This window comes from Bufo gargarizans, chromosome 2 (genome assembly GCF_014858855.1).
Source record: "Bufo gargarizans isolate SCDJY-AF-19 chromosome 2, ASM1485885v1, whole genome shotgun sequence".
Taxonomy (NCBI): Eukaryota; Metazoa; Chordata; class Amphibia; order Anura; family Bufonidae; genus Bufo; species Bufo gargarizans.
The window spans coordinates 357,310,200-357,454,378 of record NC_058081.1 but is presented as its reverse complement, the minus strand read 5'-3'; the positions used below and the strand labels follow the sequence as shown (position 1 = coordinate 357,454,378).

At 42.8% G+C, this 144,179-nt stretch overlaps 1 protein-coding gene across 1 annotated transcript; it reads right to left on the bottom strand.

Annotated features, from left to right (window-relative positions):
- Positions 1-39,046: 39,046 nt before the first annotated feature.
- On the bottom strand, positions 39,047-142,907 carry LOC122926093. The gene is made up of 5 exons (XM_044277479.1): positions 142,805-142,907; positions 116,436-116,773; positions 46,652-46,877; positions 40,119-40,344; positions 39,047-39,182 (listed from the first exon to the last, which is right to left on the bottom strand). The coding sequence occupies exons 1-5, from the start codon at positions 142,821-142,823 to the stop codon at positions 39,128-39,130; spliced, it is 864 nt and encodes a 287-aa protein (XP_044133414.1). The 5' UTR covers positions 142,824-142,907; the 3' UTR covers positions 39,047-39,127.
- Between the last annotated feature and the right edge of the window lie 1,272 nt (positions 142,908-144,179).

Here is a 144,179-nt window from a genome sequence, read left to right as displayed (position 1 = left end):
TACTGAATGCCATAAAAAGGCGTTTTGGTGGTCACTAAGGGGTTAATGATCAGGTAGAGCACTCATACAGTGCTTTGCTGGATCAGTAAGAGAGGTGTGTTTCTCCACACTCCTCTCTCTCTCTCTACCTGACACTGATCTGTGTGATTAGTGCAGGCAAGAGAGGAGGGGACTGGGTCCTCTCCATCCTGAAGGTCTCCAAGGTGCAGTGATTGAAATGAAAGTGCCAACTGGAGCTTGAGGACCTTTGGTGATGTCACAAGTGGGAGGAGTCAGACAGGAAGAAGAATACTGTGGCTGTAAGTGTACACAAATATGTTTTTTTAATTAAAGATAATAGCGTGTTTGTGTGTGTGAGCAAGAGATGCAACAGACCTGTATGTGTGTGTATGTTCCAGCTGTGCATCCAGCAAAGTTCTGTGTGTGTGTGTGTATATATATAATGCGTTTGTGTGTATGTACTGTATAATGTGGGTGCTATGTGTTTAATGTGCATACTGCACTGCTGTATATGTGTGTGTATATGTGTGTATATAATGTGTATCAGGGGCATTGCTAGGGTATCAAAAGATCCAGGGCCGAAGCCCCAATGCATATGGCCCCAGTTGACGCCCCCCCACCGCCCGCACTAGCACTAAAGACATTTCACTTTCTTTACTTGCTGCAAAGACACTATCAAACATGTAGCACTATACAGCAGCACATACCTCTCACATCCAGAGCCTCCAGGTGACGTCTCCTCTGATGTAGATCTTTTCTTTCATCTTCTACATTCGGTCCAGACAACTTCTCTCTGCCGCATCTCGTCTCTGCAGAGAGCAACACACAGACATCTTAGCTTCTTCACTTTTCTTCCCCATCCTCGAGTCCCCACAGTTATCCATACCTCTTTCACAAGCGGGGACACTCGCTCCTCACTGGATGGCAGCAGGACCTGAGGTGATCGTGTGATGTCATCACGCTGGGAGCGGAAGTCCTGCTGCATCCAATGAGGAGTCAATGTCCCCGCACGTTGGACAAGGGGAGTATTTTAAAAATGCAACCTGTGGCAACCTTGTAGATTTGGTGCTACCGCCACGGATTGCATGCAGGCATGCTTCTTCTCCTCCTACTCCATCCTACTTCTCCTCCTCAGCTGACCCCTCTTTTTCCACTACTACCGCCTCTTCTGCTACACCCCCCCAGCTTTCCAGAACCTATTCGATGTGCCAGGTGAGACGTTGCCATGCTGTGCTGCAACTGTTGTGCCTGGAAGCCAAGAGCCACACCAGTCCTGCACTGCTTTCTGCTCTGCTTTCAGCTCTGTGGTCACAGGCCAATCAGTGGCTAACCCCGCTCAATTTGACAGTTGGAAAAGTGGAGTGCGACAACTGTGCCAATCTGCTGAGCGCACTTAAACAGGGCAAAATTAAACACGTACAGTGCATGGCACACGTCCTGAACTTAGTCATGCAGCGATTCGTTGCCAAACACCTCGGGGTCCAGGATGTCTTGCAGCAGACCAGGAAGATCTCTGGTCATTTTAGAAGTTCTTACAATGCCATGGCTCGCCTTGCTGATGTTCAGCGGCAACACTATTTGCCCATCAAACGTCTGATTTTTGACTGCCTGACACACTGGAACTCCACCTTGTATATGCTTGATAGTCTGCTCCAGCAAAAATGTGCCATTAATGACTACCTGTACGAACTCTGCAACAGGACAGGTTCTGGGGAGCTTGGTTTTCTTTCTTCGCGCCAGTGGCTGCTCATGTGTGATGCATACAGATTTCTGCGGCAATTTGATGAAATCTCCAAACTGGTCAGTCGCCGCCAGGGCGCCATCAGTGACATCGTACCTTACTCCTTCTTTCTGGAGCGTGTATTGTGTTGTGTCATTGATCAAGCTGTTGAAGAGCAGGAGCAGGAAGATGAGGAAGTCGCAATGCTGAATGAATTCCCGGGGGGGGGCTACTCCATCTGAGATAAGTCAGCAGGAGTCTGAAGAGGAGTCAGAGGAGGATGGTGCCTGGGGGGAGGAGGAGGAGCAAGAAGAGCAGGCTTCAAATTTTTCTAGGATCCCTGGTGTTGTCCGTGGATGGGGGGAGGAGACCAAGGACGACATTCTCCTGGGCGATGAGCAGGAGCCAGGCCGCTCCACCGCTTCCAATTTAGTGCAAATGTTTAAAGAGGGACCCCCGTACAAAAAGCATAAAGGCAAAGAACCAGTACTGGGTGGCAAAGTACTTAGACCCCTGTTACAAACACAAAATGGCAGACATGTTACCAGCATCACAGAAAGCTGTCAGAATGCAGCATTTCCAGGCGCTGGCAGAGGAATTTCAACCCATAGAGAATCAGTTGCGAGTACCAATCCTACAGCGCATACAAGAAGAGGGCGGTTTAAAGATGTGTTGGTCAGTACGGATATGAGATCATTCTTGCAGCTAACCCATCGACAGCTGCCCTCCGTATCCATCCTCGGGGAACGCCTAGACCGACAGGTGTCCGACTACATCGGGTTAACGGCCGATGTGGACGCTCTGAGAAGCGAGGAACCCCTTGACTACTAAGTGTGCAGGCTTGACCTGTGGCCAGAGCTGGCACAATTTGCCATGGAACTCTTGGCTTGCCCCTCGTCGAGTGTCCTGTCCAAAAGGATGTTCCGTGCAGCAGGGGGGGGAAGATCGTGACCGATAAGCGCACTCACCTAGCTCACGACACTGTGGACTACCTCACATTTCTAAAGATGAATGAGGCATGGATCTCGGAGGAATTCAACACCTGTGACGACCATGTTTAATTTAATTTCCTCATGCCAGCCCACACATATACGCCACCACTCAGAACAAATACTGGTCCCTGTTTTATGTAAATACAGCGGCATAAAAGGCCTTTTCTGTCCGGTGAATGCCTAATGTTTGGGACCTGTCTCGACCACGTATTATCGAATTTCAACTATTATCATTTGTTTGTTTTTCAAGAGGGGGAATTTTGTGAGCCATATTTTTAATACAGTTTTATATTTTTTGTTCTTTTAAACATATGTATGTGACATGTATTTGTACTGGCCTACAGTAAAATTGCTATCTAATGACCATCTAATATACCTCCAGCCACATAATCACTTGATGTTTTCTGTCCGGTGAATTAATAATTTTTGGGGCCTGTAGTCTACTGGCCTGCAGTAAAATTGATATCCATTGACCGTCTAATATACCTCCAGCCACATAATCACTTGATCTTATATGTATGGTGAATGCATCATTTTTGTGGCCTCAGAGGAATTCAACACCTGTGATGACCACATGTTATCGAATTTCACCTATTATCATTTGGGGTTTATTCAAGAGGGGGGATTTTGTTTGCCATGTTTTTAATCAAATTTTATATTTTCAGTTCTTTTAAACATATGTATTTGACATGTATTTGTACTGGCCTACAGTAAAATTGATATCTAATGACCGTCTAATATACCTCCAACCACATAATCACTTGCTCTTTTCTGAACATTGAATGAATAATTTTTGGGGCCTGTACTCCACTGGCCTCAAATAAAATGGTTATCCAATGACCGTCTAATATACCTCCAGCCACATAACCACTTGATGTTTTCTGTCCAGTGAATACCTAATGTTTGGTGCCTCTACTCCCATGGGGCCTAAAATAAAAAATTTCTAGGCTCCAGACGGCCCTATTTTTGACAGTTTCCCTTTAAGATGCATAAAAATGGCTCCTGATTAAAATGCATATTTTTTGTGGAAATTTTTGCCATTGATCCCTTTCTGGTATGTCACTGTCCATGTTGTGAGACAATTTGTGCACTTCTTGTAAGTATTTGGTGGCTGCAATAATGACCTGAAGGTTTTTCAAGTTCGCCTGCCATTAAAGTGAATGGGGTCCGCCACAAAATTGCAGTTCGCAAACATTTGATCGTGTTTGCGTGATCGCGAATTGTAGCCATCGATGTTTGTCCATCACTAACAGGGGGCAGCCCAATTACCATCAAACAGGGGCCCCAACATCAGGGTATGCACCAAGGGAGAAAAAGGTGCTCCCTCTTATCATTGCTATGGAGCATTGGTGTGAGGATTGCCATTGTGAATAGTTATTGCAGCCAGAGAAACTACCACTCCCATCCTCTGCTCCGCTACTCCAAGGCTTGCAACATATCTTGAGTTCTTGGACAAAAATCAGCAAGTAATTGTAATATATGGTGCTTCCTGCACCTCAACAATCTTTAATGTTCCCCCAGTTTCTCCTCCCCTGCTGCTTAATCCTTGAATGTTATACTCCAGGGGTCAGCAACCTCCGTCACTTTAGCTGTTATGAAATGACAACTTACAGCATGCACACTTGCTGTTACAAGGATAGCCTGAGGCCACTGCAACACTCATCGGTCCCAGGTTTCTTTATCCCCTTACCAGAGGTTCCATCCACTGTAATTGCTCTGTGTCCACCATGTTTGCATGTACCCTAATCTGCTCCAGACTATAACTGGCTACCTTGGGGTACTTAAGGCACCTTGCTCTGTGGGAGGGTGCCTGAGCAGTAGGTTCCATAGCTTGCTAAGTTCTCGAGAGGGTGTGCCATCTCTGTTGTCTGCCCATTTACTGGATTTTAACCCTCTATTGCTCGACCTAACCTGTGCCTGAACTCTATATTGACCTTTCCCTGCCTGCCCTGACCTCAAACCATTTACCATGTACGAATAGAGTAGAGTTAGCACTCCTGTTTTCTGAGATTTCTGAGTTGTGTTATCTAATTTAAGCAAACACCTTTAATTGCTTTTCAATGGCTTTTGTCTCAAGATAACGCGATGAGGTAAGAAATTTGAGTTAAGAGCTGGAGTGCTAACCCTGCTCCATCTGTAGCACATGCTCAGCCTGACCTTACCTTGACCTTTCCTTGACTACTATTTTGTCTGATCCCTGGGTGCTCTGCACCAGTCTCTTGACCACAGTGGGTCAGCGGTCAATCACACAGAGACTACTCTAGAAGGTAAAGGCCTGGTGTGCTCCTGCAGTCCAGATGCTTGTATTGGGTTTAAAGGGTGAAAACCAGAGAACTGCTAGGATAATGCCCTTAGGGTAGTTCAAAGTCAAATTTGTTGGTTGACACAGTTGTTCCATACCCAGATGCCCAACTGTTCTCAGAACTCCCTAGAAGTGAATGGAGCATGCTGGGACTGCCATAGTTGCTGACCTCTTTTAAACTACTTTCTGGCAAAACTACAATTGAATAGTTCTGGCTTCAAACCTACTGTAGTTGCCATAGAAGCTGCCATGAACAGGATGGACAGATGTCTTTTTTCACCCTTATAAACTATGTTACTATTATGGATGAGGGAATCGACTTCAGATGAAACATCCAAAGTCGATTCGCATAAAACTTTGTTCTAATACTTTATGGTACCACTTGGAGCCGAACCGAAGTTCAGGACATGTGGTTTTTTTTACAGTTCAAATAAATTTATGAAGTTATTGTGCGAAGTCTTGCAAGACTTTACCAAGCAAAACCTTTGGCTCATCTGAGCCAATACATTCTAATACTGTACAGAGCTCCTGCTTTGAAAAAACGGCGAATCAGTCTTTTTTATTCTTTTCTGTTACGCCATTCGCCATATGGGCTATTTTATACTTCAATATTTTAGGTCCCCAAGTGGACCACAGCTTGCAATCATCAGATTGCAACTTATACAGAATAATGGAAATTGCTTAATTAATCTGTATAGAAATAACTGTATCACAGTTCAGTGCTGCCACCTAGTGGCCTGATGGAATATACTAATAATGAGCCTGGAAGCCTAGTACAGACTGCCCATTATTAGAACAGGGTGCTTTCCCCGTTCTCTGCGGTAGAAGCGCACCTCTATAAGAAAGCCTGCGCTTTTTTAACACTCCCAGATGCCGTGGCAATATTTGACCATGGCATCTGAGTGCCTAAATGTCCAAGTCAGCAATACTGCAGATCGTTGACATTAACCTCAGGTACCTGCTGTATGAAACAGCAGGCATCCGGGTGCTATGGCACTGCTCTGCTCCAGAGTGGGCACCATCCTAAAAGACCCAACATGTGCCATACATTTAAGGTGGATGTCGGGAAGGGGTTAATGGTCACATGACCAAATGTTTATAGGACAGAACTTTCTTTCTGCACAGACACTGGAGTTTGTGCAGGTACTTTTGGAGAGACGGATTGTGTATGCCTGCAAGGGCCATGTGAGGGAGGGTCCTGGGGTACATGCTGTATGACGACCTACTCCATTGCTGCAGCTTTTTATGAGGAAGGGGAACTCATTCCTGTGAGGGAGGAGGCATGTGGCATATTCTTGGGCCATGAGGGTAAAGAACTGTGAGAGGGGCTTTATTGGGTGTAAATCTGTGAGGGAGGGCCGGAATCAACAGAATGTAACTGTGTTGTTAGTATATTATTACAAGATTTGGGGCCCCACTTTTGATTTTGTCCAGGGCCACATTTTGTCTAAAACCAGCCCTGTCAAGCAGTCAAGGCTCCACTACCTCAGGAGAAAGGAGCTGTGTTTCCTTCCCATCATCTACTGGTACTGATGCTCCTGCTTCTTCTCCTCCTACTCCTTGTCACTAGTTTTGTCAGCAATCACTGAGGTGATTGAAAAAAGACAACAGTATGCATGTACTCACCCAGTCAGAAGCTGAATGTGTGCTGCTGGACAAATTGCTTTCCATGTGGTTGACTCTGCACCTTTCAGAGAACTAATGGCTTGTGCCGAGCCAAGGTGGAGAGTCCCAAGCTGTCATTACTTCTCCAAAGAGGCTGTACCAGCCCTGCACACGTGTTGAACAGAAGGTGGGCCCAGTGTCGGACTAGGGTGCCTAGGGCTCACCACTAACATTTATTTTGGGGGCCCACTGTACGGATACATTCAAATATTACCTGCTCAAACAGCAGCAAGATGCTACCAGATGATAGAATATGAGGGGGGGGGGGGGGGGTGGTCCTTGCAGCAACTTTGAGAATGTAGGTCCTGGGGAAAAGAGGATACTTTATAGCTTTCCTCTATACCTAGAAGTAATCTCAGTTATCTGATTGTGTCTATAATGATAAACTGGGTACTTTCTTTAATAAAGTTTTTTGTATGAATAGGCAGGTTGAGGTGCTATAAATTGAATATATGTATGTAGTGCAGTAAGTCTACTGTGTTATGTGCCACTTTGCTCAGGAAACCACCGGGGAATTCACCAGTACCCCTTTGGCCAGTCCGAGCCGGGTAGTGGTACCTTGTACAGGGACAGAGGATGTTAGTCTGAACCGTGGTCAGTACAAGGACATTCCTCTTGTCCTTGTACCTAACCAATAACATGTCCTCATGGAGGAAAGCCCTGTTTTCGCCCTTTCTGAGTGGATGCCCTAGCAGAGATCTAGGAAGGCCTCTCTGACTTTTGTGTGCATTTTTTGTGTGCTGCAAGCTACAATACCTCTGAAAGTTACTGACTTATACAGTGGAATACTCATATAATAGTTATCGACATAGAGGTAGTAACCTTGATCGAGCAGTGGATGCAGTAAGTGCAGTACCCCAGACCTGCAATTGTTGTTTTATTGTATATAATGTATTGTAATGTATGTTGTATGTTATTTGGTCTTAACTTCCAGTGGGAAATATGGATGGCAAAAGCTTGGCAGGAACAAGGTTACCAACCCTGTTACTCCCCTCTTGTTAGGAGTAGGCTGGTCCCGCTTTCTGCCAGAGAGGGGGAGTTCTTGTGCAGATACAGAAAGGAGAGGAAGCACATTTCAGAGCTCCTGCTTTTGTGAAAATATTCTCCATTTCTGGCCTCATTCTTTAACCACTTCCCGACCGCCCATTGACTATAAACGTCCTGGGCGGTCGGATTTATCTCTAAATGGACTTTCTGGAACATCCTTTCAGAGATGGAGGCTGCACGCTAATGGTGCAGCTGCCGAGCCGGGGTGACAGTGACAGCAGGGCACCCCAGAGAGAAGGCAGGGACAGTTCCTGGGTGTCCCTGCCTTTTAGATCGCTGCATACACAGCGCTGAAGGAGCACTTTGTATGCAGCTGAGGAAGCCATCTGCCACTTCCTGTCCCAGCCTGGTGGTCATATGACTGCCGGGCCCGATGAGTGCAGGAGCTGTCAGGTCCTCCATAGACCACGATCTACCCTGCACTGAGGCTGTACAGCATAGTATAGTTCTGTGCAGCCTATCTGGGGGGTGTATTTCCCCTGTAACTGGGGCTACTATTTCAGCCCCAGTTACAGGAGAAGTCAATAGTTTAAAAAATAAATAAAATGAACTTAAAATTCACCCAGAGGTCTTGTATGTATTATGTGGGGCACAAAGTGTAAAATAAAAAAAAATGTAATAAAAAGTTTCATATGAAAAAAAAAATCCCCCAAATGCTTTATTTAAAAAATGTTAAAAACAGAAGAAAAAAAAGACATATTTAGTATAACCGCGTCCACACTGACCAGTTCTGACATAATATCATATGATCTACCCCATCAGGTGAAAAAAAAAAAAAAACATTGCGCCAAAACCGTTTTTTGTAGTGAGCTCAACTCATAAAAAACAGTGTTAATTAATCAAAAAACTTCCTAAGTACCCCAAAATGGTAGCAATAAAAACGTCACCTCATGTAGCAAAAAATGAGATCCTACACAAGTAAAAATAGTATGGTTCTATAATATGGCTCTTTGAAAATTGCAACACAAAAACATGATTTTTTTTTTTTTATGCTCTTATTGTGAAAATTGTAGAAAAAAAATAAAATAGACATATTCGATATCGCAGGATCCGTAACAATTGGCTCTACAAAAATATCACATGATCTACCCCATCAAGTGAACGGTGTAAAATAGAAAAATTACACCAAACAGCTTTTTTTAGTCCCCTCACAAAAAGTGAGTCGTATGTACCCCAAAATGGTAACAATAAAATGTCACCTCCTCCCGCAAAAAAAGAGCCCTCACACAAGACTATAGCCATAAAAATGTAAAAAAAAGGCTCTTAGAAAATGGCAATGCAAAAACATTTTTTTCTAAGTGTAAAAAAATTTGATAAAAAGCAACCAGATAGCCAAATGTACCCCAAAACGGTGCCAATAAAAATTACAGCTTGTCCCTCACATAATAAGCCCTAACACAGCTCATTCAACAATTTTTTTTTTTAAAATATCACTCTTAAAAACCATGAAAGAAAATTCCATGTTAGAAAATCTAGATGCCGCTCCTTCTCTTCTGAGCTCTGGTGTATCCCCAAATAACAGTTTACGACCACAATTGGGGTCTTACTGTATTCAGGAGAAAATGAGTAGCAAATTGTGGGTGGATATTCTCCTGTTATCTTTTGTGAAAAAAAAAGTTTGGGCCTAAAGCACCATTTTCTAATTTTTCATTTTTACACCTAAGTAGTTTAATACTTAGGTGTAAAAATGAAAAATTTGAAAATGGTGCTTTAGGCCCCAATTTTTTTTTTCACAAAAGATAACAGGAGAATATCCACCCACAATTTGCTACTCATTTTCTCCTGAATACAGTAAGACCCCAATTGTTAAAACCTTAAAAATCTTTGGGTGGTGTAGTTTACAAAATGTGGTCACTTTTTTGGGGTTTTCACTGTGGGGGTACCTCCGGGTCTCTTCAAATGCAAAATCTGCCCTCCAAAAACCATATGGCGCTCCTTGCCTTCTGTGCCCTTTGTACACACAAAAAGCCTGAACAGAAAAGTGAGCAGACACGATCAGTAAAATATATGGTTTTATCAGTGCTTAGCAGTTGCAGTATGCACTCAAGTACAACTTTTGTGCGTCCATTCAAAAACTGCAGTGTACAACTCTACTGCAGTAGAACACTAGCTCTACATACACTCACCTAAAGAATTATTAGGAACACCATACTAATACGATGTTGGACCCCCTTTTGCCTTCAGAACTGCCTTAATTCTATGAGGCATTGATTCAACAAGGTGCTGATAGCATTCTTTAGAAATGTTGGCCCATATTGATAGGATAGCATCTTGCAGTTGATGGAGATTTGAGGGATGCACATCCAGGGCCCGAAGCTCCCGTTCCACCACATCCCAAAGATGCTCTATTGGGTTGAGATCTGGTGACTGTGGGGGCCATTTTAGTACAGTGAACTCATTGTCATGTTCAAGAAACCAATTTGAAATGATTTGAGCTTTGCGACATGGTGCATTATCCTGCTGGAAGTAGCCATCAGAGGATGGGTACATGGTGGTCATGAAGGGATGGACATGGTCAGAAACAATGCTCAGGTAGCCCGTGGCATTTAAACCATAGCCAATTGGCACTAAGGGGCCTAAAGTGTGCCCAGAAAACATCCCCCACACCATTACACTACCACCACCAGCCTGCACAGTGGTAACAAGGCATGATGGATACATGTTCTCATTCTGTTTACGCAAAATTTAGAATCTACCATTTGAATGTCTCAACAGAAATCGAGTCTCATCAGACCAGGCAACATTTTTCCAGTCTTCAACAGTCCAATTTTGGTGAGCTCGTGCAAATTGTAGCCTATTTGTAGTGGAGATGAGTGGTACCTGGTGGGGTCTTCTACTGTTGTAGCCCATCCGCCTCAAGGTTGTGCGTGTTGTGGCTTCACAAATGCTTTGGTGCATACCTCAGTTGTAACGAGTGGTTATTTCAGTCAACATTGCTCTTCTATCAGCTTGAATCAGTCGGTCCATTCTCCTCTGACCTCTAGCATCAACAAGGCATTTTCGCCCACAGGACTGCCACATACTGGATGTTTTTCCCTTTTCACACCATTCTTTGTAAACCCTAGAAATAGTTGAGCGTGAAAATCCCAGTAACTGAGCAGATTGTGAAATACTCAGACCGGCCCGTCTGGCACGAACAACCATGCCACGCTCAAAATTGCTTAAATCACCTTTCTTTCCCATTCTGACATTCAGTTTGGAGTTCAGGAGATTGTCTTGACCAGGACCACAACCCTACATGCATTGAAGCAACTGCCATGTGATTGGTTGACTAGATAATCGCATTAATGAAAAATAGAACAGGTTTTCCTAATAATTCTTTAGGTGAGTGTATATATAGGGTTTATTCTCTGGATAGCCTTTGCTGGGGTCAAAGGAAACTTGTCTGTTCAGACCAAAAGCCGAGAAATACATTTTAAGCTGACTTGTAGCAAGGTTTATTCATAATGATGCAAACAAACATAACAAAACAGCAAAAGAAAACCTAGCCTGTCCAGCACTTACTATATGTATGACATCCCTGTCTACCTGCTCACTCACAGACGTTCTGTTTCCACAGGCAGAAATAGACTGACTGACACTTCTAGTACTGTTTTATCCCCACCCTCTGTGCTGCTTCATTCAATACCTCACAGGTGAGAGTCTTCCACCTGCTACTTCACATAGGAGAGGGATCTTGGAGAAATAAACCTCCCTTCCATCATGAATCCTGCATTGGTATCACAATATATATCTGAGATATTCCCAAAAAATTACCTGCATTAGCCAATACAAGCCTGTAAGTCTTTCTCTTCATATCCCAACTGCCATACACACGGTCACAAGTCCCTTATCAGCCAATAGAAGCTTGCAGGCTCTTAGGCTGGGTTCACACCTGAGCGTTTTACAGCGCATTCCTACGCGCTGTAAAACGCTCAACAAGGAGAAACCAATGATTCCCTATGGGAATGGTTCTCACCTGGGCGCTTTACAGCTCGTACGATCGCGCTGTAAAACGCCCGACGCCCCAAGAAGTACATGAGCTTCTTTGGGGCATCTCGTCGCATGTTCCCTTACATAGACTTTCGGGAACGTGCGACAATGGGCGTTCGCTTGTCTCTGTATGCGCGATTGCAAACGCCGGTACAATCGCACATACAGAGCGCTCCTTTCAGAACGCTCAGGTCTGAACCCAGCGTGAGTCTCCACATACACACAGTTTTACTCCAGGTTTCCATAACAACCTAGCCATTTTTCTTCACTCCTGTAGGTCAGCTCTAGGCTAGGGCCACACGATGACATGTGTCGCGCGACAATAAATCTCACGACACATAGGGCGCAACTACACTGCCACATGTGTCGTGCGACATTGATGTCACACCAATGTCACGCAACAATTTTTATAATGATAGACTATGGTGTTGCACTGCGACATGCAACCTGCTGCGACTGCAATGCGACAGTCGCAGAAAAATTCATTTTGGATGGATTTTTTGCGACTGTAGTGTCACAGTCGCAGCATGCCGCATGTTGCAGTGTGACACCGTAGCCCATCATTATAAAAATTGTTAAGACAAAATGTTGCGTGACACATGTCGTCATGTAGCCCTAGCATTAGAGGGGCAGGGAGCTGTGGAGGTCACTGTTAAGGAGGTAGGGGGTCACTATTAAAGGGGCAGCTGCTGTGGAGGTCGCTGTAAAAGGGGCAGGAACTGTGGAGGTCACTGTCTAAGGGGTGTTCACTGTGGATGTTACTGTTAAGGGGCAGGCCGCTGTGAGGGTCACTGTTAAAGGGGCGGACACTGTGGAGGTCACTGTTAAGGGGGCAGGGGCCACTATTAAAGGGGCAACTGCTGCAGAGGTTACTGTTAAAGCAGCAGGGCACTGTAAGGTCACTGTTAAGGGAGCGGGGTACTGTGGAGGTCCTGTTAAAGGGACGGGTGCTGTGGAGGTCTCTGTTAAGAGGGCAGGGAACATTGAAGGTCACAGATAAGGGACCGGTCCTCTATGGAGGTAAGTGTTAAGGGGCGGGATGCTGTAGAGGTCATTGTTAAGGTGACGGGTCTCTGAGGAGATCACTGTCAAGGGAGTGGGGTGCTGTGAAACTCACTGTTAAAGAGGCGGGTTGCTTTGAAGGTCAAAGTTAAGAGGATGGGCTGCTGTGAAGATCCCATTTTAAGGAGGCGGAGTACTGTGGAGGGATCAGTGTTAAGGGGTGGGGGTCACTGTTATGGGGGATACTGTCGATATCTTTTAACGACACAGAAACATTAAATGAAATAGATGAAATATACCCATGGGAAGCCGGGACTTCTTTTGCTAGTATGTATATATATATATATATATATATATATACACATATATATATATATATATATATATACAGTATATCCCTAACTACTATTTCTTAGTTTTTTTCGAGGATTGGGGATTAGAGGTACAATATAGGGATCTGGATGGAACTGCTGTAGAAGTTCTAATAAATTCTTCTTTTCTTTTCTTTATTTTCCAGGAACAGAAGCACTGAAGAACGCAGTGGTGGTGCACTGCAAATCCTAGCGAGCCAATCAACAGCATAGTGCCATAGAACCTCTCTGCATGCAGTCACAAGCTAGAATAGTGGCTTGCAGAGGGTTTCTTCCTGTTCCCTCTGCTGCTGTTGTGCTGCCATTTGCTGGTGTGTTGTAGCACTCAAAGTCAGGGGGCTGCCGGAGGTTAGGCTGTGGAAATCTGTGTTTGGCGTTCCATGCCTAACCTCCTGCAGCCCCCTGGCTGGTTTTTCGAGTGTCAGAGTTCTGTTTGTCCAGTCTCCATTGATTGTCTAATTCCTAAGATAGGGGCTGCAGGGGGGGGGGGGGGGGGGAGGGATAAAATCTCCCTGAGCCTTTAGTTAAGATAGCTGCTTTCTTGGCAGAGCAACTATATTACCCTGGTCACCGTGCGATTAGGCATGGTGACCAGGTTTTGAAGACACTTCTCGCTGCGCCATACATGTATGGAACGGGTGGGGAAGGGGTTAAACACCACTGGTCAGCAATATTGTAACATATTTGTATGGTTTCTAATATTTGATTTGTGTAGAATCAATTCGGACACAAATCATTTTATTTTTATAACATTTGTCAAATCGGACAGAAAACAAATTTCAAGAACTTTACTCATTTTCACCCCTTTTTTTTGTTGAGAAAGGTGGCAATCCTATCTGCCTTGTTGAGTCCAGAGCACATAAGAAATGGCAGGTTGAGACATACCTAAACAAGAGATTGTCCTTAGGGAAAAATGTTTTACATAATTACTAACGCTGACATAGGTGTCACCTCTTATTGGAACTTGTACATGGTAATATCAAGGCCAAAAAATAATAAAATGTAACTTTTCTGCAGCATTAACATAGGTTCGCACGTTCTACATATTTATAATTATTTATTTTAACAATGATGTCAAGTATGACCAATGTGAATGCAAACCCACATTCTGGGTATTCCTGGACAAAATGAATTTACAAAGGAACCAACATTAAATGGGTTTTGTCACAAAAAAAAGTATTACCTAACCACAGAATAGGAAATTACTAGAGATGAGAGAATTTATACACAAACTGGATTAGTTACAGATTTACCAAAAATTCTACTTACTTCCAAGCGAAGCTGACATTTTGGAGATTCAATTCAGACGAATCATGCAAAAAGGTGCCTTTCCATTATACTTTATTTAGTACACTAGTTTTGGAAACATGGCAGCAAAGATGGAGAATTACATGACCCTGGGACGAGCCCTGGCCAGCAGGCTTGCCCATAATACCTTGCACTCGGCCTCATAGCTTGTCAGGATGAAGGATATTTACTGGTCTATTAGACATGATGTAAGCCTCCGTTTCATCATTTACCTCTTTTCCCACTCAGACTCCTCCTGTCATAAGTCATCAATAGAGATGAGTGAATAAAACATCCGAAGTTGATTTGCATAATACTTTGTTTGAATACTGTATGGCGCAAGCGCTCCGTACAGTATTAGAATGTATTGGCTCCTATAGGCCAAAGTTATTACTTTGCGAAATGTTTTTTTTTTACAGTAGAAATTGATTTATGAAGTTATTATGCAAAGTTTTGCAAGACTTTGTGAAGTAATAACTTTGGCTCATAGGAGTTAATACATTCTAATACTGTATGGAGCACTCGCTCCGTACAGTATTCAAATGAAATATTATGCAAATCGACTTTGAATGTTTCATCCGAAGTCGATTTGCTCACCCCTAGTCATCAATAATGAAATGTGTGGCCACAAAACAACTCTACACGCCCAGCAAAACATTTGTGAGCAAGCTGAACTCCTATCTGCCCAGGTTGCTGTGATTGCAGTTTTGCTCCTTCGCCAAAATGTATATTCAAATTTGATTCTTGTCTATGGCATTCGAACTTCCAGCCAGCTGTATATAAAATGAGTCATTGTTCTCAATATATGGCACAGTTCTACATCTTCACTCGTTGACATTCATAATGCTCGTCAGTTGTCCGTAAAATTCTCCAAATGTTGCATCATAATGCACCTTCACCAAAATTTAATTCATCAGGCAGTAGTACTTCTTGCCAACTGTCCGTGAAAAATCTCTTGCTCGGCAAGTGTGGTGCAGTTCCGCTTTTTCACCAACATTTTAGCCACCACTCTCCCACTGTCTGTACTTCAACAGGTAGCAGAAGCTGCAGCAGCTAGTTCAATTTATGATGAGACAGTTTTTTTCCACTGTGACAACAACCTGATGCACATCAGCTAACAGACATGCCCCTCCTGAACAACTAGAATTAGTTGTACCTGGACTGTGTCCCTTCTTGGGTACATACCCTGTTCTATGATCTCATAGACTTCTTGGAGGCAGTGGCTGAAACTGGCCTTCTGTGTCATCACAAAGACGGTTTTAGTGTGCCAGGTGCTGTCTTTCCACCCTAGCGTTCAAAATTGTCCTACACAAGTGCCCAAAACATTACTACTCTCAAAATGATTCAGGCATATGGCTATGTGAGGATTTCTACACATTTCTGCCTAATGACAATTAATAGATCTGCCATCGCTGACAGTGGCTATTTATCTCCGGCCCAATGATTCAACTGTCACTATCTTCCTGTTCATCGTGTTCCATGCTGCACTTTTTTTTACTGGCACACATAAAGTGACATTTTTTGTACTAGAACACATTATAAGGGGCATTTTATACTGCCACACATTCTAAAGTTTTTTTTAATGTACTGGCACACTTTAGAAGGGGCCATTTTCGTACAGGCACACATTATAAGGGGGCATTTTCTGTACTGGCACACATAAAGGGTTGGCATCATGGGTGTTTAGAAGGTGGGAAACAGTTGCATGTATGTCAAACTCTGAAGAGACAAGACATGGCTGAAAGAAGTCATCTTTGGGGTCTAGTCTGGATGGAGAAGATGAGGAAAGAGAAAATTACATCAGAGGAGATATTACTGTATGTAAGAGGCATGTAGTGCTGTATTATCCTGTATGAAAAAGAAGAAAATCCAGCTCTCTCCGGTGAAAAAATGAAAAACTTTAATCCAGCAAGTTTAAAATCCATACAGGTGTACAAATAGCAGTCAACGCGTTTCAGACCTCAGAGAAATATGGGTCCTTCCTCATGACAAACGTCGAGAGAGCTGGATTTTCTTCTTTTTCTTACTGTATATACCGCATCCAGGAGCGGCATCCGTGCACCTCTGGTGATTTTACTACTGCAGGTGAGAGCTGCCTTACGTTTTCTTCTATTATTATCCTGTATGGTTGGTAGTGTGGAATGTAACTTAAATAGTAGTAGTTATTCAACATGGGTCCGAATGTGGTGTCTGTCATTATGAAAGACAAATTAATTCTGCATGCTGCACTAATCTCTTTGTCAAATCTGCAGGAACTGCTGGCAGAAGCTTAGAACAGAGCCTATGACTATGGAATGAGAATAGCTTTGGGGGGTTTAATAGGTGTAATAGGTTGTTGCTCAGCTTTCCCAGTTCTTGGGTGGAGTAGAGAGGTTTTTACTCATCTTTTCCAGCTGTAGCGATTATTGGTTGTCACTCAGCTTTCCCCGTTCTTTAGGGGCTTTATAGGTGTCAGCAAGCTTTCTCAATCTTTTTTGGGGGTCATTATAGGTTGTATCAGTTTTCCCAGTTCTTGGGGGAGGGGGAGATTAAAGATTTTCAAACTCATACTGTAGCTAGTGTGTGGTCCCCTCCAATAGTGTATTATATTATTTCAATATAGAGAGTAAAATTCCTACACCCACTTTCTATATGCCGGGGATGGAGTACTTTTTTGATGTTCGCCCTGTTGGTCATATTTAGTGTTGAGCGAATCGAAGCTAAACAAATTTATTTCGATCATAATTTCTGGAAAAATTTGATTTGCTGAGACAATTCATGGTATAATTCGAATTTTAAAAAGGCATAAGTTTACAATTTCCTCTTCTCCTTGGCACCTGGATCGCAGCTCTATAGTTCTATATCTTGATTTGAAAAGTTGTGTAGATCTACTTTATCTTCTCCCAGACATGCTATTTCTCTGATTTAGGCCTCATGCACACGGCCGTTGTTTGGGTCAGCATCCGAGCCGCCGTTTTGGCGGCTTGGATGCGGACCTATTCACTTCAATGGGGCCGCAAAAGATGCGGACAGCACTCCGTGTGCTGTCCGCATTCGTTGCTCCGTTTCGTGGCCCCGCTAAAAAAAATAACATGTCCTATTCTTGTCTGCGCTTTGCAGACAAGAATAGGCATTTATATTGAAGGCTGTCCGCGCCGTTCTAAAATTGCGTAAAGCGCACGTGTTTTGCGGATCCGCGATTTTCAGACCGCAAAACACACCACGGTCGTGTGCATGAGGCCTTATAATATATTTTTCACTGAGGAGATGGGGGATGGGGCAATCAATGCCTTACCCTCTGTTCTCCAATACTTATCTTAGTGGGATAGAGAATCGGGCTCCAGTTTAACCATAGAAGAATGGCACAAATAACTATTACTGACTCACAAGTTGTCAGTGTATCTACAAGAACTTAACTACAAGAAAGAGGTGCTATAGAAACCCGGCAAAACTTTGCCTATTTTATCGATCAGTACCTAACACCTGTTGGTGCTGCCCTTCTGCAGTGGGGACGATACTGCATATTTAGTGGGAATGCCAAGGTGTGGCCCTATTATTGCAAGAGATTTTTTTCTTTACAAAACTTCCTTTGCTGGTCTTCAATACCTGTCTTGCTTGAGATTGTACTATAGTGCATGTTCCCAGGACCCAATATCAAAAAAGTGATACTAAGGCCCCATGCACACGGCCGTTGTTCACGGCCGTGTGCGGGCCGTGGAACCGCGGCCTGGATCCCTTCCTGTGAGCTGGAGCGCACGGCGTCACTGGTTGCTATGACGCCGTGCGCCCCCTGCTGCCGGCACAGTACAGTAATACACTGGTATAGATCATACCAGTGTAGTACTGTATTGCGGCGGCAGCAGGGAGCGCACGGCGTCATAGCAACCAGTGACGCCGTGCGCTCCAGCTCACAGGAAGGGATCCAGGCCGCGGTTCCACGGCCCGCACACGGCCGTGAACAACGGCCGTGTGCATGGGGCCTTAGACTTTTTATTTTAGCAATGTGACAAATAATCCCACGTAGATGGAGATCAACTAAGACTTTACACAGGATAACTTGGGTGTCGGCAGTGGGTGTCTTTGTCCGTATGGAAGAGCTTAGAGCTGAAGACCACAACATTACCTCTACCTTTACAAAGGTTTGGTCACCTTGGCTTCAGTTTCGGAGATCTCCTACAGTTTATGACTGGCTAAACAAGGGTATCCTCCTTGTTCAGGTGCCATGAAATGGTCACTATTCCATTTCTCACTACTCCCCTTCCTCACCTCACCCCTCCACGTCCAGTCCTTGTCTGTCTGTTAGTTGGTTGGTTTTAACTTTTTTTATCTGACATTTATGTACCGTGCAATTTTGATTGCCCTACGCTTTCCTTACTCGTCTTGAGGATGATATATATGATTATTTTTTAGTATTGCTTTTCAACTGTAAAACACATGATGGAGTTTCTAATATTTTTAATAACAAGAGTTTGAACCATATTTTAATAAGCATAACAAAAGTGACTGGGCAGTGTGTTTTTAAACAGACTGTTTGTTACACCATCAACCATGTTTTTAACCATTGCTATATATGTCACTATCACTCTGATTCTATTCACTAATGTGGTAAAGAGCTTAACCCCTTCCCGACATATGACGTAATATACGTCATGGCGCCAAGTGACTTGCCTCATTTTGACATACTATTACGGCATGGTGATCGGACGGGCACCGGGAGGGGTGCGCCCCAGAACACTACAGGGGCTCGGCAGTCCCTGATAGCCGGGCCCCTGCTGTATCCGCCGGAATCGCTGTAAAAGCCGATGCCGGCGAATTAACCCCTTTTATGCCACAGTCAGCACTGACTGCGGCATAGAAAGGAATTGCGGCAGGTGAGGGAGCCCACTGGGTCCCCACACCGCTGTGGTGGGAACCCGATGTGTGAGAAGGCAGCCGGGTGACATGCACAGGCTGCCCAATGCCTTGCACGACATCGGGACCTGCCTTCTATGAGGGCTGAGGAGATCCAGCCCCAGGCTGGATCTGCTAGGCAACCTGCTAGTATATTACTCTGTGTAATACACTAACAGGCAATGTTTTATAATACCGATGTATTAAGTTAAATTCCCAGAGTGGGACACAAATAAAGTTTCAAGTAAAAAAAGAAAAAAAATGCCCCTTTCCCCTGATTTTATAATAAAAAATAGAAAAAAAGGAAAAAACACACATATTAGGTATCACCGCATCCGTAGCCCATCTGATAAACACCATTAAAAAAAAACTGTCAAAAAAGCCATTTTTGTCACCTTACATCACGAAAAGTGCAACACCAAGCAATATGCTTTTATTGTGTTATAGTGAAATAAATAAATAAAAAATTTGACATATTTCCACATATTGCCATGTCTGTAACAACCAGCTCTATAATTTTTTTAAAAAGTAAAAACAGTGCTAAAAAAGCAATTTTTTGTTGCCTAAAATTTCATAAAGTGCAACACCAAGCGATCCAAAAGTCATATGCCCCCCAAAATAGTACCAATCAAACCGTCACCACATCTCGCAAAAAATGAGATCCTACCTAAGACAATCGGTCAAAAAATAAAAAAATATATGGCTCTCAGACGATGGAGACACTAAAACATATATTTTTTTGTTTCAAAAATCCTATTATTGTGTTAAACTTAGATAAATAATAAAAAGTATACATATTAGGTATTTCCACATCCGTAACGATCTGCTCTATAAAAATGTCACATGACCTAACCCCTCAGGTGAACGCTGGAAAAATAAATAAATAAAAACTGTGCTAAAACAACCAATTTTTTGGTCACCTTGCCCCATAAAGTGTAATAATGAATGATCAAAAAGTCATACGTACCCAAAAATGGTACCAATAAAAACGTCAACTCTTCCTGCAAAAAAGAGCCCCTGCACAAGACGATCGTCAGAAAAAAATAAAAAATAATGGCGACACTAAAACATTTTAACATTTAATTTTTTTTAAATGCTTTATTATGTAAAACTGAAGCAAACAAACAAAGTAGACATATTTGATATCATTGCGTCTATAACAACCTGCTCTATAAAAATAGCACATGATTTATGATGAATTTTGTAAAAAATAAAAATGGTGCTAAAAAAGCCTTTTTTGGTTACCTTGCCTCACAAAAAACATAATATAGAGCAATTAAAAACTTTTTGTGAGTTTCTACTGTAAGGGTGCATCAGGGGGGTGCTTTAAATGAGACATGGATTCTAAAAACCAGTCCAGCAAAATCTGCCTTCCAAAAACCTTATGGCGCTCCTTTTCTTCTGCGCCCTGCCGTGTGCCCTTATATTAGTTTAAGACCACATGTGGGGTGTTTCTGTAAACCGCAGAATCAGGATAATCAATATTGAGTTTTGTTTGGCTGTTAACCCTTGATGTGTTAAAGAAAAAAATGGATTAAAATAAAAAATCTGCCAAAAAAGTGAAATTTGGAAATGTCATCTCCATTTTCCTTTAATTCTTGTGGAATACCTAAAGGGCTAACAAAGTTTGTAAAATCAGTTTTTAATAACCTGAGGGGTGTAGTTTCTACAATAGGATTATTTATGGGGGGGGGGGTTTGCACTATGTAAGCCCCACAAAGTGACTTCAGACCTGAACTGGTTCTTAAAAAGTGGGTTTTGGAAATTTTCTTAAAAGTTTTAAGAATTGCTTCTAAAATTCTAAGTCTTTTAATGTCCTAAAAAAATAAAATGATATTTATAAAATTATGAAAATTATTTTTTGGGGCAAATTTGGGATTTTTTCATAAATAAAGGTGAAATATATTGACTCAAATTTATCACTATCATGAAGTTACAACGTGTCACCAGAAAACAATCTCAGAATGGCTTCGATAAATAAAAGTGTTCCAAAGTTATTACCACATAAAGTGAAAAGGAAGAAGGGCGATAGGTGGGGAGGGGGAGAATGAAATAGGAGAATAAAACATGAGTCTGAGGAGAACACACCAATTTTAAGGCCAATTCACTAATTTCTGATGACCTCTTTGTTGCAACTTTTTAAATTCCATTGTTCCTAAATCTAGATTCAATGGGAGTTTCTGTGCTGCCTTTTGCCACTTTCAAAAAAAGGGCATGGTAAGGGCAGGAAGGAAGAAGGTCAGCACATTTATCTTCTTTTATAACAGTTTTTTGGTAAAAAATAAAATAAAAAATGAAATCTCTGGCAGCTTGGAGGCAGAGACACTCAAGTACAGCTTTGGCTATCTCTTACAGTCCCATTTAGAATGAATAGCACTGCAGAGCATATGCTTAGGATGCTCTCTTGATCATGGAGGCCCAACTATCACACTCCCAAAAATTAGATGTGTATCCCCATTCAAAAAGTTATTCCCAACTGGCCACTTTCTCAATAAGCCACTCCACCTTGATAAGTGCTGTTTTAAAAAAAAATTGGAAGCACCAGTTATGGCAATATGTACCAAGTTTTCACAGATTTTACAACCAAATCTAGGCACTATCATGTTATTAAAAAAGATCCATTGTGTCTAATGCTGTGCCTGTCATCAGAAAGTTAATTATTGTTAAACTTATGTTTTTATGTTACACATATTTTAAAGAACAATTTGTGCTGCTATTTTAAATTTCATTATCTATTTATTTATTTATTACTTCAATTTTAACACTGCCCATAAGGCCTTATAATACCCTGACACTTCCTGTTCTGTAAAGATCTCTTTACAGCGGGCGTTTCATTGTAATCACAGGCAGGATTACAATGATAACTGTCATCTTTGTATAGATAATTTAGGATTCACCTTTCACAATAGGTAATGTTACAGCTTATCTACTCCCTATTGACCTCTGTACAGATCACAAAGCATGCTCAAAACACTCTCCAATGGAAGTCAATGAGGTACTGCCTGTCTATTGTTTCTATGGCCCATGAGGCTGATGTGAAGCATAGCTCTAAATAATGTTAACAGTAGTTTGGACAAGATAACTAATAATCATGTACCGAATATAACAAACAAAATTAAAAGCAGTAAATAAGATAAAAGTAAGTTTCATATCTGGTTTTAAGTAGTAAAGTATATTATGGGTGATACATTCCCTTTAATTCCCAGATGTGTTTATGATTGCAATGGGGCTGTATTTCTGGTTTGGTAGCCTCCCTGTTGTAAATCTGAATAAAGTCTTAATCTCTGGAAAAGACCTGAGGTTATTTGTAGTGATTTTTTTAAGTGGAGGTGGAAAAGGTGGATTAATTCTATAGGTCTAAATTTAGAATTCATATAATCATAATGTCTGACCTGTCTCTTTAACGCCTTCTACCTCGGGCCAGTTTTCGCTCTTCTGCCCAGGCCATTTTTGCAAATCTGATGTGTCACTTTATGTGGTAATAACTTTGGAACACTTTTACTTACCCAAGCCATTCTAAGACTGTTTTCTCGTGACACATTGTACTTCATGATAGTCATAAATTTGAGTCAATATATTTCACCTTTATTTGTGAAAAAATTCCAAATTTACCCAAAACTTTGAAAAATAATATAGTGATATAGAAATATAAACCGGATTCCCAAAAAGTTGGGACACTAAACAAATTGTGAATAAAAACTGAATGCAATGATGTGGAGATGGCAAATGTCAATATTTTATTTGTAATGTAGATGACAGATCAAACGTTTAATCCGAGTAAATGTATCATTTTAAACGAAAAATATGTTGATTCAAATTTTCACGGTGTCAACAAATCCCCAAAAAGTTGGGACAAGTAGCAATAAGAGGCTGGAAAAAGTAAATTTGAGCATAACGAAGAGCTGGAAGACCAATTAACACAAATTAGGTCAATTGGCAACATGATTGGGTATAAAAAGAGCTTCTCAGAGTGGCAGTGTCTCTCAGAAGCCAAGATGGGTAGAGGATCACCAATTCCCACAATGTCGCGGCAGAAAGATAGTGGAGCAATATCAGAAAGGTGTTACCCAGCGAAAAATTGCAAAGACTTTGCATCTATCATCATCAACTGTGCATAACATCATCCGAAGATTCAGAGAATCTGGAACAATCTCTGTGCGTAAGGGTCAAGGCCGTAAAACCATACTGGATGCCCGTGATCTCCAGGCCCTTAAACAACACTGCACCACAAACAGGAATGCTACTGTAAAGGAAATCACAGAATGGGCTCAGGAATACTTCCAGAAACCATTGTCAGTGAACACAATCCACCGTGCCATCTGCCGTTGCCAGCTGAAACTCTACAGTGCAAAGAAGAAGCCATTTCTAAGCAAGATCCACAAGCTCAGGCGTTTTCACTGGGCCAGGGATCATTTAAAATGGAGTGTGGCAAAATGGAAGACTGTTCTGTGGTCAGACGAGTCACGATTCGAAGTTCTTTTTGGAAATCTGGGACGCCATGTCATCCGGACCAAAGAGGACAAGGACAACCCAAGTTGTTATCAACGCTCAGTTCAGAAGCCTGCATCTCTGATGGTATGGGGTTGCATGAGTGTGTGTGGCATGGGCAGCTTGCATGTCTGGAAAGGCACCATCAATGCAGAAAAATATATTCAGGTTCTAGAACAACATATGCTCCCATCCAGACGTCATCTCTTTCAGGGAAGACCCTGCATTTTTCAACAAGATAATGCCAGACCACATTCTGCATCAATCACAACATCATGGCTGCGCAGGAGAAGGATCCGGGTACTGAAATGGCCAGTCTGCAGTCCAGATCTTTCACCTATAGAGAACATTTGGCGCATCATAAAGAGGAAGGTGCAACAAAGAAGGCCACCATGAAATTCTGATTCAACATATTTTTCCCGTGATTTATGTTCTATTCTGAATAAAATATTAGAAGTTGGCACCTCCACATCATTGCATTCAGTTTTTATTCACGATTTGTATAGTGTCCCAACTTTTTGGGATTCCGGTTTGTAGATAGTGATACCTCATATAATAACTATTAATTTAAATTTTCCATATGTCTACTTCATGTTTGGATCATTTTGAAAATGACATTTTATTTTTTTTGGGGATGTCAGAAGGCTTAGAAGTTTATAAGCAAATCTTGAAATTTTTCAGAAAATTTCCAAAACCCACTTTTTAAGGACCAGTTCAGTTCTGAAGTCACTTTGTGGGACTTGCATAATAGAAACCACACAAAAATGACACATTTTAGAAACTACAACCCTCAAAGTATTCAAAACTGATTTTACTAACTTTGTTAACCCTTTAGGTGTTCCACAAGAATTAATGGATAATGGAGATGAAATTTTAAAATTTCAATTTTTTTTCAGATTTTACATTTTAATAATTTTTTTCCAGTAGCAAAGCTAGGGTTAACAGCCAAACAAAGAATAAATAAATCAATATTTATTACTCTGATTCTGTGGTTTACAGAAACACCCCACATGTGGTCATAAACGGCAGGGCGCAGAAGCAAAGGTTTTTGGAAGGCAGATTTAGCTGAACTGTTTTTTAGATGCCATGTCACATTTAAAGCCCCCCTGATGCACTCCTACAGTAGAAACTCAAAAAAGTGACCACATTTTGGAAACTATGGGATAAGGTGCCAGTTTTATTGGTAATATTTTGGTACATATAATTTTTAATTGCTCTATATTACGTTTTTTGTGAGGCAAGGTAACCAAAAAACGGATGTTTCAGTTTTACATAATAAAGCATTTTTGAAAACAAAAATTATGTTTTTGTATCTCTATTTTCTGAATGCCCTATTTTATTTTATTTTCTGCCGATCATCTTGTGCAGGGGCTTGTTTTTTGCAGGAAGAGTTGACATTTTTATTGGCACAATTTTTGGGTACATATAATGTTTTGATCATTCATTATTACACTTTATGGGGCAAGGTGACCAAAAAATTTGTTGTTTTGGCGCAGTTTTTATTTATTTATTTTTCCAGCAGTTACCTGAGGGATTAGGTCATGTGACTTTATTATAGAGCAGATCGTTTCGGACGTGGCAATACCTAATATGTCTACTTTTTCTTATTTCTTTAGGTTTAACACAATAATAGCATTTTTGAAACAGAATAAATGATGTTCTAGTGCAGGCATCCTCAAACTGCGGCCCTCCAGCTGTTGCAAAACTACAACTCCCAGCATGTCCGAACAGCCTACATTTTTTTTCTTACAGTGTTCATCTGAGGGGTTAGGTCACCAGGTGTTCACCAGGTCATGTGGTATTTTTATAGAGCAGGTTGTTACGGACGTGGCGACACCTAATATGTCTACTTTCTATTTATTTATTACAGTTTAACACAATAATAGAAGTTTTGAAGCAAAAAAAATCATATTTTATTGTCTCCATTGTCTGAGAGTGATAGCTTTTTTATTTTTTGACCGAATGTCCTACGTTGGATATCATTTTTTATGGGATGAGGTGACGGTTTTATTGGTACTATTTTTGGGGGCATACGCCTTTTTGATCGCTCACTGTTGCAATTTTTGCGATTTAAGGTAACAAAAATGTCTTTTTTTTTACACAGTTTTCATTTCTATTTTTTTACGGTGTTCATCTGAGGAGTTAGTTCATGTGATATTTTTTAGAGCTGGTTGTTACGAACATGGCGATGCCTAATATGTATTTTTTTTAATGTACTTCACTTTAGCACAATAATAGCAGTTTTTAAACAAAACTCCATGTTCTGAGAGCTATAGTTTTTTTATGTTTTGGGCGATTGTCATTTTTTGTGATGTAAGGTGACAAAAAAGGCTTTTTTTACACCGTTTTTTTTTTAATGGTGTTTATCGGACAGGGTGGATCATGTGATATATTTAAAGAGCCGGTCATTACAGACGCGGTCATACCTAATATGTGGGGTGTTTTTTCAGTTTTTTATTATAAAACATTTTTAACTTTTTTTACTTACAAACATTATTAATTTTATTAAAAACACTTTTTTTAAAACTTTTTTTCTTTAATTTATTTCTGACGTTCACTTTTGGGGGTCTGATCCCCCTGCAATGCATTATAATACATCTGTATTGCAAATGCATTGCCTGTTCGTGTTCTACAGTGAGTAGTACACTAACAGGTTCTCTGAGGCTGGATCTCCTGGACACCCATAGAAGGCAGGTCCTGATGCGGTGCAAAGCATTGGGCAGCCTCTGCACGGCATCGGGCTGCCTTCTGACACATCAAATCCCCACCACAGCAGCGTGGGGACTCGATGCGCTCCCTCACCCGACACAAACACCTTCTATGTCGAGGTCAGCGCGGACCGCGGCATAGAAAGGGTTAATCCGCCGGCATCGGCTTTTACAGCGATGCCGGCGAATACAGTAAGGGCCCAGCTACCAGGGACTACCGGGCCCCTGCAATGATTAGGCACGCACCACTCAGGTGCCCGCCCAATCACCATGACGTACTATTACTTCAAATTGCGGGAAGGCAGTGGCTTCCATGAGGTAATAGTACGTCATGTGTCGGGAAGGGGTTATTGAGGAGTCTGCATTCATATATATTATGGAATATCATAAAATTAAATGTATAAAATAAAATGCCTTTATATGTGCAGTAGAGATAAGTGACTCTTTTGAGGTTCGGTTCTTTTCAGGGTCGCCAAATTTTTCAAAAAGTTCGGTTTGGACCTAAATCGATTCTACCTGAGCCTGTAGAATCCAGTTGCCTTGAAAATGATAAGATAACTCACTCTAGTCTCCTAGGACTAAGAATTTTTAGGAAAAGATCTCTTTTTGTTAATTTTTTTAATGAATTTTTACATTTTCTCTCCCCCATTCCCCTATCCCTAAGCTCTTCAATGTCATGACAGCAATAGCATTATTATGTTACAGTGACACTCAAATATATACCGCAGCTAAGGGTAAAGTCTAGTGTTGAGCGAACCTGAACTGTAAAACACTTATTTAACCAAAAACACTATTTTCAGGCCTTGCAGCATCAGCACGTGTGAAATTACAGGCTTATATACTGCTGTCAAATTCAGTTGTTAAACACTCGTTTGGGCACAAAAATTTTTGTTGGCAGCCTTTGATGCAGATGTAATTGTGAGACACACCCTTAATACATTTGGGTTACATTCAGAGATTTTAAATACCACCATTTGGTGCACCAATATTGAATTCAGGCCTACACTGGTTCAGGCCCTGTGAGATACACCCTCTACATACAGGGGTTTGAATCAGGGATTTGAAATACAGCCATTTGAAATACAGCCATTTTGTGCAAAGATATATTTACTTCAGGCCTACACTGATTCAGGGTGTGTGAGATCCCCCCCATACATACAGGGGTTTGATTCAGCCATTTGAAGTACAGCCATTTGAAATACAGTCATTTGAAATACAGACATTTTGTGCAAAGAAATATTTACTTCAGGCCTACACTGGTTCAGACCGTGTGAGATACCCACCTACATACAGGGGTTTGAATCAGGCATTTGAAATACAGCCATTTTGTGCAAAGATATATTTACTTCAGGCCTACATTGGTTCAGACCGTGTAAGATATTCCCCTACATACGGGGGTTTGATTCAGCCATTTTAAATACAGCCATTTGAAATACAGCCATTTTGTGCAAAAGAAATGTTTTAATTGAGACCTACACTGATTCAGGGCATGTAAGATACCCCCTATACATACAGGGGTTTGATTCAGCCATTTGAAATACAGCCATTTTGTGCAAAGATATATTTACTTCAGGCCTACACTGATTCAGGGAGTGTGAGATCCCCCCTATACATACAGGGGTTTAATTCAGCCATTTGAAGTACAGCCATTTGAAATACAGCTATTTGAAATACAGCCATTTTGTGCAAAGATGTATTTACTTCAGGCCTACACTGGTTCAGACCGTCTGAGATAACCCCCTATATACAGGGGTTTGAATCAGACATTTGAAATACAGCCATTTGAAATACAGCCATTTTGTGCAAAGAAATCTTTAATTGAGGCCTAGTCTGGTTCAGGCCGTGTGAGATACACCCTTTACATACTGTCATTCTTTTCTACTAATAATTAAACACCAATTTAGGGCAAGAACCTAAATTAAAAAAATATGAGGAGAATGTCAAATAAGGAACGTGGCCCAGGTCGTGTTGCTGCTGGTGGAGCTCCTGTTGCAGGGAAAGGACGTGGTCGATCTGTGCCAGCTACATGCACAAGTGAGACCCCTTCCTCAGGTGTGAGTAGGCGACAAAACCTGCAGCAGTATTTGGTCGAGCCTAATGCTGCTCTACGAATGGTGAGGCCTGAACAAGTACAGGCGATAGTAGATTGGGTTGCTGACAGTGGATCCAGTTCCTTCACTTTGTCTCCCACCCAGTCTCCTGCTGAAAGACCACAGTTGGCACCTGCAGCCAATGTCCATCAGTCTTTCACCTCACCCCCTTGCAAATCAGCCAAGCAGTCTGAGCCCCAAGTCATGCAGCAGTCTCTTCTGCTTTTTGATGACTCTGCTAGCAGGGTTTCCCAGGGCCATCCACCTAGCCCTGCCCCAGAAGTGGAAGAGATTGAGTGCACCAATGCCCAATCACTTATTTTTCAAGAGGAGTACATGGGAGGACCATCGCAGCACGTCTCGGATGATGACGAAACACAGGTGCCAACTGCTGAGGCTTTCGAAAGTGTGCAGACCGACAAGGAAGTCAGGGTGAAGACTGGGTTGAAGATGATATAGAGGACGATCAGGTCCTCGACCCCACATGGAATCAAGGTCATGTGAGTGACCGATGTAGTTCGGAGGAAGATTCGGTGGTCGCACAGAGCCACCAGCACAGCAGAAGAGGGAGCAGGGTGCAAAATTGGAGCGGCCGTCCTCTAGACAGTATGCCTCCTACTGCCCACTGCAGCAAGGAACCGAGCACACCAAAGCCAGCTCCAAGGAATTCCCAGGTGTGGCAGTTCTTCAGACAATGTGCTGGCGACAAGACACGAGTGGTTTGCAAGCTGTGCAATCAGAGCCTGAAGTGAGGCATAAACGTTCTCAACCTGAGCACAACCTGCATGACCAGGCATTTAAGTGCAAAGCACGAGCTGCAGTGGAGTAGACACCTCAAAAACCAAGAAAGGTCTCTGGCTCCTCCTGCTTCTTCTTCTGCTGCAGTCGCGTCCTCTTCATCCACCTCTGGAGTGACAGTGCCTCCTGGCACCCCACAAACAGAGGATCTGCCAGCAACACCTGGGTCACCAAGCATCTCCACAATGTCCCACAGAAGCGTTCAGCTCTCCATATCCCAAACACTGGAGAGGAAGAGGAAGTACCCCCCTACCCACCCGCGATACCTAGTCCTGCATGCCAGCATTTCTAAATTACTTGCCTTTGAAATGCTGTCATTCCGTCTGGTGGAGACGGATAGTTTTAAAGGCCTTATGGCGGTGACTGTCCCACAATACGTCGTGCCAAGCCGCCACTACTTTTCAAGGTGAGCCATCCCTTCCCTTCACAACCAAGTAGGGGACAAAATCAGGTGTGCACTGCGCAACACCATCTGTGCAAGGTGCACCTGACTACGGACACGTGGACCAGTAAGCACAGTCGGGCCGTTATATCTCCATAACATCACTATGGGTAAATGCAGTGGCTGCTGGGCCTGAGGCGGATAGCAGTTTGGTGCATGTCCTTACATCACCAAGGATTGCAGGGTGCTTCAGTTTGCCTCCTGTTGCTTCTTCCTCCTACTCTGCTTCCTCATCCTCTACCAGCTCCTCATCCGGTCAGCGTAACACCTTCACCACCAACTTCAGCGCAGCCAGGGGTAAACGACAGCAGGCAGTTTTAAAACGTACCTGTTTGGGGACAAACCCCACACCGCACAGGAGCTGTGGACGGGCCTTGAACAACAGACCGATGAGTGGTTTGTGCCAATCAGCCTCAAGCCCGACCTGGTGGTGTGCGATAATGGGCGAAATCTCGTAGCAGCTTTGGGACTAGCTGGTTTGACGCACATCCCTTGCCTGGCGCATGTGCTGAATTTGGTGGTGCAGAGATTCCTTAAAAATTACCCCAACATGTCAGAGCTGCTGCATAAAGTGTGGGCCGTCCGTGCGTGCTTTCGGCGTTCTCACCCTGCTGCTGCTCGCCTGTCAGCGCTGCAGCGTAACTTCGGCCTTCCCGCTCACCGCCTCATATACGACGTGCCCACAAGGTGGAACTCCACCTTGCACATGCTGGCCAGACTGTGCGGGCAGTAGCAGGCGATAGTGGAGATTCAGCTGCAGCACGCACGGGTGAGTCGCTCGTCGGAACAGCACCACTTCACCACCAATGACTGGGCCTCCATGTGAGACCTGTGTTCCTTGTTGTGCTGTTTCGAGTACTCCACCAACATGGCCAGTGCCGATAACGCCATTCTCAGCGTTACTATCCCACTTCTATGCCTCCTTGAAAAAACGCTCCTGGCGATGATGGAAGAGGATGTGGCACAGGAGGAGGAAGAGGGATCATTTCATAGGGTTTCCGGCCAGTCATTCCCAAGTGGCTCCGAGGCTGGGATCCTGCACCCACAAACCCAAGGTACACAATTGTCCAGCCAGGGCACAGTTCTGGAGGATGAGGAGGTGGAGGATGAGGAGGAGGAGATGGAGGAACCATGTTAACAGCAGGGTGGCACCCAGACCAGCTCATGGCCACCACTGGTGCGTGGATCGGGGGATACAGAGGACACAGACGATACACCTCCCACAGAGGAAAGCTTTTTGTTGCCTCTGGGCAGCCTGGCACACATGAGCGATTACATACTGCAGTGTCTCCGCAACGACCGCGAGTTGCCCACATTCTAACTTGTGCTGATTACTTGGTAACGCTGCCGGATTCCCGTTACAAGTATAACGTACCGTCCTTAATTCCCTCACTGGAGTGTCATCGTAAGATGCGCGAGTACAAGCGCACACTGGTATATGCGCTGCTGGTGGCATTCCCACCTGACAGTGGGGGCACAGTGGAAGCACAAGGCGAAGGCAGAGGAGATGGGAAGAGGTCGCCAACGCAGCTGGGGCACCGCCAGCACCTCAGAAGGCAGGGTTAGCATGGCCGAAATGTTGAAAAGCTTTGTCAGCACAACAACCAGCACCACCAGCTGATATGGAACATCGTAGCAGGAGGCAGCATTTCACCAACATGGTGGAGCAGTATGTGTGCACACGCCTACACGTACTGAAAGACGGGTCTGCCCCCTTCTGTCTCCAAATTGGGCACATTAAAGTGATCCAGGCATGGATCCCTCAGGACTTGTCCGTACCTTGTGCAGAATAGACATGTATACTGGCACTAAGCAGCCATTGTTATACTGCGCGCAATTGCTCGTTTGTATTTTGGATATTTCACACTCTTTTGGAGTGTACCTTAATTTTACAAAATTTAATTAAAATCAAAAACCTGTGTTGGCTATCTCGTCCTCCCCCACCGCCGCTTCCACCTACTCTGCTGCGTCCACCGCCTCCTCAAACTCCTACTCCATATGGAACTCCACCTCATAAATCCATTTTTTTTTTGTACGTGTTTTATTTTATATCATTTCACTACTTTGTCATTTACATTTTAGGGTGAAATTCACCAATTTTTGGGTGTATAGTACCACTGCTGTACCTAGTAGACCGGTAAAAAAAATAAAAAAAATTGTCAGTTATATTTTTTGTGAAATTAACTATTTTTGGGGTGTATAGTACCACTTCTATACCTAGTAGAAAGGTTAAACAAAACAAAATCCCAGGACGCCTGCACATGGCTCCACAGAGTGGGCTTTTTTTAACGTTTCCGCTGCTGACAATATTGTTGTCATCTGCAGCCTTTGCTGTCAACGCATAAGTCGCGGTAAGCCAAACACTCACCTAGGGACAACTGCCTTAAGAAGGAACCTGGTCTCACATCACCAAGCCCAGTGGGAGCGACGCCCTCAAAACCCACAAAGCCACACTTCAGGCGCTCACCATCCAGCCTCTTCTCCTTCTCCTCTCTCCTCCCAATTGTCCTCCACTCCACCTTCCATCGTGCTGTCCTCACGTTTATCTGGCAAAGGCAGGCTTCCGTGGCCCAAATGTTCGAGCCTAAAAAGATGATGATGCCGGATAACCATGTTGCCCAAAGGTTGACCGCTGGCTTGTCGGAACTGCTAGCCCGCCAACTACTGCCATATAAACTGGTGGACTCGGAGGCCTTTAGAAAATTTGTGGCCATTGGAGCACTGCAATGGAAGGTCCCAGGAAGGAAATATTTCTCCAAGAATGGCATCCCAGAGCTATATGGCCACGTTTAGCAGCAAGTTAATGTATCTCGGTGCCAAGATACATCTGACCACAGACACATGGTCTAGAAAACACAGGCAGAGAAGGTACTTTTAATGCCCACTCGGTGAACCTTCTGACGGCCGTCAAGCATGCAACCTGTAGCACCCTTGTAGATTTGGTGATACCACCACGGATTGCATGCAGGCCTGCCTCTTCTTCTCCTCCTCCTTCTACTCCATCCTCTGTCTCTTCCTCGGCTGACTCCTCCTTTTCAGCTGCTACCGTCTCTTCCGCTGCCCCCCCCCCCAAGATCCCCAGAACCTATTTGACGTGCCAGGTGAGACGTTGCCATGCTGTGCTGCGTCTTTTGTGCCTGGAAGCCAAGAGCCACACCGGTCCTGCACTCCTTTCAGCTTTGCGTTCACAGGCAGATCAGTGGCTAACCCAGCTCAATTTGACAGTTGGTAAAGTGGTGCGCAACAACAGTGCCAATCTGCTGAGCGTGTTAAAACAGGGCAAAATTACATACGTGCCGTGCATGGCGCGCGTCATGAACTTAGTCGTCCAGGACGTCTTGCGGCAGGCCAGGAAAATCTCTGGCCTTTTTATAAGATCTTACAACGCCATGGCTCGCCTTGCTGACATTCAGCGGCGACAAAACCTGCCCATCAGACATCTGATTTGTGACTGCCCGACAAGATGGAACTCCACCTTGTATATGCTTGATAGGCTGCTCCAGCAGAAAAGTGCAGTAAATGACTACCTGTACGAACTCTGTGGCAGGAGAGGTTCTGGGGAGCTTTTCACCGCACCAGTGGCTGTTCATGTACGCCACAGAATGACAGACAAAATTATAAGATTAGGCACAGAGAGGCCAAACAAGTTATAAGAGCTTCTAAAGCACAGGCAGAAGAGAAATTAGCTCAGTCAGGAAAAAAAGGCGATGAGGCATTCTTCAGATACATACAGTGGGATGTGAAAGTTTGGGCAACCTTGTTAATCGTCATGACTTTCCTGTATAAATCGTTGGTTGTTACGATAAAAAATCTCAGTTAAATATATCATATAGGAGACACACACAGTGATATTTGAGAAGTGAAATGAAGTTTATTGGATTTACAGAAAGTTTGCTATAATTGTTTAAACAAAATTAGGCAGGTGCATAAATTTGGGCACTGTTGTCATTTTATTGATTCCAAAACCTTTAGAACTAATTTTTGGAACTCAAATTGGCTTGGTAAGCTCAGTAACCCCTGACCTACATACACAGGTGAATTCAGTTATGAGAAAGAGTATTTAAGGGGGTCAATTGTAAGTTTCCCTCCTCTTTTAATTTTCTCTGAAGAGTGGCAACATGGGGGTCTCAAAACAACTCTCAAATGACCTGAAGACAAAGATTGTTCACCATCATGGTTTAGGGGAAGGATACAGAAAGCTGTCTCAGACATTTCAGCTGTCTGGTTCCACAGTTAGGAACATATTCAGGAAATGGAAGACCACAGGCTCAGTTCAAGTTAAGGCTCGAAGTGGCAGACCAAGAAAAATCTCGGATAGACAGAAGCGACGAATGGTGAGAACAGTCAGAGTCAACCCACAGACCAGCACAAAAGACCTACAACATCATCTTGCTGCAGATGGAGTCACTGTGCATCGTTCAACCATTCGGCGCACTTTACACAAGGAGATGCTGTATGCGAGAGTGATGCAGAGGAAGCCTTTTCTCCGCCCACAGCACAAAAAATTCCGCTTGAGGTGGGCTAAAGCACATTTGGACAAGCCAGCTTCATTTTGGAATAAGGTGCTGTGGACTGATGAAACTAAAATTGAGTTATTTGGCCATAACAAGGGGCGTTATGCATGGAGGAAAAAGAACACAGCATTCCAAGAAAAACACCTGCTACCTACAGTAAAATATGGTGGTGGTTTCATCATGCTGTGGGGCTGTGTGGCCAGTGCAGGGACTGGGAATCTTGTCAAAGTTGAGGGACGCATGGATTCCACTCAGTATCAGCAGATTCTGGAGACTAATGTCCAGGAATTGGTGACAAAGCTGAAGCTGAGCCGGGGCTGGATCTTTCAACAAGACAACGACCCGAAACACTGCTCAAAATCCACTAAGGCATTTATGCAGAGGAACAAGTACAACGTTCTGGAATGGCCATCTCAGTCCCCAGACCTGAATATAATTGAAAATCTGTGGTGTGACTTAAAGAGATCTGTCCATGCTCGGAAGCCATCAAACCTGAATGAACTAAAGATGTTTTGTAAAGAGGAATGGTCCAAAATACCTTCAACCAGAATCCAGACTCTCATTGGAACCTACAGGAAGCGTTTAGAGGCTGTAATTTCTGCAAAAGGAGGATCTACTAAATATTGATTTCATTTCTTTTTTGTGCACCTGCCGAATTTTGTTTAAACAATTATAGCACACTTTCTGTAAATCCAATAAACTTCATTTCACTTCTCAAATATCACTGTGTGTCTCCTATATGATATATTTAACTTTTTATAACATTTTTTATCGTAACAACCAACGATTTATACAGCAAAATCATGACGATTAACAAGGTTGCACAAACTTTCGCATCCCACTGTAAATGAAAAAAGGAAACTAAAACAAGGAATTACCAAATTAAAAACAAAAGAAGGAAGGTATATGGAAGAAGATAAAGAACTAGCTGACTGCCTCAATGAATACATCTGTTCAGTTTTTACAAAGGAAAATGGAGGAGAAGGACCTCAGTTAGGAAAGAAAACTAATGAATCTTTCGATGCATGTGTCTTTACAGAGGAAGAGGTTCTAAGTCAACTGTCTAAAATTAATACAAATAAGTCACAGGGGCCTGATGGGATACACCCAAAGCTATTAAAAGAGCTCAGCGGTGAACTAGCAAAACCATTAACAGATTTATTTAACCAATCACTGGCAACAGGAGTCGTCCCAGAAGATTGGAAATTAGCAAATGCTGTGCCCATTCACAAGAAAGGTAGTAGGGAGGAATCGGGCAACTATAGGCCAGTAAGCCTGACATCAATAGTGGGGAAATTAATGGAAACCGTACTTAAGGAGAGGATTGTGAAACATCTAAAATCCCATGGATTGAAAGATGAAAAACAGCATGGGTTTACTTCAGGGAGATCATGTCAAACTAATCTTATTGATTTTTTTGATTGGGTGACTAAAATAATAGATGGAGGAGGTGCAGTAGACATCGCTTATCTAGACTTTAGTAAGGCTTTTGATACTGTCCCACATAGAAGGCTTATCAATAAAGTGCAGTCTTTGGCCTTGGACTCCCATATTGTTGAATGGATTATGCAGTGACTGAGGGACAGTCAACAGAGGGTTGTAGTCAATGGAGTATATTCAGACCAAGGTCTTGTTACCAGTGGGGTACCTCAGGGATCTGTTCTGGGACCCATATTGTTAAATATCTTTATCAGCAAAATTGCAGAAGGCCTCAATGGTAAGGTGTGTCTTTTTGCTGATGACACAAAGATTTGTAACAGGGTAGATGTTCCTGGAGGGATACACCAAATGGAAAAGGACTTAGGAAAACTAGAGGAATGTCAAAAATCTGGCAACTAAAATTTTATGTTGATAAGTGCAAGATAATGCACCTGGGATGTAAAAACCCAAGAGCAGAATATAAAATCTGTGATACAGTCCTAACCTCAGTATCTGAGGAAAGGGATTTAGGGATCATTATTTCAGAAGACTTAAAGGTAGGCAGACAATGTCATAGAGCAGCAGGGAATGCTAGCAGAATGCTTGGGTGTATAGGGAGAGGAATTACCAGTAGAAAGAGGGAGGTGCTCATGCCGCTCTACAGAGCACTAGTGAGACCTCATTTGGAGTATTGTGCTCAGTACTGGAGACCATATCTCCAGAAGGATATTGATACTTTGGAGAGAGTTCAGAGAAGAGCTACTAAACTGGTACATGGATTGCAGGATAAAACTTACCAGGAAAGATTAAAGGACCTTAACATGTATACATTAGCTTGGAAGAAAGACGAGACAGAGGGGATATGAAAGAAACTTTTAAATACATAAAGGGAATCAACAAGGTAAAAGAGGAGAGAATATTTAAAAGAAGAAAAACTGCTACAAGACGACATAGTTTTAAATTAGAGGGGCAAAGGTTTAAAAGGAATATCAGGAAGTATTACTTTACTGAGAGAGTAGTGGATGCATGGAATAGCCTTCCTGCAGAAGTGGTAGCTGCAAATACAGTGGAGGAGTTTAAGCATGCATGGGATAGGCATAAGGCCATCCTACATATAAGATAGGGCCAGGGGCTATCCATAGTATTTAGTATATTGGGCAGACTAGATGGGCAAAATGGTTCTTATCTGCCGACACATTCTATGTTTCTATGTTTCTATGCATGCAGACTTCTGCGGCCATTTGATGAGATCACCAAACTGGTCAGTCGCAGCCAGGGCACCATCAGTGACATTGTACCTTACGCATTCTTTCTGGAGCGTGCTTTGCGCCGTGTCATTGATCAAGCCGTCGAGGAGCAGGAGCAGGAAGATGAGGAAGTCGCAATGTTGGGTGAATTCTCAGGGGGCATAAAGGGCAAGGACCAGTACTGGGTGGCAACGTACTTAGACCCCTGGTACAAACGAAAAATGGCGAAAATTTTACCACCATCACAGAAGGCTGTCAGAATGCAGCACTTTCAGGCCTTGCTTCGAGAAATGCTGCATTCTGCTTTTGCGGGCGCTGGCAGAGGAATTTCCACTCACAAAGAAACAATTGCGGGTACCAATCCAACAGTGCCTGCAAGAAGAGGGCGATTTGAAGATGTGTTGGTCACTTCTGATATGATATCCTTTCAGCCAACCCATCGACAGCTGTCCTCCGGATCCAGCCTCAGAGAACGCCTAGACTGACAGGTGTCCGACTACATCATGTTAACGGCTGATGTGGACACTCTGAGAAACGATGAACCCCTGGACTACTGGGTGGGCAGGCTTGACCTGTGGCCAGAGCTGGCACAATTTGCCTTGGAACTGTTGGCTTGCCCCTCGTCCAGTGTCCTGTCCGAAAGGACATTCAGCACAGCAGGGGGTATCGTGACCGATAAGCGCACTCACCTAGCTCACGACAGTGTGGACTACCTCACATTTCAAAAAATGAATGAGGCATGGATCTCGGAGGAATTCAACACATGTGACCAGTAGACTATGTTTGATTGAAATTCCTCATGACAACCCACAAAATTCATGGTCCCAGCCAGAACAATTCATGGTCCCTGTCTTATATAAATACAGTGGCATAAAAGACCTTTTATGTCCGTTGAATGCCTAATGTTTTCGGCCTGTACAAGTGGCTGACACTTACTTATTTATCCTGTGAACGGCTAATGTACCTCCAGTCACAGGATACAAAGTTCTTTGTTGTCAGGTGAACGCCTGTTGGCTAATGTTTGGGGCCTGTACTGGCCGACACTTTCTTATTTTTCATGTGAATGGCTAATGTACCTCCAGCCACAGAATACAAGGTTCTTCACTGTCAGGTGAACGCCTGTTCGCTAATTTTTGGAGCCTGTACTGGCTGACACTTATTTATTTATCCTGTGAACAGCTAATGTACCTCCAGCCACAGAATACAAAGTTCTTTGGGCCGGGCGGGCGGCAGCGTAACTCCCTGATGTCACGTGCCTGCGCCACCTACTTTATGAATGAAGCAGGCGGCGCAGGCATGTGACGTCAGTGAGTGACGCACCGACCGCTCGGCCTTCCTGCCTGCCTGCGTTGTACAGAAGCTGTTAGGGTGTACGGTAATATTAGGAGTGAGGGGGCATGTTTAATCACTTTTAATTGAATGAGACATTTTATATTTGTATACTGCAGCACTGGAGCGGTGGGGGGGGGGAATCTGTGGATGACAGTTTTATGGGGGACATCTGTGGATGGCACTGTTAAGGGGTGGGGGGTCTGTGGATGGCACATATATAACAGTGCCATCCACAGATCCCCCATAACAGTGCCATCCACAGATCCCCGATAACAGTGCCATCCACAGATCCCCGATAACAGTGCCATCCACAGATCCCCCATAACAGTGCTATCCACAGATCCCCCATAACAGTGTCATCCACAGATCCCGCATAACAGTGTCATCCACAGATCCCCCATAACAGTGTCAGCCCCGCCTGTAACAGTATCCTTCACAGAATACAAAGTTCCTTGCTGTCAGGTGAACGCCTGTTGGCAAATTTTTGGGGCCTGTACTGGCCGACACTTATTTATCCTGTGAATGCCTAATTTTGCTGACTGGAATTGAAAATCAATGGGTCTGTAACCGTTCTGATAAATTGCAGGAATGGATGCGGACCCATTTTACAGACGTGTGAATGGACCCTATATGTATTTGACATGTATTTACCGGCTGCTGTCAGTTCTGGCTGATTTAGGCCGAGATATTACACTAAAACAGAGCAATATTACAAAAAACTAAATACACGTTATAACTGTATAAACAATTTATATAACTTATTAGAAAAAAAAATGTTTAAGGCAACTTTTCCAATAGCAGGAGCATCTCCTGGCAGTGCCTCTCCTCCATGGCCTTCATCCACTCCTGAATGGCCCGCATATCATGGCGGTGCTCCTTCTGCATTTTTGCAACTTTGGCCTTCAATGTCTTCAGTACTGTTGAAAAAAAAAAAAACGTTATTTGCAATTCATATTAAACCTTTAAGCCTTTATTTTGTGGTGCATATGACTTTATGATCGCTTGCTATTACACCTTTTTGTGATAAAAGTTGTCCAAAAAATGCCTTTTTGGAGAGTTTTTATTTTTTGTTTTGAAAGGTGTCCACCTGAGGGGTTTCTTTGTATGATATTTTTATACAGCTGGTTGTTACAGATGTGGCAAGACCTAATATGTTTCCTTATTTTTTAGTTATTTCTGTTTCACACAATAAAAGCATTGTTGAACAAAAAAAAATACATGTTTTATTTTTCTTCATAGTTTGAGAGCCATATTATTATTTTTATTCGGCCATTGTCTAATGGTAGGGTCTCATTTTTGGCCGAATGAAATGACAGATTGGTACTATTTTGGGGGGCATATGCCTTTTTTGATAGCTTGGTGTTGCACTTTTAGTGATGTAAGATGACAAAATAAAAAAAAATTCAATTGTTTCTATTTTTTTTTTTTTACAGTTCACCTGAGGGGTTAGGTCATAGGATATTTTTATAGAGACGGTCAAAATGTACACAGAGGTCCAAAATATGTCTGTTTGTCTATTTTTTACCTTTATTTTTATTTTTTTTATTTAAAGTCTTTATACATATTGACTATTTAAATCTCAATAAGTTAGAAATATTTTTGATGATTATATAGTTTATTAGTTTGTGATATTTCAGTACAGTATAATTGTATTTTGTTTGTTAGTGATAGTTCAATAGAGTTTAATATTATTTATTTGTTAAGTTAATGGTTTTAATGTAGATTAAAGAGTTATTGTCCAGTGTTCTTTTTTTGTATTACTATAGTGTATGTTGTCCCCTCATTGTTGGCCCTTTTAATGTTTATGTACAAGTTATGGATACATAATCATATTGCTATGTGCACATATTTACCCTGCTGGCGGGGGCTGGTGATCGCCTCCCTTTTCCTCCGAGTCCTGAGATGGGGCAGTGCTGGAGGGTACAGCACTTTCCACCTCCACCTCTTTCACTTCTCCCACAACTAGTGGGGGTGGCTCAATAGGCTGGGAGGGTCCGGCCTCCTCCTCCTCCTCTTCCTCCTCAACCACCTCCACGGCCTCCGCCGATCGCCTTCTTCGAATGGAGGGAATAGGAACTTCTGTAATCACAGAATTTTCAGATTTTAGAGAAACAACTCAGAAATCTTAACGTTAGATATAAAGAAATTCCAATATGGAGGGATCTATATATAATTGCAGTAGCTGCCAGCTTTATGCCGCATAACTAAATAAAAAATTAACAGCATGCAAACAGACATCCCCTCCAACTTTTTAGCAATATTTTACTATTTACATAAATATTTATTTTTTAAATACAATATGATGTTTTTGATGAATTTATGTTCCTAATGTGTTCTATATATGTAGATATGTATATATTCACATAGTATTGATGATGATATGTGATATATACATTTTTTTACCATAAACAGTCATTTGGGTAGAATATAAATCTGTCATGTAAATGATCCCCTACAAGTCAAGATTAGGACGTAATATACATGAGTAAGATGTTTGAGTGGACAAGTCTTGTCCGTATTTTATCAAAAAAATGAAAAACGCATGCATGCCGCATCAAAAACGCATAATGCATGGATGCGTTTTTTATTTCAAATAATGCAGAAACTAGTAATATATAACTGGATGAAATTGCAGAAGTTTGTTGAATTGCTAAAGGTGTTTAAAAGGTTTTTTTCTATTGTTTCTTCATTTAACCCTTTGTATTCCACACACCATTGCATCCATGGTTGAGTTGTAATGGAGAACACCTGAGTTAATTGGCAAACAGGATGTGACGATCAAATTGGGACCAATCAAAGTAAAGAAAATTCAGCATAAAAGAGGGGTTTTTCAATGGGGTGAAGCATGCCACTGAGGAAGGGGTTGAACCCCGAAACGCGTCTGGTGCTACACCCCATTGCTGTGCTGAGACGTTTACCGTATCAACAAATCGACCGCAACCGAACAGTGAGCCGTCTTCAATATCCTGACTGAATAGTGCTACAAACATCAAAAGGCATATTCTGGGAGTGAGTACATCTGAAGGCTCATGCGATAATTTCGGATGAACATCAGGTCGCTATAAAGGTAACGGATCATTTTCACTTGCTAGCTATTCAGTAGCGGGACGCCGCTACCCACGTTGTTTTGGTGAGACGCCACCGTGTTAAATTGGAACATTGCAGGACTTTTTGGATTCGCTAAATAACGATCAGAATTATTGACAGTGTGTTTCGGATACCAATTATTGGACTGGAGTATATTCGATCAGATATCGATCATTTGCAAGCTGGTCAATCGAATTATTAGATCTGCAATCGATTTATTTGATGTGAAGTTTATTGCATGTTGTATATGCTATTGTGATTCATTGTTTTACCAACCTTACCTTGTTTATCAATTTTATTTATTCAGTAATAAAAGCTTGTCATTGCATTCAAATACATGGTCACGGTTTTCCTTGAGTGCCCTGCTCATTTACATGTTTTTGTACATCCCCTCCACAGTGTCTTGATGAAACAATAGGGAGAGAGGAGACCCATGGGATGGGATTATCTCCTGAGTGTATCATAGGATGATCTACCTCTCTACACCAGAGTTGGCTACTTCTTAATCCCATCACTAATGCAATAGAAGAAAGGGACAAATAAACTAACACATTCATTGGGAGTCTCAGAGCAGAGTTAACCCTTATTGCGTTTATGGATTCACACCATGCAACTTTAATGGGGAATAGGAAAGATATGGCCTATAAACTCAACCAATAAATCATGGTTTATAGTTCACTCTAACCCAAATAGGTTAGAGTGGGGTTCTCCATAGTCATTGGTCCATTGCCCATAGGAAGGAGGCTAGCCCTCAGGCTTCTACTGCAGACCCAGTGATGGTTCAGTCTGTCACTTGTACGAAATCAGCTGGTTGCATCCAAAATCTCTATCGCGCTGTGTGTTTAAATATATACAGTACAGACCAAAAGTTTGGACACACCTTCTCATTCAAAGAGTTTTCTTTATTTTCATGACTATGAAAATTGTAGATTCACACTGAAAGCATCAAAACTATGAATTAACACATGTGGAATTATATACATAACAAAAAAGTGTGAAACAACTGAAAATATGTCATATTCTAGGTGCTTCAAAGTAGCCACCTTTTGCTTTGATTACTGCTTTGCACTCTCTTGGCATTCTCTTGATGAGCTTCAAGAGGTAGTCACCTGAAATGGTCTTCCAACAGTCTTGAAGGAGTTCCCAGGGATGCTTAGCACTTGTTGGCCCTTTTGCCTTCACTCTGTGGTCCAGCTCACCCCAAACCATCTCGATTGGGTTCAGGTCCGGGGACTGTGGAGGCCAGGTCATCTGGCGCAGCACCCCATCACTCTCCTTCATGGTCAAATAGCCCTTACACAGCCTGGAGGTGTGTTTGGGGTCATTGTTCTGTTGAAAAATAAATGATGGTCCAACTAAACGACAACCGGATGGAATAGCATGCCGCTGCAAGATGCTGTGGTAGCCATGCTGGTTCAGTATGCCTTCAATTTTGAATAAATCCCCAACAGTGTCACCAGAAAAGCACCCCCACACCATCACACCTCCTCATCCATGCTTCACGGTGGGAACCAGGCATGTAGAGTCCATCTGTTCACCTTTTCTGCATCGCACAAAGACACGGTGGTTGGAACCAAAGATCTCAAATTTGGACTCATCAGACCAAAGCACAGATTTCCACTGTTCTAATGTCCATTCCTTATGTTCTTTAGCCCAAACAAGTCTCTTCTGCTTGTTGCCTGTCCTTAGCAGTAGTTTCCTAGCAGATATTCTACCATGAAGGCCTAATTCACACAGTCTCCTCTTAACATGTGTTCTACATATGTGTCTGCTGCTAGAACTCTGTGTGGCATTGACCTGGTCTCTAATCTGAGCTGCTGTTAACCTGCAATTTCTGAGGCTGGTGGCTCGGATGAACTTATCCTCTGCAGCAGAGGTGACTTTTGGTCTTCATTTCCTGGGGCGGTCCACATGTGAGCCAGTTTCTTTGTAGCGCTTGATGGTTTTTGTGACTGCACTTGGGGACACTTTCAAAGTTTTCCCAATTTTTTCGGACTGACCGGCCACTAGTTTTTCTTTACTTAGCTGCTTTTTTCTTGCCATAATACAAATTCTAACAGTCTATTTAGTAGGACTATCAGCTGTGTATCCACCTGACTTCTCCACAACGCAATCAAGATGGTCACAACCCCATTTATAAGGCAAGAAATCCCACTTATTCAACCTGACAGGGCACACCTGTGAAGTGAAAACCATTTCAGGTGACTACCTCTTGAAGCTCATCAAGAGAATGCCAAGAGTGTGCAAAGCAGTAATCAAAGCAAAAGGTGGCTACTTTGAAGAACCTAGAATATGACATATTTTCAGTTGTTTCACACTTTTTGTTATGTATATAATTCCACATGTGTTAATTCATAGTTTTGATGCCTTCAGTGTGAATCTACAATTTTCATAGTTATGAAAATAAAGAAAACTCTTTGAATGAGAAGGTGTGTCCAAACTTTTGGTCTGTACTGTATATGCAATACAACCACAGCTAGGTTGAGATGTTGGATGGAATTTGGTTAATTTGGGGCGTGTACCACCAGGTACTAATTAATCGGTTGTAAAGGGATTAAATACTTATTTGCATTACTGTATATACAGTACATTCCAAATGTATTCACCCCCCCCCCTTGACTTTTTGCTTATTTTGTTACATTACAGCCTTCTGTTAAAGGTTTTCTTAATCTGAATTTTATGTGATGGCTCAGAACACAATAGTCTAAGTCGGTGAAGTGAAATGAGAAAAATATCTAAATAAAATTATTGTTTAGAAATAGAAAACCGAAAATTGCCATGTGCGTATGTATTCAACCCCTTTGTTTGGAAGCCCATAAAAAGCTCTGGTGCTACCTATTACTTTCAGAAGTTTTATAATTAGTGAAATAATGGCCACCTGTGTGCAATCTAAGTGTCACGTGGTCTGTCGTTATATATACACAGCTATTTTTAAAGGCCCCAAAGGCTGCAACATGTAAGCAAGAGGCATCACTAACCAAACACTGCCATGAAGACCAAGGAACTCTACAAACAAGTAAGGGACAATGTTGTTGAGAAGTAAAACTCAGGGTTAGGTTATTAAAAATACCCAAATCTTTGATCCCCAGGAGCACCATCTATCATAACCAAATGGAAAGAACATGGCACAACAGAAAACCGGCCAAGAGACAGCCGCCCACCAAAACAGGGCAAGGAGGGCATTAATCAGAGAGGCAGCACACGGACTTAAGGTAACCCTGGAGGAGCTGCAGAGTTCCACAGCAGAGACTGGAGTATCTGTACATAGGACGACAATAAGTCGTACACTCCATAGTGTTGGGCTTTATGGCAGAGTGGCCAGGAGCCAGAAGAAACCCATTACTTTCAGCTAAAAACAAAAAGGCACGCTGTGAGTTTGAGAAAAGGCCTGTAGGAGACTCCCAAAATGTATAGTGGAAAGTGCTCTGGTCTGATGAGACAAAAATTGTACTTTTCGGCACTCAAAGTAAACGCTATGTCTGGCACAAAGCCAACACATCACATCACCCAAAGAACACCATCCCCACAATGAAACATGGTGGTGGCAGCATCCTGCTGTGGGGATGTTTTTCAGCAGCTTGGACTGGGAAACTAGTCAGAGTTGAGGGAAAGATGGACAGGGATATTCTTGAGCAAAACCTGTACCATTCTGTGCATGATTTGAGGCTAGGACGGAGGTTCAACTTCCAGCAGGACAATGCCCCCAAACACACTGCTAAAGCAACACTTGAGTGGTTTAAGGGGAAACATTTAAATGTGTTGGAATGGCCTAGTCAAAGCCCAGATCTCAATCCAATAAAAAATCGGTGGTCAGACTTAGGCCTAGTTCACACTTCAGTGTTTGGTCAGTGATTTCCATCAGTGATTTGTGAGCCAAAACCAGAAGTGGAGCCTCCACAGACATGAGGTAGACGGGAAAGATCTGCTCCTGTTCTATGTTTAGAGCTGCACCTGGTTTTGGCTCACAAATCACTGATGGAAATCACTGACCAAACACTGAAGTGTGAACGAGGCCTTAAAGATTGCTGTTCACAAGCGCAAAACATCCAACTTGAAGGAGCTGGATCAGTTTTGCATGGAGGAATGGGCAAAAATCCCAATTGTAAGATGTGGCAAGCTCATAAAGACTTATCCAAAGCGACTTGGAGCTGTGATTGCCGCAAAAGGTGGATCTACAAAGTATTGACTTTAGGGGGTGAATAGTTATGCATATTGACCTTTTCTGTTATTTTGTCCTATTTGTTTCAAAAAAGTTGTGGGCATGTTCTACAAATTAAATGATGCAAATCCTCAAACAATCCATGTTAATTCCAGGTTGTGAGGCAACAAAAAAAAGAATGAAGTCGGGGGGGGGGGGGGGTGGGTGAATACTTTTGCTTAGCACTGTATATATTACAGAGTGTTGGCAAAAGATACAAATGTTATTTACACATCTACCTGGGCATTTTTCATCCCGGATTCTTTTTATAAACCAGGGGTGTCTGCGCTTCATGTTAGAAAATTCAGTGGTTGGCAGCACTACTCATCCCACTCATTTGGGTACTGACCAGGAAATGGCTTACAAGCCAAAATGCGCGCAGATAGGGATCCTGGCTGGGGGTCCCAACTCATCCAAACAATTCAATAATCCGCAGCACTCGCCGGTAAATGATGAAAATAGTGGTGATTTATTCACTCAGTGTATAAAGACTCCTGCACTCCACTTGAGTTTCGTGTCATGGCAATCCGGAATACAGGCCTTAGCCTCCCGGACCGTATGCCAGCTAGGGACACAGCTCCCACACCAACAGCAGCATCCCTGCTGACCGCAGAGGAACTAACTCTGCCTTTGCAGCTTTTGTTGGACTTATTGCGGCCTAATCCGGTTACACTGAAGAAAAACGTTCTTGACTGGAACCGCACTAAATAAAAGCTTTGCATTGAAACTCAAGTGGAGTACAGGAGTCTTTATACACTCATATATCTGGTTTGGGAACCATCTCCTAACACCCACGAAATCCGATTGGAGAACCATCCAACCTTTTACCACCGATTTATTCACTCAAGCAGCCGGTATACAGTGACGTTTCGACCTCAGTTGGTCTTTATCAAGCAGTGAGTGACCATATCGCAGTGTGCCTTAAATAGTGTGTATGGGTGGATACAATAATGGATGTATATAATTCCGCCCCCCAGTGGGAGTATACTTCCATTTACACAACACATGATTCAATTAACTGAACACTCAACAGATACTTATCATCAAAGTAATTAAACAGCATATAAAGTGATGAAGTGGACATATTCCCCTATATATTACCTTTGTATGAGGATCTCCACGCTATACCTGCACTCCACGCTAGTCCCGGTAACATGCCAGACACTGGCGTTTCCCCCCTGCGCTTCATGTTTGACCATTTTTTTATGATGGCCAGAAGTCGGTGTTTGAGACCCATTTTGCGCCAGATCTCAAATGCCAGCTCCCGCACAATCCGCTGCTTCTCGGCGTGGGACCGGGTGCGGTCGTATCCCCGCCCCAATATCCGCTGCAAGATAAAAATGCAAGCATATAATCCCAATTTTTAACAATAAAAGTATTGAAATTAATTTATTCAAGTAAACTGCAAAAAGTATTTAAGTCTTTGAAGTGGAAATATTAGATTTAGGCCGCCTGCACACGGGCGTGTTTTTTCACAACTATGGACCGTAAAAATATAGCCTGCCATCCTGCAGAGTGGGAGAACGCACGGCGTCATTGGTTGCTATGACGCCGTGCACTTCCGACTACCGCCGCTGTACTGTGATACACTTGTATGATCTATACAAGTGTATTACTGTTCAGCGGTGGTGGCAAGAAGTTTATGGCGTCATAGCGAGTTAGCAACCAATTACGCTGTGCGCTCGTCCACTCTGCAGGACAGCAGCCTGGGTTTTTACTGTCTGTAGTTGTGAAAAAACATGCGTGTGTGCATGTGGCCTTACTGTAACGGTTAGAAGATGGGATTGTATTACGACTGTATGTGGGTGGGGTCTGAGCTATCACATATTGTCCAGCTAAGAAGAAATGTACCTGTCTAGCTGGTTCGCCTCCCCGTGGTGCACCCTGGGTAACTCTAAATGAACCAGCAAATACTGGCGGTCTGACAAAGAAAGATTCTCCTGATTCCTGACCAACAGGATACAAACTATAATCTATAGACTATGGGCCAGATTTATCATGACTCTGACAGCTCACTCCACTTTAACATATGGCTAAAGTCAGTTTTAGCCAAGTCAGATTTATGATCGGCCCTTTAAAACGGTAATAAATGGGGTTTGACGGTGGCAGTTTATCTGTCAGTAAGCAGCTTTACAACAGTCGCACATCTTTACGAAAAAGTTGCATGTTTTTATGAAAAAGTTGCATGTTCTATTAAAAAGTCTCATAAGATAAGCATGGTCCTCACTGGAGTGAAATTGCGACTTTTTTGCGACTTTTTGTGACTTTTTAAATAGTTCCAATAGTAAATCTGTCTAGAGATTCATTTACATAAGAAAACACGCCCACTTTTAGAAAACTGGCAAGCATAGTGCAGAGCAGAAAAAAGTCGCAAATTTGTGCGCAGTTTTAGCGTTTGGGACTTTTTTGGGACTTTTTCACTCCATTATTCTGACTTGAGCTAATGATAAATCTGGCCCTATGTGTGTGTGTGCGGTATATAGTGTGTGTCTGTGTGTGTGCAGTATATAGTGTGTGTGGTATATAGTGTGCGGCATGACAATGGATGTGCAATATGCATGTGAAATATATTTCTCTGCTTTCCATACAAATATGCTACTAACATACTGGGTGTGATGTCACAGGAATACTTACTGCAACAATCAGTAATATCTAGTGAGACCTTATAAAATGGGAAGTTGAGTGCACTTAAGAAAAATTAAAATCGCAAAAGGTCACACTGGCGATTTTTTTTATAACACTCTTTATGCATATAAAGTGATTGCTCAGACATGCAGGTGAAATGTAATCAAATACACTACTTTAATGTAAGATTACTTACAGTCACCAGGAGTTCTTCCTCTTCGTCGCTGAACTTGGTTCCAACCATCGCATCCATGTAATTTGCACACCAATTGCTGTAGGCCACACCTTCCTAGCGCATGTGCTCTTTGTCGAAATTTTGCATATAAAAAAATTATGCTTGTAGATCGCAGATTCACTTAATACTTCTGGTATGTCAGTGTCCATGTTGTGGAACTATGTGTGCACATCTAGTATTTTGTGGCTGCAAATATGACCTGGAGGTTTTTCAGGTTTGCCTGCCATTAAAATAAATGGGACCAGCCACAAACCTGCGGTTCGCGAACATGCGATCGCGTTCGTGAACCGTCCCAGCAAATGTTCGTCCATCACTACTTGGCAATACCTAGTATGTATACTTTTTCTTATTTATTTAAGTTTTACACAATAATAGCATTTATGAAACAAAAAAATGATGTTTTAGTGTCTCCATAGTCTGAGAGCCATAGCTTTTTTATTTTTTGACCGATTGTCTTAGTTAGGAATCGGATCTAATTTTTTGAAGATGAGGTGACAGTTTGATTGCTACTATTTTGGGGGGTTTTCGCCTTTTTGATTGCTTGATGTTGCACTTTATGTGATGTTAGGTGCCCCAAAAAATTTTTAGGCCAATGTTTTTTTTTTTTTTTTTTACGGTGTTCACCCAAGGGGTTAGGTCATGTGATATTTTATAGAGCTGTTATTTACAAATACGGCGGTACCTAATACAAACCGGATTCCAAAAAAGTTAGGACACTAAACAAATTGTGAATAAAAACTGAATGCAATGATGTGGAGGTGACAACTTCTAATATTTTATTTGTAATAGAACGTAGATGACAGATCAAACGTTTAATCCGAGTAAATGTATCATTTTAAAGGAAAAATACATTGATTCAAATTTTCACAGTGTCAACAAATCCCCAAAAAGTTGGGACAAGTAGCAATAAGAGGCTGGAAAAAGTAAATTTGAGCATAACGAAGAGCTGGAAGAGCAATTAATACTAATTAGCTCAATTGGCAACATGATTGGGTATAAAAAGCTTCTCAGAGTGGCAGTGTCTCTCAGAAGCCAAGATGGATAGAGGATCGCCAATTCCTACAATGTTGTGCAGAAAGATAGTGGAGCAATATCAGAAAGGTGTCACCCAGCGAAAAATTGCAAAGACTTTGCATCTATCATCATCAACTGTGCATAACATCATCCAAAGATTCAGAGAATCTGGAACAATCTCTGTGCGTTAAGGGTCAAGGCCGCAAAACCATACTGGATGCCCGTGATCTCCGGGCCCTTAAACGACACTGCACCACAAACAGGAATGCTACTGTAAAGGAAATCACAGAATGGGCTCAGGAATACTTCCAGAAACCATTGTCAGTGAACACAATCCACCGTGCCATCTGCCGTTGCCAGCTGAAACTCTACAGTGCAAAGAAGAAGCCATTTCTAAGCAAGATCCACAAGCTCAGGCGTTTTCACTGGGCCAGGGATCATTTAAAATGGAGTGTGTTCTAGAACAACATATGCTCCCATCCAGACGTCATCTCTTTCAGGGAAGACCCTGCGTTTTTCAACAAGATAATGCCAGACCACATTCTGCATCAATCACAACATCATGGCTGCGTAGGAGAAGGATCCGGGTACTGAAATGGCCAGTCTGCAGTCCAGATCTTTCACCTATAGAGAACATTTGGAGCATCATAAAGAGGAAGGTGCAACAAAAAAGGCCCAAGACGATTGAACAGTTAGAGGCCTGTATTAGACAAGAATGGGAGAGCATTCCTATTTCTAAACTTGAGAAACTGGTCTCCTCGGTCCCCAGATGTCTGTTGAGTGTTATAAGAAGAAGGGGCCTTGTCCCAACTTTTTGGGGATTTGTTGACACCATGAAATTCTGATTCAACATATTTTTCCCTTAAAATGGTAAATTTTATCAGTTTAAACTTTTGTTCCGTGATTTACAGACGTGGACAAAATTGTTGGTACCCTTTGGTCAATGAAAGAAAAAGTCACAATGGTCACAGAAATAACTTTAATCTGACAAAAGTAATAATAAATTAAAATTCTATAAATGTTAACCAATGAAAGTCAGACATTGTTTTTCAACCATGCTTCAACAGAATTATGTAAAAAAATAAACTCATGAAACAGGCATGGACAAAAATGATGGTACCCCTAACTTAATATTTTGTTGCGCAACCTTTTGAGGCAATCACTGCAATCAAACGCTTCCTGTAACTGTCAATGAGACATCTGCACCTCTCAGCAGGTATTTTGGCCCACTCCTCATGAGCAAACTGCTCCAGTTGTGTCCGGTTTGAAGGGTGCCTTTTCCAGACTGCATGTTTCAGCTCCTTCCAAAGATGCTCAATAGGATTGAGGTCAGGGCTCATAGAAGGCCACTTTAGAATAGTCCAATTTTTTCCTCTTAGCCATTCTTGGGTGTTTTTAGCGGTGTGTTTTGGGTCATTGTCCTGTTGCAAGACCCATGACCTGCGACTGAGACCAAGCTTTCTGACACTGGCTAGTACATTTCTCTCTAGAATTCCTTGATAGTCTTGAGATTTCATTGTACCCTGCACAGATTCAAGACACCCTGTGCCAGACGCAGCAAAGCAGCCCCAGAACATAACAGAGCCTCCTCCATGTTTCACAGTAGGGACAGTGTTCTTTTCTTGATATGCTTCATTTTTTCGTCTGTGAACATACAGCTGATGTGCCTTGGCAAAAACTTCGATTTTTGTCTCATCTGTCCACAGGACATTCTCCCAGAAGCTTTGTGGCTTGTCAACATGTAGTTTGGCATATTCCAGTCTTGCTTTTTTATGATTCGTTTTCAACAATGGTGTCCTCCTTGGTCGTCTCCCATGTAGTCCACTTTGGCTCAAACAACGACGGATGGTGCGATCTGACACTGATGTTCCTTGAGCATGAAGTTCACCTTGAATCTCTTTAGAAGTCTTTCTAGGCTCTTTTGTTACCATTCGGATTATCCGTCTCTTAGATTTGTCATCAATTTTCCTCCTGCGGCCACGTCCAGGGAGGTTGGCTACAGTCCCATGGATCTTAAACTTATGAATAATATGTGCAACTGTACTCACAGGAACATCTAGTTGCTTGGAGATGGTCTTATAGCCTTTACCTTTAACATGCTTGTCTATAATTTTCTTTCTGATCTCTTGAGACAGCTCTTTCCTTTGCTTCCTCTGGTCCATGTCGAGTGTGGTACACACCATATCACCAAACAACACAGTGATTACCTGGAGCCATATATATAGGCCCAATGGCTGATTACAAGGTTGTAGACACCTGTGATGCTAATTAGTGGACACACCTTGAATTAACATGTCCCTTTGGTCACATTATGTTCTGTGTTTTCTAGGGGTACCATCATTTTTGTCCATGCCTGTTTCATGAGTTTATTTTTTTACATAATTCTGTTGAAGCATGGTTGAAAAACAATGTCTGACTTTCATTGGTTAACATTTATAGAATTTTAATTTATTATTACTTTTGTCAGATTAAAGTTATTTCTGTGACCATTGTGACTTTTTCTTTCATTGACCAAAGGGTACCAACAATTTTGTCCACGTCTGTATGTTCTATTCTGAATAAAATATTAGAAGTTGGCACCTCCACATCATTGCATCCAGTTTTTATTCACGTCCCAACTTTTGGGAATCTGGTTTGTATGTAACATATTTTAGTGTCTCCATTGTCTGAGAGTCATAGTCTTTTTATTTTTTGACCGATTGTCTTAAGTAGGATGTAATTTTTTGTGGAATGAGGTGATGGTTTGATTGGTACTATTTTGGGGGGCATACTTCTTTTTGATCGCTTGCTGTTTCAATTTTTGTGATGTTAGGTGACAAAAAATTGCTTTTTGTGGCACTTTTTATTTTTATTTTTTTACGGTGTTCACCTGAGGGATTAGGTTATGTGATATTTTTATACAGATGATTGTTATGGATGCGGTGATACCTAATATGTATCCTTTTTTTTATTTATGTCACTTTAACACAATATTAGCATTTTGGGGAAAAAAATGATGTTTTAATGTCTCCATGTTCTGAGAGCTATATTTTTATTTTATTTTTTCAGCAATTTTATTTTGTAGCGGCAAATTTTTTCCGAGATGAGGTGACAGTTTTATTGGAATATATAATTTTGTGGTATGTACTGTACTCTGTTTTGATCATTTAGAGTTGCACTTTTTGTGATGTAAGGTGACAAAAATGACTTTTTTTAAACAGTTTTTATGTTTTTTATTTATGTTGTTCATCGGACGGGGTGGATCATGTGATATATTTATAGAACCGGTTGTTACGGTTGCAGCAATACCAAATATGTCTATTTTATTTTTTCTAGTTTTAAATTTTTTTTATTACTTAATTGTGGAATTTTTTTTTATATGTGAAACCTTTTTTTATTTTATTTTAAAAAACACTTTATTGTTTTTTTTGTTTTTTTTTTTTTTGTTTTACACTTTGCGTCCCCCATAAGGTCATACAAGACCTCTGGGGGACATTTACCCTCACTTTTTATTTTATTTTATTTTTTACCATTGATTTCTCCTGTAACTGGGGCTGACTGTAGCCCCAGTTACAGGGGAAATACAGCCCCCAGAGAGGCTTTACAGCACTATACAATGCTGTACAGCCTCAGTGCATGGCTGATCGAGGTCTGTAGAAGACCCGACAGCTCCTGCACTCTCCCGGAGCCGTTGGTCATATGACCACCGGGCGGGACAGGAAGAGCATATCGCTTCCTGATCTGTATACACAGCGCTCTCCGAGCGCCATGTATGCAGCGATTTAAAAGGCAGGGACACCTGGGAACTGTCCCTGCCTTCTCTCTGGATTGCCCTGCTGTCACTGACAGCGGGCTCCCCGCTCAGCAGCTGCACGATTAGCATGCAGCTGCCATCTCTGAATGGATGTTCCAGAATGTCCATTGAGAGATAAACATCCACCTGTTTATATCCTATAAGCAGATGTGAAGTGGTTAAAAATACACTGCACCTTCATTTTTATCATGTTTTTCCTATCAGTTTAACGTATACAAAAAATGTATGTGTAAAATAGAGCTCCATTGTAAAAAAAAATTGTTTACTTTTTTCCCATTGCAAAAAAAGTATACTTTTTTTTACAGGACTGTGCAGGATACAAGAATGTGGTGTGTTGCGTTTTTTTATCCTTTTTTTTGTAATATGTATGTCAAATTGAGTCATAAAACGTGATGTAAACCCACACTTATTTGTTAAAGGACAAAGCATCCAAAAATTATGCCTTAATGGGTATAGACTACTTGCCCATATTCATACATGAACAAATTATAAATGTCAGAAGAAAGAGTGGCTGGTTCTTAACAAGCCTAGAAAAACTCTCCCTTTTATTGGGAGCAGCGGGATTACAGTGGGGATGTGGAAAGGGTAGGGTAATCATGGTATTTGGCCACAGCAATAATGGCAGAAGCAGCTGTGACAGGCACAGGACTATGAAGTGCCGTTTGCACTGTGGCATTAGAAGAATTTGATATTGCTAACTTTTTAGTCCAACCAGACTGGTACTCTGCCACAGTCTTGTATGCTTTGAGCTAATTCTTCTAGTGCCGTTCTATGGAAATGGTAGGCCTAAAGAGCACATCAAATGCTTAAAATAACTTCTTTATTAACTTCAACTTTTCTTCCATATATAACACTGCCACCTCTGCAACAGACAGTTCATGTACAAACACGTGTTGCATAAAGTATCACAAAATGGCAGTATGCACAAAATGGTGGCGAAACTATTCAATCTTGTCATTCAGCATAAATGGTGGATATTTTTCTCTCTTCGGTATCTGTACTTTTGTTTTGAGTTATTTAAGCACTTTATAATCACTCTAAGAGACATATCTAAAATTTAACCAGTAGTTCTATTAAACCGATAATATTCTGATAAGCGCTTTGTACGGTTTGCGATATGATTTGTGCAGTTTGGTGGAACTGTAAATAAACATATACAACTGGTCTCAGTATACAGTTCGGATCACAGTATTAACAATATAAACATCATATAACCTTTCTAAATACCTATTTGGCCTCTTGTTCCCATAAAACACAGCTCTGATTGTTTAGCTCCTCTTCTGTGGTCTATACTAACTACAGAAAATTCTGCTAGGGGGTTTCCCACTCATGTTCAGTATGAGGTTGGTTGTGATTGGTCAAGACTCTTGGGCAGTAACAACAGTTTAACTCTATGCTTTCTGTTATTAATTCTGCTGTGTCATTGAGCTTACCTTATATTAACTTACTGAATCTTAAAGGCATATTATCTTCTGCTTCTGTGAACACAATACATAACTGTTATATGAAATCCAGAACATTAAGTCACTGTAAATAACTCTCTTTCTGTCTCTAATATATAAACATAGGAACTGTATTGTATTACAATTATTGGCAAGTCTAGCCATATAAACATTTAAGCCATATTAGCAACCTAGGACAGGTCTTAGCTGGCCAGCTACAGTAGCAACATAGCATGCAATAGACAAGGCAGTAGATCGGCTGTTTATGGATAGTAGTATTAGTAGTAGTACTACTGTGTAGCATTAATAGTGGTGGCAGTAGGCAATTAGTAGCGAGAATGGAGCAGCTGTCGCAATGACGGCAGCAGCAGCCATATGGTATGGAACATGTTGGCAGGAAGGCAGACAACAGCAGTTGCATGATGGTGGCAGTGGCTAGAGATGAGCGAACCCAAACACATTTACTTATCCAAGCCGTTCTGAGATTGTTTTTTTCGTGACACATTGTTCTTTATGACAGTAGAAATTTTGAGTCGCTATATTTCACCTTTATTTATAAAATAATCCAAAATGTACCCAAAATTTGGAAAAATTCACAATTTTCTAAATTTGAATTTTTCTACTTTTAAAACAGATAGTAATTCCTCATAAAATAGTTATCAATCAACATTCCCCATATGTCTGCTTTATGTTGGCATCATTTGTAAATGTCATTTTATTATTTTAGAAGGCTTAGAAGTTTAGAATCAATTTTTTTAATTTTCAACAAAATTTCCAAAACCATTATTTTAAGCACCAATTCAGTTATAAAGTGATTTTTAGGGGCTTACGTAATGGAAACCACCCATAAATTACCACATTTTAGAAACTACCACCCTCAAAATATTTAAAGCTGATGTTAGAAAACTTTATTAACCCTTGAGGTGTTCCACAAGAATTAAAGGAAAATTAAAGGAGTTGGAATTTAAAAATTTCACTTTTTTGGTAGATTTTTTTATGTTAATCAATTTTTTCTTGCAACACAGCAAGGGTTAACAGCAAAATAAACCTCAATATACATTACTCTGTTTCTGAAGTTTACAGAAAAAAAACATATGTGGTGGTAAACTGCTCTATGGGCACGTGGCAGTGGTCAGAAGGAAAGGAGTGCCATATGGATTTTGGAGGCAGAGTTTGCTAGAATGGTTTTTAGGCACCATTTTGTATTTGAAGAGACCGTGACATACCCCTACAAAAACTACACCCCTTAAAGAATATATTAAGGGGGGTACTGAGCACTTTGACCCTCTAAGCGTTTTATGGAAGTTGAAAACACTTGGCTGTAAAAATGTTACATTTTGTTTCTTCCAATAAAATGTTCCTTTAGCCCCAAATTTTTAACAGGAGAAAAATCACCCCATAATTTTTTTCCCTTTTTCTCCTGAATAAAGCAACACCCCATATGTGGTGGTAAACTGCTGTGGGGGTACATGACAGGATTCAGAATGGAAGGAGCGCCATATGGTTTTTGCAGCACAGATTTTGATGGATTTGTTTACGGGTGTCATTGGTTTTTATTTTTTGAGTGATTGCCTTATTTTTTGTGAGATGAGGTGACGTTTCCATTGGTGCCAATTTGGGGTACATCTCATGTGATATTTTTATAGAGCAGGTTGTTACAGATTCGGCAATAGCTAATATATCTATCATTTTTATTTTTGTTAGGTTTTACACAGTGAAAGCCTTTTTGAACAGAATAAAATCTTTTTTTTGTGTAGCCATAGTTCTTTTTATTTTTTGGGCAGATTGTCTTAGATAGGGTCTCATTTTTGGAGGGCTGAGTTGACGGTTTGTTTGGTACCATTTTGGGACAAATATGCCTTTTTGATCGCTTAGTATTGCACTTCTTGTGAGACAAGGTGAACAGAAAATGTCTGTTTTGGCACTGTTTTTATTTTATTTTTTACGGAGTTCATCTGACGGGTGGATCATGTGCTATTTTTAAAGAGCTGGTCAATACAGATGAGGCAATACCTAATATGTCTACTTTTCTCTTTTTCCCCACTTTATTTTGTGAAAAGGATGCTTTTTTTTTAACTCAAAACTTTAATTTTTTTTTAAAACTTTATTTGTATTACTACTTGTTTTACTTTATTTTTTGTCCCACTCTGGGACTTCAACTTTTGGTGGTCTGATCCCCTTTATAATGCATTACAATACTTCTGTATTGTAATGCATTAGCTGTAAGTGTATTATCAGTGTAGTACACTTACAGCCTTCCTGTGAGATCCAGGGGGCTGGATCTCGCAGACTCACAAGGATGGCAGCCACAATGCCTAAGGAAGGCATCGGGTTGCCGTCCTAGCCATCGGGTCCCTGTCACAGCAAGGTGGGAACCCGATGGACACCTGGCAGGATACTGCACATGCCGCTGTCAGCGCTAACCGTGGCAGTGCAAAGGTTAATGTGACAGCATCTGTGTTTTCACCGATGCCGGCAAATACAGCAGGGGTCTGGCTATCAGTGACTGACCCCTGCAGCTGCGCCTGCCCGATCAGAACGCCGTAGCTGTATGGCGCTGTGATTTGTGACCCTGTTCCCAGCGCCGTACATGTACGGCGCAGGTATCCTACAGGTTAAGAGGCATTCTGTTTTGCATTCCATCATAATAAAAGTCTATGAGCAACATAATGGATCTATTATGCTCCCATAGACTTCTATTATGACGGAATGCAAAATGGAATGCCTCTAAGGCCGGGTTCACATCAGCATTTTTTTATTCGGTTATAGGTTAGGTTATAACAGAGTTAGAATGGAATATAACAGAATTCTAGGACAGAATGCAAAACAGAAGCCCTTAAGAGGCCTTCCATTTTGCTCTGTCCTAATACATGTCTATGGGGGCACATACCGGTTCCGTTTATTTACCTTATACATGACAGAAAAAATTGTTCTGTCGATGTTATAATGGAAAATAATATAGTGAATTTTGGGTCCCCATTCAATGAGGTTCGGGTTCGGTTCAAGTTCGGGTCCCGATCCCGAACTTTGACCGAAGTTCAGCCGAACCCGGCGAACCCGAACTTCCATGGGTTTGCTCATCCCTAGCAGTGGCATGATGGCGGCAGCAGCAGCAGCAGTAGCTATACAATATGGAACATAATAATAGGAAGACAGACAGTGGCAGTGGCATGATAGCAGCAACAGCAGCAGCCATATGTTACATAACATAATGATAGGCAGGCAACATGACAGTAAGCAGGCAGGCAGACAGCAGCAGTGGCAAGATGGACACTGTCAGCAAGGCCAGATCTATTCATTGGCCTCAGCCAGAGTAGTGTGAAAATCCTTTTGGACCCATACCTAGTTTATTCTGAGAAAAGTGATGTTTTGGACATTGGCGGAGGACACGGTTTTCTGTTTTGGTGTCAACATGACCTTTGTGGTGCTGTAAATCCTCTTTGGTGACACTGGAGGCTGGGCAAGAGTGATCAGAGAGAACATGCTGGGCCAGTTTGGGCCACTGTCCCAGTGCCTGCCCAGAAGTCCATGGGGTCAGGGAACACAGTATGCAACAAGGAAAGGCCACAGTCATTTAGAGAGCGAGACAATTTTAAACTATTTTATTGATAAATAAAATCGACAGCTGGCAGAAGTATGAATATCATACAGCAGAATAAAATGTCCATATTGACGCCACATTTCCACTCTGACGAAGCAAGTTTTGGCAGATAAAGCAGCAGTGGAAGAAAGTGCTCCATCATGAAGTAACTAGCAGACTGAACTGGCTGCTGCGGCTTCCAATACTTGTTGTAGCAGAGACAACTGAAAAGAGGTATCTAAAATGTGGGTGAATGCACAAGTGTGCAATATTTGCAGACCATTGAGAGTCAACATTTTTTACTGCAGTGTTACTCTTGCTTGCTTGTCCAAGAGCCTCACCACACCAACACCGTTTATGCCAGAGCCCAGAAGAAGTATCTGGGTTGTCTGGTTTCAGAGCTGAACCTGGACAGACCCACATTCTCACCCAGGCAGGCCCTGGATCGCGAAGGGCAAGGGATTTTTTGTTTATAGTAACACACTGCTGGGTGGTAGATTGGGCAGGGCAAAGGCATTTTATGGAGTTTACGGTGACATACTGGCTCTTCATAAGGACTGCTAGGCGGAGGCCTTCCCCCATCAGTGTTCCCGGTGCCCTACCCTTTTTACAGGGGGCTGTCTGGGTGAAATTGTGGGTATGTCCAGGTTCAGCTGTGTAATTGACAGCTGACCCACAGGAGGTCAGACACTTGTGCTGGGCACCAAGAGGTCAGGCAAAATCATAGTCAGGAGCAGTCCAAGGTCAGGGCAGGCAAAGAATGTGCTATACAGAGTAAATACACAGGTCAGGTCAGGCAGAGGAGAGTCAGAATCCAGTAGAAAGTCTTTAGCCAAGCAGACAAAAGAATACAGCACACCTTTACAGGGAACGAGCGAGATAGGCAACCTATTGTTCAGGCAACCTCCCACAAGGGAAGGTACCTTAAGAACCCTATGTTTGCTAGCCACTTGCTGGTAAAGATTAGGTTACATGCGCGCAGGCTCTTTAAAAGCCAGAGGGAAAGCACGTGCTCCATACGAGGAGAGGAGGAGAGCGTGGCACAATGAGACAGTTGGAGGCTGGTCGCAGCTTTTGTGGAGAGTAAGCAGTACAGCGGCACCTGGGAGCAGCAGCTGTCAGAGGTCTAAAGTTGCACCACTAGGCAACTATTTCTTGGAAGTCAGGTAAACCTATTAATGCATTGTTTAGTTTGAAGAGCCCCATAATTAGAAAATGCAATGGAAAATCGAATTTATTTAAACCAGATTCTCCCTTTAAAGAAGATCACAGACCCCGTAGTTTTTTTTTTTTTGTAATCCCAGCTTGAGAATGCATGCTTTTTATAAATGTGGACGGCTGTATTTTCAGCTTGGTCTGCTCTTTTTGTATGGGTGACTTATTTTTCTTTTGGCACAGACTAGTCAATCACAAGCTGTCTGATATTATTCCTTTCATGTGCCTGTTCCTATTGCCAGAGTGTCCAAATAAATGTAAAAGAACTCTGTGACATCAACATTTTAACATCTTCACCTACTTTTAACAAATGAAGATTTGTATTTGACATAGCTGAAGACTCTATTTAAAAATTATATAGGATGAAATCCAAAAGGATTGATTTGAGAATGATAAAACCATTCAAAACTATAGCCGTTTTAGGAGACCCCATTGCAATAAAGGCACAGATTTGTTTATTCAGTAGTGTTGGGCGCGAATATTCGAATCGCAAATTTGAATCGTGAATATCGCCACTTCGAGAATTCGCAAAGATTTTGTGCTATATATTCGTATTCACTAGGGATGAGCGAACTCGAACTGTATCGTTCGGGTTCGTACCGAATTTTGGGGTGTCCGTGACACGGACCCGAACCCGGACATTTTCGTAAAAGTCCGGGTTCGGGTTCGGTGTTCGTCGCTTTCTTGGCGCTTTTGTGACGCTTTCTTGGCGCTTTTTGAAAGGCTGCAAAGCAGCCAATCAACAAGCGTCATACTACTTGCCCCAAGAGGCCGTCACAGCCATGCCTACTATTGGCATGGCTGTGATTGGCCAGAGCACCATGTGACCCAGCCTCTATTTAAGCTGGAGTCACATAGCGCCGCCCGTCACTCTGCTCTGATTAGCGTAGGGAGAGGTTGCGGCTGCGACAGTAGGGCGAGATTAGGCAGATTAACTCCTCCAAAGGACTTGATTATTGATCGATCTGCAGCTGTGGGTCATTGAGCTGCTGATACTCAATTGCTCACTGTTTTTAGGCTGCCCAGACCGTTTGTCAGTCACTTTTTTCTGGGGTGATCGGCGGCCATTTTGTGTCTTGTGGTGCGCCAGCACAAGCTGCGACCAAGTGCATTTAACCCTCAATGGTGTGGTTGTTTTTTGGCTAAAGCCTACATCAGGGTGAAGCTGTCACACCAAGTGCATTTAACCAGCAATAGTCTGTTTATTTTTTGGCCATACACTACATCAGGGGCAAGCTGCGCCTGTCACCAAGTGCATTTAACCCTCAATGGTGTGGTTGTTTTTTGGCTAAAGCCTACATCAGGGTGAAGCTGTCACACCAAGTGCATTTAACCAGCAATAGTCTGTTTATTTTTTGGCCATATACTACATCAGGGGCAAGCTGCGCCCATCACCAAGTGCATTTAACCCTCAGTAGTGTGGTTGGTCAAGCTGTCACACCAAGTGCATTTAACCAGCAATAGTCTGTTCATTTTTTGTCCATATACTACATCAGGGGCAAGCTGCGCCCGTCACCAAGTGCATTTAACCCTCAGTAGTGTGGTTGGTCAAGCTGTCACACCAAGTGCATTTAACCAGCAATAGTCTGTTCATTTTTAGGCCATATACTACATCAGGGGCAAGCTGCGCCCATCACCAAGTGCATTTAACCCTCAGTAGTGTGGTTGGTCAAGCTGTCACACCAAGTGTATTTAACCAGCAATAGTCTGTTCATTTTTTTGGCCATATACTACATCAGGGGCAAGCTGCGCCTGTCACCAAGTGCATTTAACCCTCAGTAGTGTGGTTGGTCAAGCTGTCACACCAAGTGCATTTAACCAGCAATAGTGTGGTTATTTTTTGGCCATATCCCAGTCTAATTCTGTCAGTAAATCCATACCGGTCACCCAGCGCCTAAATACTAGGCCTCAAATTTATATCCCGCTAAATCTGTCGTTACCGCTGTACTGTTGTGGCTGGGCAAGTTATTTAGTGTCCGTCAAAGCACATTTTTTGTTCTGGTTGAAATACAATTCCCAATTTAGCAATTTCATAATTTAGTGGTTTCTGCTATATCAGAGCTATTTGAAATCTATCCCTAAAAGGGTATATAATATTCAAGGTGCACATAGGGTCATTCAGAATAACTTCACACACACGCTACTGTGCATTTCCAAGTCTAATTCTGTCAGTAAATCCATACCGGTCACCCAGCGCCTAAATACTAGGCCTCAAATTTATATCCCGCTAAATCTGTCGTTACCGCTGTACTGTTCTGGCTGGGCAAGTTATTTAGTGTCCGTCAAAGCACATTTTTTGTTCTGGGTTGAAATACAATTCCCAATTTAGCAATTTCATAATTTAGTGGTTTCTGCTGTATCAGAGCTATTTGAAATCTATCCCTAAAAGGGTATATAATATTCAAGGTGCACATAGGGTCATTCAGAATAACTTCACACACACGCTACTGTGCATTTCCAATTTTAATTCTGTCAGTAAATCCATACCGGTCACCCAGCGCCTAAATACTAGGCCTCAAATTTATATCCCGCTAAATCTGTCGTTACCGCTGTACTGTTGTGGCTGGGCAAGTTATTTAGTGTTCGTCAAAGCACATTTTTTGTTGTGGGTTGAAATACAATTCCCAATTTAGCAATTTCATAATTTAGTGGTTTCTGCTGTATCAGAGCTATTTGAAATCTATCCCTCAAAGGGTATATAATATTCAAGGTGCACATAGGGTCATTCAGAATAACTTCACACACACGCTACTGTGCATTTCCAATTTTAATTCTGTCAGTAAATCCATACCGGTCACCCAGCGCCTAAATACTAGGCCTCAAATTTATATCCCGCTAAATCTGTCGTTACCGCTGTACTGTTGTGGCTGGGCAAGTTATTTAGTGTCCGTCAAAGCACATTTTTTGTTGTGGGTTGTAAAACAATTCCCAATTTAGCAATTTCATAATTTAGTGGTTTCTGCTATATCAGAGCTATTTGAAATCTATCCCTAAAAGGGTATATAATATTCAAGGTGCACATAGGGTCATTCAGAATAACTTCACACACACGCTACTGTGCATTTCCAATTTTAATTCTGTCAGTAAATCCATACCGGTCACCCAGGGCCTAAATACTAGGCCTCAAATTTATATCCCGCTAAATCTGTCGTTACCGCTGTACTGTTGTGGCTGGGCAAGTTATTTAGTGTCCGTCAAAGCACATTTTTTGTTCTGGGTTGAAATACAATTCCTAATTTAGCAATTTCATAATTTAGTGGTTTCTGCTGTATCAGAGCTATTTGAAATCTATCCCTAAAAGGGTATATAATATTCAAGGTGCACATAGGGTCATTCAGAATAACTTCACACACACGCTACTGTGCATTTCCAATTTTAATTCTGTCAGTAAATCCATACCGGTCACCCAGCGCCAAAATACTAGGCCTCAAATTTATATCCCGCTAAATCTGTCGTTACCGCTGTACTGTTGTGGCTGGGCAAGTTATTTAGTGTTCGTCAAAGCACATTTTTTGTTGTGGGTTGAAATACAATTCCCAATTTAGCAATTTCATAATTTAGTGGTTTCTGCTGTATCAGAGCTATTTCAAATCTATCCCTCAAAGGGTATATAATATTCAAGGTGCACATAGGGTCATTCAGAATAACTTCACACACACGCTACTGTGCATTTCCAATTTTAATTCTGTCAGTAAATCCATACCGGTCACCCAGCGCCTAAATACTAGGCCTCAAATTTATATCCCGCTAAATCTGTCGTTACCGCTGTACTGTTGTGGCTGGGCAAGTTATTTAGTGTCCGTCAAAGCACATTTTTTGTTGTGGGTTGAAATACAATTCCCAATTTAGCAATTTCATAATTTAGTGGTTTCTGCTATATCAGAGCTATTTGAAATCTATCCCTAAAAGGGTATATAATATTCAAGGTGCACATAGGGTCATTCAGAATAACTTCACACACACGCTACTGTGCATTTCCAAGTCTAATTCTGTCAGTAAATCCATACCGGTCACCCAGCGCCTAAATACTAGGCCTCAAATATATATCCCGCTAAATCTGTCGTTACCGCTGTACTGTTGTGGCTGGGCAAGTTATTTAGTGTCCGTCAAAGCACATTTTTTGTTCTGGGTTGAAATACAATTCCCAATTTAGCAATTTCATAATTTAGTGGTTTCTGCTGAATCAGAGCTATTTGAAATCTATCCCTAAAAGGGTATATAATATTCAAGGTGCACATAGGGTCATTCAGAATAACTTCACACACACGCTACTGTGCATTTCCAATTTTAATTCTGTCAGTAAATCCATACCGGTCACCCAGCGCCTAAATACTAGGCCTCAAATTTATATCCCGCTAAATCTGTCGTTACCGCTGTACTGTTGTGGCTGGGCAAGTTATTTAGTGTCCGTCAAAGCACATTTTTTGTTCTGAGTTGAAATACAATTCCCAATTTAGCAATTTCATAATTTAGTGGTTTCTGCTATATCAGAGCTATTTGAAATCTATCCCTAAAAGGGTATATAATATTCAAGGTGCTGATAGGGTCATTCAGAATAACTTCACACACACGCTACTGTGCATTTCCAAGTCTAATTCTGTCAGTAAATCCATACCGGTCACCCAGCGCCTAAATACTAGGCCTCAAATTTATATTCAGCTGAATTTGAATACAATACATTGGGCCAAATAATATTTTTGTTGTTGTGGTGAACGATAACAATGAGGAAAACATCTAGTAAGGGACGCGGACGTGGACATGGTCGTGGTGGTGTTAGTGGACCCTCTGGTGCTGGGAGAGGACGTGGCCGTTCTGCCACATCCACACGTCCTAGTGTACCAACTACCTCAGGTCCCAGTAGCCGCCAGAATTTACAGCGATATATGGTGGGGCCCAATGCCGTTCTAAGGATGGTAAGGCCTGAGCAGGTACAGGCATTAGTCAATTGGGTGGCCGACAGTGGATCCAGCACGTTCACATTATCTCCCACCCAGTCTTCTGCAGAAAGCGCACAGATGGCGCCTGAAAACCAACCCCATCAGTCTGTCACATCACCCCCATGCATACCAGGGAAACTGTCTCAGCCTCAAGTTATGCAGCAGTCTCTTATGCTGTTTGAAGACTCCGCTGGCAGGGTTTCCCAAGGGCATCCACCTAGCCCTTCCCCAGCAGTGAAAGACATAGAATGCACTGGCGCACAACCACTTATGTTTCCTGATGATGAGGACATGGGAATACCACCTCAGCATGTCTCTGATGATGACGAAACACAGGTGCCAACTGCTGCGTCTTTCTGCAGTGTGCAGACTGAACAGGAGGTCAGGGATCAAGACTGGGTGGAAGACGATGCAGGGGACGATGAGGTCCTAGACCCCACATGGAATGAAGGTCGTGCCACTGACTTTCACAGTTCGGAGGAAGAGGCAGTGGTGAGACCGAGCCAACAGCGTAGCAAAAGAGGGAGCAGTGGGCAAAAGCAGAACACCCGCCGCCAAGAGACTCCGCCTGCTACTGACCGCCGCCATCTTGGACCGAGCACCCCAAAGGCAGCTTCACGGAGTTCCCTGGCATGGCACTTCTTCAAACAATGTGCTGACGACAAGACCCGAGTGGTTTGCACGCTGTGCCATCAGAGCCTGAAGCGAGGCATTAACGTTCTGAACCTTAGCACAACCTGCATGACCAGGCACCTGCATGCAAAGCATGAACTGCAGTGGAGTAAACACCTTAAAACCAAGGAAGTCACTCAGGCTCCCCCTGCTACCTCTTCTGCTGCTGCCGCCTCGGCCTCTTCTGCTGCTGCCGCCTCGGCCTCTTCCTCCGCCTCTGGAGCAACGTTGGCACCTGCCGCCCAGCAAACAGGGGATGTACCACCAACACCACCACCACCTCCGTCACCAAGCATCTCAACCATGTCACACGGCAGCGTTCAGCTCTCCATCTCACAAACATTTGAGAGAAAGCGTAAATTCCCACCTAGCCACCCTCGATCCCTGGCCCTGAATGCCAGCATTTCTAAACTACTGGCCTATGAAATGCTGTCATTTAGGCTGGTGGACACAGACAGCTTCAAACAGCTCATGTCGCTTGCTGTCCCACAGTATGTTGTTCCCAGCCGGCACTACTTCTCCAAGAGAGCCGTGCCTTCCCTGCACAACCAAGTATCCGATAAAATCAAGTGTGCACTGCGCAACGCAATCTGTGGCAAGGTCCACCTAACCACAGATACGTGGACCAGTAAGCACGGTCAGGGACGCTATATCTCCCTAACTGCACACTGGGTAAATGTAGTGGCAGCTGGGCCCCAGGTGGAGAGCTGTTTGGCGCACGTCCTTCCACCACCAAGGTTCACAGGGCAACATTCTTTGCCTCCTGTTGCCACCTCCTCCTACTCGACTTCCTCCTCCTCTTCTTCCACCTGCTCATCTAGTCAGCCACACACCTTCACCACCAACTTCAGCACAGCCCGGGGTAAATGTCAGCAGGCCATTCTGAAACTCATATGTTTGGGGGACAGGCGCCACACCGCACAGGAGTTGTGGCGGGGTTTAGAACAACAGACCGACGAGTGGTTGCTGCCGGTGAGCCTCAAGCCCGGCCTGGTGGTGTGTGATAATGGGCAAAATCTCGTTGCAGCTCTGGGACTAGCCAGTTTGACGCACATCCCTTGCTTGGTGCATGTGCTGAATTTGGTGGTGCAGAAGTTCATTCACAACTACCCCGACATGTCAGAGCTGCTGCATAAAGTGCGGGCCGTCTGTTCGCGCTTTCGGCGTTCACATCCTGCTGCTGCTCGCCTGTCTGCGCTACAGCGTAACTTCGGCCTTCCCGCTCACCGCCTCATATGCGACGTGCCCACCAGGTGGAACTCCACCTTGCACATGCTGGACAGACTGTGCGAGCAGCAACAGGCCATAGTGGAGTTTCAGCTGCAGCACACACGGGTCAGTCGCACTACAGAACAGCACCACTTCACCACCAATGACTGGGCCTCCATGCGAGACCTGTGTGCCCTGTTGCGCTGTTTCGAGTACTCCACCAACATGGCCAGTGGCGATGACACCGTTATCAGCGTTACAATACCACTTCTATGTCTCCTTGAGAAAACACTTAGGGCGATGATGGAAGAGGAGGTGGCCCAGGAGGAGGAGGAGGAAGAGGGGTCATTTTTAGCACTTTCAGGCCAGTCTCTTCGAAGTGACTCAGAGGGAGGTTTTTTGCAACAGCAGAGGCCAGGTACAAATGTGGCCAGCCAGGGCCCACTACTGGAGGACGAGGAGGACGAGGATGAGGAGGAGGTGGAGGAGGATGAGGATGAAGCATGGTCACAGCGGGGTGGCACCCAACGCAGCTCGGGTCCATCACTGGTGCGTGGCTGGGGGGAAAGGCAGGACGATGACGATACGCCTCCCACAGAGGACAGCTTGTCCTTACCCCTGGGCAGCCTGGCACACATGAGCGACTACATGCTGCAGTGCCTGCGCAACGACAGCAGAGTTGCCCACATTTTAACGTGTGCGGACTACTGGGTTGCCACCCTGCTGGATCCACGCTACAAAGACAATGTGCCCACCTTACTTCCTGCACTGGAGCGTGATAGGAAGATGCGCGAGTACAAGCGCAGGTTGGTAGACGCGCTACTGAGAGAATTCCCAAATGTCACAGGGGAACAAGTGGAAGCCCAAGGCCAAGGCAGAGGAGGAGCAAGAGGTCGCCAAGGCAGCTGTGTCACGGCCAGCTCCTCTGAGGGCAGGGTTAGCATGGCAGAGATGTGGAAAAGTTTTGTCAACACGCCACAGCTAACTGCACCACCACCTGATACGCAACGTGTTAGCAGGAGGCAACATTTCACTAACATGGTGGAACAGTACGTGTGCACACCCCTCCACGTACTGACTGATGGTTCGGCCCCATTCAACTACTGGGTCTCTAAATTGTCCACGTTACCAGAGCTAGCCTTTTATGCCTTGGAGGTGCTGGCCTGCCCGGCGGCCAGCGTTTTGTCTGAACGTGTATTCAGCACGGCAGGGGGTGTCATTACAGACAAACGCAGCCGCCTGTCTACAGCCAATGTGGACAAGCTGACGTTCATAAAAATGAACCAGGCATGGATCCCACAGGACCTGTCCGTCCCTTGTCCAGATTAGACATTAACTACCTCCCCTTAACCATATATTATTGTACTCCAGGGCACTTCCTCATTCAATCCTATTTTTATTTTCATTTTACCATTATATTGCGAGGCTACCCAAATTTGAATGAACCTCTCCTCTGTCTGGGTGCCGGGGCCTAAATATATGCCAATGGACTGTTCCAATGTTGGGTGATGTGAAGCCTGATTCTCTGCTATGACATGCAGACTAATTCTCTGCTGACATGAAGCCAGATTCTCTGTTACGGGACCTCTCTCCTCTGCCTGGGTGCTGGGCCTAAATATATGCCAATGGACTGTTGCACTGGTGGCTGACGTGAAGCCTGATTGTCTGTTACGGGACCTCTCTCCTCTGCCTGGGTGCTGGGCCTAAATATCTGACAATGGACTGTTGCATTGGTGGCTGACGTGAAGCCTGATTCTCTGCTATGATATGAAGACTGATTCTCTGCTGACATGAAGCCAGATTGTCTGTTACGGGACCTCTCTCCTCTGCCTGGGTGCTGGGCCTAAATTTATGAAAATGGACTCTTACAGTGGTAGGTGACGTGAAGCCTGATTCTCTGCTATGATATGAAGACTGATTCTCTGCTGACATGAAGCCAGATTGTCTGTTACGGGACCTCTCTCCTCTGCCTGGGTGCTGGGCCTAAATATCTGAGAATGGACTGTTCCAGTGGTAGGTAACGTGAAGCCAGATTCTCTGCTATGGGACCTCTCTCCAATTGATTTTGGTTAATTTTTATTTATTTAATTTTTATTTTAATTCATTTCCCTATCCACATTTGTTTGCAGGGGATTTACCTACATGTTGCTGCCTTTTGCAGCCCTCTAGCCCTTTCCTGGGCTGTTTTACAGCCTTTTTAGTACCGAAAAGTTCGGGTCCCCATTGACTTCAATGGGGTTCGGGTTCGGGACGAAGTTCGGATCGGGTTCGGATCCCGAACCCGAACATTTCCGGGAAGTTCGGCCGAACTTCTCGAACCCGAACATCCAGGTGTTCGCTCAACTCTAGTATTCACAAATATTCTAGATTTTTTTTACATCTGAACCAATGATCCCTCCCTGCTTCTTGCTTGTGGGCCAATGAGAAGGCTGCAATGCCTTTGTCTGAGCTTAGCGACATCCCTAGTAACCAATAGGAAAGTTGCCTACCCCTTACTATATAAGAACCTCCCCAGCAGCCATTTTCTGCAGTTTTTTGCAGTTCTGAGTGAGACAGCAGTGTCATTGGTTGTGCTCTGTGCTTTGCTGTGTCATTACATTAGATAGTTAGATAGCTTATATATATAATACAGATAGTTAGTGGGAGATAGTCACTGTAGGTTAGATAGTGATATAGTGTAGCTGGGTGCAGGGTGTTAGATAGTGTGATAGGTTCTGCTGTCCATACATACATGCTACAGACACAGTGCTGTGATGTCACAAGTTCACAGCAATACTTAGTGCACCAATCAGTAATATGTAGTCATACCTGCTGAAATGTGAAGTTGCACGTATGCCGCCAAAATATGCACATCATTACTTGCTGATTTGCTCAATAGTGAATATATTGGAGCACTCTATCTGCATATAAAACTATTGTAATGTTCTGACGTGCCAACCATTTTCTCTAGTCTCAGGAAACTTCTAGCAGCTTGAAAAATGTAGCAAAAGTGACCCACGTCTGTATTGTGTGCATGGCACGTGCATATTACATTGCCGATTTTCGCAATTAAGAAAATAATGGCAAATTCTCGAATTCACAAATTTATGATGAATATTCCCCCAAATATTTGTGAAATATCACGAATTAGAATATTGCCCCTGCCGCTCATCACTAGTATTCAGTACAACATTATACATTCAAACTGCTAAATAGAGCTACCTCACAGCCGACAGAGCCATCAACAGCAGTTTGTTGACAGTTCCTGGGTAGCAACATCTGACTAACTGAAATCTAAATAAAATAATAAAAAGATAACATAAAAGATGTGCTCTGACTTCTTTGCAGATTTTTTTTTTTCTAAAAGGCTATAACTAGTCATGAGTGAATTCCCTGAAATTTGTATTTGTATTCGATCTTGTCAAGGGGTCAGACGATTCGATTAACGCCTCATTAACACGTCAGTGTTTTGGTCAGGTGTGGCTCTAAACACAGAACAGGTGCAGATCTTTACTTTATACCTTATGTCTGTGTAGCTTCGACTTCTGTTTTTGGCTCACAGTTAGGGATGAGCGGACCGCTTGATGTTCCGGTTCGAGGGGTTCGGCGGAACTTCGTTTCAAAGTTTGATTCGGGTTCTAAACTTGACCCCCACCAGAAAAAAAATTGAAGTCAATGGGGATCTAAACTTTGGGACACTAAAATGGCTCTAAAAATGTAATAAAAGGGGCTAGAAGCCTGCAAAAGGCTCCAAAGTGTGCAGAAAAACAGTACAGTAAAAGTGGATAGGGAAGTGACTTAGAAAGACATAAAATAGCTAAAAATAAAAAAAATTACAATTTTGAACCAAGAGGCGGAGGTCCAAAAGGAGTAGGAAGTTGAGGAGGCTGTATACATGGCTGTGTAGGTGGAAGAGGTGGCGGATACGGGGGAGGAAGCCAACTCTTTTTCTGTTAATTTTTTTCCATGTGTCCGTCAATTCTGTGTCAGGCTGCTAAGGGCCACAGCATGACAGTTTGGTGCTTGTTTGTCCTGGGTTAAAACTTGATAAAACACTATGCCTCCGTTATAGATCTCACATGTTCCCTATCTGGGGACTATATATTATAATAATCTGTCTTCTACTACAGTAAGAAGGATGTCAAAAGGGTGTTCTAAATTTCAAAAAATTGCCAGTGTCACAGACACACTCCAGAGAGGAATTCTCCTACAACACATTCCTAATTTTTTTAAATAATTCATGTCTTTTTTACACACACACACACACACACACACACTCCACAGAAGAATTTCCTGTTCCACAACAGTTAAGATGGATGAAGGGTGTGTTCCTAATTTATTTATTTTTTTAATTCATGACTTTCACAGACACTCCACAGAAGAATTTCCACTCCTACAACAGTTAAGACAGATGAAGGAGGTGTTCCTATAAATTTATGACTTTCACAGACACACTCCACAGAAGAATTTCCTCTCCTACAACAGTTAAGACGGATGAAGGGGGTGTTCCTATTTTTTTATTTTTTATTCATGACACGCTACACAGAATAATTTCCTCTCCCATTTGGATAGATTCAAATTGGGTCACCTTACTAGTATTCTTATATTTTTTTTCGGTGGGGGGGATGGTAACTAACGACCATCAAACATTGGGAGATGGCAAAGAGAATGAACAAACTGCTCTGGAGTACAACAATGGTTAGGTGTGCCCTATACACTTTTCTACTCTGCCAATATAAGACATAACAATCTTGAGCCTGAAGACAGAGGTCACAGTGGCGGTGCAGGTGGAGGAGGTCACCAACCTTTTTTTATTTTGTTTGTTTTTTATTTTGTTTTAAAAAATATATATTATTCTTTTCTTTTTTTGTTTTTGTTCTTTGGTTTGTGGAAGCCCTAAAATATTGGGAAATAGCAAAAAAAAAAATGCAAACACTGTGCCGGAGTATGGCTAGGTGCGTCTGGTATACCTCTCTTCTCTGGCCAAGGTATAGACAAGTCCTGTGAGATCCATGCCTGGTTCATTTTAATAAACGTCAGCTTGTCCATGTTGGCTGTGGACAGGTAGATGCGCTTCTCCGTGATTACCTCCCCCTGCCGTGCTAAATACACATTCGGACAATACACTTGCCGCAGGGCAGGCAAGCACCTTCAAGGCGTAAAAGGCAAACTAAGGCCATGTGCCTAATTTGGAGACTCAGAAGTTAAATGGGGCAGACCCATCAGTCAGTACGTGCAGACGTATGGACATGTACTGTTCCACCATGTTGCTGAAACGCTGCCTCCTGCTAAGACGGTCCGTATCAGGTAGTGGTGCTTGATATTGTGGCGTGCAGACAAAGCTTTTCCACATTTCAGCCATGCTAACCCTCCCTTCTGAGGTGCTGGAGGTGCCCCTGCTGCATTGACAACTTCCTCCTCTGCCGTCTCTGCCTCGAGCTTCCACTGAGCCCCAGCTGTCAGGTGGGAATGCCATCAGTAGCGCCTCTAATAGCGTTCGCTTGTACTCGCGCATCTTCAGTTCACGCTCCAGTGACTGAAGTAAGGATGGCACGTTGTCCTTGTAGCCGGGATCCTGCAGGGTGGCCACGCACTAATGAGCACTGGTTAGAATGTGGGCAACTCGGCTGTCGTTGTGCAGGCATTGCAGCATGTAGTCGCTCATGTGTGCCAGGCTGCCCAGAGGAAATGGCAAGCTGTCGTTGGTGGGAGGTGTATCGTCTGTGTCCTCTGTATCCCCCCAGTCACACTGCATTGATGCCTGTGAGCTGATTTGGGTGCCACCCTGCTGTGAACGGGGATCCTACTCCTCATCATCATCCTCATCTTCCAAAACTGTGCCATGGATGGACAGTTGGGTACCTGGCCACAGTTGGTGCAGGAACCCACCCTCAAAGCCACCTGGCCTGATAACCATTGGAATGATCCATGTTCCTCCTCCTCTTTCTCCTGTGTCACATCCATCAGTGCCTGAAGCGTTTTTTCAAGGAGACAGAAGTGAGATAGTAAGGCTGATGACGCCATCATCACCGCTGGCCATGTTGTTGGAGTACTTGAAGCAGTGCAACACGGCACACCAGTCCTGCATGGAGGCCCATGGTGAAATGTTGCTGTTTCGCAGAGCGACTCACCCATGCGTGCTGCAGCTGAATATCCACTATTGCCTGCTGCTGCTCACACAGTCTCTCCAGCATGTGCAAGGTGGAGTTCCACCTTGTGGTTACATCACATATGAGGCGGTGAGCGAGAAGGCCGAAGGTACGCTGCAGTACAGACAGGTGAGCAGCAGCAGGGTGAGAACACCAAAAGTGTGCACAGATGGCCCTCACTTTCTGCAGCAGCTCTGCCATATCTGGGTAATTTTTGAGGATCATCTGCACCACCAAATTCAGCACATGCGTCTGAATGGTGGTATTTCATTGCTGCTGACATTTTTTGTTATTAATCGAAATTTAACGTTTTTTTTGCAAAAAAATGACATTTTTCACTTTGCCCACCTAGGCTGCAAAAAAGTGTCACACATCTGGTATCGCCGTACTCAGGAGAAGTTGGGGAATGTGTTTTGGGGTGTCATTTTACATATACCCATGCTGGGTGAAAGAAATATCTTGGCAAAAGACAACTTTTCCCATTTTTTATTATACAAAGTTGGCATTTGACCAAGATATTTATCTCACCCAGCATGGGTATATGTAAAATGACACCCCAAAACACATTGCCCAACTTCTCCTGAGTACGGCGATACCAGATGTGTGACACTTTTTTGCAGCCTAGAAAGCGGCCCAAATTCCTTTTAGAAGGGCATTTTTAGACATTTGGATCCTAGACTTCTTCTCACGCTTTCGGGCCCCTAAAATGCCAGGGCAGTATAAATACCCCACATGTGACCCTATTTTGGAAAGAAGACACCCCAAGGTATTCAATGAGGGGCATGGCGAGTTCATAGAATTATTATTTTTTTGGCACAAGTTAGCGGAAATTATTTATTCTTTTTCTCACAAAGTCTCCCTTTCCTCTAACTTGGGACAAAAATTTCAATCTTTCATGGACTCAATATGCCCCTCACGGAATACCTTGGGGTGTCTTCTATCCGAAATGGGGTGTTTATACTGCCCTGGTATTTTAGGGGCCCTAAAGCGTGAGAAGAAGTCTGGAATATAAATGTCTAAAAAAATGTACGCATTTGGATTCCGTGAGGGGTATGGTGAGTTCATGTGAGATTTTATTTTTTTACACACGTTAGTGGAATATGAGACTTTGTAAGAAAAATAAAATTAAAATAAAATATCTATTTCTGCTAACTTGTGCCCAAAAAAATGTCTAAATGGAGCCTTACAGGGGAGTGATCAATGACAGGGGGGTGATCAGGGAGTCTATATGGGTGATCACCCCCCTGTCATTGATCACCCCCCTGTAAGGCTTCATTCAGACGTCCGTATGTGTTTTGCGGATCCGAACCATGTATCCGTGGATCCGTAAAAAACATACGGATGTCTGAATGGAGCCTTACAGGGGGGTGATCAATGACAGGGGGGGGATCAGGGAATCTATATGGGTGATCACCCCCCTGTAAGGCTCCATTCAGACGTCCGTATGTGTTTTGCGGATCCGATCCATGTATCCGTGGATCAGTAAAAAACATATAGACGTCTGAATGGAGCCTTACAGGGGGGTGATCAATGACAGGGGGGTGATCAGGGAGTCTATATGGGTGATCATTCCCCTGTCATTGATCACCCCCCTGTAAGGGTCCATTCAGACGTCCGTATTTGTTTTGTGGATCCGATCCATGTGTCCGTGGATCCGTAAAAAACATACGGACGTCTGAATGGAGCCTTACAGGGGGGTGATCAGGGAGTCTATATGGCTGATCACCCCCCTGTCATTGATCACCCCCCTGTAAGGCTCCATTCAGACGTCCGTATGTGTTTTGCGGATCCGATCCATGTATCAGTGGATCCGTAAAAATCATACGGACGTCTGAATGGAGCCTTACAGGGGGGTGATCAATGACAGGGGGGTGATCAGGGAATCTATATGGGTGTTCACCCGCCTGTCATTGATCACCCCCCTGTAAGGCTCCATTCAGACGTCCGTATGTGTTTTTCAGATCCGATCCATGTATCCGTGGATCCGTAAAAATCATATGGACGTCTGAATGGAGCCTTACAGGGGGGTGATCAATGACAGGGGGTAATCAGGGAGTCTATATGGGGTGATCATGGGTTCATAAGGGGTTAATAAGTGACAGGGGGGGTGTAGTGTAGTGGTGTTTTGTGGTACTTTACTGAGCTACCTGTGTCCTCTGGTGGTCGATCCAAGCAAAAGGGACCACCAGTGGACCAGGTAGCAGGTATATTAGATGCTGTTATCAAAACAGCGTCTAATATACCTGTTAGGGGTTAAAAAAATCGCATCTCCAGCCTGCCAGCGAATGATCGCTGCTGGCAGGCTGGAGATCCTGTCTCTTACCTTCCGATCCTGTGAACGCGCGCGCCTGTGTGCGCGCGTTCACAGGAAATCACGGCTCTCGTGAGATAACGCGTATATGCATCACTCTGCGCAGAGCTGTCGCCTCCGGACCGCGGATCTGCGTTAGGCGGTCCGGAGGCGGTTAAAGAAGTTGTCCGGTCCAAAAATCTAAATTCTTTTTATGTGCTTCTAACACCCCTCACCATGCATACATATGCCCCCAATACCTGTTTTTCATGTCCAAGATTTCCTTTCCCCCTGGAAGACATCAGATGATCTTGGCAGATCTGTTTACTTTCTTCCTTTTTTGTTTTGTTGAATACATAACTTTATTGATACACAAGCCTGGCTGCACTGCACAGTGATCACAGGCTGGACACACCCCCACACTGTTCTGCCTGCAGCAGCTACACTCACTACAACTCCTGTGTCCATCTTTCTGCATACAGACATAATTCACTCATTCAGTGTCTAAATCCATTACTGACCGTCCACAGGTTTTTCCCTCACCATCTCCAGAGTGTAATAAACAGCTGGAAGCAGCAAGCACACCCAAACACATCTGTATCTAATCCTATCCTGTGTGATACAGCCTCCTAAGCTGTGATCTAAACTCATCACTGACCGTCCACGGGCTCTTTCCTCACCATCTCCAGAGTGTGATAAACAGTTGGAATCGGCAAACACGTCCAAACACATCTGTATCTAATCTTAACTTGTATGTGTGCCTGATACAGAGCCTGTTGTGTGCAATACTGCCTGCTGAAGTGTGTATCTAATCCCATCTTCTATGATACAGTCACCTGAGCTGTGTATCTAATTCCATTTTGTATCATGCAACCTGCTGAGCTGTGTATCTAAACCTTTACGCACATAACCGTATCCATTTTCAGATCCACATTTTTTGCAGTCCCATTGAGTTCTATGAATTTGAGGACCTAATTTTAAGGACCAGAATAGGACATGTTCTATCTGTACTAGAACCGACATACGGATGTAGAAAACACATAGATGACTTCCATGTGCTTTCCACATCCGTATGTCAGTTCTGCAAAATATAGAACATGCCCTATTCTGGTCCTCATAATGCGGATCTAAACTCCATAGAACTCAAAGGGACTGCACAAAAAAATATATTGCAGGGACGCACTAAAAGCTGAATACATAGAAAGAGAGATTAGAGAGAGAGGAGCCAGAGGAGATAACTGCGAATGCGCAGTGCATGTTAGTATGGAGCCGGAGCAGAAATAATTGTGCGTAGTACGCATGCATTATAGGAAGAAGACAGAGGCTGGCGCTTCCATTTGCAGGAGGTGGTGACGTCATTAGTGACGATCCGTCTCTTGCTCAAGGCATGAAGAGAAGAGAGGAAGATTAGAAGACAGACTTCTAATCGGAAGCACAGAAAAGCCATCCGGAGGGACCACGTGACCGGGAGGCAGATCTCAAGAATGGCTGCACTGTGGAAGGTAAACAAGAGAAAATAATAGGTAGTCTTCCCAGGATAGATGACTGCGTGTGCAGTTCTCCTGGATGCTGCTCAAAAATGAAACAATACTAAAGGAAGGGGAGCAGTAACAAATTAAAACATAGCTTTTAATATATAAAAATTCTCCCTACACAGAGAATAAAAGACCCCTTACAAACAAAATAGACATATATGTGAGGGCCCTAAATTGGTGTGATACCAATAATTGGCAGCACACTAGGCTAGGTGCAGTCCTCCCTAGGCCTAAATGCTCAGTAGTATAGACACATAGAGGACAAGTAGTGAAGTCCCTAAGCCCCAGTCCCAAGTGCGAGATACCGGAACTAAGGGGACGCAAAAAAAAAAAGGGAATGGTCTTACCGTTTTTTTGCCTCACTTGTTCACAACGTATAGTTGGTGAAGGTGGTAGTCACGAAAAGAGGGCTTGTCACTTGGATGTCCAATTGGTGATAGAAGCATCCGAAACTTAGGTCAGACGTGGTGGTAAGTTGGCCTAACATATCCTAAGGCTGCTAATTATAACCAAAAAGCCCCATGAATCGTCAGGGGACACAGGGCTTGGTATGACATAGCTCCTACCTATCTACCTGCTACGAACCAAAAGGAGGAGGGGATACTAAACAGAGCCCCTCGATGTAGTACAAGGCAGATGGATATTCAAATGAGGCAAGTATGATACACAAGTATCCTGGAGCGGTGTGTTGCAGATGTCCAGGGTGGTGGACACAAAGGTATCCCGTGCCACCATCACACGTGCAGGCCTGACTGTGGAAGGTAAGTATGTGAGCAATAATCTTTCCTCCACAGGTTAGTTTTTTTGAATAAAAAAAGGTTAAACCCGGAGAACCCCTTTAACAGACTGATTAACTATTACATCTCCCTGTCACTGGTTCAAAGGAGTCAGAATGCACCCAAAAAAATGCCAACAGATCACCCTCAGTATGGTATTGCTGTCTCACTGGTGCAAAGGAGCTATATTGCACCCCTCAATATTGCCTACAGGTCACCCTAAGACTTATTAAAAATAAATAAAGGTCTAACATTCTCCCTGCCTTCAGCAGCGTCCTGTCCCTACACTAGTCAGAGCAGAATGACGGCAAACCATGTCATCCAGAATTTATTCATGCATGGTCACATGGTGCGTCAGCCAATCACAGCCATGCCAATACTAGGCATCAATGTGAAGGCTTCCAAGTGCCCACAGCTTAATTGCTTGTTGATTGGCTACGCTGCAGCCTTTCAACAAGCTTTATTTAAAGTACGAACAACGAACCCAGAAACAGACTTTGGCCCCATCTGGGTTCAGGTTCGGTACACGGACACCCAAATGTCCGCTATGGTCCCGAACGCGGCGGTCCAGGTTCGCTCATCCCTACTCACAAGCACTGATGGAAATCACTGACCAAACACTGACGTGTGAATTAGGCTTCAGATCTCAATAAATTTTACCAGAATCGAAAGGGCCCCAATTGGCATGACAAGTTGAAGAATACATTCTGTGGTCTTCTAGGACTCTTTCAAGCTTTCTAATGCCAAGACATTAGTAATGTCAAAGTGACATCAACATATATATATGGCTATGAGTTTTTACATGGTTGTTTGGTAGTAACAAATAGCCTCTTTAAAAATACACTGCATTGTCAAATTAATTTTTATTTTTAAATAGTCAAAGAATGTTAGATTTTTGGTGGCAAATGCCTGCTGGTGTGTATACACAGACACTTACTGGGGACACGTGTTCTTCCTTTATCTTTCCTGTCTTCTTATCTCAAAAATAACTGCTGCCATTTTAAGAAATTTCACCAAAAATGCTGTTTCAAACTGAATGTTTACATGGTTGTGTAAACTTCAGTTTCTGGCACATCTGCCTCTTAATAAGTTAAGTGCATCTCACGCCAGCTCGGGTGAAGATCAAGACTAGTGTATAGGCATGCCTGTCTTGATAAATCTCCCTTAATGTGATGATACAGCCATTTTTGGGCATTTTTCTGCATAGATTTGTCCTCATAATTACAAGAATGCCTGGAGAAATGGCTATACAAAGCAACAGAATTGAAAACTGTTACCCAGACATACTTCACAGAGATGGATGCTTAAAATGAAAACAAAAAACCTTTATTACTTCATGTAGTTAAAAGTAGGGAAAAAAACTCCCTCAAAAATATAAACAAAGAAAAACACATAAATACTAGATACCAGAATTTGAATTCATGTTACCATCCCATCCACAGATGGCATGCTTTTATAGGCTTCAGAAGATCCTGGATCTGACCATCTATATAGGAGCGAACAATACGATAGGCACTTGACTGTTTAGGAAGAAAACTGCCACCAACAGCTTGTTGGAATGGACCATTTACCACCCAATAGCCTTAAAAAGAGGCACACCACAATTGCTCTACTATGCGAAATTTCCATCTTGCTGATGATGATTTGCGACAGCGGTTTCAGTGTCGGGGTTACCCTGCCATGGTTCTTAATTAAGCATATCAATATGCTTTGAGCCATGAGAGGGATTCCCTCTTGAATCCAAGACCCAAATGCGATGAAGCGGGTCCGATACTCATCATTGCCAACTATGATGCAGCGCAAACACAAGTGAGGGAGGTGCTTTCTAGATTTTGTGGCATTGCAAGAGCGGGCCCGGATGTGGAACATTTATCGGCCACATGCCAACAATTACCTACCGCCATGGTAGAAATATCAAGAACTGACTGGTCCATAGTTTCCATCAGCCGCTACCCCAATCATCCTCATGGCTCCAAAACCCACTGAGAGGCACTTTCAAATGTGGGGAGTGTATTGCCTGTGTATATAGAGGCGGACACAGACAGCAGAGGGCCCCTGTGCAGGGAATGTACCTGCCCCCCCCCCCCCAAACCACACATACAAATATAAATATATACGTGCAAATAAAAAACATCTTGTGAATATGGATCAATATGTTTACAGTATTTTCATTTTCATACTAGGTCGCGCCTTTAACTCTGCCCAAAGCATAACCATAGACAACCAGTCCCCTTAATGCCCCCACATAGTAATTATTCCCTCTTTGTACCTGCACATAGTAGTAATGCCCACACTGTGCCCCCTTCACGGTAGCCATGCCCAAATGTGCCCCTTCACAGTAGTTATGCCCAGATGTACCCCCTTTCATAGCAGTTATACCCAGATCTGTGCCATTTCACAGTAGTTATGCCCAGAGATGCCCCCTTCACAGTAGTTTTGCCCAAATATGTGCCCCTGCACAGTAGCTATGTCAGATATGTGCCCCCTTCACCGGCAGTGACTTCACTGGCACTGATGGGTTTTACAGGCTAAGGCAGGGCTAAAGCCCATCCATTAGTGCCAGTGATGTCAACGGGCTCACTGCTAGATGGAACCCCCATTATCAGTGCATATCTCATGTACCATCAATCTACATTTAACCTCTTTTTATTGGGGGTAATGGCTTTAAATCAGTGTTGCCCCGCAGGACATCTGAATCATTGATAACTATATGGGAGATTGTGGTCAATAATACCGGAGGCTCTAGAATAATGACACAGTGGCGTCCTGTGAACTATGGACCAGCCGGTCCTTGTGATTTTTTTGTTGTCAAAATGGTCTTTTTAGACTAGCTTACTGATACAGGATCTGAGATGCCAAACTACTGTATATGTGCTGTCACAATCATGCGATTCATGATTATTACAGTACGCTGTCTTTCTTCAATCTTTAAATAAATTATATGCTCACTGTTTAATGCCTTACTGAACCATCCTGCTAGATTACATCCGCCAGATATATCTCTAAAAAGTGACTGGGGGGTTTAATTTTCCATTATATCCTCCACTATGGGCATTACCTGCGATGTGTCTGCAGCGATGGAGCCGGGGAGTGTGCATTTGCTTCAGTGGCGTCGCCAGGGGGGGGGCCAGAGGCGGCCACGGCCCCCCCTACATCATGCTCGGCCCCCCCCATGTGCCCCCCCAACTAAAATGCGCCCCCCCCCCCAAAGTGAGCCGCCGCCGCCGCCGGGCACAGGGAGATGAGCGCTTCCATTGCGCTCATCTCCTTACTACTGCCTGTGCCAGCGGCGGTGCAGGGGAGGGAGAGGCGTGTCCCTTCCCCTTGCTCTGATAGGCTGTCGGCACTAGGCCGGCAGCCTATCAGAGGCCGGCGCAGGCAGCGCGATGACGTCATCGCGCTGCCTGAGCCATACAGCGTGGGACACAGACCAGAAGAGGCCTGCATCGCATTGCTGCCACTGAGGTAAGTATAAGTGTTCTTTTTTTTTTTTTTCTTACAATAGTGATACTGAAGGGGTGGGGGACTTAATAATGCCACATGATGGGGGGGACTTAATAATGCCACATGATGGGGGGGACTTAATAATGCCACATGATGGGGGGGACTTAATAATGCCACATGATGGGGGGGACTTAATAATGCCACATGATGGGGGGACTTAATAATGCCACATGATGGGGGGGACTTAATAATGCCACATGATGGGGGGGGACTTAATAATGCCACATGATGGGGGGGACTTAATAATGGCACATGATCGGGGGGGACTTAATAATGGCACATGATCGGGGGGGCTTAATAATGGCACATGACGGAGGGGGGACTTAATAATGGCACATGACGGGGGGGACTTAATAATGGCACATGATGGGGGGGACTTAATAATGGCACATGATGGGGGGGACTTAATAATGGCACATGATGGGGGGGACTTAATAATGGCACATGATGGGGGGGGACTTAATAATGGCACATGATGGGGGGGACTTAATAATGGCACATGATTACTGGCACATGATGGGGGGGACTTATTACTGGCACATGATGGGGGGCTTATTACTGGCACGTAATGGGGGGCTTATTACTGGCACGTAATGGGGGGCTTATTACTGGCACATTATTGGTGGGCACTATAGGGGCATCTACTGAGGCAACACAAAGAAGGGGTGTTTTATATGGGGGGCTCTGTACAGTAGCATTTTATTCTGGGACACATTATGGTGGGTACTATGGGGAAGGGGGGAGAGGAGTACTATGGAGTCATCTACGGGGGCACTAAGAAGGGGTAATTTATACTTGCAAAATTATGGGGGACACTGAGGGCATCTACTGGGGCATTTTATACTGGTACATTATGGGGGGCACTAGGAGGAAGGGGGAGAGGAGCACTATGGGGGCATTTACTGGGGGCACTATATAGGGGTATTTTATACTGGCACATTATGGGGGACATTAGCTCAACTGGGGGCATAAGGGGGTATTTTTTGCATTGTCACATTATAAGGAGAATTATTTCTACTGGGGGGCATAATGGTGGGCTTTATTACTCCCCCATGGTATGACCCCCTAGTAGCAGCACCGGCCTCTCCCTGCTCTGCTGTCCCTCTGCCCCTTCTCCAAATCCTTATTATGAAATCTTTCTCATAAGGATAAAACACATCAGCTCCGCCGAGCCCCCGGACAAAGTGTGGAAGTGGCGTCCGAGATCCCCAAGGGCCAAGCCAAGTAACTGTAAGTGTTCATGTGAAATATGTTTATGTTATACACATATAGCCTACACTGTGCCACACAATGTACAGTATACCTCTACACTGTGCCACACAATATACAGTATACCTCTACACTGTGCCACACAATATACAGTATACCTCTACACTGTGCCACACAATATACAGTATACCTCTACACTGTGCCACACAATATACAGTATACCTCTACACTGTGCCACACAGTATACCTCTACACTGTGCCACACAGTATACCTCTACACTGTGCCACACAGTATACCTCTACACTGTGCCACACAGTATACCTCTACACTGTGCCACACAGTATACCGTATACCTCTACACTGTGCCCCACGATATACAGTATACCTCTACACTGTGCCCCACGATATACAGTATACCGCTACACTGTGCCACACAGTATACAGCTACACTGTGCCCCACAATATACAGTATACCTCTACACTGTGCCACACAATATACAGTATACCTCTACACTGTGCCCCACGATATACAATATACCGCTACACTGTGCCACACAGTATACAGTATACCTCTACACTGTACCCCACAATATACAGTATACCTCTACACTGTGCCACACAATATACAGTATACCTCTACACTGTGCCACACAATATACAGTATACCTCTACACTGTGCCCCACGATATACAATATACCGCTACACTGTGCCACACAGTATACAGTATACCGCTACACTGTGGAGTCTGTTCTATAAGCACCCTTGTTCTGTGGCGGCGGACAGAAAATAATCTGGAAGTGCCTCTCCCGAGACCAGGCTCTGGATCCGCCACTGGTCTGGACCGCTCACAGGAGTGTACATTTCTTCTAAACTGTAATCCGTATCCTCTGACCTGCAGAAATGAGCGCTCGCTCGATAACAACTAACAGGCAGTACCTGTAGGCTGTAGCCTGGCCCTGTTACCGAAGCTAGCCGAGTGGTGTAAGGTTAAGGTACTAGTAGAGATGAGCGGCTGCTGAATCCTGATTTAAAGTTAAAGTTACTGCAGGATATGGATTACGGTTTAGAAATGTCAAATGTACACTCCTGTGAGAGGCGGGGAGGGGGATCTGTGGATGACACTGTTATGGAGGGGGAAATGGGGATGACACTGTCATGGGGTGGATCTGTGGATGACACATATAGCATAAGATGCTATACCCGGTATGTGGCATCCACAGATCCCCCCCATAGCAGTGTCATCCACAGATCCCCCTCTCTATAAAAGTGTCATCCACAGACAGCTGGACTTTTCTTCCCTGTTGCGGTTTTAGGTATCGCAGCATTTCGAAGCGTACTTGTGTAAATGTATCGTTGTTATAGCTGCCCCCCCTACTTTTGTCCTGGCCTCCAGTGTGCCCCCCCAAATTTTGAAAGCTAGAGACGCCACTGATTTGCTTGCCACTCCTTCCTCCGGTTCCTTCCCTGCATGATTGGTGTTTGTCCTTCTTGTGGGTGGATTTACTTCACATAAATATCTCTGGAGTCGGCAGCCGCCTTACGGCCGCAATAGTGCCGGAAGCGCTGCCACACGTGCTGAGGTAGCGAGCGCAGGACTTTATGTTTGTCTGTTTTCATAGGGCTTGTATTACTAAACAGTGCCTCTGATGAGGCATGTAGCTATGCTGAAACGCATCGAGGCTAGAGAGCCTAGAGGGTCGAGCCTAGATTTCTATTTAAGATAGAGATGATTTAGTACAGGGCACATCTCAGTTGCTGATAATAGTCAGTTTATTTAGGGAATGAGTTTGGGGACTGCTCCACTTCAATTGTATTACACGTGCAGCAAGCACAACAGCGCCGCAACAGCAGGACACTCTCCAGCAATCCCTATCAGCATTCCTTCTGAAAGGGACCTCCAGGAGAGGGCACCAGCGGGCTCACGTTGCCAAGGATACAGACTTGATAAAGGGGTCCTGAGTACCCCGAAACGCGTCGTCTTTTCAAAATAAAAAATTCTCGTATCCAAGCTCGGGTTGTGATTTGCGCCATAAGTCCATTGGCTCGCCGCACGTATCCAGTGCAGACGAGATCTTTTTTATATTCCAATACCCACCCAAGTGGCGGTCTGTCCCCCGCCCAGGGTTACTTCGGACACCATCCGGCAGCACCAACCCAGACAACCTCAACTCTTCAAACTTCCCTCCACCAAGGTTGCACCACAATCAGTGCAAACCAAACCAGGTGAGTAACTTCACTCATCTTGGTTAGGGGGAAGGGACATCTATCTGTTTACCCTCACCTATGAGCGCCTTCTCTCCTCTCTTGGCCATCTGACCACTTCAATTGCAACATGAGTAGCAAAAGTGAAGGCAGCATGTGTACATAGGATTAGATGTATGCAACATAACAAGTGAAGGTTCCCCAAGCCTTCCATTTGGTTACTGATCTGAGACACATCAAGCATTGTTATATCTGCCTAATGTTTTCACACATGCAGTGGTGTCTCGGTTAGGTGGATTGGGCAATCACTGCTGGCCCGAAAATCCAGCTCTATTTGAGGGAATACACATTTCAGTGGGGCCACACAGTCAGACCCAATATAGTATTTATGTGTTTTAGTTTGTTTAGATTTTTGAGGGAGTTTTTTACACCCACTTTTTACCATGTGAAGTAATAAAGGTTTTTTTCTTCATTTTATGCTTGTTCAATCTAACCGATCTGTTACCCAGACATACCCTGTACTCTCTCACCTGACCTATGATCAGAGATGTCTCTGCATGCAACTCAACTGGCTGACTGCAATAAGAGACTAAACTAACTTTTTTGTCCAGGAATTTTATATTAATGACCTATGCTTAGGATGAGTCATAAATACCAAATCTGCTTGGGTCTGCTGATCAAGTAAATGGGAGAAGCACTACATTAATTGGTTCCGTCTATAACACAGTGGACAGAGCTGTGTAAAGTGCATTCAGAAAGTCTTCAGACTATTTCACTTTTTTCAGATTTTGTTATGTCAGGGGGTTGTGCTAAATTAAAAAAAATAATATATAAATCATTCTGCACTCAATACCCCATAATGACAAAGTCAAAACAGAATGTTAGAAATCTTTGCTAATGTATTGAAAAGGAAAAACTAAAATCTTCATTGACATTCAGACTAGAGATGAGCGAACTTCTTGAACTTAGTTTTATGTCCAATTCATCAGATTATTTTGCTTCCAAATCGATTCTACACAAAACAAAGTTGCTCCAATTGGGCTGAGATTTGGAATATGACACTCTGAGGTCTTCTAGGATTTTTTTTATTTCCTTTTGTTACCTCTTTTTTTTTACATTTTACTAAGTTTTGCTCTTTCCCACCTTACTCCCTTTAAAGCTCTTGAACGAAAAGACAGTAATAGCAAATTCATTCATTGTGACAAAAATGATGTTTTGTATGGCAGATTACACCATTTGGGTGTCACAATACACCGTGCCATGCGAAAAAAAAAAAACTCTCTGAGATAACAAGATATGTCTGAACAAGACATAACAGAGAGAGCATACAGAGCCAGTTTGGGCAATTGTTCCATTATGCTTGCCCAGAAGTTCATGAGGTTAGGGAAAACATTATGCATTGGAGAAAGGCCAGCGTCCAGCTCAGGGCAAGGACCTCAAAGGCAGTATTTTCTGAAATACTACCTGTACCACAAGTCACAGGAGATTAGAGAGGTTAAGAAGTGGCTCAAGAGCTGGTATAGGAAGGAGGGATTTGGGTCTCTGGAGAACTGGGCTAACTTCTCTGTCGGCTACAGGCTCTATTGTAGGGATGAGCTGTACCTTAATGGGCTCCAGTTACAGCTGTTTTGGGGGAGAAAATGGCTATAATGTTGGAGGAGTGTTTAATCTAGGGACTTGGGGAGGGTAATTACATTATTGGAGGGGAACATAGTGCAGATAGAGAATGGGACGAGGTAAACTTGGGGAGGAATGGAGGGAGGGACTAGAGCAGTTCATAAGTAAAGGTGTAGGGTAAAAAATAAACAAAAACCTCTTATTTGTATGAATACTAATGCCAGAAGACTGACATATAAAACAGGTGAACTGGAATTAGTAATGTGTGAGTATGACTATGATAGTGGGAATAACTGAGACATGGCTGGATGATAGCGATGACTGGGCAGTTAACATACAGGGTTACCGTCTGTTTTGAAAGTCCTGTCTAAAGCCCACACTCCTGGAAGATATTAGTGACGGACATGTGGAGTCCACAGTGACTTCCACAGTGCCCGCCCCTTTAACAGTGAACTCCACAGTGCCCGCCCCTTTAACAGTGAACTCCACAGCGCCCGTCCATTTAATAGTGGCCCCCTGCCCCCATGCTTGTAGCAGTGTAGTTGTGCCGTCATACGTCATATGACTGAATATTTAAGGACCTGCAAACTGCTAAAGCCTGTGATCAGTTGTTATGGCAACCTGGAGTAGGATCTGCGAGCTTCTATTGGCTAATAGGGGCCAAGTGACCGTGTAAAAGGCAGTTCAGATTTAAGTGAAAGGCTTGCTGGCTTCTATTGGCTAATGCAGGTAATGTTTGGGGAATATCTTAGGAATGGTAAGTCCTAGAGAGCTGAGACCCTGTCTAAAACCTTCCCGGACACCTGATGTACCTGTGTGCCAAACTTGGTGAAGATTGGTCCAGTTGTTTGGTCGCGCATAAAGAACGTTTAGACAGACATTTAGACAGACAGAATGAAACTCATTTTTATATATATAAGAGATTCGTTATTTTAGAAGGCCATGTGTGAAAGTTGCAGTGTTGATATGTAAAGAAGTTGCTTGGGCATTAAAACATTATGGGCACAAAGCCCAAGACATACGCCCCCCAACACACAAAAATGATACCATTATGCAAGGCCCAAAAAGTATCACACAGCAGGGCCACTAACATTTTCATTCCAGAGTGACTCAATACTATTACCATATTTTTACTGAATTTAAAAACACTACCAGTTCAATAATTACTACCATACTGCTAAAACTCTGAGGTATGTGCCTGAGATGCTTAGTGTGCTGAAGCATAGGGTCCAGATCCAAAGTTCGAATGGTACACCCCAAAAAAAAAACAATAGGGAGATTTATTGAAACTGGTGTAAAGGAAAACTAGCTTAGTTGCCCATAGCAACTAATCAGATTCTACCTTTTTTATTTGCCAAAGGAGCTCTGAAAAATGAAAGGTGGAATCTGGTTGCTAAGGGCAGCTGAGCCAGTTTTCCTTTACACCAGTTTTGATCCTCCTCAATGTCTGGCCCTCTATACCACTATATTGTGAATCTATTGCGAATTTATTGTGAATTTATCGCAAATATCAGCACTTAGTAACATCCCTAGCAATCATTAGGAAAGTTGCCTACACCTTAGTGTTGATCGCGAATATTCTAATCGCCAATTTTTTATCGCGAATATATTACATTGCCGATTTTTGCAATCAAGAAAATAATGACTGTAGCTGGCCAGCTAAGACCTGTCCTAGGTTACTAACATAGCTTATATTTTTATATGTTCCTACTGTTAATATAGTGATTAGAACTGTATACTGAACCAGTTATATGTGTGTTTACTTACAGTTCCACCAATTGCAAACGACAAAGTTCACAATCTAAATTCAAATTCCATATTGCAATTCAAATTGCATACATCTATACCAGATCATACTCAACCAATCTGCAAATAGTTACTGCTAACTGCACACTGTAAATTGTGACCAAATTCAGCAAGTGAACTATTAGTTAGACCTCAGATATACCTCTCAGAGAGATCATAAAGTGCTTAAATAACTTAAAGTGAGTGTACAGATACTCAAGAGAGAAATATATCCACCATTTTATGTTGAATGACAATATTGAACAGTTGAACCACCATCTTATGCATACCGCCATTTTGTGATATCTTTTAAACACGTGTTATGTACATAGACTATCTGCTACGGAGGCGGCAGTGTTATATGAAGAAAAGTTGAAGTTAATAAAGAAGTTATTTCAAGCATTTGGTTTGCTCTTTAAACCTACTGCTTCCATAGAACGGCTCTAGAGGAATTACAGAGTAATAGACAGCCTGGTTAGACTAAACATCAGAGATATCAAAATTCTAATACCACAGTGCAAAAGACACTTCATAGTGCTGCGCCTGCCACAATGACTGGAGATCACAAATTCTCAAATTTGCTAATTTATGGTAAATATTCGGCCAAAAATCAGTGAAATGTTGCAAATTTGATTATTGCCTATGCCGCTCATCACTAGTCGCAAACGGGCTGCCTGGCTTTCACTATGTGAGACAGATCTCTGAACACAGAAGGAGACAGAGATAGTCAGGCAGCAAAACACATCACACAGGGCTGTTGTGCTATTACAGTGGAATGACAGTGTGGGCACAGGAGCTGTAACCATTTCATCACTTATGGATACCAGCTGTAACATTCAGCTAGCACCCTGCTCTAATGGGGTTACTGTGAGCATCATTTACATTTAGACCCTCTTCACATCATTTGTGCCCAGCCAGTTGTTTTAGGCCAGGAGCCGGACACAACTTACAACATGTTTTTACAGTACTTAAATGCACATATACTGCTTCCATACACTGATAGCACCAGACAGAAAAACCAAGCATGCAGCATTTTTCTGTCTAGTGATATTTGACATCTGATCATCAGTGATATGCCAGATGCATTTGAACCATCCAATAAAATAGCTATGGGATCAGTTCTGGCTTTAGTTATCTCCAAGGCCAGCTTCCCATACTGTATATGGGTCAATTAGCCTCAGTTTCCCTCCAGCTTGGAGCAGGAAATGGTGGAGGGAACTGAGCCTGATCGCACAATATATGTGAAACTGACTTTGATCATTTTTATGGTTGTGTAATCAATTAAGATCAACAAACAGTTGTTTTATCAAGATTTATTGCTGATTTGTTTATTAACTTACATTGGTCAGTAATGATTATGATTTTTAACATATGAACAAATCATAATGCTAATGGACTAGTGCAAATGGGTCTTAAAGAAGTTTTCCCTACTATAAGATCTTGTTCACATTTCTGTGTCTGTTTGACGTCTGTGGAAAAATCCATCCATGTTTCACCTGTGAAGATATCCATGATCTGTGTTGTGTCCATGTGTCCTTTTATGCCCTCTGTGTGTCACCTGTATTCCACTGATAGGCAAAAAATGTATATCCAGAGTATCTCCTACCAATGGTTTCTTCCTGCTCCTCCTCCAGTGACAGCCCTTCATCCTCCTCCATGGGACTTTCTCTGTGTGAATCTCCAACAGCTACAGGGCGTCCAACAAGATGAATGGGTGTGAGTGTCTGTCTGCTCTATGATTAATAACAGGGGGATGACATAGTTAACGCTGCACTTGTCCCTACTGCCAAATCATGTGGCCTCTTTGAAGGACCTGAGTACACGACAAGCACCTCTGATGAGCGGCCACTGTCTGGTCTTTACACCGCTCGTACAGATGCTCTAGCATTTGAAAACTGAAATAATCCACAGATCAAGTGGGGCAATAGCAGACCGTTCTGTTGCTGCTCCAGGAGGGCATTCCTTGCCACATAAGGATGGCTGAAATGCGAGGACAGTCTACTGGGCATGGCCAGCACCCTCTGCATGCCACTATATGTTTTAAAAAAGGGTTTTAAAACTAGATTTATCTTGCGTGCCATACAGGGAGCATGGTTTATTTCCCCAAAATGCAGTGTAAGGGTCCATTCGCACGTCCGTAGGTGTTTTGCTGATCTGCAAATTGCAGATCCGCAAAACACGGATACCGGCAATGTGCATTCTGCAATTTGTGGAGCTCACATCGCCGGCACTATAATACAAAAGTTCGAGGGGGGTTACATCATCAGCCTGCCAGCCAATGATCATCGCTGACAGGCTGATGATTTTAAAAAAAACTAATCACAGGCCATTTAACACCTTATATTTATAAATGCTGTATAAGGTGTTAAATGGCTGCTGTGCTCCTCTGCTGATTCTTTTCGTCGGTTGGTCTCAGCAGAGGAGCACAGTTCACAGTGAGTACACCAAACACCACACTTAGCCCCCAGATCACCCCTCATCACCCCAATTAACCCCTTGATCGCCCCTGTCAATCACCTAGTGAAAGGGAAAAAAGTGATCAGTGTAAACTGTCACTTTTTTTCCCCACTGGTATTGACTGTTAGGTTTTAGGATAGTTTAGGCCCCTTGGTTAGGTAGTTAGCAATCGTTTAGCGCCCAGCCCACCACACCGCAGTCACTGATTCGCTGATTAGCGTATCTCTAATCAGCATTTGTACTTTTATAGTATCTGTAAGTGATCAAAACTGATCACAGTTAGATCTATAATAGTATTAGTGTCACTTTAGCTCACCCTCCACCCAAAACGCAGTGTTTGCCCGATCAGGCCTGATCGGTCGCCCACACGTGTGTTCACCCACGCCCGCCCCGCCGCAGTGACAAAAAATATATATTTTTTTTGGTCACTGCACAATCACTTTACAAGCGCTGCGGCAATAAAAAAAATCAGTTTTGATATTTTTTATCAATCGCAGCGGCCTCCGGTACTTTGCTAGCCTCCCATTTGTAAGACAGGCTTGCTTTTTTTCATGTGTAGTCTCAGGGAATACCCCCTAAATTTAGTAGTCCAAATGTCAAACAAGGGGTATTCTTCTGAAGAGGCCTACAGGATTCTGACCCAGTCGGATGAGGAATGGGAACCATCATCTGACGAATCCAGCGGGTCAGAATATGAACCTGTAGAAAGCAGTGGCAGTCTGACCCAAAGTTCGGACGAGGAGGTTGAGGTCCCTGATAGCACCAGGCGTACCCGGCCCCGTGTTGCTAGACCACAGGTTGCGCAAGATCCGCTTCAAGGGCAGCAGAGTGGGGCTGGCGCTGTCGGATTACGTGGTGAGGCATACACCAGCAGCGCAGCCCACCCTGGACCTAGTACCAGCACTGCCGTACAACATGGTGAAGTGGCGAGCACCAGAAGGGCAGTTGAAGCTGGTACGGTGGCACGTGCAATAGTTACCCCGTCGCAACCACCACACAGACAGGCCCGTAGACCCCCTAGAGTCCCTGAGGTGCTGGCAAACCCTGATTGGCAGTCCCCAACTTCAGCCGCACCATTAGTTCCCCCTTTCACCAGCCAGTCTGGAGTTTGGGTTGAGACAGCTCAGATCGTTTCGGCCCTGGGATTTTTTTAGCTGTTCTTGACTGCGGAGCTCTTGGACATAGTCGTGGCAGAAACAAATCGGTATGCCACTCAATTTATAGCCACCAACCCAGGAAGCTATTATGCCCAGCCTCCAAGTTTCCGAATTAAAAAAAATTCTGGGCCTTCTCCTCAACATGGGTCTAACCAAAAAGCATGAATTGCGGTCATATTGGTCCACGAACACAATTCATCACATGCCCATGTTCTCTGCTTCCATGTCCAGGGCACGATTTGAGGCCATCCTGCGTTTCCTGCACTTTAGCGATAACACCACCTCCCGTCCCAGAGGCCACCCAGCTTTTAACCGGCTCTACAAAATTCGGCCCCTCATAGACCACTTCAACAAAAAATTTGCAGATTTGTATACCCCTGAGCAAAACATCTGCGTAGACGAGTCCCTAATACATTTTACTGGGCGCCTTGGCTTCAAACAATACATCCCAAGCAAGTGCGCCCGGTATGGGGTCAAATTGTATAAGCTCTGTGAAAGGGCCACAGGCTATACCCACAAATTTCGGATCTATGAGGGAAAAGATCAGACCCTGGAGCCGGTCGGTTGCCCTGACTACCTGGGGAGCAGTGGGAAGACAGTCTGGGACTTGGTGTCACCCTTATTTGGCAAGGGGTACCATCTTTATGTGGACAATTTCTACACAAGTGTGCCCCTCTTCAGGCATTTGTTCCTAGAACAGATTGGCGGCTGTGGCACCGCGCAACCTAGTCGCCGGGGCTTCCCCCAACGGCTCGTTACCACCCGTTTTGCAAGGGGGAGAGGGCTGCCTTGTGTAATGAAGAACTGCTCGCGGTGAAATGGAGAGACAAGCGTGACGTTTACATGCTCTCCTCCATTCACGCAGACACGACAATACAAATTAAACGAGCAACCAGTGTCATTGAAAAGCCCCTCTGTGTCCACGACTATAATTCGCTCATGGGAGGGGTGGACTTCAATGACCAGATGTTGGCTCCCTATTTAGTTTCCCAACGCACCAGACGCTGGTATAAGAAGGTGTCTGTATATTTAATTTAATTGGCTGTATATAATAGTTTTGTTCTCTACAGAAAGGCTGGGAGAACAGGATCCTTCCTCAAATTTCAGGAAGAGATCATCGAGAACCTCCTGTATCCAGGGGGTTCCGTGGCCCCATCCACCAGTGTGGTGAGCCGTCTACACGAGCGACATTTCCCCAATGTCGTTGCTGGTACCTCAACCCAACCGTCACCCCGAAAAAGATGTTGTGTCTGTAGCAGGAGTGGAATAAGGCGTGACACCCGCTATTTCTGTCCTGACTGCCCTTACCACCCTGCCCTATGCTTAGGGGAGTGTTTCCGGAAGTACCACACACAGGTACACTTAGCATAGGGATTGCATCTCACAGGACAGGCACACAGGGCTATTAGGGCCCTTTCACTCGCAGCTGCTGCAAACCTCTCCTTTCACCTGGGACAAAGTGCATAATGTACTTCGCCACATCTTTGGGCGATTTGCGCTTTGCACATTGGCCCATGTGGAAGGAGAGGTTTGTCCTTCTGACAGAAGCATTGTGCTGCTGTCCGATTACACAAAAGTCGGTGTATGCGGCGCTGCAAGACGAGATTTCTCCTCTGCAGTAAAAGATACGTTTGCCGAGGCATATGAGCTGAGGGGGCGGCGGTGTTCATATGCTTTGGCAAACACTTTGTATATAAAAAAAACAAACAAAAAAAACTGGCAATGATTTATTCATCCACATCGATTGATATGAATGGTGAAATCGGGTTTGCCAGGGCATACGAGCTAAGTGGGTATGGATGTTGGGCGGAGCTCCTATGTCCAGAAGACGCCTTTCCCCTATTTTTTTTGGCTTTTTTGGCTTTTTTCATCCACATTGATCGATGCGAATGAAGAAATCTGTGCCGTTCATTTTTTCTTTCAGCCCAGAGGATGAACGGAAAAAAAAATATCTCATTACCTGTATCCTTAATATAAGGAGAATAGCAGAAACTCCTAATGCTGGCCATACATGTAATGATTGCGGAGACCCTCAAATGCCAGGGCAGTACAAACACCCCACAAATGACCCCATTTTGGAAAGAAGACACCCCAAGGTATTCGCTGAGGGGCATATTGAGTCCATGAATGATTTAAATTTTTGTCCCAAGTTAGCGGAATGGGAGACTTTGTGAGAAAAATATAAATAAAAATCCGTTAACTTGTGCCCAATTTTTTTTTTTCGATGAACTCGCCATGCCTCTCATTGAATACCTTTGGGTGTCTTCTTTCCAAAATGGGGTCACATGAGGGGTATTTATACTGCCCTGGCATTTTAGGGGCCCTAGAGCGTGAGAAGAAGTCTGGGATCCAAATGTCTAAAAATGCCCTCCTAAAAGGAATTTGGGCCCCTTTGCGCATCTAGGCTGCAAAAAAGTGTCACACGTGTGGTATCGCCGTACTCAGGAGAAGTTGGGGAATGTGTTTTGGGGTATCATTTTACATATACCCATGCTGGGTGAAATAAATATCTTGGTCAAATGCCAACTTTGTATAAAAAAATGGGAAAAGTTGTCTTTTGCTGAGATATTTCTCTCACCCAGCATGGGTATATGTAAAAAGACACCCCAAAACACATTGCCCTACTTCTTCTTCTGAGTACGGCGATACCAGATGTGTGACACTTTTTTGCAGCCTAGGTGGGCAAAGGGGCCCACATTCCAAAGAGCACCTTTAGGATTTCACAGGCCATTTTTTACAGATTTTGATTTCAAACTACTTCTCACGCATTGGGGCCCCAAAAAATGCCAGGGCAGAATAACTACCCCACAAGTGACCCCATTTTGGAAAGAAGACACCCACGGTATTTCGTGATGGGCATAGTGAGTTCATGGAAGTTTTTATTTTTTGTCACAAGTTAGTGGAATATGAGACTTTGTAAGAAAAAAAATCATCATTTTCCGCTAACTTGTGACAAAAAATAAAAAATTCTAGGAACTCGCCATGCCCCTCACGGAATACCTTGGGGTGTCTTCTTTCCAAAATGGGGTCACTTGTGGGGTAGTTATACTGCCCTGGCATTTTAGGGGCCCCAATGCGTAAAAAGTAGTTTACAAAAATCAAAATCTGTAAAAAATGCCCTGTGAAATCCGAAAGGTGCTCTTTGGAATGTGGGCCCATTTGCCCACCTAGGCTGCAAAAAAGTGTCACACATCTGGTATCGCCGTACTCAGGAGAAGTTGGGGAATGTGTTTTGTCATTTTACATATACCCATGCTGGGTGAGATAAATATCTTGGTCAAATGCCAACTTTTTATAAAAAAATTGGAAAAGTTGTCTTTTGCCGAGGTTTTTCTACTGTCTGGGCATTGTAGAACCTCAGGAAACATGACAGGTGCTCAGAAAGTCAGAGCTGCTTCATAAAGCGGAAATTCACATTTTTGTACCATAGTTTGTAAACGCTATAACTTTTACCCAAACCATTTTTTTTTACCCAAACATTTTTTTTATCAAAGACATGTAGAACACTAAATTTTGCGAAAAATTTATATATAGATGTCCTTTTTTTAAAAAAAAATTTACAACAGTAAATGAAAAATGTCATTTTTTGCAAAAATGTTGGTAAATTTCGATTAATAACAAAAAAAAGTAAAACTGTCAGCAGCAATGAAATACCACCAAATGAAAGCTCTATTAGTGAGAAGAAAAGGAGGTAAAATTTATTTGGGTGGTAAGTTGCATGACCGAGCAATAAACAGTGAAAGTAGTGTAGTGCAGAATTGTAAAAAGTGGTCTGGTCATTAAGGTTGTTTAAGCTAGGGGGGCTGAGGTGGTTAATGGGGTTGTCTCACTTCAGCAAGTGGCATTTATCATGTAGACAGAGTTATTACGAACCACTTACTAATGTATTGTGATTGTCCATATTGCTTCCTTTGCTAGCTGGATTCATTTTCACCTCACATTATGCACTGTTAATTTCCATGGTTATGAGCACCCTGCAATCCCTGCAATCCATCACATCATTGCACATTATAAGAAAAAGTTCCGGCCCCTGTGGTGGCCGGGACCATGGGAGGACATATAGGCTAGTGCTTTTTTTTATAGTATGCAAGCACAGCCACCACTAATGAATTGCGGGGTGGTCGTAACCATGAAAATGAGCAGTGTATAATGTGATGGAAAAATTACTTCAGCAAGCAATAGGAGCAATATCGATAATAACAATATATTAGTAAGTGCCTTTTATTAACTTTCTCTGCATGATAAATGCCACTTGCTGAAGTGAGACAACCCCTTTAAGCTTGCACACCAGTGGATTGCTGGGTGTCTAGAGTTATTTTCTGACCACACATTCCATTATCAATGGCTGACGATGAGAAGTAGTTTGAGTGGGAGAAGCAACAATGGTGACAATGTTGACAAAGACATTGTACTGCATGTGGATGTGGCCCGGCATCTAAAAGGAGACCACGAGATGGAGGACACTTCTATTTTACCACTGGATCAGGTGATGCCGCTTTATATGCTGCAATAGAGCCCTGGTGCCTAAATTTGTTTTTAAATGGCCACAGATTATTTTAATCCTGTAGATCTTGCACATGGCAATGTTTTTGTCTTCTGGCAATGTGGATAAAAACTGCCAGCCAGGAGATACTCACATACTCTGCACACAGCTAGCGGCTGGAGCTTGGCTTAAGTCTGGCACTTTTTGAGCCTGCACCCACAGTATCAGTGGCATCACCAATTCCCAAGCTGACCATAATAGAAACTTTTCTGACCATGGCAGTTCTTTTGGAGGTTCTGGCAATACATTGCATCGGCTCTTTATTGCCTTGGCCACTAACCTCCTCCCCTAATGTTACCTCCTCTTCAGCACCCGATCTGGCTCCAATGTCCCATCCAACACACAATTATAATTGAGATCCTAACCCTCTATGTCACTGTTGCTACCACTGCCCCTTCTGCCACCACCATGGATAGAGGTTCCACTACTGCCACCACCACCATAGCTATGCATTGGGTCCCCTGCCTCCCCCTGTACCTCCTCTGCATGAAAGTTCAAATGCTGACAGTTCTCACATAAGGCTTTTTTTCTCTCAGGCTATGAGCTGAGCGCTGCGATTGGCCAGCGCTACAGCATGAGAGAATGAGACGCCGGCAGGTTCCCCTGGGTGGAGCCTAACTATGAAGATACCAGAGGACATAACGGGAGAACGGACAGGCGCCCAGGTATAACAGTAAGTGCAGGGGGATCCCTGGGCGCCGCTCTATATGTCTGTATAGTTAGTTTAGAAGTTTTATTTTAGTGAAAGGTCCTCTTTAAGTGTAAAGGGTGCAGAAGATGAACTAGATAAACGTACCTATATATTAGATCACCTGTTGACAAGGAGTCTGATGCACAGTGAGTCTATGTATAACTGAACATATTAATTATTAATAGCGCAGCAGATGAACTAGGTAAACGTGCCTATACATTAGACCGCCTGTCGACAATGAGTCTGATGCACAGTAAGTCTATGTATCACAGAACAGATTAAGTGTAAATGGCGGTGCAGAGGAACTAGATAAATGTGCCAAAATATTATACCGTCTGTTGACAATGACTCTCATGCATAGTAAGTTCAAATAGTAGATGATGGCAGCATATTCTTCCCCCCCAAAAAAATATTTGTAGTTACTCCATGAAAAAATGTGCAAACAGGCCCATAAAAGTAGCAACGTTTTGACTACGTAGTAGTCTTTGTCAAGTATAGTATATAGTGTTCTATCAAACATATTTATAGGGCATATAGTGACTATTCTATCCCTATTCTATCTATTTTGAGAAGAGGAGGCGATAGGGAAATGATCTTGAGAAAGAAGGAATTGAAATGGATATATACACTAAGATCTTTACAACCCTTTGGGTTAAACATTGAATTTAATGTAACTGGGATAGAATAGTATGCCCTATGTCAGTATTTAAGGCAAATAGTATTATGTTGTTTTTATTTGATTTTAAGTAAAAAATAATAATAATTGTTCTTAGAAGTGTAGAGCGAATGACCGTGGACTTCTACCATGCATATTTCTGCACAGCAGGCGATCTGACAGCCAAGCCCCCCTAGTGTAACTCGGTTTAAATTTTGCGAACTCCTGTTAATAATAATGACCCCTTTGATCGAATCCTACGATGGAGCGATGTTGTGTTTGCTGGGGTAACATGATGCCATTATTGTCAGATGCCGGCTGCACTGACCGATGCGATCATGTGATCTTAATTAGATCACATGACCTGCAGACTCCAGCAGAGCAATGTAGATGCGACTACTAGTGCGCAAAATTCTAGTTTTCCCTTTTATAATATATTAGAAAAAAATTCTAAAATTCTGGTTTCACTTTCTCATTATTGATTATCCAGTGCAGACTGATAGGAGAAAACTTGATTATTATTTTTTTTATTTTAGCACAAAGCCACAACTTAACAAAATCTGAAAAAGTTAAAGGGTCACCATCTGAAGCCTTTTTCTGCCACTGGTGCTACTGCAGAACAGTTGATCCGCATGGGTGACGTGAGCCAAACCCCCTCTGATAGAGCTGATGGCTTATCCTTAAGATTAGGGATGAGCGAACTCGAACTGTATAGTTCGGGTTCGTACCGAATTTTGGGGTGTCCGTGACACGGACCCGAACCCGGACATTTTCGTAAAAGTCCGGGTTCGGGTTCGGTGTTCGTCGCTTTCTTGGCGCTTTTGTGACGCTTTCTTGGCGCTTTTTGAAAGGCTGCAAAGCAGCCAATCAACAAGCGTCATACTACTTGCCCCAAGAGGCCATCACAGCCATGCCTACTATTGGCATGGCTGTGATTGGCCAGAGCACCATGTGACCCAGCCTCTATTTAAGCTGGAGTCACATAGCGCCGCCCGTCACTCTGCTCTGATTAGCGTAGGGAGAGGTTGCGGCTGCGACAGTAGGGCGAGATTAGGCAGATTAACTCCTCCAAAGGACTTGATTAACTGATCGATCTGCAGCTGTGGATCATTGAGCTGCTGATCCTCAATTGCTCACTGTTTTTAGGCTGCCCAGACCGTTTGTCAGTCACATTTTTCTGGGGTGATCGGCGGCCATTTTGTGTCTTGTGGTGCGCCAGCACAAGCTGCGACCAAGTGCATTTAACCCTCAATGGTGTGGTTGTTTTTTGGCTAAAGCCTACATCAGGGTGAAGCTGTCACACCAAGTGCATTTAACCAGCAATAGTCTGTTCATTTTTTGGCCATATACAAAATCAGGGGCAAGCTGCGCCTGTCACCAAGTGCATTTAACCCTCAATGGTGTGGTTGTTTTTTGGCTAAAGCCTACATCAGGGTGAAGCTGTCACACCAAGTGCATTTAACCAGCAATAGTCTGTTCATTTTTTGGCCATATACAAAATCAGGGGCAAGCTGCGCCTGTCACCAAGTGCATTTAACCCTCAATGGTGTGGTTGTTTTTTGGCTAAAGCCTACATCAGGGTGAAGCTGTCACACCAAGTGCATTTAACCAGCAATAGTCTGTTCATTTTTTGGCCATATACAAAATCAGGGGCAAGCTGCGCCTGTCACCAAGTGCATTTAACCCTCAATGGTGTGGTTGTTTTTTGGCTAAAGCCTACATCAGGGTGAAGCTGTCACACCAAGTGCATTTAACCAGCAATAGTCTGTTCATTTTTTGGCCATATACAAAATCAGGGGCAAGCTGCGCCTGTCACCAAGTGCATTTAACCCTCAATGGTGTGGTTGTTTTCTGGCTAAAGCCTACATCAGGGTGAAGCTGTCACACCAAGTGCATTTAACCAGCAATAGTCTGTTTATTTTTTGGCCATATACTACATCAGGGGCAAGCTGCGCCCGTCACCAAGTGCATTTAACCCTCAGTAGTGTGGTTGGTCAAGCTGTGACACCAAGTGCATTTAACCAGCAATAGTCTGTTCATTTTTTGGCCATATACTACATCAGGGGCAAGCTGCGCCCGTCACCAAGTGCATTTAACCAGCAATAGTGTGGTTATTTTTTGGCCATATCCCAGTCTAATTCTGTCACTAAATCCATACCGGTCACCCAGCGCCTAAATACTAGGCCTCAAATTTATATCCCGCTAAATCTCTCGTTACCGCTGTCCTGTTGTAGCTGGGAAAGTTATTTAGTGTCCGTCAAAGCACATTTTTTGTTCTGGGTTGAAGTACAATTCCCAATTTAGCAATTTCATAATTTAGTGGTTTCTGCTATATCAGAGCTATTTGAAATCTATCCCTAAAAGGGTATATAATATTCAAGGTGCACATTGGGTCATTCAGAATAACTTCACACACACCCGCTACTGTGTATTTTCAAGTCTAATTCTGTCACTAAACCCATACCTGTCACCCAGCGCCTAAATACTAGGCCTCAAATTTATATCCTGCTAAATCTCTCGTTACCGCTGTCCTGTTGTAGCTGGGAAAGTTATTTAGTGTCCGTCAAAGCACATTTTTTGTTCTGGGTTGAAGTACAATTCCCAATTTAGCAATTTCATAATTTAGTGGTTTCTGCTATATCAGAGCTATTTGAAATCTATCCCTAAAAGGGTATATAATATTCAAGGTGCACATTGGGTCATTCAGAATAACTTCACACACACCCGCTACTGTGTATTTTCAAGTCTAATTCTGTCACTAAACCCATACCTGTCACCCAGCGCCTAAATACTAGGCCTCAAATTTATATCCTGCTAAATCTCTCGTTACCGCTGTCCTGTTGTAGCTGGGAAAGTTATTTAGTGTCCGTCAAAGCACATTTTTTGTTCTGGGTTGAAATACAATTCCCAATTTAGCAATTTCATAATTTAGTGGTTTCTGCTATATCAGAGCTATTTGAAATCTATCCCTAAAAGGGTAGATCATATTGAAGGTGCACATAGGGTCATTCAGAATAACTTCACACACACCCGCTACTGTGTATTTCCAAGTCTAATTCTGTCACTAAACCCATACCTGTCACCCAGCGCCTAAATACTAGGCCTCAAATTTATATCCCGCTAAATCTCTCGTTACCGCTGTCCTGTTGTAGCTGGGAAAGTTATTTAGTGTCCGTCAAAGCACATTTTTTGTTCTGGGTTGAAGTACAATTCCCAATTTAGCAATTTCATAATTTAGTGGTTTCTGCTATATCAGAGCTATTTGAAATCTATCCCTAAAAGGGTATATAATATTCAAGGTGCACATTGGGTCATTCAGAATAACTTCACACACACCCGCTACTGTGTATTTCCAAGTCTAATTCTGTCACTAAACCCATACCTGTCACCCAGCGCCTAAATACTAGGCCTCAAATTTATATCCTGCTAAATCTCTCGTTACCGCTGTACTGTTGTTGCTTGGAAAGATATTTAGTGTCCGTCAAAGCACATTTTTTGTTCTGGGTTGAAGTACAATTCCCAATTTAGCAATTTCATAATTTAGTGGTTTCTGCTATATCAGAGCTATTTGAAATCTATCCCTAAAAGGGTATATAATATTCAAGGTGCACATTGGGTCATTCAGAATAACTTCACACACACCCGCTACTGTGTATTTTCAAGTCTAATTCTGTCACTAAACCCATACCTGTCACCCAGCGCCTAAATACTAGGCCTCAAATTTATATCCTGCTAAATCTCTCGTTACCGCTGTCCTGTTGTAGCTGGGAAAGTTATTTAGTGTCCGTCAAAGCACATTTTTTCTTCTGGGTTGAAATACAATTCCCAATTTAGCAATTTCATAATTTAGTGGTTTCTGCTATATCAGAGCTATTTGAAATCTATCCCTAAAAGGGTAGATCATATTGAAGGTGCACATAGGGTCATTCAGAATAACTTCACACACACCCGCTACTGTGTATTTCCAAGTCTAATTCTGTCACTAAACCCATACCTGTCACCCAGCGCCTAAATACTAGGCCTCAAATTTATATCCCGCTAAATCTCTCGTTACCGCTGTCCTGTTGTAGCTGGGAAAGTTATTTAGTGTCCGTCAAAGCACATTTTTTGTTCTGGGTTGAAGTACAATTCCCAATTTAGCAATTTCATAATTTAGTGGTTTCTGCTATATCAGAGCTATTTGAAATCTATCCCTAAAAGGGTATATAATATTCAAGGTGCACATTGGGTCATTCAGAATAACTTCACACACACCCGCTACTGTGTATTTCCAAGTCTAATTCTGTCACTAAACCCATACCTGTCACCCAGCGCCTAAATACTAGGCCTCAAATTTATATCCTGCTAAATCTCTCGTTACCGCTGTACTGTTGTTGCTTGGAAAGATATTTAGTGTCCGTCAAAGCACATTTTTTGTTCTGGGTTGAAGTACAATTCCCAATTTAGCAATTTCATAATTTAGTGGTTTCTGCTATATCAGAGCTATTTGAAATCTATCCCTAAAAGGGTATATAATATTCAAGGTGCACATTGGGTCATTCAGAATAACTTCACACACACCCGCTACTGTGTATTTTCAAGTCTAATTCTGTCACTAAACCCATACCTGTCACCCAGCGCCTAAATACTAGGCCTCAAATTTATATCCTGCTAAATCTCTCGTTACCGCTGTACTGTTGTTGCTGGGCAAGATATTTAGTGTCCGTCAAAGCACATTTTTTGTTCTGGGTTGAAATACAATTCCCAATTTAGCAATTTCATAATTTAGTGGTTTCTGCTATATCAGAGCTATTTGAAATCTATCCCTAAAAGGGTATATAATATTCAAGGTGCACATTGGGTCATTCAGAATAACTTCACACACACCCGCTACTGTGTATTTCCAAGTCTAATTCTGTCACTAAACCCATACCTGTCACCCAGCGCCTAAATACTAGGCCTCAAATTTATATCCTGCTAAATCTCTCGTTACCGCTGTACTGTTGTTGCTTGGAAAGATATTTAGTGTCCGTCAAAGCACATTTTTTGTTCTGGGTTGAAGTACAATTCCCAATTTAGCAATTTCATAATTTAGTGGTTTCTGCTATATCAGAGCTATTTGAAATCTATCCCTAAAAGGGTATATAATATTCAAGGTGCACATTGGGTCATTCAGAATAACTTCACACACACCCGCTACTGTGTATTTTCAAGTCTAATTCTGTCACTAAACCCATACCTGTCACCCAGCGCCTAAATACTAGGCCTCAAATTTATATCCTGCTAAATCTCTCGTTACCGCTGTACTGTTGTTGCTGGGCAAGATATTTAGTGTCCGTCAAAGCACATTTTTTGTTCTGGGTTGAAATACAATTCCCAATTTAGCAATTTCATAATTTAGTGGTTTCTGCTATATCAGAGCTATTTGAAATCTATCCCTAAAAGGGTATATAATATTCAAGGTGCACATTGGGTCATTCAGAATAACTTCACACACACCCGCTACTGTGTATTTCCAAGTCTAATTCTGTCACTAAACCCATACCTGTCACCCAGCGCCTAAATACTAGGCCTCAAATTTATATCCTGCTAAATCTCTCGTTACCGCTGTACTGTTGTTGCTGGGCAAGATATTTAGTGTCCGTCAAAGCACATTTTTTGTTCTGGGTTGAAATACAATTCCCAATTTAGCAATTTCATAATTTAGTGGTTCCTGCTATATCAGAGCTATTTGAAATCTATCCCAAAAAGGGTATATAATATTCAAGGTGCACATAGGGTCATTCAGAATAACTTCACACACACGCTTCTGTGCATTTCCAAGTCTAATTCTGTCACTAAATCCATACCGGTCACCCAGCGCCTAAATACTAGGCCTCAAATTTATATCCCGCTGAATTTGAATACAATACATTGGGCCAAATAATATATTTGTTGTTGTGGTGAACCATAACAATGAGAAAAACATCTAGTAAGGGACGCGGACGTGGACATGGTCGTGGTGGTGTTAGTGGACCCTCTGGTGCTGGGAGAGGACGTGGCCGTTCTGCCACATCCACACGTCCTAGTGTACCAACTACCTCAGGTCCCAGTAGCCGCCAGAATTTACAGCGATATATGGTGGGGCCCAATGCCGTTCTAAGGATGGTAAGGCCTGAGCAGGTACAGGCATTAGTCAATTGGGTGGCCGACAGTGGATCCAGCACGTTCACATTATCTCCCACCCAGTCTTCTGCAGAAAGCGCACAGATGGCGCCTGAAAACCAACCCCATCAGTCTGTCACATCACCCCCATGCATACCAGGGAAACTGTCTCAGCCTCAAGTTATGCAGCAGTCTCTTATGCTGTTTGAAGACTCCGCTGGCAGGGTTTCCCAAGGGCATCCACCTAGCCCTTCCCCAGCGGTGAAAGACATAGAATGCACTGACGCACAACCACTTATGTTTCCTGATGATGAGGACATGGGAATACCACCTCAGCATGTCTCTGATGATGACGAAACACAGGTGCCAACTGCTGCGTCTTTCTGCAGTGTGCAGACTGAACAGGAGGTCAGGGATCAAGACTGGGTGGAAGACGATGCAGGGGACGATGAGGTCCTAGACCCCACATGGAATGAAGGTCGTGCCACTGACTTTCACAGTTCGGAGGAAGAGGCAGTGGTGAGACCGAGCCAACAGCGTAGCAAAAGAGGGAGCAGTGGGCAAAAGCAGAACACCCGCCGCCAAGAGACTCCGCCTGCTACTGACCGCCGCCATCTGGGACCGAGCACCCCAAAGGCAGCTTCAAGGAGTTCCCTGGCATGGCACTTCTTCAAACAATGTGCTGACGACAAGACCCGAGTGGTTTGCACGCTGTGCCATCAGAGCCTGAAGCGAGGCATTAACGTTCTGAACCTGAGCACAACCTGCATGACCAGGCACCTGCATGCAAAGCATGAACTGCAGTGGAGTAAACACCTTAAAACCAAGGAAGTCACTCAGGCTCCCCCTGCTACCTCTTCTGCTGCTGCCGCCTCGGCCTATTCTGCTGCTGCCGCCTCGGCCTCTTCCTCCGCCTCTGGATGAACGTTGGCACCTGCCGCCCAGCAAACAGGGGATGTACCACCAACACCACCACCACCACCTCCGTCACCAAGCGTCTCAACCATGTCACACGCCAGCGTTCAGCTCTCCATCTCACAAACATTTGATAGAAAGCGTAAATTCCCACCTAGCCACCCTCGATCCCTGGCCCTGAATGCCAGCATTTCTAAACTACTGGCCTATGAAATGCTGTCATTTAGGCTGGTGGACACAGACAGCTTCAAACAGCTCATGTCGCTTGCTGTCCCACAGTATGTTGTTCCCAGCCGGCACTACTTCTCCAAGAGAGCCGTGCCTTCCCTGCACAACCAAGTATCCGATAAAATCAAGTGTGCACTGCGCAACGCCATCTGTAGCAAGGTCCACCTAACCACAGATACGTGGACCAGTAAGCACGGCCAGGGACGCTATATCTCCCTAACTGCACACTGGGTAAATGTAGTGGCAGCTGGGCCCCAGGCGGAGAGCTGTTTGGCGCACGTCCTTCCGCCGCCAAGGATCGCAGGGCAACATTCTTTGCCTCCTGTTGCCACCTCCTCCTTCTCGGCTTCCTCCTCCTCTTCTTCCACCTGCTCATCCAGTCAGCCACACACCTTCACCACCAACTTCAGCACAGCCCGGGGTAAACGTCAGCAGGCCATTCTGAAACTCATATGTTTGGGGGACAGGCCCCACACCGCACAGGAGTTGTGGCGGGGTATTGAACAACAGACCGACGAGTGGTTGCTGCCGGTGAGCCTCAAGCCCGGCCTGGTGGTGTGTGATAATGGGCGAAATCTCGTTGCAGCTCTGGGACTAGCCAATTTGACGCACATCCCTTGCTTGGCGCATGTGCTGAATTTGGTGGTGCAGAAGTTCATTCACAACTACCCCGACATATCAGAGCTGCTGCATAAAGTGCGGGCCGTCTGTTCGCGCTTCCGGCGTTCACATCCTGCCGCTGCTCGCCTGTCTGCGCTACAGCGTAACTTCGGCCTTCCCGCTCACCGCCTCATATGCGACGTGCCCACCAGGTGGAACTCCACCTTGCACATGCTGGACAGACTGTGCGAGCAGCAGCAGGCCATAGTGGAGTTTCAGCTGCAGCACGCACGGGTCAGTCGCACTACAGAACAGCACCACTTCACCACCAATGACTGGGCCTCCATGCGAGACCTGTGTGCCCTGTTGCGCTGTTTCGAGTACTCCACCAACATGGCCAGTGGCGATGACACCGTTATCAGCGTTACAATACCACTTCTATGTCTCCTTGAGAAAACACTTAGGGCGATGATGGAAGAGGAGGTGGCCCAGGAGGAGGAGGAGGAGGAGGAGGAAGAGGGGTCATTTTTAGCACTTTCAGGCCAGTCTCTTCGAAGTGACTCAGAGGGAGGTTTTTGGCAACAGCAGAGGCCAGGTACAAATGTGGCCAGCCAGGGCCCACTACTGGAGGACGAGGAGGACGAGGATGAGGAGGAGGTGGAGGAGGATGAGGATGAAGCATGGTCACAGCGGGGTGGCACCCAACGCAGCTCGGGTCCATCACTGGTGCGTGGCTGGGGGGAAAGGCAGGACGATGACGATACGCCTCCCACAGAGGACAGCTTGTCCTTACCCCTGGGCAGCCTGGCACACATGAGCGACTACATGCTGCAGTGCCTGCGCAACGACAGCAGAGTTGCCCACATTTTAACCTGTGCGGACTACTGGGTTGCCACCCTGCTGGATCCACGCTACAAAGACAATGTGCCCACCTTACTTCCTGCACTGGAGCGTGATAGGAAGATGCGCGAGTACAAGCGCACGTTGGTAGACGCGCTACTGAGAGCATTCCCAAATGTCACAGGGGAACAAGTGGAAGCCCAAGGCCAAGGCAGAGGAGGAGCAAGAGGTCGCCAAGGCAGCTGTGTCACGGCCAGCTCCTCTGAGGGCAGGGTTAGCATGGCAGAGATGTGGAAAACTTTTGTCAACACGCCACAGCTAACTGCACCACCACCTGATACGCAACGTGTTAGCAGGAGGCAACATTTCACTAACATGGTGGAACAGTACGTGTGCACACCCCTCCACGTACTGACTGATGGTTCGGCCCCATTCAACTTCTGGGTCTCTAAATTGTCCACGTGGCCAGAGCTAGCCTTTTATGCCTTGGAGGTGCTGGCCTGCCCGGCAGCCAGCGTTTTGTCTGAACGTGTATTCAGCACGGCAGGGGGCGTCATTACAGACAAACGCAGCCGCCTGTCTACAGCCAATGTGGACAAGCTGACGTTCATAAAAATGAACCAGGCATGGATCCCACAGGACCTGTCCGTCCCTTGTCCAGATTAGACATTAACTACCTCCCCATAACCATATATTATTGGACTCCAGGGCACTTCCTCATTCAATCCTATTTTTATTTTCATTTTACCATTATATTGCAAGGCTACCCAAAGTTGAATGAACCTCTCCTCTGCCTGTGTGCTAGGCCTAAATATATGCCAATGGATTGTTGCAGTGGTGGCTGACGTGAAGCCTCATTCTCTGCTATGACATGCAGACTGATTCTCTGCTGACATGAAGCCAGATCGTCTGTTAGGGGACCTCTCTCCTCTGCCTGGGTGCTGGGCCTAAATTTATGAAAATGGACTCTTACAGTGGTGGGTGACGTGAAGCCTGATTCTCTGCTATGACATGAAGACTGATTCTCTGCTGACATGAAGCCAGATCCTCTGTTACGGGACCTCTCTCCTCTGCCTGGGTGCTGGGCCTAAATATCTGACAATGGACTGTTGCATTGGTGGCTGACGTGAAGCCTGATTCTCTGCTATGATATGAAGACTGATTCTCTGCTGACATGAAGCCAGATTGTCTGTTACGGGACCTCTCTCCTCTGCCTGGGTGCTGGGCCTGAATTTATGACAATGGACTGTTGCAGTGGTGGCTGACGTGAAGCCTGATTCTCTGCTATGACATGCAGACTGATTCTCTGGTGACATGAAGCCAGATCCTCTGTTACGGGACCTCTCTCCTCTGCCTGGGTGCTGGGCCTAAATTTATGAAAATGGACTGTTGCAGTGGTGGGTGACGTGAAGCCTGATTCTCTGCTATGACATGCAGACTGATTCTCTGGTGACATGAAGCCAGATCCTCTGTTACGGGACCTCTCTCCTCTGCCTGGGTGCTGGGCCTAAATTTATGAAAATGGACTGTTGCAGTGGTGGGTGACGTGAAGCCTCATTCTCTGCTATGACATGCAGACTGATTCTCTGCTGACATGAAGCCAGATTGTCTGTTACGGGACCTCTCTCCTCTGCCTGGGTGCTGGGCCTGAATTTATGACAATGGACTGTTGCAGTGGTGGCTGACGTGAAGCCTGATTCTCTGCTATGATATGAAGACTGATTCTCTGCTGACATGAAGCCAGATTGTCTGTTACGGGACCTCTCTCCTCTGCCTGGGTGCCGGGGCCTAAATATCTGAGAATGGACTGTTCCAGTGGTGGGTAACGGGAAGCCAGATTCTCTGCTATGATATGAAGACTGATTCTCTGCTGACATGAAGCCAGATTGTCTGTTACGGGACCTCTCTCCTCTGCCTGGGTGCTGGGCCTAAATTTATGAAAATGGACTCTTACAGTGGTGGGTGACGTGAAGCCTGATTCTCTGCTATGACATGAAGACTGATTCTCTGCTGACATGAAGCCAGATTGTCTGTTACGGGACCTCTCTCCTCTGCCTGGGTGCCGGGGCCTAAATATCTGAGAATGGACTGTTCCAGTGGTGGGTGACGGGAAGCCAGATTCTCTGCTATGGAACCTCTCTCCAATTGATTTTGGTTAATTTTTATTTATTTAATTTTTATTTTAATTAATTTCCCTATCCACATTTGTTTGCAGGGGATTTACCTACATGTTGCTGCCTTTTGCAGCCCTCTAGCCCTTTCCTGGGCTGTTTTACAGCCGTTTTAGTGCCGAAAAGTTCGGGTCCCCATTGACTTCAATGGGGTTCGGGTTAGGGACGAAGTTCGGATCGGGTTCGGATCCCGAACCCGAACATTTCCGGGATGTTCGGCCGAACTTCTCGAACCCGAACATCCAGGTGTTCGCTCAACTCTACTTAAGATATGTCATCAATTTTTTTTCCACTAAAACACTTAAAGCATTCCTTTTTACAAATCATTGTCCCTTACCCATGTACTAGCATCAATCTACTGGACATGGAGGAAGAAAATGCAGAAAGTAATGCAGATTGACAAACAATGCAGACAAGCTTGCATTTTTATCTTTAGATTTACTGTTCCTTTAAACAAAACTGAAAAAATCAAGAAAAATTAAACTAAAACAACAAATGTCACCCAGCTTGCTTTTTGCTGCTTCTGATAGTGGAATATTAACTTTTTAGGTAGTTTAGCAAGGTTAGGACCATGTGACTTTATTTAAATGTCATATGAGCTCTGTTATTTTTGTGGTCACCCGCAGCACTAAGAAAAAGAGATCAGAATTTGATGTTACATATGTTGTTGCACTGTCGGCTATTTATGTTCTTTATGCCAATTTACTGGTTGCCATGGCAAATGACCAAAGTTACAATAATCAGATCCAAATACAAAGAAAACTTTGCCATCACTGTTTCCCGTCATTGCGCATGCTACATGCAATGGAATGTGATATATGACAAAGTACTTCATAACAAATCAAATTTCTGTTGAAGTTCAGTTTGAAAACTTTGCTTATCACTAATAGTGTGGGTAGAAATGTGCTAGATGGCAGTCCCTCACCTGAATTCCCTGGTCAAGTTGTCGAATCTCCCAGAATGTTGTTACAATATTAAAACAACTTTTATTTCATATCCCATAAAACAATACCTTAAAAAATATCATCCCGCCTACATGAATTCCTTTTTTATTATTTTTTTTGGTGCTAGGAAAGAATAATTAACCAGCCAATGTGCAATGTATTCTGTGGGTACCTTAATATAGGGACTAATGTCCCACTGAGTGTGTATTCTTCAATAAACAGTAAAGAGAACCACAACATATACTCCTTATCACAGTGTATATGTAGAATGGGTCCACCCATTTGGTGATTGAGATCCCATCCACCTAATCTCCCTCAGTGCAGGTCAGCTGTCAAGCACTGAATGATAGTCATATTGGAGGCTATATATCCAGCGTTAATAAACATCCACCACCTCTAGTGGTGATCATCTACCACCGGTATAACCCCAATGCATGTTTTAAGTACTGCTCATACCAGGTTGAATCGTTGGTTAGCAGACAACCACCGCCTATCATTGATGATCATCACACTCCAGTATCGCTGTCCCTAACATTCTTTGAAGGACAGCCCAAAATGCTGACACCTATCCTTAGTCTTTTCCTATCCCAATGTGTTTCCTCTAAAGTGGATTCATGAAGGATGTTCTGTTATGAGAGGGAACAGACCACATGGTGTGCAGTCTGGCAGCATCTGACCTATGGTCCTTCTAGGAATGCTACTCAGTATACACTGTAAGGCGCAATTAGGAACAGTGATACTGGAGTGTGACGAGCAACAATGTTAGGTGGCGGTTGTCTGCTAACCTCATATTAAACCTGTTATCAGCAGTCCCTGCATTGGGGGTATATTGGTGGTAGATCATCACCACTAGAGCTGGTGAAGGGCTGTCAACCCTTGATATACAGCCCCTAATAAGAGTATCCTTTAGTGCTTTACAATTGACCTGAACTGAGGGAGAATAGATGGATGGGACACCAATTGCAACATAGGTGGACCCATTCTACATACACTGTAATAAGGAGTATCATATGTTATGATTCTCTTTGCTTGTTTTTTTTTTTTTTAAAGAATACAAACTATATTAGGGTACCTACAGAAAACATTGCCCATTTGCTGGTTAATTATCCTTTCCTAACAACCCCTAAAAAAGTAGAACAAATAGGCATTTATGGAGGTGGTATGACATATAACAGTTTAATGGGATATAAAATAAAAATTAACGGGGTCCTTTATTAAGCTGAAATACACCTATATTAGGTATATTTTAAGGAGCAGATAGTTGCGCAGTAGTTAGCAAAAAGTGCTGCAGACTGTCAAACAGCAAGGCTAACTATACTTCTTGTTTACTTTTGAAGGGGTTGGTCACATTTTGGTTACTGTTGACCAATGTGTTTGTAAAATGACTATATGGTACTAATATAGCCTTTGTTGAAATTACGTGCCATTTTCTGTATTTCATAAGGTATGACCCCTTGTTTGCCAAGTCTTTTGTACTGTCCACACAGAGATTCTGTCCATAAAATGGCTGCTGATAGAGGGTCATGTGATCAGGAAAATCACCTTCATGTGATGTCTCCGCTGTTCAAATACACTGCACCCTCCATATGCTCTTGAAATGGTGGGAGTTTAGTGTCAGTGCAGTGTTTTTTTAATACAGAAATCACCACATAGAGATGATTTGCCTTGTCACATGACCCTCCATCAGCAGCCATCCTATTGACAGGAACTTTGTGTTGACAGCACAGAAAATCTACCTGTCAAGGGGACATGGCTTATAAAAAAAATAGGAAGCAGCACAGAATATCAACAAAAGCCATATTAGCAACTGTGATATAGTCATCTAACATACACATTGGTCACAAGTAGCCAGAAAGTGGCCAACCCCCTAACATTCAGTTTAGATTTATGTTAGTCACAAAATGGCAGCCAAAAATATTTCTCCCTGCTAGCCAACTCAACCACCTAAGGTTGGTGCTTAGTCCCATTTCATCATTTCCATGGTGAGATGGGACAAGCACCTTAATAGTATGTATGTGGTAAGGTGTAGGGGGCTAAATTTGCCAGTATGGGGCCCCGAAATGCCTGGTAGCAGACCTGGCTGCATACAATCCACCCAAGTTGGCCTCGTTGACATGAGGAGCTACTTTGTTCTCCTTTTCAGGTGTAATCTACTGTAGCTTGGTATGCCATGAAATCTATACAACTAGACCCTGTCTGTCTGTCTGGTAGAACTATCCAGTCCATAAATGTGCTGTTCTGGTGGTCCCATCAGTGACTGACAGCCTTCTCTCTATTATTCTGCTTACCGAGATAACTATCACTTAAGGTACCGCCTCCTTGACTTTAAAGCCCAGAATGAACATGAATTTAAATGTATGTTTTATGAATCCTTTCTGCTCCAATCTGCTCAGCTCCTTCTCCTCTACAACATGCTGCTAGAAGATTACACTACATTTTCATAGCGACAGGTTCCCCTTAAAGTGCCTAATGAAAAAACAGATGTGCTGTACTGCCATTGCACAGTTGCATTTGCCGTTTCATATTCTATGCATAAACAAGTAGTCATATAGTGTGACATCCTGTATCTCCATATTCCCACTTGTCTTAATATTTTCTTTTTGCTACATTATCTTTTTGGAAAGAAAAGTGACTAAATAAGTTATTTAGTTAACAGACTTAGAAGTCATAGATGATGTTATTTTTCTGCTTAGACTAGTTAAGCTGTTTTCCAGGTGATGTTTGGTATGTATAAATGATTATACCATAGGATTGACCGTTTCCATTATTCTGTGTATTATATAACTGAGGTTAGGCCAATTCCACTTTTCCATACTCCCCTTGGATTTCTTTGGATGTGGTAATCAAAAAAAGCTGTTTTATCAACAAAGACATACATGGTATAACCCAAGTATTGCCCTATAGCGCTGAATAGGACAGAGCAGCTTACAATGCATAAGAATGCATATAAGCTGCAGAAGACAAATGGAGTAGAATTTTCAATAAAAACAATTGCATATATTTTTAATCCTATAATACGACCAATGAAATAAAATAAATATGCGCCAAATGTGTCTATAACCTTTAAGTACCACAAATAATATTTAAAAAGCAGGTACTATTTCCTGGGATTTACACCGATAACCCATCTTTCCATAAGCCATTAATGTATGATCTATGAGGGTCAATACATTTGTAGTACTGCAAATCTTGTACTGCAGCTAAGCTTAATAATGTGAATGGAACTGAGCTGCCATACTACAACAGCATGTGGCACTTAAAGGGCTTGTGTCACTTCAGCAAATAGCATTTATCATGTGGAGAAAGTTAATATAAGGCACTTATTAATGTATTGTTTCTATCTATATTGCTTCCTTTGCTGGATTCTTTTTTCCATCACATTATACAATAATCATTTCCATAGTTACGACCACCAGAAAGGCCAGTGTGCAAGCGTGGCCATTACTACTGGATTGCAGGGTGGTCGTAACCATGGAAATGAGCAGTGTATAATGCGATGGAAAAATGAATCCAGCCAGCAAAGGAGGCAATATGGACAATCACAGTACATTAGTAAGTGTCTTGTATTAACTTTCTCTACATGATGAATGCTACTTGCTGAAGTGAGACAAGCCCTTTAATTTTACCTATTGCTGAGACTATCAGGGGTGGATGCCCCTCTTTCTTCGATCACACATTGAAGTTCTACCCTAAAGGTTAGGTCACTAATGTATTAAATTTATTGACCCAAAAGACCCAATGAAGACCAACTATACAGTGTTGGTATTCATTATTAAATTAAAGGCAGCTGCTGGCTAATTGGTTGCCCGGTTCCTCACCGCAGCATGACCGCTAAGGCAGAGTGGCCTGGGTATACCTGATTTATAGCGATTTGTGACAAATTCATTTGGAACGGATCAAATTTCATGGTAAACTTTGGCGAAGTGGCCGAATCAAATTTTTCAAAACCTCACTAATTTCTAATTATATTCACTTATATTGTATTACTGTACATACAGATGAATATGGGAGGTAGAGTTTGGTGAGAAGGGGAAGTATCTGAATCCTCCCAGGAGGGATTTGATAGATTTTTGATGGATTTTATTGAATAGCTCAGTAGCAATAATACATTTTTAATTACGTTCAATTACAAAAGTGACATTTATCAAGACTTCTACACCAGCATTCTGGTGCCAGCACCCTTTTTCCACAAAAATGTGTGACTTTTTGCTGCTCTACACCGCTTTCGCCACTTTTCTAAAAAGTAGGTAGTGCCTAAACTGCCAAACAGGTTTAACATTTTTTATGCCAGAAAACTGGCATAAATTACGCCTGTATTTCAGGTTCTGTCTCTGAGATGTGCCAAAATTATTTTTATTAATGTGGCACATCTTCAATATGGCATCTGATTAAGACTGGTATAATAACTAATAAATCTGTCCCATAGAGTTAAATGAAAATGTTCTGCCTGCCTGCAGATACAGCTAGGAAGAAGCAGATCAGGAACCTACTGCATATCTTGTTATTACTGAGTTCAATATAACAATACAATATGCATTTAGTTTCTAAGCTCCCTCTAGTGGTGGCTGCAAGCGGCTAGAATTTTGTTACATTCCTTGATGTCTACACAGAGAATTTGGAGCTCTGCATCATAACACAGTTTCACTCCCTGATTTTTTTTTTTAAGAAATGAGAAAAAGATGCTTAAAAGATGTACAGCTCTGAGTAGAACTATAATGTTAAGTTATATAAGTTTTATAACGTTATAAAGATAGATATTAGTCTCTGATTATTATGGAACTCAACTCATGTAATTTATCATATAGAAAACATTTTCACACTGCAGTGTGGAATGAAAAGCCACGCTCAGTTTCATATGGTTCCTGTCTGCAAATCGTCTTTTTTGACAAGACACATAGGAGGTCATTTACTGAGTAATATACACCAGTTTTCTGGCATATATCTGTTGAAGATTGGGGATCAAAAGTTATATGCGCCACAGTCTGCAACTTTTCCCCGCTCACGTCAGGTCTTAAAAGGGAGGGTGACATGGGCGGGGAAAGGGGCAGGCCGCCAAGCCAGTTTAATTTATAATTTTCTATGCTTGCTTTAGGCGTAGGAAATTTTATAAATCTACCTACGGCAGCTTCCTTGCTTATTTACATTGGTGGTGGATACGCCAAAGTTATGTAGAGGCTGGTGCCTCTACATAACTTTAGTGGTTCCACCGCCAGCTCAGGGGTTATTAAGACCAGCATCTAAAACGCCAGTCTTAATAAATGACCCCCATAGATTTTTAGAGGGAGCATAAAGGCAAGTCTTATCAACCTTCACTCAGCGCAGGTCAACAGCTGTAGAGTTTTTGTACATTTCCCTACTTGATCTGCTTTTATCTTACAGACTTGCACAGCCAGAAAGTGCCACAATGACATAGTCTCAAACGAGGCTGGTCACTTTCTATTTCAGTGGGAGCTAGTTTCTTATCACACTTGGCTGATAGTTTTCCCTGTGTGGGCAGTGAGTAAACAAGATGCTAGACATAGTGTCTCTCCAACTTTGCTCGCATGGCACAAATTTAAAGGGACTGTCCTGACTCATATAGATAAGTTTTTTCTTGTATGGTTTGCAAATGATTATATTATTTTTTAGCAATACACAGATTACTTATAGGTTAAGGATATATGTGTAGTTGTATTTAAAGTACAGTAAGGGTTAATTAGCCCACAATTTCTTGTATTCCAGGAAAAACAGATATCCATTGCCGTTCTGTGCACATAACTATTCTGTGCAGCAACAGTATATTTAGAGCAAAGGACAAGATCAGATCCCATCCTGTGAGATCAGAGAATGTTAGAGAAATGCTTTCCTGGTCCCACAGGATGGGATCTGATCTTGTCCTTGGCTCTAAATTTGCAGCTTAACCACAAAGCCATAATACAGCCATGTTCTTTAGTATTAAATGGACATGTGCCTTAACAGCCATGTACTGATTTGTAAAAAATCTAATATAGTCAACTTGACTGTCACTAGCAGATCGCTGATATAGGATTGCAACAGGAACCAGGAAATTGTCAAAGACAACAATCATAGAACCAGCCATCATTATGGTCATAAATGACAGCAATGAGCATATTTTTATGGGGAAAAAGTTCTGTAGTAGCTCAAAGTGAATAAAGGACTCTGGAATGTATGTAATTGGGTAATAATGAGTTAAAACTCAGGTAACCAGAGCAAATAGCTAATTCTGGTGGGGGCACCTGTGACCAGCAAGGTATCTGAAATGTAGGATGCCAGAACAGGAGTCAGTAAAAGCAAGATGTCTATATGCCCTATTAAGGCATGTGGACAGGGGTTGTCTTCATGAGATTAACGCTTTATAGAAGTTGCCCAGATTTTTTTTTAAAATCCTTCCTTATCACCAGGGGAGTTATGCGAAGATTTTTATACATACCTGTTCCCCACTGCTCTATTCACTAGGCTCTGTGGCTCCAAGACTGCCTTCATTGGACTTCCCATAAACTTTGTGCATGGACAGGTCACTTATGGCACTGTGACCAGTGAATGTCCGCTGGATCACCTGTCACGGGGTACATCACAGCTGAGGCCAACCACTTTCTGCAGCAGCTTACTTCACCCCACCCATGCAGGAAGTTCACAGTTGGTCACTGGAAGACCAGTAAAGATAGCCCTTGAGCCACAGAGCCTGAACTGAGTTGTGGCGAGCAGTATACATCTCATCACAGGTCTCAATGGGAGGGGTGGGGGTATGGATATTTAAAAAAGAAATCCTGGACAACTCTTTAGGGACAGAAAAACAAGTGTAATTATTAAAGGAAAATATTCAGTTTAATTTACCAGTAGGTTACTACACAGGTCAGTATCAGGCCCTCTTCTTTTCAGTATATTTATTTGTGACCTTGTAGGGTACTTACAGAGTGAAGTCTGCCATACTCATTAATGTTTTTTCCGATAATCTGTTAAGGCCCCATGCACACGGCCGTGTTTCACAGCCGTGTGCGGGCCGTGGAACCGCGGCCTGGATCCCTCCTGAGAGCAGGAGCGCACGGCGTCACTGGTTGCTATGACGCCGTGCGCTCCCTGCTGCCGGCACAGTACAGTAATACACTGGTATAGATCATACCAGTGTATTACTGTATTGCGGCGGCTGCAGGGAGCGCACGGCGTCATAGCAACCAGTGACGCCGTGCGCTCCTGCTCTCAGGAGGGATCCAGGCCGCGGTTCCACGGCCCGCACACGGCTGTGAAACACGGCCGTGTGCATGGGGCCTAAGAATGGTGGCTTTGGCCTACAGTCTAATGTGTGTGGGGAGCTCCTGACTCTCCCCAACAGATGATGTCAGAAATTATTTTGCCTGATCCTTATGTTTTTCTTGGTGATAAGCTGCCGCTAGAGGTGTCTGGCAGCGGCTTTCTCCCCTCTTCTCATTGCATATGCATGCATGTTCAGACAAATTCAACATGTACTGTATGTGTATGGGGCAGTCTGGAGAGATACTGTAGCTCTCAGCTGAGCAATTTATTGAGCTATTGAATACGTATGGCCGCACAGCAAGGATTTTCATGCAGAAAAAAGCAGCATAATACAGTACCAGCAAACTGTATCCGTTTGGACAAATATCATGTACACTGTGTTTACTTCTTAGGTGGGGAAATTGATCTGCTGTGCGGATTTTTAATTCTGCAGCATGTGCAATGTGCCCCCCCCCCCCCCCCATGGCTGATCGTGTCCAAGGTTTTTAGGAATGCCAAGTGGTATGTTGCTACCCTGCTAGTTCGTCATGGTGCTCCTACCTGGATACCGTTGCTCCCCAGGGTTAGGCTCCGCAGCATTAAAAGTAGCTGTAGCTGAAGCAGAATAAGTCGAGTCCAGACTTGGTAAAGTTGGACAGTTTTACTTGAATAAACATCCAGATAATGTTTTATCTTTCTCTGGCTCCAGCAGGTTTTGGGGTGTACTGGTGGGTGAAATTGAATACTCTGCATTTTTTTCGCTGCTTTACTAATCTCTGACTTCAGTCTGGTTACTGGACTTTCTGGCAATTCCGGTACCTTGTCTTGTCTCTTTCCAATTCTTCTATCGATTCCCGCACCGCCTCCCTTGGTAGGAAACAGGACTAGCCCACTTCTGTCTAAAAGGGGAAGAATGGAATGGTAAGTTCTAAAGATCTCTCTGACAGATACACCACCACCTGCTGGTAAGCCAGGCACATTACATGTAATAACAATACAAAAGTTACATAGTCATGTTAGTAAGGCACAATATTAAAGGACCTGAAATCAAATACAGAGATGACAGTATTTGTTAGCCATTAGAGACAGTAGCAGGGTGTCGGAATGGTAGTGCCATTTTTTCATACTACACATGTTAATTGTTATCTATCTTGTGCAGATTTAACCCTTTTTAATGGATGGATGACATCTACAGAAAATCTGCATCAAATTTGCATCAAAAAACGCATAAAAAACGCACAAAAATGCACCAAACGTGCAATAAATAATGCAGAGTTATGCAGTGTGTTTTTTATGTGGTTTTGGTGCAGATTTCATATGGATTTTCTACACATTAATCTACACTGTGTGCAGCCGCACTATAACATTTCAACATTTGCAGATGACACTATAATTGTAAGTAATCAACATAGAAGTGAACTATTATTATTCTAGGGGAGTTTGAGGACGTTTGAGGCTTTGGTAGATAAATGTATGGTTATGCAGTTGGTTTAAGAAAACAAATGTTATAGTTAATGAGAGTGACATTAGTAGGCAGATAGCTGCTGCCAAGGCAAATAAAATCATGGAATGCATTAAAAGTGGCATAGATAAACATGATGAGAACATAGTATAAAAAATCTGTATTCAGAGCATATTGAATACAGTTTGGGGATAAAGCAAAGGCAGCCCCTAATGTTGACAGATCATTAAAGTTGATGTTAGGGGCATGCTAATCCTTAGACATACGATATAAACAAACACATAAATCAACATTATACTGATATGTCTCATGGTATTTAATGCCCAGGCTTTAAACCATGACAAGGTGGCATCCAATGCATTTAGGGGAAAAGAGATACTATCTACAACATCTTAGAAATGTGGTTACTTTAAGAGTTTGGATGCATTTTTTTCTTTTTTTGACATATAGATCAGGACTTATACAGTATGTACTAGATGACTGGAAATGAGTTATTGATCATCCAGGGATTTCCTCAGGGAGAATTTTTTTTTAATTGTAATATGAGGCAACAGCATCATATGTTGGTCTCTCTTTTTCTGGTTCAACAAAGTAGGCCAGTAGTTCAAATTTGATCATTATTTTTTTTTACCTTAATCTGTTATATTGATGATGGTTTAGCTATATATATTTTAAGCTGCATGTTTGTTCTTTTCTAAAAGAAATTGTGATGTCATGTACTGAACACAGTAGATTGTGTCACTTCTAAATATAGAATGGTGACAACCAAAGCAAATGTGTGGTTATAACAAGTAACAATTCTGTTTTCCTCTACATGCAACTTCCTCAAAATGTTTGCTTGACAGGTTATTTTGTTGTTTAAGAACATTTAATGCACTCTAGATTAAACATATCACCATCAGTTAGGGGATTAAAGTAATGAACCATTAGGAACCATAAGTATCACACTATAGTATCTTCAAGATCATATCCAAGCTAAAAATGTTAAATTGAAGTCTCTCATCCATGCCTTTCCTGTGCTTTTATATTAATATAGCTTACAAATACTTACATATACTATTTTAGTCCTTGTCTTTGCAGCAGCACTGTAGCTACTCTTAACTAGGTGGGGTAGCACGAAATGGTCTTCTGTAAGCCAGGGCATTTTATAGAGGTACTCTAATCTGAGGTCCAGGTTGTCTACATGCACTTCACAGTTGAATGAAATGTAATGTTCCCTTTTATAAGCCATTTCATCTTTGACTGAGTCTGATCATAGAGTTCTTTTACAAGACAGTGACACATATCCTTTTTTCTAGTGTGCTTTTACCTTTTGGTTGTAGATGTTTTTGTTTTGTTTGTTGATATGTTGTTTGATGATTATGGAGGCAGCCATCTTATCTAAGCTATTGATTTCTACATTTATCGCTGTAAGTTTTGAATATATGCCCTGGGCTTTTTTTATTTTAATTCAATTTTTATATATGAGAACATTTTGTGATTTTATTATTTTGTATTCGGGAAAACCGAAAATTACATGTTATCCTAAGCTCATGTGATCAGGGATTATTTAAATCAGAGTCCAGGTGGATTTGATTGTGACGTCCCAGACGAAGCGAAGGCAAAACCCGGGTCGGGCAAGTTTACACGCTATATGCAAGTTGTCTTATTGTAAATACAATAAATTATACTTTTTAAAGAAGATTCAGGTATTGCTCTATGATCTGTTCCTCTTGAAGGAAGTTGCTTTGCTGGTTGTTATCGAGACCATATACCGGGGATGCATCTGTGAAGCTGCATATTCTCAGTGAAGACTGCCTGTTTGTGAAAAAAACTCCCTATTCCAGTTTAGCGTGGACCCATATGTATGTACTCTTTTGATTTTACTGGAGAAGGGACTTACTCCGAATGTTGGGACTGGTGCTCATTTTGTATTCCTGGGATCGCACAGAAATTTTATTTGTATCTTATCTAAGCTGATATGCTTTACAGCAGCCTCCATGGGCCATAGCTACAATTATCTGGGGGTGGGGTGGTATTTACATCTAAGCGTGCTCTATGAGGTCATTTTACAAGGAAAGAATAGATAAGATTTGACAATTACCTATTGTGAATAGTAGATCCTGTGTTACCTATACATGAAAGTGGTATCTGTCATTGTAATTCTGTATGTGAAAATAAGGAGATGACTGCTGAGAAATCATCTGTAGAGACCAACAAGTGGCACCTATTATTAGGCTTTGTGGCCAGTGCAAAAACTGCAGAATTTTACTATATTTTAATAATAGCTAGTGGCACAAGAAATTAAAAATAACATCACCAAAAAGATTTGGGCTAAGTGCAATATGTTTACACAGAATTATCGATTCCAACCAGGGTTTTCCCCGAATTGTCTGTTACTTCTATATATGTCATATATCACCGCTATTTATTTTACTTGGATGGTATTTTAAATTATTGAATGCAGTTTCTAATATTTGTAATCTGGACACACTGTCCAGAATCAGTCCCGCTAACTTATAAGTTAGCGGGACTGAATCTGGACAGTGTGTGGTGTTGTACTGCCTTGCACATTAAGGCTTTCCAGGCGATTCATTTGGAGCATTCCATTAGGCTGGAGATAAGAACTGACACTCTAAAGATCGCAAAACATCCCCTGCGAAGTAGAATCGCTCAACGGACACTGTGGCGATTATTATATATTCACAACGCGATTTTTTTATGATTTTCTTATGAGCAATTGTGATTTCCCTGCAATCATTTGAGGTCCATATTTATTGTAAACATAGTTTTATCTTATGGGTGTTTTAATTGTTTTATGTATTGGCTCCTTATATTAAATATGTATGATTATTGACGTATTCACAGAGTACTTGCTGCCTTATTTTCACAAACGTGGAGTGCCCCTCATGATCCATTGCTTATTTATTTTGTCCAGACGGTCTGGGTGGACCGAGAGGTGTGCACCCTGATCCATTCGGTCGACAGGTAGAGTCGCTGTTTTCCATTTTTTTAAAAGATGAAAAACACTTTTCCTCTTCAATTTAGGGGAAGTTTTGTACTTTTATGGCCACAGTTGTAACAACCCATATAAGAAAGACATGTTATATTATTATTTATTATTATTATTATTATTATTATTATTATTATTTTATTTATTTTTTGCTGGTTGGACACATCTTGATAGAGACTTGGAGATAAAATTGAACCCAAAGCATTGACCCTTCAAGCAGAAAAATTCACCCCTTTCCGAAATGGTTCTCAAGCTGTCATTTTGATCCTTTTAACTTCATAATACTGCTTACTGTAACCTGTAACAAAAACAGTGTTGTGTTCTTGTTAATCATTTTAAGGAGGGACATACAGTCAGGTCCATAAATATTTGGACATCAACACAATTCTAAAAATGTTGGCTCTATACACTACCACAATGGATTTGAAATTAAACTAACAAGATGTGCTTTAACTGCAGACTATCAGCTTTAATTCGGGGGTATTTACATCCAAATCAGGTTAACGGTGTAGGAATTACAACAGTTTGTATATGTGGCTCTCACTTGTTAAGGGACCAAATGTAATTGGACAATTGGGTTCTCAGCTGTTCCATGGCCAGGTGTATGTTATTCCCTCATTATCCCAATTACAATGAGCAGATAAAAGGTCCAGAGTTCATTTCAAGTGTGCTATTTGCATTTGGAATCAGTTGCTGTGAACGCTCAAGATGAGATCCAAAGAACTGTCAATATCAGTGAAGCAAGCCATCATTAAGCTAAAGAAGAAAAAATTCTGAGGGATGGCAAAAACATTAGGCATTGCCAAAACAACTGTTTGGAACATTCTTAAAAAGAAGGAATGCATCAGTTAGCTCAGCAACACCAAAAGACCAGGAAGACCACGGAATACAACTGTGGTGGATGACCGAAGAATTCTTTCCATGGTGAAGAAAACACCCTTCACAACAGTTGGCCAGATCAAGAACACTCTCCAGGAGGTAGGTGTATGTGTGTCAAAGTCAACAATCAAGAGAAGGCTTCACCAGAGTGAATACACGGGGTTCACCACAAGATGCAAACCATTGGTGAGTCTCAAAAACAATAAGGCCAGATTAGAGTTTGCCAAACGACATCTAAAAAAGCCTTCACAGTTCTGGAACAACATCCTATGGACAGATGAGACCAAGATCAACTTCTACCAGAGTGTTGGGAAGAGAAGAGTATGGAGAAGGAAAGGAACTGCTCATGATCCTAAGCATGCCAACTCATCAGTGAAGCATGGTGGTAGTAGTCATGGTGTGGACATGTATGGCTGCCAATGGAACTGGTTCTATTGTATTTATTGATGATATGACTGCTTACAAAAGCAGCACAATGAATTCTGAAGTGTTTCGGGCAATATTCTCTGCTCATATTCAGCCAAATGCTTCAGAACTCATTGGATGGCGCTTCACAGTGCAGGTGGACAATGACCCAAAGCATACTACAAAAGCAACCAAAGAGTTTTTTAAGGGAAAAAAGTGGAATGTTATGCATCACTTCATTTAACTCGGGCCATAAAGAAGTATCCTCCATTTTGAAGAAGTATTGGAACATCTTTCTCATGGACAATACCCTGCAGAAGTATTTGCCTCCAAATCCCTTCCTTACCTACAGATGGGAGAAAAATCTAAAAGACATTCACAGTCACTATCAAGGTACAAATCCAAACAGGTGTTTGGTTCAAAGGGATCAAAATGGGGATGTCGCCCTTGTGGTAACTGTGTTGCCTGTCTCAATATAGTGAGAACTACAACTTTCACAGATGGTACGGGCCACAGATCTTACCACATTACACATGCCATATCTTGTAGCATGATTGGTGTTGTTTACATAGCCAACTGCCCATGTAATCTTCTTTATGTAGGCATGACATCACGTGAATTGAAAAAACTAGAGAACATGTCTTGGAGATCAGTGCGGCTAAGGACAAAAAGGATCCAAGATTGAAAACTATTCCCCGTCACTTCAGAATCTACCATGAATGTGACAGCTCTCTCCTAAAAGTAAGGGATATTGACAGGGTATTAGTTGGGAATAGGGGAGACAACTGGAAACGTCTATTGGCACAGAGGGAGGCAAAATGGGTTTTTGAACTTAACATGGTTGCCCCACATGGCCTGAATGAAGGTCTGAGTTTCTCTCCATTTTTGTGATAGGATATTCATGCTTCCATTCCAAATATATGAATTGTGATTTAATAAATCTGTTTGTATCTCATTGCTTCATTTTTGAGTTTAATGTGTGCTCATGTATTTGTTAATATGTTAAATGTCTTGTTTTTGTCTATCTCATATTTTTCTACTTTTATTTTTTTTCTTAGTGGGATATAAGTGTTTGAATAGGACAGAATGCCACAGATTTGATTATGGGATATAATATGGTTCGGGATTTTCTATTGATTCTGCAAAATAGCCATATAAGAGAAAGTTATTGAAAGAAAGATAACAAAGGATATATGAAAGGATTTGTAAGACAAAGCTGTATCATGGACCATCAATCAAGAGCAACATTAACTTGCCTATCTGAAATATCTTTATATGTTAATATTGATTATATATGAATTGTGTTTTTTTTACACATATTTAATATTTATTTTTGTTATATTTGTTCATTTATGCATTTTAAGTAAGTATTTAATGGGGAGTTTAAAGCACGTTTGTTGCACTTTGCACTTTAGTGTTTATATACTTTATATATTTATATATACCCTGAGCAAAAATATAAACACAACACTTTCGGTTTTGCTCCCATTTTGCATGAGCGGAACTCAAAGATCTGAAACATTTTCTATTTACACAAAAGACCCATTACTCTCAAATATTGTTCACAAATCTGTCTAAATCTGTGTTAGTGAGCACTTCTCCTTTACCGAGATAATCCTTCCCACCTCACAGGTGTGGCATATCAAGGTGCTGATTAGACAGCATGAATATTGCACAGGTGCGCCTTAGACTGCCCACAATAAAAGGTCTGTATTTATATTTTTGCTCAGTATAATATATATATATATATATATATATATATATACACACACACATTCATACCTTTTTTAAAAAATTAAGTATGATATACTTTTAGGGAAAATCACCAACATAATCATGATATGTAATTGATATAAAGTAATCATGTGTCACTAACATCAACATAATTATGGTATGTAATCGATATAGGGATAATCGTGTGTTAATAACATAATCATAATTATAGTATTCACTGAAATTGAGAGTAATCATGTGTCACTAATATAAATATAATTATGGTATGTGATATATAGCAGGTGCATTCATGTGGTGTTGTTGATTTGTATTTTAATTATGTATATATAAGATTTTATTTGTTAAGAATAATTGTGATAGATTTTTGATTATTGTCAACTCATATATATAATCTACAATCATGACATTGTAATTAGGTATTTATGGGCATTTTTCTTAATATTGTTGATCAGATGACATTGATGGTCATTGGATTTCTATAGCTACTACAATACTGAATACTGAAAAGTGAATGATGCGTGAATGAATGACTCCTCGGTGGAGTGTGTACCAGGTATCTGGCCTGGGTATATGCGTTCCACCATGGAATGCACTTCTGATCCGCCTCCTCCCACGATATATTTTTATATATATATATATATATATATATCTCCAGAAAATGGACGGCACTCCGGTAAAATGAAATAGTGATTCCTTTATTCAATTATCCGGTGCAACGTTTTGGCTCTAGAATGAGCCTTTTTCAAGCAGAGATACAATGTGAATGATGACAATTTTATAAGTGAATCAATCAATGTGCAGGTAATAAGGCCACACCCCACATGATGGGTGTGTTCACAAAAAATTTCAATGATAGAATAACAAGCGAAAACAAGAGAAACAGTAAACATAGCAAAAATACAAGTGATAAGGTCGTCGGGTTACTGTTCAGTGTCCTGTGTACACACTAGGAGAGTACATTTATATACAAACCGGATTCCCAAAAAGTTGGGACACTATATAAATCGTGAATAAAAACTGAATGCAATGATGTGGAGGTGCCAACTTCTAATATTTTATTCAGAATAGAACATAAATCACGGAACAAAAGTTTGAACTGAGAAAATGTACAATTTTAAGGGAAAAATATGTTGAATCAGAATTTTATGGTGTCAACAAATTCCCCAAAAGTTGGGACAAGGCCATTTTCACCACTGGGTGGCATCTCCCCTTCTTCTTACAACACTCAACGGACGTCTGGGGACTGAGGAGACCAGTTTCTCAAGTTTAGAAATAGGAATGCTCTCCCATTCTTGTCTAATACAGGCCTCTAACTGTCCAATCGTCTTGGGGCTTCTTTGTTGCACCTTCCTCTTTATGATGCGCCAAATGTTCTCTATAGGTGAAAGATCTGGACTGCAGACTGGCCATTTCAGTACCCGGATCCTTCTCCTACGCAGCCATGATGTTGTGATTGATGCAGAATGTAGTCTGGCATTATCTTGTTAAAAAATGCAGGGTCTTCCCTGAAAGAGATGACGTCTGGATGGGAGCATATGTTGTTCTAGAACCGGAATATATTTTTCTGCCTTGATGGTGCCATTCCAGACATGCAAGCTGCCCATGCCACACGCACTCATGCAACCCCATACCATCAGAGATGCAGGCTTCTGAACTGAGCGTTGATAACAACTTGGGTTGTCCTTGTCCTCTTTGGTCCGGATGACATGGCATCCCAGATTTCCAAAAAGAACTTTGAATCGTGACTCATCTGACCACAGAACAGTCTTCCATTTTGCCACACTCCATTTTAAATGATCCCTGGCCCAGTGAAAACGCCTGAGCTTGTGGATCTTGCTTAGAAATGGCTTCTTCTTTGCACTGTAGAGTTTCAGCTGGCAACGGCGGATGGCACGGTGGATTGTGTTCACTGACAATGGCTTCTGGAAGTATTCCTGAGCCCATTCTGTGATTTCCTTTACAGTAGCATTCCTGTTTGTGGTGCAGTGTCGTTTAAGGGCCCGGGGATCACGGGCATCCAGTATGGTTTTACGGCCTTGACCCTTACGCACAGAGATTGTTCCAGATTCTCTGAATCTTCGGATGATGTTATGCACAGTTGATGATGATAGATGCAAAGTCTTTGCAATTTTTCCCTGGGTAACACCTTTCTGATATTGCTCCACTATCTTTCTGCGCAACATTGTGGGAATTGTTGATCCTCTACCCATCTTGGCTTCTGAGAGACACTGCCACTCTGAGAAGCTCTTTTTATACCCAATCATGTTGCCAATTGACCTAATTAGTGTTAATTGGTCTTCCAGCTCTTCGTTATGCTCAAATTTACTTTTTCCAGCCTCTTATTGCTACTTGTCCCAACTTTTTTGGGATTTGTTGACACCGTGAAAATTTTAATCAACGTATTTTTTCTTTAAAATTATACATTTACTCGGATTAAACGATTGATCTGTCATCTACGTTCTATTACAAATAAAATATTGACATTTGCCATCTCCACATCATTGCATTCAGTTTTTATTCACAATTTGTTTAGTGTCCAAACTTTTTAGGAATCCGATTTGTATTTCAAGAATTTGTTGCTTTACAGTATGAAATATGTATTTATATATTTTTTCTCTGTTTTTATTCACAGATCATTTTTTCACAAGATCACTTATATTCAGCACTCTGTAGGCATGAGCATGTGGATGAAATGGACACAGCATCATATGCAGGGGTTTTATTCCTATGGGCTACGTGTTTTTATTATTATCATGTATCGATTTGTATTCTATATATTCGCACATTCTGTATTGCCGGACCCGGCGAACACCTTGGGACCCCGGCGAACACCTTGGGACCCTCATATAAAGTCATATCAGCCTTGGTGGTGCTACCCAGATTTTTCCATTCTAGCTGGTTGGATTTGCCTCCTGTGGCATCTATGCACCTGTAGGAGGTGAGCCCCCTTGAGTATGATTGTGACATGACACCCTCATTATATACCTGTTTTCACACTGCGGTTCACCGTGTGTGTTATGGGTTGATACTTGGGTATAGTATGTGGACATACTGGTTTACCAGGTTGTCCCCACTTGTCTGGATCGCTATACTCCACTCTATAACAGGTTTGATGCTTGCACATAGTGGCACACAGGGCATGGCATTCCTCCAGTGTTCAAGATGGCATTCAGATAACAAGATTGTTACTGGGCATGCGCTGTAATCTACAGATGCTGTAATGAAGAGCGTCGTGATGACGCAAGAGCACTGGCAAGTTCTGATGATGCTGGGTGTCCTCTTACTACTGGTCCCTGTCCATATGATTGTCTCCCCCTGCTTGCTATATGTACACTGGACGCACGCATCGATCAGTCCCTTGTGCCCGATCGATGGGTCTGTCCTTATATTTATATGAAATATGCAATTATGGGACATGTATACTTTTGTCCTTTGCCTTATCACCTGTATTTTTGCTATGTTCACTGCTTCTGTTGTTTTCACTTGTTATTCTGTCATTAACATTTTTTGTGAACACACCCATCATGTGGGGTGTGGCCTTATTACCTGCACATTGATTGATTCACTTATAAAATTGTCTTCATTCACATTGTATCTCTGCTTGAAAAAGGCTCATTCTAGAGCCGAAACGTTTCACCGGATGGTTGAATAAAGGAATCACTATTTCATTTTATCGGAGTGCCGTCCATTTTCTGGATACATTGGTGGGGTAAGAAGTCGATTCCCCAGGAACGTGCACCCATTTTTCCTGATTATAGCCAGTGCCGCCATTTTTCTTCTATATATATACATATATATATATATATATATATATATACCAGCAGAAATCCAGGGCAGCACACCTTGTAGCAGGTACTGGGTGCCAGCGATGTCAACACTCTACCGCAGTGTCGAGTCAATGTAAAAGAAATAAATTCACCGCAGCACATCCAATGGTGAAAAAAATGTGGGATCCTTTATTCACCCAAGCAGCGACGTTTCGGTCCGCTTGCTGGGACCATTTTCAAGCAATGCATCATATACAATTGTGGGTTTTTATGTGATCGTGTCAAATTAGCATACATAAGTGATACTTAATCAATAATATTCAAAAAAGATACAAAACATTTCATATGGATATATCGAAGCATCATATTCGAAAAGCGGTGTTATAAAGCATATAAATCCGTATGTCTCAAACATAAGAGCACATCAGTACATTAAACATATACATGCTTCGCATAAGTGATAATCAACAGTGAATAATTGTCACCTGTGTGTGTGACACCGTAAGGAGGCCAGGCATGGAATCAGGCGAGCTCAATGGTAGGCGGATACAAAGTTGCAAGCGTATGCCACATGGATACGGCATCCCAGAACTGAAGCTGCGCATGTCCGTGACGTCACTGGAGGAATAATCACATGTTCGCGAGTGGTCCATCACATGACACCTCGCGTCATATGCAGCTTAGGTAAAGCGCGTAATACAAATACAGTATAATGTGTATAGGCCAAATATACATCAGGATGATCTACCCAGGGTACACTCCCGGGTGACGTGCCATCTTACGATGCAATGTCATCCGGAATATACGAGCGGGAGAGGAGGGGACCAGCAGCAGCTGTTGCCCTGCTACTCCCATCATTAACCCTTGACGGGCAGAAAACTTCCAAAATTAGCCAGATTATGTAAAAAAACGCATTTGAAAAGCGCATCAATGTGAATAAGAATGTAAGTACAATATACCCAGGAATAAACCGCAAGTGTCCAAAGCATCCAACCTCCTGTTGAGCTAAGCCCTTCCATCCACAGGTCCTATATGTGAGAAAAAAGGTGAAAATAAAAAGATATATTATCCAAATATATTTAGAATTAAAAGAAAAAAGAAATTTTTCGACACCAATGACAACAAGGTCATGAAAATAGGGAATCATATGAATAACCATGGTTTATACTCGACATTTAGACCCCCCGGTTTAATCATTCGAAATTTGAAGATCCATTCAGCATTTTTATGCGATTACCTCCTGTTCGCGGCAATGGGACATGGTCTATGATCATGAATTTGAGATCACCTTCCCCATGGCCCATGTTCACGAAGTGGTGTGAGACTGGCAAACCCTTCCTTTTTTTCCATATAGAAAAGCGGTGCTGATTGAAACGGGATTTGAAATCACATGTAGTCTCACCCACATACAGTAACTTGCATGGGCACCATAAAACATAGATGACATAACAAGAGTCACAGGTTAAATAAAATTTCAGAGGATAAGACACCCCAGTATTTGGATGAATGAAATCACGTCCCTTCACCATGTACTTGCAGTTCACACAGTGAAGGCACGGGTAACTGCCACACTTTTTAGGGGCCAAAAGTAATTGGTATGCACCTTTTTGTGAGCCAATGTCATTTTTCACTAGTTTGTCTTTAAGATTACTGGCTCTTTTGTATGACATGATAGGTCTATTACAGAATTCAAGAATATTCTTATGTTCTGTGCCAAGAATTGACCAATGTTGGTTAATAATTTTACTGACTTTAGTACTGGCTTCACAAAAGGTGGATACAAAGGGTATGTTTTTAGATTGATTCCTCTTAGTGCCATGAAAAAGGTCACCTCTCTCTCTGGTTGATACGACTCAATTGTTGTTGTAAAATGGATGCTGGATACCGCCTCTGTTTGAAAGATTGTGTCATTCTTTCTAAAGTTTTGTCGAGTGTGGAGCTGTCACTCACTATCCTCTTGGCTCTGATAAATTGGCTGTACGGAAGTGACCGCACCATCGTCCGGGGATGAGCACTGTCATACCTCAGGACGGTGTTGCGGTCAGTAGGCTTCGTATAGACTTCAGTTTTTAGCATTGTACCGATGCGTTGGACACTGACATCCAGAAAATGCAATTCACACGTGGAAAATTCCAATGTGAACTGTATGTCCGGAATTAAGCTATTTAAATAATAGTGAAACATATGTAGCTCAGCTACTGAACCCATCCAGGTAACAAAAATATCGTCTATGCATCTACACCACCTCAGCACATGGCTGAAGTGGTGGGACACATAGACATGTTGTTCCTCCAAATGAGAGATGACCATGTTGGCGTACATTGGGGCCACATTCGTCCCCGTGGTCGTCCCCCTGATTTGCATATAGTAATCATTTCCAAAAAGGAAATAATTACTATGCAAGATTAATCTTAATAAAGCGAGAAAAAAAGTTTTTGCCTCAATAGAATAATTTGAGTTAGCCAAAGCAGATTCCACAACTGTTATCCCAATGTTATGCTGTATAGAAGTATACAGACTGACGATGTCGAAGGAGGCCAATATGGCGTCCTTCGGCATCGTCACGTCTGCTAACTTACCCAAAAAATCGGTGGTATCTTTTATGTAAGATTTAGATTCTAATACATAATTTTGAAGAATTTTATCCAAAAAGATGGAGGCATTACTTAATAAAGAACAACGGCCAGAAACAATGGGTCTGCCGGGTGGACATTGTAAATTCTTGTGAATTTTTGGTAGCAAATAAAATAAAGGAGTGACTGGATGATCGATCTGCAAAAACTCACAAAGGTGTTCATCTATAAGACCTATTTGTGTGTACATGTTAATGAGTAACTTTAATTCACGTTGGATATATATTTATATCTGAATTGGCATTTAACCTTGCCATGAAGTTTAGATTCTTCCCCCATGCTCTAAGTTAACCAGTAGCCAATCCTTTATTAAGAGCTGGATGTGGTGTCATGCGTTCCAGAGTGGTGCACACGCCATATCCATATCCTAAACACATGTGCCATAACATTTCCAGTAGGTATTTCCAAATTTGTTTTACATTTGTTTTAGTTTTTCCAATTAGTAGTGTATATAAGGATAAGGAGCACATTATACTCTTATGCCTGAGGAAGCGACTGTGAAACGAATGTCGGGATCCGGACTACATTGGTCGGTATTATACAGTACTATAGTATTACTGCTTGATGAATTGTTCATTTTATAGCACTAAGCACTTTATTTGTTATGGATATGGGAATTTTTCCTCTGACCCACACTTTTTCCAACAAGGAGGATGCATTTTGCAGATTGGGGTAAACTTTATGCCCCTTGGTTCAAGTGGTATATGTATGCTGCTAGTACTGGATTTTATATATTTTTGTGTATTTGAACAATAAAATATGTACTTTATACATATATTGCTGTGTATTCTTGTTTTGGGTTGCTGCTATCTCTTGTGAAAATGAATAATGTGGAGCTAAAACAACATTTTATTACAAAAAATGTCATTTTTAATTTCCAAAACCAAGTGTCTCTCAATTAAATGAATTGCCTGTTGGGTCAAAGCACCTTTGCTCACCAAAATCCATATTGTGCTCCTTCTACCTCCTCCTTGTACCCATGTAGCAGATTACAACCACCTATGAGATGTTTATGTAAACTACAGAATCAGGGCAATGAATATTGATATGTTGGGGCTTTTAACCCTTGGAAACAATGTATCATTAAAATGGAAAACCCAGTATTTAAATTTCACATCCATTTTTGCTTACATTTCTGTGGAGTACCTAAAGAGTTAACAAAGATCAGTTATGAATAATTTGAAGGGTGTAGTTTTTAAAATTGGGTAATTTATGTTGTCTTCCTGTTATTTAAACCTAATTGTATATCACCACTAGAACACCCTGCTTATCATTGATTTTTGATAAATAAGGGCCTAAGACTTATAGAACATAAAATATATGTATTATTAACATTTCTAAACTTGTGTAAATCTACTGCATATGAAAGCTAATAACTAAATTACACAATTTATGTTGTCTTCCTGTTCTTCCTGGGAGAACACACTAGAGGTGAAACCTGATTGTATATCCCCACTAGAACACTCTACTTAGACTAATAGAACATAAACTTTCTAAACGTTTGTAAATGTATATGAAAGCTAATAACTTAATTACACAATATTAATAACATAATATTTTTTAAGTTGGAGTCACATTTCTACTGACTCCGACTCTACCCAAAACTAGCTTTGACTCCATTTCCATGAATGCAACTCCAATGCCCTGTGAATGTCCTAACAAACTATTTTTCTGAGGTATCACTATCTGTCTGAAAAGCAGAGAAATTCATATTTAGAAAATTGCTCATTTTTCCAAATTTTCTGAAAATTATTATACCAAGTTTACCAGTAACATGAAGTACAATATGTCATGAAATATTGTCTGAATAATTAAGTAAAAGTAAAAGCTTTGTAAAGTTATTACCACATAATGTGACATATTTGAAAAATTTGGCTGTGCCAGGGAGGTGAAAATTGGCTATGCCTGGAAGGGGTTAAATACAGCTCTTGAAACTTTTGGGGCAAAAAAAAAAAGTGGGCTTTGCTTAGTGGCAACTCATAGCCTCTGTGGCCTGAGAGACTTATAACTTATGCTAGAAACTGGTGTAAAGTTTTTCACTATGAATTGTTTTTCTGGCAAACTAAACACTGAATAATATAGAGTAAAACATGGCTCAAAAGGAATGTGGTCCTTTTTATTCAAGCCTGCTGCTGGTTAGGCAGCACCTTCTTTAAAGGGGTTTAACAAGACTTTAATACTGATGACCTATGCTCTGGATACCCAGGACCCTTGCTGATCAGCTGTTTGAGTAGGCACCGGCACTTGCAGTAGAGCTACAGTCTTTTCTCAGCTCACCAAGCACAGCACCACACATTGTACACTGGCTGTGTTTGGTATCACAACTTGCACATAAACCATGTGACTAATGACCTTGCCTAAGCTGCAAGAAGACCATGGTGCTACAGCAAGTGCCGGTGTCTTCTCAAGCAGCTGATGAGTGGGGGTCTCGGGTGTTAAACCCCCACCGATCAGATGCTGATGACCTATCCAGAGGATAGTCCAGTCGTTTAAAAAGGGAAACCCCTTTAATGCTCCATGATTTTGTTCCCCCAGAGGCACAACCTGCTTGGAAAAACTGGAGGCAGGGCTTGGGCTTTCACTAGGTTCCAGCCTACCTGCTCTGAAATCGCCACCCTGCTATCTCATTTGTGGTGTGCAAATGGGAGACAGATGGAGTTCACTCCCGCTGTAACCACTTACATGCCATAGCCACTATCAGCATTACTACCTGTCCGGGCTGTTCGAGCAGGAGCATGGCCAAGCACCAGCTCTCCACTACATGGGAGACCCATGCAACACTTATATTGGATCTGCATAAAAAGGCAGCAGCCCAGCCGAAGGCTCCTTAGTGACTATCATAAAAGGCGTATTGGTGGCCACTAAGGTGTTACTTTACATTTCAAATTAGATGTTACTAATTTAGTGTATTTATTTAATTTCATAAAACGGTTGTTGAGATGTATGTGTATGTGTGGGTGGGGAGGGCACAAAAAACACTACCCACAAAGGACATCATGCAACCTAACGCCTTAACCTAAGGTTAAATGTTATTGCATGTAAAATGATCTTTATAATGCTCAGTTTGGGTAAAAAGGGTACTGAAGGGAAGAAGTCACATAGCAGAATTAGACATTATGCCAGGGAAGAATTTCACAACGTAACCACTTCTGCAGCTGCTAATGTGCTCTTGATTCCGAGAATATGCATAGCCACAACTTTTCTTCATCATTGTCCCCATATTACTTTTAACTCAGAAAATAGAAACCAGCCTGAGTAGCTCTTACCCATTCTAGTTAATGGTGTCTCAGATAGAGCTGGAACGGACAACACTTCCTGCTAACACCTACTCATATATTTGATAACAAGGTCAGCCCCTGGAGTTTCAGCATGTAGAGCAAAATCATGAAGTGACTACAAAAGTATCTTCTACGACTAGAAAAGTGAAAACCTTAACAAGTCAATTTCACATGAAGCCTCCCTGGGTACTGGTAGTGTGGTTGAGAACCACACCCAAATCACCAATCAAAAACTATTGTACAGTACATGCAATTCTTTTTTTGATAATACAAAGTGGTTCTATACAGATAAGATTTACACATCACATATATTTAATATTATTTTTGCTGTGATTGTTGTGATGTTTTGTTACTTATGAAACAGCTATAGTATATGTTCCTACTACAGTTTCTATAAAGTGATGCATGTGAATATCTTTTTCCTTAACCCCTTCAAGACCAGACTCCTTGTGTTCCAAAAGCCATAACTTTTTTATTTTTCTGTTCACATAGCTATATGAGGGCTTATTTTTTTAGGGGACAAGATGCATTTTTAATGCCACCATTTAATTCACCATGTCTTGTATTAGAAAAAAGTAAAAAAAATATTTGTGTGGCAAAAATGAAAAAAATAAATAAAAATTTCACCAAGGTTTTGGGGGTTTTGACATCACAGCATTCACTATGCACTAAAAATGACCTGACATTCTTATTCTGCCGCTCAATACTGTACGAATGCAGCCATACCAAACTTGATTTTTTTTTTTTTTGTATTACTACTTGTAAACCTTTAGAAAAATCTAATTTTTTTTTTGCATCGCTGTATTCTGACAGCCATAACTTTAATATTGCGGTCTACAGAGCTTTATAAGGGCTTGTTTTTTGTGTAACGAACCATAGTTTTCATTGATGCCGTTTTTGTAGTATATACAACATTTTGATCACCATTATTCAATTTTTTGGGGGGACAAAATGACCCCCAAAATTTGTGTTTTTAATTTTTTTTATTTTCCCCCCACACGTCCTCCTGTGTGCACCCCGGCCCCCTCATGTCCCCCAAAGTTGGCACATAACAGAAGAAAAGAAACCTAAAAGCTAAATACTTACCTGTGCTCGCTTGCAGAGTCCCGGCACTGTGTTGCTGAGTCCTGGCACTGTGCTGCTGATTCCTGGCACAGGCGTGCGCGATGACATAGGCCTGAAGCCTATGGCAGTGATCGGTGGCAGGGCAGGGAATTATGCGCTCCGCTCCCTGCCCCGCCGCAGTATGTGGTTGTCAGCACTTCAGCAATGAGCGCTTCCATCTGTATTGATGGAAGCGCTCATTGCTTTTGGGCCTGCTGACACCCCCGCGAGAGCCGGCACTCAGGGCGGGCTGCCCCTGCCTCCCGCTGGGCACGTTACTGCCCATAGGGGCCTCATACATGGGATCTTTTGATCCCCTCTCCAATTCATCTTAATAGATCTCTATTACGGTGAATAGGATTTTTGAACACTCCATTCTGCGCTATGCCTCGTGCATAGCTTAGCATGGAGAAAGCCATGGCAGGCCTGGTTCACTTCAGCAGCATCCAGGCTGCCATGGCAACCGATTGGAGCCCCGTGATTTCACTGCGGGGGCTCCGATCGGAAGGAAGATGGAGCCGTATCACTTCACAGGTGCCGCAATCAGCTTTGATCGTGGCACCTGAGGGGTTAAATGGCTGGGGCGGCCCGACCGCTGCTTCCTGTCAGTGCGGCCGAATGCTGGCTTTATCATACAGCCGGCAGATCACGCGTATGGAGTGGCCTCACTGCAGAGGCCCGCTCCACACATCCCCTGGCACGCAATGACATACCTGTACGTCAAAATGCGTGAAGGGGTTATTATATGCAAACTTCGTGCAGCATAAGGTCTCATGCACACAAACGTATTTTCTTTCCATGTGCGTTAAGTTTTTTTTGGACCGTATGCTGAACCATTTATTTCAATTGGTCCGCCAATAAATGGAAATTACTCGCGTGCATTCCGTTTCCGTATGTTTGTATTTACATTCCGCAAAAAAATAGAACATGTTCTATTATTGTCCGCATTATGGACAAGCATAGGACTACTATTGTAACGGACCGTTTCAGCAGACAAGGGGTTAAGATCCGTTTAGGCGATATGCCCCTTTCCGAGAGACAGGCACAGCTACTGCAGAACACCAACCTCCCGAACTGGATACAAAATAGCACTCCAAACTGGAACCTCACAAATAGCTGCCAGCAGATGAACAGGAAAAGCATCCAATCGGCTTACACTCCTGGCAATCAGTCTCTAACAGCATACAGGGAATCCCCCCAATAACGAGACAAGGCTCCGTCTTGAGGGTCTAGCAGTGGTCTGACTGTACTTCAAGTACAGCCTCTTTTATTGAAAAAAACAAACATAGTACTGCCCACAGGGTTTTGAAATCCAACCAATCAGTAATTCACAACACACACAATGTAAATACAGCAACCAATCGTTCCCGCCCCCTAGAGGACCAGAAGGGAGACTGCGACACAGGACAGATACAACATATCCCCACAATGCATCATGGTTTCCTCCCCTCTGCCTGGGAGACAACCGAGGAATAATCCAATTATCTCTCAGGACAAAGGGGAGATCGCCAATACACATGTGGAGACAACAAGACAGACATCACCATTTAAACACACAATGGGACAATAGAAACACACCCACACAAAATCCTCCCCTCTGCCGATGATGACCATTGAACACAATGACGAATATAATTATCAAAGGCAGAGAAATACAGTTTTATAAAACATATCACAGGAACCCCAAAACATGCAATAACCCCATAACCAATATATCCTCGGAATCGGGAGATCTGGGCGAACCACATATCCAAAATTCACCCACATCCGTTCAGTAGTTTGGAAGATACAGTTTTATGCCAGTTACACTGAAAATATACAAGTTATACCGAAAATAGTCACTAATAAATGTGTCCCCTGTTTGGTAGTTTCAAACTACTGAATGATGTCTCTGTGCACCAAATACAGGCAAGATAGCACCGTGTGGAAAAGTCAGAACAGTGTCTGTGAGCTAAAATGGCCGCTATCTATTGTTCTTACCATGTGCTTCATCCAAGCAAGTAAGGCAAATGATGCAATCCAGGGACAGAGGGCTCCGTCCCAAGTGCCTTAAGACCCAATAACTTAAGGGACCATAATCCCAGGGCAGGAGGCGGGCAAACAGCCCCCTCCAAAACACCGTGGCGAGGTTGGTTTCGCCACAACTATATTATGGGCCAGCTGCTCTGTTCTGCAAAATACAGAATGCACACGGACGTCATACATATTTTTTGCTGATCCGGTTTTTGTGGTCCGCAAAATACATACAGTCATGTGCATGAGTCTTATATATGTGGTTTGTTTTAAAGGTTCTGATGTCGTTTCAACTTTTGATTTATCTGTGCACAAAGGGCACTACTAGATATAAGGCATAATTAATTATGTCATACAAAGGATAAACAGAATAATGCAACATTGAGTGAACAGCTAGCTATATACAGGGCACTTATTATACATTGTGCTAATTGCGGATACTAGATTTCACTGCCATTATCAGACATCATCAATGTGCAACATTATCACTTAGACAAAGCTCAATCACTCTATTGTACTGGTATAACATACAGATTAATCAGGTCCCAAACACAGATCTGTAGTGGACCAAGCAACTTGGGTAGACATCACTTTTCTAGAATAAACTTTTATTGTACATAAGCAGGCGCCATAGCTATCACTTGCCTGCTGCTTTACACAGCAAACACTTGGAGGCATTGTCAGTGATTGGCAATAGCACCGATCACAGATTTTTAACCCCTAGCATGCCATGGTCATTTGCAACCCTGGCATCTGAGAGGCCCCAGAACTGCTATATTGCTACATTGATTAAATGAGAACTATACTCTTAAATGGAATCTGCCACCAGCTTTATGCTGTCCTAACTAAGGGCAACATAAAGTAGTGACAAGTCTCTTTAGTGAAATGCTGGGTCGCTTTCTTTAATTGACCCAACCATTTTGCCAAAATCTTGTATAGCTTCATCACATGCCAATGAGTCCCCATATTCATGAGCTCATGGCTCCCCCCACCCACCAGCCATGGGCTCGTGAATATGGGGACTCATTGGCATGAACTGGAGCTGTAAGGATTTAACCGCTTGCCGCCACGCTAACGCCGAAAGGCGTCATCTCGGCGGCTCTCCCAGGTCACACTAATGCCAATAGGCGTCATCTCGCGTGAGCCGAGATTTCCTGTGAACGCGCGCACGCAGGCGCGCGCGCTCACAGGAACGGAAGGTAAGCAAGTGGATCTCCAGCCTGCCAGCAGCGATCGCTCGCTGGCAGGCTGGAGATGTGATTTTTTTAACCCCTAACAGGTATATTAGATGCTGTTTTGATAACAGCGTCTAATATACCTGCTACCTGGTCCTCTGGTGGTCCCTTTTGTTAGGATCGACCACCAGAGGACTCAGGCAGCTCACTAAAGTAGCACCAAACACCACTACACTACACTACACCCCCCCCCCTGTCACTTATTAACCCTTTATAAACCACTGATCAGCCCATATAGACTTCCTGATCACTTCCCTGTCATTGATCACCCCCCTGTCATTGATCACCCCCCTGTAAGGCTCCATTCAGACGTCCGTATGATTTTTACGGATCCACTGATACATGGATCGGATCCGCAAAACACATGCGGACGTCTGAATGGAGCCTTACAGGGGGGTGATCAATGACAGAGGAGTGATCACCCATATAGACTCCCTGATCACCTCCGTCATTGATCACCCCCCTGTAAGGCTCCATTCAGACGTCCGTATGATTTTTACGGATCCACGGATACATGGATCGGATCCGCAAAACGCATACAGACGTCTGAATGGAGCCTTACAGGGGGGTGATCAGTGACAGGAGGGTGATCACCCCATATACACTCCCTGATCACCCCCTGTCATTGATCACCCCCCTGTCATTGATCACCCCCCTGTCATTGATCACCCCCCTGTAAGGCTCCATTCAGACGTCCGTATGATTTTTTACGGATCCACGGATACATGGATCGGATCCGCAAAACACATGCGGACGTCTGAATGGAGCCTTACAGGGGGGTGATCAATGACAGAGGGGTGATTACCCATATAGACTCCCTGATCACCTCCGTCATTGATCACCCCCCTGTAAGGCTCCATTCAGACGTCCGCATGTGTTTTGCGGATCCGATCCATGTATCCGTGGATCTGTAAAAAATCATACGGACGTCTGAATGGAGCCTTACAGGGGGGGTGATCAATGACGGAGGTGATCAGGGAGTCTATATGGGTGATCACCCCTCTGTCATTAATCACCCCCCTGTAAGGCTCCATTCAGACGTCCGCATGTGTTTTGCGGATCCGATCCATGTATCCGTAAAAAATCATACGGACGTCTGAATGGAGCCTTACAGGGGGGTGATCAATGACGAAGGTGATCAGGGAGTCTATATGGGTGATCACCCCTCTGTCATTGATCACCCCCCTGTAAGGCTCCATTCAGACGTCCGCATGTGTTTTGCGGATCCGATCCATGTATCCGTGGATCCGTAAAAAATCATACGGACGTCTGAATTGAGCCTTACAGGGGGGTGATCAATGACGGAGGTGATCAGGGAGTCTATATGGGTGATCACCCCTCTGTCATTGATCACCCCCCTGTAAGGCTCCATTCAGACGTCCGCATGTGTTTTGCGGATCCGATCCATGTATCCGTGGATCCGTAAAAAATCATACAGATGTCTGAATGGAGCCTTACAGGGGGGTGATCAATGACAAAGGTGATCAGGGAGTCTATATGGGTGATCACACCTCCGTCATTGATCACCCCCCTGTAAGGCTCCATTCAGACGTCCGCATGTGTTTTGCGGATCCGATCCATGTATCCGTGGATCTGTAAAAAATCATACGGACGTCTGCATGGAGCCTTACAGGGGGGGTGATCAATGACGGAGGTGATCAGGGAGTCTATATGGGTGATCACCCCTCTGTCATTAATCACCCCCCTGTAAGGCTCCATTCAGACGTCCGCATGTGTTTTGCGGATCCGATCCATGTATCCGTAAAAAATCATACGGACGTCTGAATGGAGCCTTACAGGGGGGTGATCAATGACGAAGGTGATCAGGGAGTCTATATGGGTGATCACCCCTCTGTCATTGATCACCCCCCTGTAAGGCTCCATTCAGACGTCCGCATGTGTTTTGCGGATCCGATCCATGTATCCGTGGATCCGTAAAAAATCATACGGACGTCTGAATTGAGCCTTACAGGGGGGTGATCAATGACGGAGGTGATCAGGGAGTCTATATGGGTGATCACCCCTCTGTCATTGATCACCCCCCTGTAAGGCTCCATTCAGACGTCCGCATGTGTTTTGCGGATCCGATCCATGTATCCGTGGATCCGTTAAAAATCATACGGACGTCTGAATGGAGCCTTACAGGGGGGTGATCAATGACAGGGGTGTGATCAATGACAGGGGGGTGATCACCCCATATAGATTCCCTGATCACCCCCCTGTCATTGATCACCCCCCTGTCATTGATCATCCCCCCTGTAAGGCACCATTTAGACATTTTTTTGGGCCCAAGTTAGCGGAAAGTTTTTGTTTGTTTTTGTTTTTTCTTACTAAGTCTCATATTCCACTAACTTGTGTCAAAAAATAAAATCTCACATGAACTCACCATACCCCTCACGGAATCCAAATGCGTAATTTTTTTTAGACATTTATATTCCAGACTTCTTCTGACGCTGTAGGGCCCCTAAAATGCCAGGGCAGTATAAGTACCCCACATGTGACCCCATTCCGGAACGAAGACACCCCAAGGTATAACATGAGGGGCATATTGAGTCCATGAAAGATTGAAATTTTTGTCCCAAGTTAGCGGAAAGGGAGACTTTGTGAGAAAATACAAAAAAAATCAATTTCCGCTAACTTGTGCAAAAAAAAAAAAATCTATGAACTCGCCAGGCCCCTCATTGAATACCTTAGGGTGTCTTCTTTCCAAAATGGGGTCACATGTGGGGTATTTATACTGCCCTGGCATGTTAGGGGCCCGAAAGCGTGAGAAGAAGTTTGGGATCCAAATGTCTAAAAATGCCCTCCTAAAAGGAATTTGGGCCGCTTTGCGCATCTAGGCTGCAAAAAAGTGTCACACATGTGGTATCGCTGTACTCAGGAGAAGTTGGGGAATGTGTTTTGGGGTGTCATTTTACATATACACATGCTGGGTGAGATAAATATCTTGGTCAAATGCCAACTTTGTATAAAAAAAATGGGAAAAATTGTCTTTTGCAGAGATATTTCTCTCACCCAGCATGGGTATATGTAAAATGACACCCCAAAACACATTCCCCAACTTCTCCTGAGTACGGCGATACCAGATGTGTGTCACTTTTTTGCCGCCTAGGTGGGCAAAGGGGCACACATTCCAAAGAGCACCTTTCAGATTTCACAGGTCCTTTTTTACACATTTTGATTTCAAACTACTTACCACACATTAGGGCCCCTAGAATGCCAGGGCAGTATAACTACCCCACAAATGACCCCATTTTGGAAAGAAGACACTCCAAGGTATTCCGTGAGGGGCATGGCGAGTTCCTAGAATTTTTTATTTTTTGTCACAAGTTAGCGGAAAATGATGATTTTTTTTTTTTTTTTCCTTACAAAGTCTCATATTCCACTAACTTGTGACAAAAAATAAAAAATTCCAGGAACTCGCCATGCCCCTCACGGAATACCTTGGGGTGTCTTCTTTCCAAAATGGGGTCACTTGTGGGGTAGTTATACTGCCCTGGCAATTTAGGGGCCCTAATGTGTGGTTAGTAGTTTGAAATCAAAATCTGTAAAAAATGGCCGGTGAAATCCTAAAGGTGCTCTTTGGAATGTGGGCCCCTTTGCCCACCTAGGCTGCAAAAAAGTGTGACACATCTGGTATCGCCGTACTCAGGAGAAGTTGGGCAATGTGTTTTGGGGTGTCATTTTACATATACCCATGCTGGGTGATATAAATATCTTGGTCAAATGCCAACTGTGTATAAAAAAAATGGGAAAAGTTGTCTTTTGCCAAGATATTTCTCTCACCCAGCATGGGTATATGTAAAATGACACCCCAAAACACATTCCCCAACTTCTCCTGAGTACGGCGATACCAGATGTGTGTCACTTTTTTGCCGCCTAGGTGGGCAAAGGGGCACACATTCCAAAGAGCACCTTTCGGATTTCACAGGCCATTTTTTACACATTTTGATTTCAAACTACTAACCACACGTTAGGGCCCCTAGAATGCCAGGGCAGTATAACTACCCCACAAGTGACCCCATTTTGGAAAGAAGACACCCCAAGGTATTTCGTGATGGGCATAGTGAGTTCATGGAAGTTTTTATTTTTTGTCACAAGTTAGTGGAATATGAGACTTTGTAAGAAAAAAAAAATAATAATAATAAATCATCATTTTCCGCTAACTTGTGACAAAAAATAAAAAGTTCTATGAACTCACTATGCCCATCAGCGAATACCTTAGGGTGTCTTTCCGAAATGGGGTCATTTGTGGGGTGTTTGTACTGTCTGGGCATTGTAGAACCTCAGGAAACATGATAGGTGCTCAGAAAGTCAGAGCTGCTTCAAAAAGCGGAAATTCACATTTTTGTACCATAGTTTGTAAACGCTATAACTTTTACCCAAACCATTTTTTTTTACCCAAACATTTTTTTTTAATCAAAGACATGTATAACAATAAATTTAGCGAAAAATTTATATATGGATGTCGTTTTTTTTGCAAAATTTTACAACTGAAAGTGAAAAATGTCATTTTTTTGCAAAAAAATCGTTAAATTTCGATTAATAACAAAAAATTTAAAAATGTCAGCAGCAATGAAATACCACCAAATGAAAGCTCTATTAGTGAGAAGAAAAAGAGGTAAAATTAATTTGGGTGGTAAGTTGCATGACCGAGCAATAAACCGCTAAAGTTGTGGAGTGCCGATTTGTAAAAAAGGGCCTGGTCACTAGGGGGGTATAAACCTGTGGTCCTTAAGTGGTTAAAATTGAGGGTAGCAGAAAAATAACAACAGATTCCCTTTAAAGAGGAAGAGGCCTTCACTGATTTAAAAAGGAAAAGTACAAAACTGCCTCCAATTGGGGACTTGCCATGTATTGATGTAGTTATCAATCAGACTGCTGCTAATTTGGAGAACTGGAATTTATGCAAGTGTAAGGACGGGTTCACATCTGTGCTGTGTACTCCGACAGCCTGCTCTGAGTTCACAAACTGCCAGAGTTCACTGTATCCAGCATAGACAGATACCACCGTGCACCGCCAGATCCCCATTCACTATTATGGGATTTTAATGTTGAGGCCATATACTCCTCCATTCCTTATAACTGTGGCTTGCAGGCAGTTAAGTTCTTCCTTAAAGCAATGGGTTATCAATTTCATGCCCATAGTCAGTTTGCCCTAAAACCTGTGGAGTTTACCCTGACCAAGAATTACTTCACATTTAACAACAGTTTCCTGTGCCCTGTCATATACTAATTTGCTTATGGGCTGGTGTTAGGAGTTCCTGGTAGAAGACACTGACAATATATGACTATGGGCCCATAATATTGATGGTATCTTTGTTATATGGAATGGAGACAGGGAGGGCTTTCAAAGGTTTGGTGCCTGACTTTACATGAATTACCTAGGATTAACTTTCACATGTGAAATGAATAGGGATTTTTTTACCTTTCTTGTATGTGAGCATCCAGGGAGGCCCCGGGGGTGATCTGGTAACTGGTGTCTATTGAAAACCCACAGAGACTAGTTCCCTCCTAAAATGGGAGAGCAGTCATGCTCTACCACTTAAACAGAGCAGTAGTGCCTAAAGTTGTGCCTCAGGCTGAGAAGTTGTTTCACCAAACAAGATTTTACAGAAGAAGCACAGTCTTAGATTGAGGTTCACTAAAAAGGGAAACCCAAATATGGTCTGAAACTGCTCTTTCAGAGAGCTCTTAAAAGTGACTACACACAATTACTGAACTCACAGAATAAGAAGGAAATCTCAGAAAAGAAAATTAAGCCATATTGGACACTGAAATTGGACCTTGTCCTCATAGATGCAATTGCAGCCTCCCCACAAATTATCTTTAGGAGGGCTTACAACCTGAGAAATTGTCTGGTCCACAGTCACTTTCAGGATGTCTTGAGTTCGGCCACATGGTTGCAACGTCCAACAGTTTGGCTGCTTCTGCTGTAGCAGGTGCATAGCCTGAAGGTTTATAAAACAGGAAGGAAAATTTCCAACACCCAGAACCGCCGCCGATCAGCTGTTTGAGAAGGCTGTGCTTGGTATAGCGCTCAGCGCTCTTCAGTGCAATAGGGCAGAGCTAACTGAACGTGCCATCACTGGCCTAGAAAAGGTGAGAGAAGGCCCCGGCCCTCACAGGAGTGCTCTCTACAGCTTATTGGTGGGGGGCCCAGGTGTCAGACCCCCACCGATCAGATACTGATTACCTAGCCAGAGGAAATCCCTTTTAACTTGTCTCCTTGTTGTTCATTCTATTTTTTCCATTTATATTCTCCAACCTTTTTTATTTATTTTTTACAATTCCCTTAAATTTTCTTTCATTCTACCTGCTGACCAGCGGTTTAATGTTTTTCTCCTTACTTTTATATATTAAATATGCTTCCAATTCTTGCATTTCTGCCAACAATGTTTGTTTGTCTTCCTGATATCAGAATTTGGGCCATGTCACTATGTTGTAATCACTATGGGCCTACAGTGGGGATTCTTTGGTGGGATTTGACTCTCCTTGTCACTGCAGCTCATGGGTGGAGCAATTTGTGACATTCAGCTATTTAAAAAAGCGTGTGGGACAACGCACTTTTGACTGTCATACAAATGTCTGACTGCCCTTCTGCTCTGTCTATTACATCTAGAGATGAGCAAATCGAAGTTGACGAAGTGGACTTTGATCTGAATTTCCTGACACTTCATGGTAACGAATCACATTTTCTCCTAAAATGGCTGCTGCACATGTTGGGACATGGAGCAAAGAACTCTGGGAACGAGGGATCACCCACAATGCCATGCATGCAGCCAATCAGCAGCCAGTCAGCC

Bases quoted from the DNA above. Each gene is read 5' to 3' on its own strand.
- LOC122926093 (XM_044277479.1), bottom strand. The intron at 40,345-46,651 runs GTAATATATAGG...CTGTGATTACAG, and splicing joins GTGGAGATCCTCATACAAAG to AAGTTCCTATTCCCTCCATT. The intron at 39,183-40,118 runs GTAAATATGTGC...TTTTTTCAACAG, and splicing joins CACCAGCCCCCGCCAGCAGG to TACTGAAGACATTGAAGGCC.